Genomic DNA, 111,801 nt, shown 5'->3' with positions numbered 1-111,801 from the left:
CCAAATAGCCTCCTGTGGTGTAAACTAACAATTCTGTGATTTTAAATGCATTAAAGCTCATGTTTGGTGAGGATTAACCCCAGTGCAGAAAAGAAAACAATACTCCGGGTCACTTGCATTCAGCTCACAGTTTTTGAGAGGGTGTTATCTCCATGTTTATCACATTTTACAGGTGAGCCCATGCACAGTTGAGAGATTATCCAAGTAAAAAATTCTTAGACATGCCGAGACTGATCTGAAACACAAACTGTAGACCCCACGTGGATGCACACCGTCTGGGCAGCTATATAACTGTCGGCATAAGCAATCACCAGACTCAGAGTTCCTCGTCGTCCCAACGAACACTTTAAACACTTCGGAGTAAGAAGAAACACCTTTGGCATCATGTCCAGGATCACCGCGGTAACGATCTTGCTCGTCATTCTCGTCAACAGCTTGTGCAGCAGCGCAGGTGCGCAACGATTATTCTTTTTCACTTGTTCTGCAGAGATGTAGATGTCACAGTTTTACTCTGCAACATGGCTGTAAACAGGTGACTCTGTTAAACTGTAGACTGTGACACTGGTGTTATACAGAGCTGATGGGTAAGGTATCGCTGCTCCACATGACTGATGTCTTATTTGTTATCTTCTTCCACTGCAGCTCCTTCCCATGGAGTATCCCTGTATATTCGCAAGTGCAGATGCACAGGTGAGTGACCAGTGACCACTTTCATCTTCTTTGCGTAAAAAAATGCAAAACAAACAAAAACAAATTTAAAGACACAAAACAAATATCTTAGTTCTTTGTGTTGCTATGGGCGTATGTGATGGTGTTTCCAATTGAACATTTAGGGAATTTTCTCCTAAGTTCTCTGCTATTAAAAACATTCCTTTTTTATGTGGAGACAGTTACAGTGACCAGCTGTCTTCTCTTGCAGAGATTTCCACAGGCAGGTTTAAGTGTCCCAAACCGCTCGTGCCCACAAACTACAACAAGCAGCGAGATGTGTTTAAATGCGCCTGCAAAAAAATACAAGAAGAGAGTAAGTGAAACACAATCCCGTCAAGAGAGATGTTTCTCTTTCCTGTGATAATATTCAGTAAATATACGAAGTTGTCATCATTTTTTTTCTTTTTTTGTCTTGTAGAGCGTTCAGATCTTCTGCAGTTCTGCCGTGTGATCAAGAAATACAACCTTGCTGATCTGCTCTGAGATAAAGAAGTCCAGACACTGACTAACCAAACTTAATATCCTATTACGTATGACATTAATCTTGTTATGTAGATGGTTGTGATTTTTTCTGAAATTGTAAATAAAGACAGTTATTTTTTTATTACATAGAGTCTCGTCTCCTTCTGTGTTTCCACATATTTAACTGAAAAAGCCCTCAACCTTGAAAACAAATAAAATGAACATTTTTAATATCCTATTATTCATTTTTTGTCCTTTTTTTTAGTATTTTGAAATTTTAAAAACATGAAAGAGAAGCAATTATTGTTATATATGATCTGGTCTCACTCTGAAATGTGTTCATAGATTTCACAGAGACAATGACATAAATACACTGATTAATAGTGAATCATTTCTATGGAGGATTACTTGTTTCCCAGCTGCCTGGCCTCCAATCTTCATGTTGAACTATAGTAAAAGAAGTTCAGCACAAAAGTGAGAGTGGTTTCTATGTCACCCAGAGTTAAACAAGACATTAAATGGACATTTTTCCCTAAATATCATCAAAGTGTGTGTTGCTTTAATGGCAGGAATGCTTGTGAAATAAATGACTCATTTCTTCAATGCTGTTACAAAACCCTCACCACACAGGCAGGAATGTCCACTGATATATAAACTGATGATAATGTTCATCTTCTTTTTTTTTTTAAAGGTTTATTTTTTTATGCCTTCAACTGAAAACAACAATAAAACAACAAAATCAAGACACAGAATCACTTTTCACATGTTAGCCTCACACGTCCTGTTCTTGTCTTATTGTCAGTTACTGTTAATAATCAGGTCCTACATTTCTGAGCAGACATAATATATTTTCAGGCTGCAGTATTTTTAATGCTACTCGAGCTGATTTCTGTTAGCTGTGGCCCCTGAAGAAGTAGACAAAACCTTTGTTTGATGGAGGCATCGATTCACAACTTTATCTGCCAAGACAAAGAGAAATTCAGATATCAGCACACCAGCGCTGCATATGTGGACAATAGGACCTGCCTTTGCAAATCATTTTGTGTAACTTTCAAACTTTAATAGTCATTATTTCCTTGAGTTGAAAGCACTAATGAAAACAAATGACATTAGCCCATTGTGCCAACACAGGCACACTCTCTGTCACTGAATAGTGAAGTAAAACCTGTGGGTTATAAGTCCTTTTAGAGTTTTATCTGTGAACTCCAAATCCTGCAGGTCAGCAGTGATAGCAGTCATGGGAACACAGAGGCTTGTTTTTCCAAACAATACGATCTATCTGATTTCAGATTTGTAGCAGAACTCTGCAGGCAAAGCACCATTTTGTCTCTAATGTTCATCAAAGGCTTGTAGAAGCAAGTCCACTTGGCGGTAGCCATCTTGGCAACAATTTCATGTAGTTTTTTCCAGCTAAACAAAAAAGAAGGGGTCATATCCAGAGCATTAAAACATTAAAACTCCATGTATGGAGCGTCCAATCACATCTAACAAATAAATTAACCAATAAACAGTCCAGTGCAACAACATGTCTGGCTCATTATCATTTAGAATGTACTACCAAATGATTCTTTGGGTCTAGTGGGTCTTACACTAAACTCTCCTACACACATCTGTTCAGGATCCATTGAGTCTCTCTCTGATGAAGCCTGGTTTTAAATTTACACCTCAGTGATGCCACCGTGCAAAAATTGTTGCCAGCACTCAGTTTTCCAACGATTTGGATAAGTTCTAAGATTTTACAGATGAATCCATGCAGAGCTGAGATAGCATCTGAACAAACAAACAAGAAAACATCCCCCTTAAACATGTCAGGACTGATCTGTAAGTTCAAGCTCCTCACACCGTGTCAGCGTGGACTCACTGCGGGGGTATAAAACTCAGATCCTCGTCTTCTGCAGAAGAATCTGAACACGTCAGACGGAACAGACGAACCTTCGCCACCATGTCCAGGATCACAGGGATGACGCTGCTGCTCATCATTCTGGTCAGCAGCCTGTGTGATAGCACAGGTACATACGAGGATCATTAGTTTTGAACTTTATATGCATGGATGGTTATGTTGCTGTTTTACTCACCAACGGGACGATAACTAACTGACTCATTTTAAATGTAAACTATTGTGCACCACTGCCCGTGAGTTTGAGAGGAAATGTTACACGGGGTTGATGGATAATGTTTTACGTTCGTATAAATGATTTCTCACTTGTTTGCTTTTCTTTTTCACTGAGGGCAGAGTCTGCTGCTCAGTCTGGTGTGACCAAACAGGATATTCTCAGATGCAGATGCACAAGTAAGTTACCAGCAGTTTTGGCCTGTATGGCCTGTATTTGTATAGCGCTTTTACAAAACCCATTACAGTTTTGTTTGGTAATGTCATTGTTGCAGTTGTAACTGCAACAAAACACACAAACACCAACATTGCAGTCCTCAGGGCTGCTATGATGCTACATTGAAGTGTGTCCTATCTTGAAAAGATCGACTGCAAATCTGTGCCATTGTAAACGTTACCATGATGCCACATAAAGTTGGTTAACTGGCAATGACTGGAGTGAAATGGTTTCAGTGACCACCTCTATTCTCTCTTGCAGAGTCTTTCAGGGGCAAACTTAGGTGTCCCCAACCACTCCTACCCACAGACAGCAAAGAGAAACAGGCTCTGAACAAATGCCTCTGCAGCTCAGGAAAACAAGGCAGTAAGTGAAATGCAGTCATGTTTGTTTGAGGTTCATGTTTCCTGTAATAATGTTCAGTAAAGATATTTAAGTTGGTGTTGTTTAATTTTTGTCTTTTGTAGAGCGTCCAGACCTTCTGCGATTCTGCCACAGAAGTGTGTTTGGGGGAGCTGCTACACCCCTCTGACATAAATCAGTGGAATTATAAACGAACTTGATATAAAATTACATTTTGTATGATATTAATCTTTTTATATGTTTGTGAATTTTCTACTGCTGTAAATAAAAAAACAGATCTTCATCAGAGTTTTGTGTTCATATTGTTGTATGTATTATTATATTATTTTTTTGGTTCCATCATATATTTACAAAAAATGAGATCAGTTTCAGTTCTTCCATTCAAAATTACATTAAAGTTAAAGGAAAAGGGAAGGATTTTCCCTGATGTCATTAAAGCACGTATAGCTTTGAAGCCATGTGATGGTTATGAAACTGTGGTTATGTCTCAATGAAACAATCGCCACTGTTACATAGAATTATGCCTTTTTGTCTCCACACTGCATTCTTTTTCATTTTTCTAATTATTCAGTTCAGTTATTTTATTTCTATAGCGCCACAAAGTTGTCTCAAGGAGCTTTATACTTTTTTATAACAGGATATAGAATTATTCCAGCCTGTCCCCCTTTTCAGTTCTCATCTTGTTTCTTCTTGTCAGTTCATACTGTTAATAGTCAGGTCGTATATTTTTAAAGAGACGACTATGCAAAAGGTTTGAGGCTCCTCTCATTTCTTTACATTTTTCAAGGAAAAAAGGAAATAGTCATAGTGAGTTGAAATATGTTCAAACATAGGTGGGAACACAATATATACTTGTATACAATATACAAGTCAAATTAAATGAGTCAAAACCAGATGACAATTCTAATGAGCTTGAAAGTCAGAATTTGGTATGGCTGGTTTTATCCTTCAACACAGACTGAACTTTGTTGGGCAGCTTTCTTGTAATTTCTTTAAGTAGTCTTCAGGAATAGTTCTCAGGCTTCTTGAATGACATCCAAAGCTCTTCTTTGGATGTTTGCTGCCTTTTGTTCCATTCTCTGTCAAGATGATCCCACATTGTTTCAGTAATGTTGAGGTCCAAGCTCTGGAGAGGCCAATTCATGACTGATAGTCTTCCATTGTGTGTTTCTTTCTGTCCAGGTAGGCTTTGACTGGATTAGATCATAATCATGTTGCAAATTATCAATCAGTTTCTTTCCAGATGGCCCCAAAAGGTTGATTCTGTTCATCTGGATGTAGCATCCAATGAATTGTTTATGAGGTTGGGGAAACCTGCAGTCAGCTGAGACTGAAGAAGTCAATTGGATCATTTAAGAAATGTTTCTCCCACTGAAAACGCTACGTCCAGATGAACAGAATCAACCTTTTGGGATTTACTTACTTAGATGATTGAGCATGCATCAAGAGTGTCTAGATGCTCTTGCATGTTAGATTAAAGACTGACAGTAAATTTCAATGTTTATAATTCTGTCAATTTTGAATAGCACCAACACCACTGTCTAAAATGCAGCTCCAAACCATGACAACCATGGTTTACAGATGGCTGTAAAACCCTGTTGTGCCTCTCCTTCCCTTTTCTGTTCATGCTAAAAATTTTGTTGCATTTGTTGAACTACATTGGACAGTTTTTGCTGTGACATTTAGATGGTAGAGTCAGAATTTGATATAAACACCATGAAATTGGGGATTTTACTGGAATTTTGCTTTCTAAGTTTAAACTAAGAAAATAGGTGTTTCCCAAAATGACAAAGTCTAGCTTTGCTTTATTTCACAACTATTGCGTTTTGGTTGTGAAATGAGAACATTACTCTGTGGGCCTGTGAAATATTAAGTACAGTATTACAACAGATCACCACAGTATAAAACACAATATGAGACTGAGTTATTTTTAGTGCTTTCTATCTTCTATGAAAATATTAACGTCCTTCTCACCATCCCCCTCTCTTCTTTTCTAGCTATTTCTTGTCAGTTGTGCTGTCAATAATCTCCATTTTCTTATATTTTTCATACCCACCTGTTTACTGCCTACGAGGAATGTCACCTCTTTTAATCTCTTTTATGATCATTCGTCTCAGCTTTAGCCCTGATGCAAGAGAAGAACAGGTTCTGTGTGATAAGGGTAAGCGTTAGTGAATGGGCCTTTCCTGTTAAATGTTTTGCACACTTCAACAAGAAATGAGAAATCAGATATCATAGTGGAGACATTGTTTGTGGTGAAATGGTTTACCAAGAAGAATCACTGGAAACCCTGTTCGGATGGTGAAATTCCAAACTACTAATTTTCTAAATTAGAGGTGTTGAGTTATGCAATCGTTTTATTTTACACAGCTTCCTACAAATTTTCGTGTCTAAACTACTTTTTACACTTTAACCAACCTCTCACTGGACTCAGCACACTGCAGGTCAGCAAAAAGGCCTGTTTGTCTCGTTTCACCCATATTTACACCAAAACATTACAGTCAGGTGGTGACTTATGAGCAGCATTCAGATATGTAAGTAAAATAGGGAAGAGTAAAAGAAAGAAAAAGTGAAAAAGAGTAGAGCACAAAACTTGGCTTACAACGGTTTGGATAAGGTGAGTCATCTATTCTATCATGTCTGGTTGAACATTTCCACACTCTCTGGAACAGCGATGTGAATTATTCCTCAGACGGAAGGCTGCCTGTAACCCGGTCTGCTCCTGAGCAGAGTTCTAGTGGAATATTTTATCTCCTCGGGGACTGAATGTGGCTGAAGAGATAAAGCTAAATAACAGCTTATGTTAGAAGACAGCAGTGTTTAATACTTTAATGAGTGAGGGACAGCTTGCTCCTGAGGTCACAAACAAAAAGTTTGCTAGTTTGTACATCTGTACCTGTTTTTTTGTTTGTTTGGGGGGTTTTTTGCTGCTGTGTAGAGAAGTTAATCTGCGTGGTTTATGCTGGGGCATAAATAAACAAAGTAAAAAATAACTCATTGCTACAATAACTGCAAAAATGTTCACAGGTGTTTATTTTCCTAATTCCTAAGCTATTGATAATATAATTTCATTTTTGAATGAGGGAATGTCTCATTTCTGTGGTGACCTCCCGACTCAGGGAGTTTTATACTTTGTGGATCAGGCAGGGGTCGGGGTGGAAATCCTGGTGACCCTGAGCCTGGTTTCTGGTTAGATCTGGCTTTAGGAGTATGAAATATGACTTCTGGTAGAAGAGGTGGTGAGCAGGAGTAGGTAGACTTGTATTTGTCCAGTTTGGTACCTGCAGATTGGGTTTTTCACCCCCACTGGATTAGAGAATTGCTTCTGTGTGCCTTGGACCTGGATCCTGGAACAGGTCCTGACTGTCATTTGTGCTCATGTGCCATATCATGTTTGTACTCAACCTTCTTGGAGTCCCTGGGCAATATGTTTGAAGGTACGCATGATGGGGACACTATTGTTCAGCTGGACTGCTTCAGTGCTCACATGGACAATGACGGTGTGATTAGGAGGGAAGACCTGAGTGATCTGAATTCACATGGTGTTTTCTTGTTCCACTTCTGTGCTAACCACAGTGTGTCAATTACAAACACTGTATTTGAGCATAAGACTGTCCATATGTGCACTTGGCACCAGGATGCCCTAAGACACAGTTTGAGGATTGATTTTGTAATCTTATCATTAAACCTGCGACCATGTATGTATTAGACATTTTGGTAAAGAGAGAAACAGAGGCATCAGCTGATTGCCACCTGGTGTTGAGTTGGATCAGGCGGCAGTGGGAGATGCTGGAGAAACCTGGTTTACTCTATGTACAGTAAAGGCTCTTAAGGAGTGTCTGGGAAAAACCTGCTCCACAGGATCTTCAAATCCCAGCTTTGGTAAAGCTTTGAGAGCATTCCAAGGGTCCACAATGAGTCCCTCATATCGTGCACCTCTGTTGCCAAAGCTGATTTATGGAGCTGTGGCTCCAAGATAGTTGATGTCTGAGTGGCAGTAAAACCCCAAACCAGATAGACCACAAAGGTGAAGGTAGCAGCTAAGATGAAGAAGGAGTCCTGTGAAGCGTGGGACTCTGGAGGCAGTTGACAATATAACCCTGGCAGTAGCTAAAGCAAAGACTTGGTCAACTTCAAGGTATTTCTAGCTAATCATCAGATGAAAGAGGAAGGGGTAGTGACTTCCTCCTCACACTGCATAGAGTGGGCAAGGACAGCTAACCTCAAATTAGAGAGTATAATTTGGTGGTAGAAAGAATGATGTCTTCAATCCCACTTACACACCTTCTGCAGTGGTCCGGGACAAAGGGAGATGAATTGAACCTCATGTTCAGAAGGAGCAATGTAGTCCAACCACCCTTTGTAGCTTGGTCATATGGGAGGGGCTTAGAGTAGAGCCAGTACTCCTTCACACTGAAAGGAGCCAATTGAGGTAATTAGTGCATCTGATCAGGGTGACTCCTTGATGCCTCCTAGGTGAGGTGTTTCCTACCATGTGCTACCAGGAGAAGGATAGAGGGCAGATTCAGGATAGTATCTCTCCACGACGCTGGCAAGATTAAATCTCTTGGTTGGCATGGGAATGCTTCTTCAGTGTCCCCACAGATGATCTTGGGAGAGGAAATATCAGGGTATCTCTGCTCTGACCCAAACTTGAATAAGCAACAGAAAATGGATAGATGGACTAAACTTCATCATGTAATGAGCATCGTCAAGGAATTTATTTGCAATTATAATATAGTTCTCTTCTTATCTTTTATCTTCTAATGTTAATCCACTTTTCTTTTGAATAGTTCAATAATGTTGCGACAGGTGGTACAGGTTCAGCCACAGAGCACGGTTCAAGAGGAAGGGCAATGGAGCACTGGTCTGTGTGAGTGCTACAAAGACATGGGCGACTGTAAGTATATTAAATTATTACATTGTCTTTGCTGATCCCCAGTGATTGACTGATAGTTGGATTGAACTCTTATTACCTGTCAGTGATTTAATATAGTGTATTTATGTAATCTATGCAGGCTGTTTTGCCCTGTGCTGCCTCCCAGTCTTTACCTGTAAAGTGACCAGTGCAGTGGGAGCTTGCCCCTGCCTACCTCTGCTGGACTGTATAGGCTGTGTACCACCAGCCTCTCTTGCCATGAGGGCGTCTGTCAGGCAGCGATATGGCATAAAGGTACTAGAAAACAGCATAACTGTTGCCTTTTTTTTTTTTTTTTAGAAAAAAACAAAAACAAACCCATAAAATTGTTTCCTGATGAAATTCTAAGATATACCACACTCAAATCACATGAGATTCACATGAGATTTTAAAATAAAACCTGTGAGGTCTAAGCATCTCTAATCGCATCTCTAATCGCATAGCAAGCAGGTCTGACCCAGATCTGGCATCAAGCTGGCACTTCTGACTGATCAGTGTTATGGCAGGATGTTATGTCAACCAGATGTGGGGCAGGTCTGGCAATGATGGCACTATTTATGTTCCTATTTTCCTATTTTAGTTAGAAGACACAAATGCCATGTTGCAATACTGTACTGCTACGGTAGCCAACGTTTCAAATGCAGGTTCGACAGGTTTGTGAGTGTACACTTTATCAAAAACCTAGTGACGGTTTACTCATCTTTGCTAGTTGGTGGCTGTTTCTCAGGCGGTAGAGCAGGTTGCCTACTGATTGGAAGGTTAATGGTTCGATCCCTGGCTCCTCCAGTCTGCATGTCAAGAGTGTGAATGTGTATAAATCTAGTTAGAAAGTAATCCAGGAGAGTAGAAAAGCTCTGCGTAAGAGTCAGTCCACTCTACTCTGTCTGAATAGAGTTTCATTGTGTTACTTTTGCATTATTATGTTCCGGCACATATTGTTATTAGATGGCTTGATTAAGGTAAACATTAGGCTGACATCTGGGGCCAGAACTGAAATTGTTCTGGGCCAGCACAGGGCTAGCAGTATGTCTGCAACTGGCCCGTGGCTGCACACAACTTACACATGGCCCACATACTGCAATGAATGATGGCCCTTTGGTGGCCCAGATCAGGTTTGCCAGAGGTAATCCACACATGGGCCAGCACAGGACCACCAGTGTGTCTGCAACTGGCCTTGTGCTGGCCCATGTGTGGGCCACCTCTGGCAAACCAGGTCTGGGCCGCCAAAGGGCCGTCATTCTTTGCGGTATGTGGGCCATGTGTAAGCACATTGTGTGGGCCAGATCCGGCCCATACCAATTTTGCTATGTTGGTAGGGGCAGCTAGCTTCTCTGAGCCTCACCAAAACATTAATAATAGAATTAATAATAAAATTAAACATTAATGACAAAAAAAATCTCAGTATATGTATATTTGAAATAAGTAAACCTCCAGTAACACTCACATAACACTTACATAATACAACCTAAAGAAATATGCACAAATAGATATTTTAGTTCATGTCTTCCAGTCAGTCTCAAATTTGGAACTTTATAGCCTAAGGCGCTGGAGAAATTGTGCCTTAGACTGTAAAGTTCCAAGGTGGGTCTTTGTAGCAGTTTTGTAATTATTTGATTCAAGTTCTTATTTCTTCCAGTGTTTGGGCTTAAATCCTATCCAAATCAATTTTTAATGGACAATGGAGTGGTGGCAAATGTTTTTTCTTTCTTTTTTTGAGGTAGAAATGACTGTCTTTGACTGACAAGATGAAGTACTAAGCTAAAGTTATAACTCAGTGCTAGCAAGCTTTGGTTTCAAAGAGACAGTAACTATTTACTGCTAAGATACAGATAAAATACTCGATACTCACATTTTAGTGAGTCCAGAGCTCCAGAGGTTGCTGCTTAGTAAACACAAATGGTTAGTTAATGAAAAGTAACATTTTGCTAATGCTAATAAGGCTAACAATCACATAGAAAGGCTACATGTCTCGTTGTCCTGGACACTACAAGTTTTTTAAATTCCCCTAAAAAGACTGACACCATGTCTTCCAAAATATATTTTCCCATGTGCTTCACTGGTGATAATATTCGAAACTACTATCTGAACCTGGGGAGCTGCTTTTCACTTCACACAGAGAGGACAGATGGTTTGAAAGAGGAGTGAAAGAAGCCATCTATGTCCACTGTGAGCGACCATCTTTGAACAGAGGCGGGGGTTTACGACACCAACTCTCTGCCATCTATAATCCAGTTTTGAGATCCCTTCCCAGACGCCTTAACACCCACTCACATCCTGGGCCATCTGACCTCAGGAATTCGCATGATAAGGTGGGGCCAGGTTTCACAATGAACACACCCGAAACTCTGGCTGATTGGGACCCACACCCAGTTTCACACCTTGGCTCAGGCGATTAGAGGATCATCAGGGGGTCCTTTTGTCCCTCTGTGGGGGGAAACTCCCACTAGGTTTATATCTGGGACTCTCCACCATTTAACCTTAGAACTGAAGAAGCTTCTCGGATGAGAGGTGAAACGTCTTCAAGCAACTTAAAGAAGTCCAGACGCTTTTCTTTGCAAGCTCCTTTGACTACGATGACCTGGATGACTGAGAACCTTCACAGATGTATTAATAAAACTTAGCTGTTCTGCAAAACATATGTGGGTCTGTATTGTTGTATAAGCGGGTTTCAGTGTTTCCCTCACTTCTTCTGTTGGCCGTATTTAACAGGATGTAGGCATATTCTGTTTAAATTCAGTGTTGGACACTGATGTGATTAAAGCTTTTGTCACAGTTTCCTCAGTGAATAAATGATAGAGCCGTTTACCACAGGGCTCTTCCATGTTCAGTCTGGAAGACAAGTTAAACTTTACTCTAACTGTTAGCGATTATAAAGTCTTTCATTCAAATGAAAGAATCTATCCCTGCAGCTGTAGTTGATGTCATGATAAACAGAATGTGACTGATTGCTTCCCAATGCAGCGCATTGTGTCCCCAGCTCAATTACACAGAGCTGCTGGGCCTTTGCATAATTCTGACTGTAGCTGAGGAGATTGAGGTATATAAGTGATGAATCACAATAACAGCACACAGGAGAAATAGATCCAACGTCACTACGTGCTATCGTAATGACACCAGTTATTACTTGAGCAACGCAAACATCATTGTTAGTCTGTGCGGTAACATTAGATATTTGTTAATTATTAAATAAATAAGCGTGCATAACTGCCATGAATAAACAAATGAATAAACAACTAAGTACTGAATTGCTCCGGCACCCACCTACTGCCTCACTGCTGTGTTTGTCCACACTGTGCACTCATCCACCTGGATGTGTGAACACAGACTCCTGATAGACATCAGGTCGCCGTCACTGATCAGTGCTCAGCTAATATGAAACAGCTGTTTCCCATGCAAACAACAAATGTTCAGTTTGATGTGGGATAAGGCCAGCCTGTCCTTTCTGGGACAGTGAAGAAAAGGAGAGATATGGTGGGAGTGGTTGAAGGCCAGCAAGGCAGATGCTGGAGCGCTGCCATCGGAGAGAAGGAGGTGGTTGGTAATGTTGGCTTTAATGGAGGTGGAGTGGGCTGTCAGTGGCTGTCAATACCGCAGAGCATGAGCTAGGAGGGTGCCAAAAATTCTTATGAAAACAAGTCCCAGCATGTAGGCTGTTTGTGAAACAAGGCAACTATTCTCTCATAAGAGAAAAGAGATAAGGCCTTAACGGTACATACCATGAAAATAAAACTTCCTTACATACGCTGACGTTCAGAGCCATCTTTCTGTAAAAATTAAATATATTTATCCCGCTATGTTTCTTCAGTTACCCCCAGTTTCACTTTTCATAGACATTCATGGTTCCCAGAGAATCACTGGAGTAGACACTGGTGGGCCAGCAGGATTTCTTGTAGTGCTACTATGAGATTCACATTTTAGATGAACTGTCTAATAAATGGACTCGCATGGAATTTGGTACAACTTGTTCTCATTATTTTTTGGGCTTGAAAGTGAAATATCTTAATTTTTATCTGATGTATTGCCAGGGACTTGTCAAAATACCCGCAAAAGTCTTTCAACTGCGGAAACACATCAAACGTGGCCGAGCTGTTGAATTCTCCAGTTTTTCTTTCACTTGTCTTTTATCATTAGCATGACACTGACGTAGTTTCTAGCGAAAAATCTGTCTGATGTGTACCCTGAAAGTGTTTGTAATTTGTGTTTATCAGATGTCGGTAACAGTTTATGGCTGGCATGAGCATGAGCTGGCAAGTCTTCTAACCAACCATATTTCTTAGTGTTAAAAAGGTTTAGTCTGCTTTGCTGGCTAGAAACAAAGAGTTGAAGGGAAGACAAATGCTCTTTTGGAGTTTTTCTGTAGGAGTACAGTGTACTTTCCTCCTTTTGTCAGTTCTGTACAAAAGGTTTGCATTGGACTTCAAGAATTCTGGCCCTAATCTATGAGCACATGCAACTAATAGATCACTTGATGATCTACAAAGCAAAAACTTGTTTAGCTGTATCCATAAACCACAGAGGTGCAGTGCACAGACTAATGTATCTGTTAATCAAAACAGAAGAACAGGACTTCATTTGCCAAAACTTCCCAGACCCACACAAAACTTCCAATTAGGCCTAATACAGTCTGTCTGTTGGTAAAGGTCATATTACATCATAATCAAGCCAAAATGAAGTTAGAAGTTTAACTTACACAAGGCTAGACCTGCTGTTCTAGAGTGAGGAGTGATAGTAGGGAAAGAAAACCGACAGAAACTGGCCTCAAAGTTGCTCTGCTGACTCAGTATCATGAAGGGAAAAATCACATGCCGTAGCTGTGCATGGAATGAACATCGGCTGTTTTGCTGTTTCTCAGACTTTATTGATTTATCAAATCTCACCCACCAGCATTTTCATCCTGACATTACTGACAAGTCCTTTTTCTGTTGCTATGAGCAAAGACTTGGCTGCAAGAAAGCCGATGTCCTCAGAGAAAGGATTCTCACTGAAACACAAGAACACTTAGTACTCATGCACTGACAAAGATACTGCCTGCTTTTATCCACACTACATGCATTTTTGAAATCTGGCCTTCTTTGTCAAAAAGAAATGTTGCAAAACTATAATGTAAATATTTGACTCTATTTGTAGTCTAACTTTAAGTAATCGTGCTGGTTTACTGCAGTACCAATCTGCTGCATGGCGTTTCTTTCACACCTAAATGCAAATGTTCACCTTTTGTTTGAGCCTCCCACTTGCGTTCAGGCTTCTCTTCGTGTGTCTCACAGGGGAGTGTGTGGAGCGACTGTCTGTATGGTTGCTGCTGCTATCCGCTATCTTGGCTCCAGATCTCCAGAGAGCTGAAAAGAAGAGCAGCATCCCACGCCTCTTCTTCTTCAGCCAGATACACCCATCTAACATCCCTGCAGGGGGCGCACTTGGTCTAGACACATCTAAAACTGACTTTCTCCCCACAGTGTGTCCTCCAGAGTACAGGAGTTGATTTAATCACATTTCCTCTGCTCTGGAGCCACTCCCGGTTACCTCAGAGAATTCAGCAGGGACACAATGCGTCCTGCGGAGAGGAAAGTTCAGTTTGTCCCAAGATGAAGTGAAAGAGCTGTGATAAAAAGGCATTTCAATATCAGAGCCGGGGCTTTGTGTTCCTTTAAGTAACTACTTTGATTGTGAGATTATATTCTTTCACTGGTGGAAACTAATAGAGCTCAACTCTACAAACAATTTCTTTTCAGTAACCTTGGAAGATATAGCTTCTCTTATGATGATAAGTGTATGTAAGAAAGTGTTCTTCTCTTTCCTAATGATAAGGTAGATTTGGGGGTTTCAGGGATTTCAGGGTTCAGCTGGCAGTACTTCTGTGCACATAGCGAGTACTATTTATGCACATTGCTGTATTAATGTAGCATTTTTAGTGAAGTGAAACTTGTTATTGTTCTATACATGCAAGACACTACAACATACTGATGGTGTAAGCACTATAAATACATATATGGATATGTAAACACTGGACATTGTTATCATAACGTCACCATTTGGTTTCATTCGAGGTGAGAAGTTCACAATGTGCATCTTTGTTTCTTTAAACCTTTTTAAGTGACAGACACTTGTGAATCACAAGGTAGCCACACGCTAATGCATGCTTCACTTTATTATTTATTCTACTCTAAATTGGGCCATAATTTACAAAATGAACACCATGCTGCAATGTTACGTCGCAATGTTATGTACAATGACATGAATTTTATCACTTGAGAAAATGTCTTTATAAACTGTTATTATGGGTTTCATGCAAAGAGAAGAGAGCTTTTATCTACAGTCCTAATTTAATGCTATTTTTGACACCATCTTCATATTAAGTGCTCACCTTCTAGAAGAATGAAGGAAACACAAACTACACAGAACGTTATTTATGAGCAAAAATGCATCTGTTTTTGGTTAATAATGATTATATGGCAATGCTGTTTATACTGAATGTACATATCAAATTAAGATTTTGAGATGAAACCAGTCATCCATATTTGTGTCTTCTTATCTAGTTCAGTTTGGTTTAGTGAGTGGGCTGTTGGGGAAGAATTGAAGAATGTCAAATATTTCCATTTTGCTTCTGTAAACTCTTTGATTATTCACTGTAAATATTCTGTTTCACCGCTAATATTCCATTTCCTGTGCATATCTATTTAGCTGATCTCTGTGTCGCTGCTAAATATTTAGTGTTGGATTGTTTCAGTGACTCGTAATAAATGCTAAATGTTGTAAAGCTGATTTTAAAACAATAGTGTGATGTGAATCCAAGGAAATGCCCAAGTCAACAACTTGTCAGTGAATTTGATGAAGAACACTTGCAGTATTCAAAATATGGGCACGGAGCCACATGCCACTGCTCCGCAGTACTCCTTTGTTCTACTCTATATCCCTTTAAAGGTTTAAACATGTAATTTTTATCAGCATTTTACGCGTAAGCATCAACTTTGAGTTGGATTTTACCCACATGCTAAATCAGCATAATTTGAGAAGCTGCTGATTTAGCAACTCTTGTTCATGCATTTTGACCTTAAAGTTTTTCTGTCTTAATGTTTTGTCAACATCCTTAATCACGCCCGCATGGTTAAAAACACGGGGACTCAGGGGCTGGTGTGTGTTGTGGTGTGACAAATATTGAATAAAATGGCTCAAACCTATGATCCCTGGACCCGCCGTGTCTCATTCACACCACATGTTTCTATTTAGGGACACCAGTTCCATTTAAGAGGAACATTCCAACCTAACCTTTACCCTAAATGGGTTACTGGGCGATTTGTTAGATGTTAACGTTAAGTTCTAACTATTTATGATGATGAGGAGGGTATGAATTAGTGTATTTCTCTGATTTACTCACGTTGCCACTGCCATGTGTGAACACATAGCATTGAGGTTTTGAGGGCACCTTTGCCATCATGTGAAGCATCCACCAAATATGGCCAGATGGTCATTACATCCCCCGGCCTCTGTCATGACCTCTATAACCAACCTGTGAGCCTCTGGCATCTGCAGCTGTTTTACGGTTCAGTATAAATACAGGATCAGGACATAAACTGAGTGCAACTGAGTGAGGTAAACAATAACTGTGTTTACTTTTAAAAGGTGTAAAAGATCAAAAGGAGGCATTTGCACATATCTAACAGCTAAAATCTCATTGATGTGTACCGACTGCTTTGTTTTTTGGTGCCTTAGGTAATGCCTTTCATGCATTACCTGTAAGATAGCAGGAAAAGTTTGGGAGTATCTGCGTTTACCTGCCCTGGATCCTTCTGGACTCATCCCATGGATGACCACAGTTGTCAGGGTGTTGACATGCCAGTGATACAGTATTGAGGCGCAAGTTCATATGACATTTATTATTACTGAGGCTTTTTTAAAATAAATAAATGGCACCGTAACTGCGTCAATACTTAGCAAACCATCACAAAAGTCACAGCTGCTTTCACGGTTTATCTGATTTGGGATCAGCTTCGACGTGTTCAGTCTGTTTTTACTTTCTCAGATTCCGTCTGAGAAAGCTCGTGGTTGTTTCAGAGGGTCGTACTCCACTCTGCACTCTACTTTTGTTCCAGGCGTTTTTGTTTAGATTGACTTGGACTATGTTTAATGACCACAGCCAAGCAATCAGCTGTGTTATAGAGCTGTTATAGCTTTGAACATGAACTATTTGATAACATTTGTTTCTTCTGTATATTTAACTCCCTTGATCCTTGCCCCTAGCTCGTGTCTGCACAGGGAACGGTATGCAATAACTGCATGTACCACTTCTTTCTGCGGGCCTTGTACATGGTGCCAGATAGCAAGAGGGAGCCAAATGAGGAAGAATACCATCACTTTTGTCAACATGTCCCAATATGAATCATTAACAGAGACGTCACTACCATCATTCATGCTATTTGAAAAAAGCAAGGGCCATTTAGATGGATTTCTAATTCTGCTTCAAGCATGACACTTCTAAGAAAAGGATTAAAGATCAGCACATGACAGCCATAAATCATCAACATGGGGTTCAGCAGACACTGGGTTTCTGTTATATACACCTATACAGCCTATGGAGGCATGCTGGTAAACTGATGATGGCTATTTATGTGCACACATTTGCAGTTATTGTTGTTTTTTATGTATTTTTGCTTTGCTTTGTATTTGCTTGATTCTTATTGCATTCTTTAAAAGTATATGGATGCCCTTCAGCTTGTGGTCTCTGCTCAATGTCTTGTTATAACTGAATAACGATTCCAAAATGAAAGTTGGATCAAAATCTGTGATGTTACTTTGACATCAGTTGCAGATGCAGGTCCGACACCTGGATTCTTATTAGACCTTCTAGCAAGAGAAATCCTTGCATTCAAGGATTGCTTTTTATGCCTATTTATCAGTGAGAAAATAAACAAATAAACAAATAAATAAACAAAAAAAATGTAAAAGTGTCTAAAGAAAAAAAATGAAAAGAACAAACATGCACAAACTCAGTGGCTCAAACACAGTACTTCAAAGATTTTGATGCTTCACTTGTCTTGCTGAGCTAAATGACTTCAAGTTTAAGTGTTAGCATTCCTGAGTTTATGATCTTAACAAAGCTTGGATAACTGCAAAAGTCTAGTGTGTTAAGTTCACCATGCAACAAATGAAATGGAATTTAGATGAGCAAAACAATAATACTTTAGTGTTATTTTATGTGGAGGAGACATTTTTTCATAGCCATGTAGTAACCATAGCACCTTAATTACCTAGGAGATAAAAGCCACTGACATCAGGACCAGGAAGCTCCTGACCATGCACGGAGGGTTTCACCCCAAGTCCAGCACTCTGAGCCTGTATGCTAAGCCTCCAGCTGCTTCTCTGTCTGCAAAACCACCCATGAAAGCATTTCTGTCTCCATCTGCTGGATGTGCTGCAGCGTGCTGCGGATGCCAGATGTTGTTCGTCCCATCGCACCCTCTGCATGATTCTACGTATATTCAGACAGATGCCTTGCTCCTTTTCTCCCTTGAGACATTTTGTGTCTCTACTTAGGGACACGTGACAGCTGACTATATCCACAGGCCACATCCTGCTTTTAATCCTGCTCAATCCTTCCAGTATTTTAGGCTTCTGGGTTTTTATGATATTGAAATATCCAAAACACATTACTGGATGTCTTTGTCTGGATATCTCATCTCAAAAATCCGTTCTGGCTTGCTCAGCATTCTCAAGCTGATGCATATTTGGTTCTACTTTTGGATGTGAAAGTAAAATTTTATCAGCTTTCCTAATCCAGGAATATCATCCTATCTTTTCCATGGTATGAGATATGTAGTGCTGCCCAAACCTGTTAGGAGGTCATTTGTGAGAAGACGGGCGTGCACACGGAATACATGGATTAACATGAATGAAAGTGGTCTAAGGAGATTGCAAAGAAAAGTGTCTGGACTTCTTTAAGTTGCTTGAAGACGTTTCACCTCTCATCTGAGAAGCTTTTTCTGTTTTAAGGTCAAATGGCAGAGAGTCCCAGATTTAAACCCCGTGGGAGTAACCCCCCAAAGAGGGACAAAAGGACCCACTGATGATCCTCTACCTAATCACATGAGCCAAAGTGTGAAAACAGGTGTGGGTCACAGGATGTGAGTGGGCGTTAAGGCGTCTGGGGAGGGAACTCAAAACTGGATTATAGATGGCAGACAGTTGGTGTCGTAAACCCCCGCCTCTGTTCAAAGATGGTCGCTCACAGTGGACATAAATGGCTTCTTTCACTCCTCTTTCAAACCATCTGTCCTCTCTGTCCAAAATGTGAACATTGGCATCCTCGAAAGAGTGACCTTTGTCCTTTAGATGCAGATGGACTGCTGAGTCTTGTCCCGTGGAGGTGGCTCTTCTATGTTGTGCCATGCGCTTGTGAAGTGGCTGTTTGGTCTCTCCAATGTAGAGGTCTGGGCATTCCCCGCTACACTGTACAGCATACACCACATTGTTAAGTCTGTGTATTGGAGTGGTTCACCTGACTTCTTTATGAACGACTTAAAGAAGTCCAGATGCTTTTAAATCCAAGCTCCTTAGACTTAGACTTGACCTGGATGACTGAGAACCTTCACAGACATGAAGGAAAGTGATCGTGCCTCAGAGATAAACAGCATGTGTTTGCATGCTAATTTATCAGCTAACACTGGAAAACTTAGTTAGCAAGCTGCATCCGCGCTAATTACAGTTAAAAAAATTACTCACCAAACCCAAGGCACAAACCACTTGTAGCACACAGTGTACTATGTTATTTACAATAATACTGCCACATAAATCCCAACACCACAAACGGTGAACCTGCCCGCTTGATGACAAGAAATGACATGAACCAAGGTCGGGAAATACAGGTTGATATAATTCCTAACATTCGTCTCCACAAACTTATTAGAAAGGACCTGTATTCACAACCGCAAGTTTCAAACGCTTTTCACACCTGACGTTAACTTTATTAATTTCAGTGGGAAAGGCATTGCTTGGAGAATGCATAGGTTTGTTTTCGCAGATTGAGCTAACCAGAGACCGAATCCCAGTGCCTCGTTAGTTGTTCCTGCCGTACACATGACGAACCACATGTGATCACATTGGAGCAGTGCTTGCAGGTTAATGCTATGCTTTGGTGTAAGTAGAATTTACATGCTTGGTAATGGGATTTATCTGCTGCTTTATGCAAAGCTTTTTCTGTTGTGGACTTCGGAGGTTGATTCTGATAACTGCTGAAGCCTGATCTGCACAGAAACGGAGCTTGGAGCTAGTTCTCTCCTCAGCTGAATGAATTTGTGTTCTTTTCAATTCTTCAAAGCTGCATACGTCTGTACGTCTGTGGGCCGCCTATACCTCCAACTGACTCCTGCTCTTTGGCCCAGGTTTATGTAACTCCACAGAGACAGAGGATAGGTGGGGCAGGCTGTGTTTCACTGATATGACTGCTGAACACTGAATCAGGCTGTTATTGTAACTACTTTATTATTTTCCCTCCGGTGTGTGACCTTGCTGCTTCCTTCTTCCCTCGTTCCCTGAAACACCCATCTCACACTCAGTCACACTCTTGTGTTCTACAACTTTGCTGCCTTTGCAAACATTAAAGAAACATTATTCTGTCCCTTAAACATGGGTCTCTTCTACTTTAATGTTCCTCACAGCTTCATTCAAACAGTCCTGTTCCTCTCCCTGTGAAAATGATCCAGAGTACTTGCAGACATTTGTGATTGTAAATGTGCGTAACTCTGTCACATTGGCTGTCTAATCAATCAGCTTGGGATGAGCTTGAGGGACCTTAAAGAATCAGGCTCACAGAGTTTATGCTCTTGCTTCACCTGAGCAGTGTCCATACTACCAAAATATACAATCTCAGCCAGCTTTTCTATCAAACTGTTGTTATCATCATCAATAATATAATCTGAATCTATTTTTGGTCAATTTTTTAGGCCCTATATACCTCGAACACCTTGAAATGTCAATATTGACATAGATTAGCAGTTAAGACTGAAGAAGTAGGGTAGGTTGTCGGTAAATTTCAAGGTCAGTATTTCAATACCTGCGTCCCATCTTTCAGCTGCACATAAACTGCATGTATAAAACAGAACAATGTGTGTGTGACTTAAAGAATAAAGTGTTTTGTCAGTGTTTTGATTGGTCAGTAAGTCCAGAATGCACTAACTAAATGTTTGGGTTTTGTTTGACAGCTATGTTCTGGCGGACGCATTATGGTTGTCATGGTTACAGGGTGACGCTCTCTCTGTGATTGTGTGTTTCCTGGGTGAGAGAGCGTGTCACTACCCGATCCGAACCAGATACCCGATCGGTACCACACATGTGCGAACGGTGTCTACTTCCGGTCAAAGCCTTTTACGATAGTTATGGGTCAGAGTATCTGTTAAGATGTTAAGAATAATAAGTATCTCTTAAAATGTTTGCAATAATGAAGCATTTCAATATAATGTAGACAAAAATGAAAAATAAAAAGATAGTTACGGATCAGGATTCCCCGATCCTTACTGCGCATGTGCAAAGTCGGACCGTACAAATCGGGTCTACCCGATCCGTACTGCGCATGTGCAGATTTTTTCTTCTTCTTCTGTTTGATTTAATAGCAGTTTACTCCCCAGTGTACGAAGATACCGCCACCTGCTGACCGAGCAAATGAACCGTATTGTAAACTTAAGTAGCGTCATTACAAATGCATGTTTAATTTGATTTAGTGATAGTCAAGTGTGTTTATGCTTGTCTGTGTGGAGAGAATTGTTGGAATAGTGATAATGATGTCCACTATCACTGTCAATTGTCAGTAAACACTTATTCTGGCTGATGAATCTTCACATGACACATTACTAAGTCTGTAATTCGGCGCCGCCTCCTACCACTGTGCAAAAATGAAAAATGAAGCCAAAATATCCCGCTTGTGGAGGCTGCTATCTTGCAAATTTGGAGCCCGAGTCTGCGCAGTAGTGACTTGAGGTGGAGCGACTTTATAACGCTCCCGCCCACACCCCCGCTGGACATGACCGCAAACACGCCCCTCTACACTTTTTACGTAGCCTGGCGGCTCGAGTTTTTTGCTGGTTTACCGCGACTGACGACTCGTTTAATTAAGGTAAATACAACCATGTCACTGTTATTAGAAAAAAAAAAAAAGACACACAGCTTATCATCTTATAGTTCTAAAACATCTAAAATCACTCTGTTGTTAATTCGTTTGCTAGATTAGCCGCAAGCATACGCACTGTGTTGGAGGCTTGTTGCTAGCTAGTTAGCGATGCTACACACCTGTTACTCTAATAGTCTGTATTATTGAAGGATTCAGCACATCTTAGTTTGATTTTTATCCATTTTTAGACAGCGATGAGGTCATCTGCACACTCCACAGAGGCCCAGAGTTACTGTTTATATTAAAAATGTAATTCTGTCCTTTGAGATTTTAACATTTAAGACTGTGAGTGTAATGGATCTAAAACTGTTTAAATCTCTACAGCCTGGTAACATGGAAACTTTAAAAACATCAGCAGAACGTTTCAGTAGTGTAGTCTAATTTGTTCTTTTCGTTTAATAATAGAGTCCACATTATATCAACAGCTACATTCACCCTGAAGAGAAACTGGTGAGGGAGACCATCAGGACCAAGCTGGGTTTCCTGGGTCCAGAGGTTTGGAGAAACTTCTTGCCTTTCTTTCATCACAGCTGTCCTGTACCAGAAGTTCTGTTGACCCACTCAGAGAGGCTTCATTTAAGAAACACCAGGAACACTGAAGCTCATCGCATTGATCAAGCAGGACTCATCATCTTCACCAGCAGCTCCCTCACAGGGAAATCTTTGCACTCCTCCGTAGGCCCGCCCCAGGAGATGGATAAACCCAGCATTTCATGAATACTGTGATGGAGACCTTTGGTTTGTGTAATGTTATAAATACTCGGATACTCCCCAGAGGCTCCAGGCTTTTACATAAAGATATTATATTCAGTCCTGTAGAAAGTTACATATTTAAAAATATATGTACCGGAAACCCGATCGGTACCCCGCATGCGCAAATCTTACGTCATTTCCTCTCTTTGCCAACATTACGACAGTTAATGTATTTGAATGACACGGTTAGCACCCAGTTAGCTCCTAGCATTTCTCAACAGCTCTGCCTCATTTTCGACAGTGGATAATCCATTTACAAACAAATTTATGCTTTTCTCCTCAGCAGAGAGCGTCCCCCGATTGAACAGCGTTAAATAAGAAGAATGGTGCCGAATTACAGACTTAATAATACTGACTTAGTAATGTGTCACGTAAAGATTCATCAGCCAGATTAAGTGTTTACTGACAACTGACAGTGATAGCGGACATCATCATCACTATTCCAACAATCCTCTTCACACAGACAAGCATAAACACACTCGACTATCTGTGACAAAGTGGCTAGGACAGAATTCATTTGCCATTTGTCACTTGCGTATATTGTTATTCTGTGTTCTGTTATTTTACAGTCAGCCATAATGCTTTAATTTAGACAGTGCTGGTGTAACTTCTCTAACACACAATATCCCGGGTTTTGTTTGTGGTAGCAGTAGTTACATTCTTTACATCCATGCATGTGTTTTAAAGCAAACACTACTAACCATCAGATCATCTGAATTTTCTTCTGTTTACAGGCACATGTCTAGTAAATTATGTTTCTTTATGTTGCTTTGGTTATACTTACCATGGTGTCCATGTTGTGCATTCAGGTCCTGTATGTGAGACGGGTGTATGGGAAGGGCCGCCCACTACTTCCTGTTTATATAGGGTCATGAGGTCAATGATTGGATCACTGGGTGTAACCAAATGGAGGGTTTTCATTTTGTATAGTATTGTTTGTTTTCTTTAAAGTAGCCTTTTGAGTTATATTGTATGCAGTGTTTTACTTTACAAACCATTTAGTTGAGTAAATGAGTTTGTCAGTTTCATGCATGACTTTATTCCTGTTCTTTGTTTAGAATTGTATTATTTGGTTTGACCTATTTTGTTCAATGGTAGGGGCTAACGAGGTCAGGTGTGGGCAAAGTCTTGTATAAAGCCAGTGGGATTTTTGCATGCCTGATTGATTGTTTTATGGTAAAAGGGAGATGCTAGCAATAAAGTATGCTTAAAAAGAACTTCAATTGTCTGCTAATGCTATTTACTTATCACCTTCCTTGCTGCTTAAGTTATGCTACATCACAAATGGTGGCAGCAGTGGCTCCAGGCCAATAGGTTATAGCAATGCAGAAATCAGCCAAGTCAAGGAAACCTCAAGGGCCAACAGATTTTCCCCCAGAGGAGGCCCAAGATGATGGCAACCTGCCAGAAGCTACAGGTGAGCACAGCACGGAAGCACAAAGTCTCTCAGAGCTCTCAACTTTATTAAAAGGCCTGATGCAACAGCAGGCTGACCGTGAGGCAAAATGGGAGCAGGACAGACAACGCCAGGATGAACGGTGGCATAGAATGCAACACCAGTTCAGCCAACTGCAGCAGGAGGTCCAGTCGGAGCGCCGGGAGCATCAGATGCTGTGGGAAGGTGCAGTAGCTGATTCCGGAGTGCCTCTGAGTTCCTCAGTGCGGCAAAAGGTGCAGCAACCTGTTCAACAGCGAGGAAACCCCCCTGAATCTTCCGCAGCACCACATTCATCCAATCTGGGCAGAGTAAGCGGTTGGAAAGGCCCGAAGATGCAGCCCTATGGTGAGGATGAAGATATTGAACATTATTTAACCACTTTTGAGAGGATTGCAACAGGATGTCAGTGGCCACAAGAAGAATGGGCACTGCATCTGGCTCCACTTCTTAGTGGTAAAGCACGTGCGGCATATGTTGCTATGGACACTGAAGAAACAATGGACTATGATAAGGTAAAAACCGCCGTTCTTGAAAAATTTGAAATAAGTGCTGAGACTTACCGAACCAGATTTCGCAACATGACGGTGAAGGACGATGAGACACCCAAAGAGCTGCGAACCCGCCTTAAAGACCTATATGAAAAGTGGATGCTTCCAAAGGAGAAGACAAAGGACCAAATAGGAGATGTCATAGTGATGGAACAGTTTCTCAGAGTTCTTAACCCAGAGCTGAGGACCTGGGTGAAAGAGCGCAACCCCACCACTTCAAAAGAAGCTGCAGAGATGGCAGAGGCTTTTCTTGCAGCCCGACGCCCACAAAAAGGGTACATGGTAGGAAAACCCAGTTCAGCCAATGTTTTTGTGGGTAGGTCAGGGGGTGGGAATGGGTACAAAGCTAAAAGCCCTAAACAAAGTTCCCCAATCACTAGCAGTAGCCGCGCTAGAGAAGTAAAGCAGAGAGGCCCGTTGGTGTGTCATGCCTGTGGTCAAGCAGGTCACTTTAAGGCAGATTGCCCAGGTCAGCAAGTCAGTAAGACTTACATGTGTCTTTCACCACAGTGTTTTGACTTGCTAGAGGAAGAAACAGAGTCTCTAGTACCCTCCAGTGATCAGGAGCACACCATCTGTGTTTTCATTGAGGGAAAACCGTGTGTTGCCCTCTTGGATTCAGGCAGTAACCGCACACTTGTCAGGCAAGATTGCCTCCCTAGCGACACCACATTTTGTGGTAAAGTTAAAGTCTGGTGTGTTCATGGTGATAATGTTGATTATCCTATTGCCAATGTTTGCCTTCAAGTTAATGAAAAGGAGTACGTACTTACAGTTGGAGTAATGGATAAACTTCCCTACCAGATTGTGTTGGGCCGGGACATGCCAATTCTTGGGGAGTTATTAGCAAAGACAGAGAAGGACAGAGAAGAGAAGAATCTGCATGTTGCATGTGAAGGTCTGCTAGTAGTCACTAGGTCTGGTAATAAAGCTTCTCAGTCAGAGCCAGGTTTGAGTGAGTTGCCCTATGCAGACAGTGAAATTCCAGATGTTGACAGACCAAGTAGGCCGCATATAAAGAAAAGTAAAATGCAGAGAAGACAGGAAAAAGTGAGGGGGACAGAAATTGCTGAGTCACTTCCTGAACCAGAGATCGATGAGCTCCTGGTTGTCCCGAGCAATATTGTCCAACTCCAAAGGGAGGACCCCTCTTTAGCACCTCTGTTTGCTAAGAGCACCCAAGAATCAGCACAGATTACAGACAGAGTACGGGAAGTATTCATTGTTAAGAATGAACGACTATATCGTCGTAGCAAAGTTGGTGACCAGTTGGTTGTTCCCAAAAGCTTAAGACCTGTAGTCTTGCAGTTGGCTCATTCAGTTCCTTGGGCAGGCCACTTAGGACATCTTAAAACCTTTTCCAGAATGGTAACTCGTTTTTTTTGGCCACAGCAATTTTCAGACACTGCCCAGTTTTGCAAATCATGTCCACAGTGTCAGTTGACAGCCCCAAGTAGGAAAGGAGACAGAGCCCCACTCATTCCTATGCCTGTAATAGACGTCCCCTTTTCTCGTGTTGCCATGGATATTGTCGGCCCATTGGAGAGAAGTGGTTCAGGGCATAGGTACATTCTAGTGATTTGTGACTATGCAACAAGGTATCCTGAAGCTTTCCCATTGAGAAGGGTCAAAGCCCGCCAAATAGCTAATTGTCTGATACAGATGTTTTCAAGGGTGGGTATTCCCAAAGAAATCTTGACAGACCAAGGCTCAAACTTCACTTCCAACCTGTTGAAAGAAGTCTACAAACTTCTGGGAATTACCGGAATCAAAACGAGCCCTTATCATCCACAAACTGATGGACTTGTTGAGAGGTTTAATAAAACCCTGAAATCAATGCTGAGGAGGTTCGTAAGAGAATCGGGAAAAGACTGGGACCAATGGCTTCCATTTTTGCTTTTCGCCTATAGAGAGGTACCACAAGCATCAACTGGATTTTCTCCGTTTCAGCTCTTGTACGGCCATAATGTCAGAGGTCCACTGGATGTACTTCGGGAAGCTTGGGAGGAAGCTAGCCCTGAAAAACAGTGCTCTTCCCTCTCTTATGTGTTGAAAATGAGGGACAAGCTTGAACAGTTTCAGGAACTGGCTCATTGTCACCTAGTAAGTGCCCAGCGACGTCAAAAACAGAACTATGATAAGACAGCTCGCAGGAGGACCTTTAAAGAAGGACAAAAAGTGTTGCTCCTTTTGCCAACCACTGAACGCAGTCTCTTAGCCAAATGGCAGGGGCCATTTGTGATAAACAGGAAAGCAGGTCCTGTCACTTATGAGCTCAACATGCCGAATCGTCGGAAAAAGCAACAGGTGTTTCATGTCAACATGTTGAGGGAGTGGATTGAGAAGCCAGAGCAATCACTTCAGTTGTGGGCTCGTGTTGTACTGCAGGAAGAAGAGCCTCAAGAGCAATTCTTTCCCACCAGTACTGAAGAAAAGCTATTTCCGGATTTGAGCCATCTATCACCAGAACAGCAGGAGGAGCTCGCGGCCATAATGCCACAGGAGCTTTTCAGCACAAAGCCAGGCTACACCCATCTTATTCAGCATGACATACACCTGCGTTGTTCGAATCAACCACCCATCAGGGATACCACCTCCAGAGTTCCAGCAAAGCTAATGCCAGCATTGAAACAGGAGGTGGAAGAAATGCTTGCAACAGGGATTATAGAGCCATCTAGAGGTGAGTGGTGTAGCCCTGTGGTACTCGTCCCCAAGAAAAATGATGCAAGACAGAGATTTTGTGTTGACTTCTCAAAACTTAATGCTGTCTCTGCTTTTGATGCATATCCTATGCCAAGAGTGGATGAATTGATTGAGCGCTTGGGTAATGCCAAGTACCTCACAACACTCGACCTTTGTAAAGGTTATTGGCAAGTCCCCCTAACAGAGTCCTCAAGGGATTTAACTACATTCAGGGTTCCCAGCGGACTTTATCGTTTCACAACTATGCCTTTCGGACTACATGGAGCTCCAGCCACGTTCCAGAGGCTGGTGGACTTGGTTCTGAAAGGAGCTGATGGCTATGCAGCAGCGTATATTGACGACATTGTGGTGTTCAGCGAGACATGGGAGGACCATGTGAAACATCTGGCTGATGTCCTGCAACGCATCAGAACAGCTGGACTAGTCATCAACCCTGGGAAATGCCACATTGCACAGACCGAGGTGGAGTACCTGGGATACGTCATTGGGGGTGGGGTCATCCGCCCTCAGGTGAGTAAGGTCGAGAACCTTGCCTCTTGTCCTCCTCCGACTACAAAGAAAAAGTTGAGATCCTTCCTGGGTTTAGCTGGCTGGTATCGTCGTTTCATCCCTAATTTCTCTACCAGATCAGCTATTCTTAGTGATTTAACTCGTAAATCATGCCCCAACAAAATTAAATGGACTCCAGAGTGTGAGGCTGCATTCATGGATTTGAAAAACTGTTTGTGTAATGAGCCTGTGTTGCAGTGTCCAGACTTTACGTGCCCGTTTATTGTACAGACTGATGCTTCAGGAGTTGGGCTGGGAGCTGTGTTGCTGCAAGGTGATGGAGAGGACCAAAGACCTGTGCAGTACATAAGCCGTAAGCTCTTCCCCAGAGAAATGAAGTATTCCACAATTGAAAAAGAAGCTTTGGCAATAAAATGGGCTTTGGACACTCTGAGATACTATCTACTGGGAGGTGAATTTGTGCTTGAAACTGATCATCGAGCTTTACAGTGGATGAGCAGAATGAGAGACACCAACGCAAGGATCACGAGGTGGTATCTTTCATTGCAGCCATATTGTTTTAAGATTCGATATAGGGCAGGGAAAAAGAATGTTGTGGCAGACTTTCTTTCCCGTTCCTATGAAGAGTAACGGACTTAAGGGGGGGGGGAATGTGACAAAGTGGCTAGGACAGAATTCATTTGCCATTTGTCACTTGCGTATATTGTTATTCTGTGTTCTGTTATTTTACAGTCAGCCATAATGCTTTAATTTAGACAGTGCTGGTGTAACTTCTCTTAACACACAATATCCCGGGTTTTGTTTGTGGTAGCAGTAGTTACATTCTTTACATCCATGCATGTGTTTTAAAGCAAACACTACTAACCATCAGATCATCTGAATTTTCTTCTGTTTACAGGCACATGTCTAGTAAATTATGTTTCTTTATGTTGCTTTGGTTATACTTACCATGGTGTCCATGTTGTGCATTCAGGTCCTGTATGTGAGACGGGTGTATGGGAAGGGCCGCCCACTACTTCCTGTTTATATAGGGTCATGAGGTCAATGATTGGATCACTGGGTGTAACCAAATGGAGGGTTTTCATTTTGTATAGTATTGTTTGTTTTCTTTAAAGTAGCCTTTTGAGTTATATTGTATGCAGTGTTTTACTTTACAAACCATTTAGTTGAGTAAATGAGTTTGTCAGTTTCATGCATGACTTTATTCCTGTTCTTTGTTTAGAATTGTATTATTTGGTTTGACCTATTTTGTTCAATGGTAGGGGCTAACGAGGTCAGGTGTGGGCAAAGTCTTGTATAAAGCCAGTGGGATTTTTGCATGCCTGATTGATTGTTTTATGGTAAAAGGGAGATGCTAGCAATAAAGTATGATTAAAAAGAACTTCAATTGTCTGCTAATGCTATTTACTTATCACCTTCCTTGCTGCTTAAGTTATGCTACATCACACTATCACTAAATCAAATTAAACATACATTTGTAATGACGCTGCTTCAGTTTACAATATGGTTCATTCGTTTGGTCAGCAGGTGGCGGTATCCTCGTACACCGGGGAGTAAACTGCCATTAAATCAAACAGAAGAAGAAGAAAAAATCTGCACATGCGCAGTACGGATCGGGTAGACTCGATTTGTACGGTCCAACTTTGCACATGTGCAGTAAGGATCGGGGAGTCCTGATCGGTAACTATCTTTTTATTTTTTGTTTTTGTCTACATTATATTGAAATGCTTCATTATTGCAAACATTTTAAGAGATACTTATTATTCTTAACATCTTAACAGATACTCTGACCCGTAACTATCGTAAAACGCTCCGACCGGAAGTAGACGCCGTTCGCGCATGGGATCGGGTTTCCGGTACGGATCGGGTAGTGACAGGAACTAACTGGGCGCTAACCGTGTCACTCAAATACATTAACTGTCACAATATTAGCAAATAGAGGACGTGACATAAGATTTGCGCATGCGTGGTACTGATCGGGTTTCCGGTACAGATCAGGTAGTGACAGAGCGCCCTTTTGTTGTTGTTGTAGTGTTAAGCTAATAGGCAGAATGCTACAGGCATAGGGCTTTGGAGTTGACGTAACGCTGCAGTGCATTGTGGGTTCACAGCACCATCTTAGAAGGCCACAAATCAAAACAAACACACTGTGTTGGAAGGACAACTGCCAGAACCATGCTTAAAATCAGCTCAAAAGTCAAAGGACTGTTTCGAGACCGATTGCACCAAGAGACGGTACTTGGAAAAAATAGCATGCATCGGTAATGTGGACCCGTATGAAATACGGCAGTGGAGTAGAAACCCTAAAGACCTACCGCCATTGTCCTACCCTGATACCTTTTCGTACCTTGTCTGTGGAGTCAGCGCATACACGGCGAATCATTTTCGGAATTATAAATCCCTGGAGGCGTACATCTAATTCACAAATGGTTGGGCACAAGATTTGGCCGTTTTTAGAATAGAATAGAATAGAATTCAACTTTATTGTCATTGCACATGTCACAGGTACAGGGCAACGAAATGCAGTTTGCATCCATCCAGGAGTGCTTTAGCCATGATATAGATATATTACAATATATATTAGCAATAATATAGATATGTAATTATATTACAGAAATGGGTCTATTACGGTATGTAATATGTACACAGTATAAAGTATGTTATGAATATGCTATAACTATAAGTATGTACAGGCTGTAGTGAGTACAGACTATGTACAGGCTATGAACAGGATATAAATATGAAAAAAACTATACAGAATATGAAATAAAGAACTATACAGAAATATGAGATATGCAGCTATACAGAAATGGGAACTATGCAAGTTGTAAACAGTTGTATAATTAAAAAATATCGTATGATTATTTACACATAACTATACAGTAGTATAGTTAAGAGGCTATATACAGGGAGTGCAGAATTATTAGGCAAGTTGTATTTTTGAGGAATAATTTTGTTATTGAACAACAACCATGTTCTCAATGAACCCAAAAAACTCATTAATATCAAAGCTGAATGTTTGTGGAAGTAGTTTTTAGTTTGTTTTTAGTTTTAGCTATTTTAGGGGGATATCTGTGTGTGCAGGTGACTATTACTGTGCATAATTATTAGGCAACTTAACAAAAAACAAATATATACCCATTTCAATTATTTATTTTTACCAGTGAAACCAATATAACATCTCCACATTCACAAATATACATTTCTGACATTGAAAAACAAAACAAAAACAAATCAGCGACCAATATAGCCACCTTTCTTTGCAAGGACACTCAAAAGCCTGCCATCCATGGATTCTGTCAGTGTTTTGATCTGTTCACCATCAACATTGCGTGCAGCAGCAACCACAGCCTCCCAGACACTGTTCAGAGAGGTGTACTGTTTTCCCTCCTTGTAAATCTCACATTTAATGATGGACCACAGGTTCTCAATGGGGTTCAGATCAGGTGAACAAGGTGACCATGTCATTAGTTTTTCTTCTTTTATACCCTTTCTTGCCAGCCACGCTGTGGAGTACTTGGACGCGTGTGATAGAGCATTGTCCTGCATGAAAATCATGTTTTTCTTGAAGGATGCAGACTTCTTCCTGTACCACTGCTTGAAGAAGGTGTCTTCCAGAAACTGGCAGTAGGACTGGGAGTTGAGCTTAACTCCATCCTCAACCCGAAAAGGCCCCACAAGCTCATCTTTGATGATACCAGCCCAAACCAGTACTCCACCTCCACCTTGCTGGCTTCTGAGTCGGACTGGAGCTCTCTGCCCTTTACCAATCCAGCCACGGGCCCATCCATCTGGCCCATCAAGACTCACTCTCATTTCATCAGTCCATAAAACCTTAGAAAAACCAGTCTTGAGATATTTCTTGGCCCAGTCTTGACGTTTCAGCTTGTGTGTCTTGTTCAGTGGTGGTCGTCTTTCAGCCTTTCTTACTTTGGCCATGTCTCTGAGTATTGCACACCTTGTGCTTTTGGGCACTCCAGTGATGTTGCAGCTCTGAAATATGGCCAAACTGATGGCAAGTGGCATCTTGGCAGCTGCACGCTTGACTTTTCTCAGTTCATGGGCAGTTATTTTGCGCCTTGGTTTTTCCACACGCTTCTTGCGACCCTGTTGACTATTTTGAATGAAACGCTTGATTGTTCGATGATCACGCTTCAGAAGCTTTGCAATTTTGAGACTGCTGCCTCCCTCTGCAAGATATCTCACTATTTTTGACTTTTCTGAGCCTGTCAAGTCCTTCTTTTGACCCATTTTGCCAAAGGAAAGGACATTGCCTAATAATTATGCACACCTGATATAGGGTGTTGATGTCATTAGACCACACCCCTTCTCATTACAGAGATGCACATCACCTAATATGCTTAATTGGTAGTAGGCTTTCGAGCCTATACAGCTTGGAGTAAGACAACATGCATGCAGAGGATGATGTGGACAAAATACTCATTTGCCTAATAATTCTTCACTCCCTGTAAAGTGCTAGTGGTTGTGAGTGGTGGTTCAGTCCATGTTATTATTGTGTGTTTGAGGGTACAGTTGTCCATTGTGTGTGTGTGTAGGTGGTTGTGGGTGTGTGTATGTCCAGTCCATGTGTTAACGTGGGTCAGATGTCAGGAGGCAGAGTTCAGGAGTCTGACAGCTGTGGGGAAGAAGCTGTTCCGGTACCTGGTGGTCTTAGTCCGGAGGCTCCTGTAGCGCCTCCAAGAGGGCAGGAGGGTGAAGAGTCCATGTGATGGGTGACTGGGGTCTTTGATGATTTTCCCAGCCCTTTTCAGACACCGCTTCCTGCAGATGTCCTTTATGGTAGGAAGTGGTGCTCCGGTGATGCGCTGGGCAGTTTTCACGACCCTCTGCAACGCCTTCCGGTCCGAGGCAGAGCAGTTCCCATACCAGACTGTTATACAGTTGGTCAGGATGCTCTTGATGGTGCAGCAATAGAAGTTCACCAGGATGTCTGAGGACAGGTGGTTCTTCCTCAGAGTCCTCAAGAAGAGGTGCTGGTGAGCCTTTTTGACCAGCTTGGAGCAGTTGGTCATCCAGGTGAGGTCCTCGGAGATGTGGACTCCCAGGAACTTGAAGCTGCTCATACACTCCACGGCCGTCCCCTTAATGTAGATGGGTGGATGTGGGTCAGCATTCCTCCTGTAGTCCACGATGAGCTCCTTGGTCTTCTCGGTGTTAAGCAGCAGGTTGTTTCTGTCGCACCACTCAGCCAGACGATCCACCTCCTCCCTGTAGGCAGCCTCATCGTTGTCAGTGATGAGGCCAATCACCGTGGTGTCATCTGCAAACTTAATGATGGTGTTAGAACCATCAGCAGGTCTGCAGTCGTGGGTGAAGAGGGAGTAGAGGAAAGGGCTCATCACACAGCCTTGAAGTACACCAGTGTTCATTGTGATTGTAGATGAGCAGTGCTTATCCAGCCGGACATGTTGGGGGCAGTTGGTCAGGAAGTCCAGTAACCATTTGCAGATGAGGGAACTGATGCCCAGGTCTGTCAGTTTCCTGATGAGTTGTGAGGGGTGGATTGTATTGAATGCTGAACTGAAGTCTATAAACAGCATTCTGGCGTAGGTGTTGTTGTTGTCCAGGTGTGAGAGGACAGAGTGCAGTGCGATGGAGACTGCATCCTCTGTGCTCCTGTTCTGGCGGTATGCGAATTGGTGGGGGTTCAGGGTGGGTGGGAGACAGGATTTGAAGTGTGCTAGGACCAGCTGCTCTAAGCACTTAGTGATGATGGGGGTGAGTGCTACTGGGCGGTAGTCATTGAGGCTAGATTTGGCTTCTCTTCATTGGTTGCCTGTAAATTTTAGGGTTCATTTTAAAATTTTAGTTGTAACTTTTAGAGCTCTGCATGGTGAAGCTCCCCAGTATATCTCTGACCTGTTGAAACCTCATGCTTCATCCCGAGCACTTAGGTCTTCAGGTCAGAGGCTACTGGTGGTCCCACGTACTAGATTTAAAACACGTGGGGATCGGGCTTTTCAGGCACTGGCACCTAGGCTGTGGAACTCTCTGCCGTTGTCTTTACGCTGTCTAGACTCTACTGACTCCTTTAAAAAGCAGCTGAAGACATTTTTATACAAACGGGCTTTTAACTAATTTAATTAATTTTAACTTGTATGTCTGATCTTACTGTAAAGCACTTTGTGATTTTTATCTGTGAAATGTGCTATATAAATAAATTTTACTTACTTACTTAGATGGGTTGAAGTTTTTGGGTATCGGGATGATGGGGGTGGATTTGAATCAGGCCGGTACCACAGCGTGGGCCAAGGACAGGTTGAATATGTCTGTGAGCACTCCTGCAAGCTCCCCAGAACACGCTCTGAGAACACGCCCGGGGATGCCATCAGGGCCTGCAGCCTTGTGGACATTGATCCTGCACAGCACCGCTCCTACATCGGTGGGGGAGAGAGTCAGAGGTTGGTGGTCTGGCGTCACGTCTGCTTTGGTTGTGGTTGTGGGGTTCCCTCGCTCAAAACGAGCATAAAAGTTGTTGAGCTCGTTGAGGAAGGAGACATCAGAGGATGCGGGGGAGGGTTTGGTGATCCTGTAGTCTGTAATGGTCTGGAGTCCTTGCCACATGCGTCGGGGGCTGGAGTTGAAGAAGTGTTCTTCTACCTTCTTTTTGTAATGGTGTTTGGCTTTTTTGATACCCTTCTTTAAAATGAAAACGATGGAATTTGAATGAAAACAACAGAATTTGAGAACAAACAATGGAATTTGAATGAAAACAATGGAATTTGAGAACAAATAATGCAAATTGAATAAAAAGAGTAGAATTTGAATGAACAGAACAGAATTTTCAAATTCAAATTCAAATTTTATTTGTCACACACACACAACCATACACAGTATGACATGGGGGTGAAATGCTTGTAGCTGTACAATGCCCGACCATTAAATGACAGAAGAAAAGTTTTACAATATTTACAATTTACTACAAAAATTTACAAATTAACTTAGGAATTTACAGTAAAGAATGTGCAAATAGCAGAAGAGATTATAAAGATAAGGATTATAAATTATAGGAATTATAGGATTATAGGAAATGTGTGGTGGTGCGTGTGGTGACGTGTGTGAGAGTCCAGTCTTATAGTGACGTGTTTGGGAGAGTCCAGTCCTACACCTGGTTCAGGGCCCGAATAGCCTGGGGGAAGAAGCTCCTCCTCATTCTCTCTGTTTTGGCCTTAAGGGAGCGGAAGCGCTTCCCAGACCTCAACAGTGAGAAGAGTCCATTGTTGGGATGGGAGAGGTCCATCATAATCTTCCTAGCTTTGGACTTGCACCGCTTGGTGTAGATGGACAGCAGGTCAGGGAGCTCTGATTGAATGATGCGTTCTGCCGAGCGCACCACCCTTTGCAGATCTCGTCTGTCCTGCTTGGTGCTGTTCCCAAACCAGGTGCAGATGTTTGACGTCAGGACGCTCTCGATGGTGCAGGAGTAGAAGTTCTTGAGCACCTTCAGTGGCAGATGGAAGTCTCTAATTCTTCTGAGGAAGAAGAGACACTGACGGGCTTTCTTAACCAGGGAATTTGAATGAAAACAATGGAATTTGAATGAACAGAACAGAATTTGAATAAAAAACAATGGAATTTGAATAAAAACAACAGAATTTGAATGAAAACAATGGAGGTTTAAACAAATAACAGAATTAGAATGAAAACAACGGAATTAACATGAAAACGACAGAATTTGAATAAAAACAACAGAATTTGAGAACAAACAATGAAATTTGAATAAAAAGAGTAGAATTAGAATGAAAGAACGAAATTTGAATGAAAACAACGAAATGAGAATGTACAGAACAGAGTTTGAATGAAAACAACGGAATTCTAAAACAAACAATAGAATTTGAATAAAAAGAGTAGAATTAGAATGAAAACAAAAGCATTTGAATGAAAACAATGGAATTTCAATGAAACGAACAGAATTTGAGAACAAACAATGGAATTTGAAAGAAAAGAACAGAATTTGAATGAAAAGAACAGAATTTGAATCAAAACAATGGAATTTGAATGAAAACAACAGAATTTGAATGAAAACAATGGAAGTTTAAAGCAAACAACAGAATTAGAATGAAAACAACGGAATTTTAATGAAAACAACAGAATTTGAGAACAAACAACGGAATTTGAATCAAAAGAATGGAAATAGAATGAAAAGAACAGAATTAGATTGAAAACAACGGACTTTGAATGAAAACAACGGAATTTGATGAAAAACAAAATAATTTGCATGAAAACAACAGAATTAGAATGAAAAAAACGGAATTTGAATCAAAACAATGAAATGAGAATGTACAGAACAGAGTTTGAATGAAAACAACGGAATTTCAATGAAACGAACAGAATTTGAGAACAAACAATGGAATTTGAAAGAAAAGAACAGAATTTGAATGAAAAGAACAGAATTTGAATCAAAACAATGGAATTTGAATGAAAACAACAGAATTAGAATGAAAACAATGGAAGTTTAAAGCAAACAACAGAATTAGAATGAAAACAACGGAATTAACATGAAAACAACAGAATTTTAATGAAAACAACAGAATTTGAGAACAAACAACGGAATTTGAATCAAAAGAGTAGAATTCGAATGAAAACAAGCATTTGAATGAAAACAACGGAATTGCAATGAAAAGAAAGGAATTAGAATGAAATGAATAGAATTTGAATGAAAACAACGGAATTAGAATGAACAGGGCCCTGTTTCAGGAAGCCGGTTTAGTGGAAAAACTGAGTAAGTATACCCTGAGTTAACGAAAACTCTGGGTTTTCGGTTTCACAAAGCGAGTTCAGCTGAAGCCTGAGTGAGTCACTATGACGACACACGCCGTGAAGCTAACCTGCCCCCTAGCAGGTTTACTACAACTAACCCTGACTGTCTCCGCCCCTTTGTCGGAAACCTGACAGTAGGAAGTGTCAGACATGGCGTGTCCCTTCCTTGAAGAGCCAGTAGATCGTGAAGCCCAAATTCTCCGCAGAGCTCTCCGCCGGGAGAGAGTGATCAGAGCGCGTTTGGACATTTTATCATATCCTGATGATTGTCTGTGCGAACGTTACCGTTTCTCAGCACAATCTATAATTTATTTGGATAACATCCTCAGGCCATATATTACGCATGTGACACATCGCGGACATGCTCTCAGTTCTGTACATATTATTTGTATTGCACTTCGGTTTTTTGCAAACGGGAGCTTTCTGTATAATATTGGTGACGCTGAGCACGTTTCCAAGGCTACCGTCTGTCGGGCAGTCAGGAATGTTACAGTTGCACTGAAACGTCTCCTGTACTCGTTTGTGGTGTTCCCCGGTCACAGACCCACAAGATTCATCAAAGAGGGATGCCACAAAATTGCAGGTATCAGGATGACCAAAACTTAATTTATGATGTGGTGATACTTGAACTACTACTTAAATTTTACATTTATTTTCAGGGTTCCCAGGCGTGATTGGCTGTATAGATGGTACTCACATTCCAATCATTGCTCCTTCAGTAAATGAAGGAGACTATGTGAACAGGAAGTCTTTCCACAGCATTAATGTACAGGTACATAGTTCCCTGTAGCATTTCAAACTAACAAATTATTTCATCATAGTAATGGATGCTAATTTGTGTTCTCTGCACTGTGAAGATCATATATGATGCTGCCAACATTATCACAAATGTGGAAGCCAAGTGGCCAGGCTCTGTCCATGACTCACAAATATTCCGTGAATGTACACTGAGCACAAAATTTGGACATGGTGAGTTGAAAATACTTTAAAATATATAAAGACCAATTGCTTCAGGGACATTTGAACTGAAGTGTATCCTTCTGTCTTAGGAGAGTTCACTGGCTACTTGCTTGGTGATAGGGGGTATCCATGTTTACCCTATTTGCTTACCCCTTACTCTGACCCTGAACCGGGCCCACAGCAGCGATATAATCTGGCTAATTGCAGGACAAGAGCCAGAATTGAAATGACTATCGGAATGCTTAAGGCCCGGTTCCAGTGCCTGCAAAGACTCAGGGTCACCCCAGAAAGGGCATGTGACATTATTGTGGCATGTGTGATTCTTCACAACATTGCCACAATTAGAGGAGAACACTGTCCTTCTGAACCAAACAGCAGTGATCCAAACCATGAACATCCTGACCCTCCCACGGAGGTTTATACAGGTCACTTATAACTTACAAGGGACCAAATGGCAATTAACAAACATATAGCACTCAGCTTACACTTCATTGTCATTATGCTCTCAAAGACAACCAAGACTGAGGGAAGGCAAAATCAGTAGGAAAATAACTTCACTACAAACAAATTCATTATGGTGAAGAGTTTATCAAATGAATGAGCAGCACTGCAAAGGTGACTGTGAAGAAAGGATGTATGCACATCATGTATTATTTTGAATTTACCCCCTATGTAGGCACTTGTGTCTTGCGGGGTTATTGACTCAGAGGATGTCCCCACAGAGATGCCTTCAGCCACAGGGCGCCCACTGTTTTGGCTGAGGGCCAACTGCTCAGCCTCTGTGAGTGGTGGTGGTGGAGGACCCCCACCTGTTTTTCGGGCCTCCGCTTTTTTTCTGTTGGCTATAACGGGTCACATTTGAGCATACAGAGTAAGCAAATATGTACTTGTAATGTGCTCAGATAATTTCAATAAGTGCTTACAGACAGAAAATTAATGTAGCCTCTAACTGCAATTGATTTACATCGGACAAACAGACCAAGCACTATGGCTCATAATACAATTACACCTTACCTGTTTGGACTATATTTTTATATTTCATTTTTACTTGCTGCCAGGAACGTTTGGGGCCTGTTGGGTTGCACCTGCGCTCACATCACGTCACAAAATAAAATGTATAAAATAACAAATAAAATAACATATGATAAAATAACGTGTTAAATGGGTGGAAATCCCTAGATCAATGTTTAAATTAACACTCACGCATTGACTCTGTCGGCTATGTTTTGCCATGCATGCTCACTTTCTTTTGCAGCTGTCGCTGTGTTACTTTTTTCCGCGGAATTTGCATGTTATCGGCATATGCTGCCATCAGAATTTCGGCCTCAAGCGCTGTAAAATACATTGACCGCGCCTTCTTTCCCTCCGTCTCCATGGTGACTCGCTTAATCTGTGCTCCACTGATCAGGGGCCTGTTCTTCGTACCGCGCTAAGTGAGTTAGCTGGATGAGATTGTTGACGATTTCGCGTGATCCTGGATCGTTCGGTTCCCCGAAGCCCATCCGGGACTTGCTGTCATAGCAACAGAGCCGTAAGCGTAAACCTGCTGGGGAGCAGGTTTACTTTATGTAAACAGGATTAGATCGCGGCCACGCAGGTATGCCCGCGTCATTCATACGAAAGCAACAGCGATATTCCACCACTGTTTCACCATAAATAAATAACATCAATGTAACTAAAGACAATGCAGCACTTGATCCATTTATTGATTTCACACAGATAGATACAGGTCATTTCCTTAAAAAGGGAAATGTACTATTAACATTCTATTACATGTATGTGATTATTACAGATGTAATTCATATTTCAGAGTAGTAATTGCAAATTACTTTGTGTAATCAAGATGAGAGACCACGGCTATAAAAGCGAAGGTGGATTTGGGAAGCCTGTCGCAGCCATGTCCTGTCCGTATACGCGAGCCACCCATTGCGGAAGGTGCAAGATTGATAAGGAGAGTTTTCAGAATTCAGCGTATATTGCGGGACAGACAGGATCCTTTAGCTCAGCGCGACAGTGTGCTCATAGAGAGATATCGATTTTCCCGTGAGGATATTATTTACTTAACCAACTTGTTGACGAGGGGGTGCAGGACCACCACCTGTCTTTTTTTTGCTCTGCCCTTTTCTTGGTTGCTGTTATAAACAAACAGATTATTTCAGGGTCTCTTTCCAAGAGACGAAAAGCAATATAAGTGATAAATATTACCATTCTGTAGAATATTCTTATATTTCACTTTTACCTGTTCCCATGTTCTAGTGGGTCCTGTTGTGGCTCTAATGTGAAAGGGGATATAATATAACATATTATAATATAATATAATGTAATATAATATTGGATAATATAGTGTGATATGATAAATCTACCCTACCGCCTACTGGTGTTGGCCAGAGGGGCCGATGGCGCGATATGGCAGCCTGGCTTCTGTCAGTCTGCCCCAGGGCAGCTGTGGCTACAACTGTAGCTGCCTCCACCAGTGTGTGAATGTGAGAGTGACTGAATAGTGGCATTGTAAAGCGCTTTGGGTGCCTTGAAAAGCGCTATATAAACCCACTCCAACAAACAACAGAATTAGAATGAAAACAACAGAATTAACATGAAAACGATGGAATTTGAATGAAAACAACAGAATTTGAGAACAAACAATGGAATTTGAATCAAAAGAATGGAAATAGAATGAAAAGAACAGAATTTGAATGAAAACAACGGAATTTGAATGAAAACAACAGAATTAGAATGAAAACGACAGAATTAACATGAAAACGACAGAATTTTAAAGAAACGAACAGGATTTGAGAACAAACAATGGAATTCGAATGAACAGAACAGAATTTGAATGAAAACAATGGAACTTCAATTAAAACAACAGAATTAAAATGAAAATGACGGAATTAGAATGAAAACAACAGAATTTGAGAACAAACAATGGATTGTGAAGAAAAAGAGTAGAATTAGAATGAAAACAAATGCATGTGAATGAAAACAACGGAATTTCAATGAAAAGAACGGAATTAGAATGAAATGAATAGAATTTGAATGAAAACAATGGAATTAGAATGAACAGAACATAATTTGAATGAAAACAACAGAATTTGAATGAAAACAATGGAGGTTTAAAACAAACAACCGAATTAGAATGAAAACAACAGAATTAACATGAAAACGACGGAATTTGAATGAAAACAACAGAATTTGAGAACAAACAATGGAATTTGAATGAAAACAATAGAATTTGATTAAAAACGAAAGCATTTGAATGAAAACAACGGAATTTCAATGAAAAGAACGGAACTAGAATTAAATGAATAGAATTTGAATGAAAACAACGGAATTAGAATGTACAGAACAGAGTTTGAATGAAAGCAACAGAATTCTAAAACAAACAATGGAATTTGAATGAAAAGAACAGGATTTGAATGAAAACAACGGAATTAGAATGAACAGAACAAAATTTGAATGAAAACAACGGAATTAGAATTAAATGAATAGAATTTGAATGAAAACAATGGAATTAGAATGAACAGAACAGAGTTTGAATGAAAACAACGGAATTTGAATGAACAGAACAGGATTTGAATGAAAACAACGGAATTAGAATGAACAGAACAAAATTTGAATGAAAACAACGGAATTAGAATTAAATGAATGGAACTTGAATGAAAACAACAGAATTAAAATAAAAATGACGGAATTTGAATGAAAACAACAGAATTTGAGAACAAACAATGGAATTTGAATAAAAAGAGTAGAATTCGAATGAAAACAAAAGCATTTGAATGAAAACAACGGAATTTCAATGAAAAGAAAGGAATTAGAATGAAATGAATAGAATTTGAATGAAAACAACGGAATTAGAATGAAAAAAACAGAATTAACATGAAAACGACAGAATTTTAATGAAACGAACAGAATTTGAGAACAAACAATGGAATTCGAATGAAAACAATAGAATTAGATTGAAAACAATAGAATTTGATTAAAAACCAAAGCATTTGAATGAAAACAACGGAATTTCAATGAAAAGAACGGAACTAGAATTGAATGAATAGAATTTGAATGAAAACAACGAAATTAGAATGAACAGAACAGAATTTGAATGAAAACAATGGAACTTGAATGAAAACAATGGAGGTTTAAAACAAACAACAGAATTAGAATGAAAACAACAGAATTTACATGAAAACGACGGAATTTGAATGAAAACAACAGAATTTGAGAACAAACAATGGAATTTGAATCAAAACAATGGAAATAGAATGAAAAGAACAGAATTTGAATGAAAACAATGGGATTTGAATGAAAACAACAGAATTTGATCAAAAACAAAATAATTTGCATGAAAACAACAGAATTAGAATGTACAGCACAGAGTTTGAATGAAAGCAACAGAATTCTAAAACAAACAATGGAATTTGAATGAAAAGAACAGAATTTGAATGAAAACAACGGAATTAGAATGAAATGAATAGAATTTGAATGAAAACAATGGAATTAGAATGAACAGAACAGAGTTTGAATGAAAACAATGGAACTTGAATGAAAACAACAGAATTAAAATAAAAATGACGGAATTTGAATGAAAACAGAATTTGAGAACAAACAATGGAATTTGACTAAAAAGAGTAGAATTAGAATGAAAACAAAAGCATTTGAATGAAAACAACGGAATTTCAATGAAAAGAAAGGAATTAGAATGAAATGAATAGAATTTGAATGAAAACAACGGAATTAGAATGAACAGAACAGAATTTGAATGAAAACAATGGAGGTTTAAATAAAAACAAACAGAATTAGAATGACAACAACAGAATTAACATGAAAATGACGGAATTTGAATGAAAACAACAGAATGTGAGAACAAACAATGGAATTTGAATCAAAACAATGGAAATAGAATGAAAAGAACAGAATTGGAATGAAAAGAACAGAATTTGAATGAAAACAACAGAATTAGAATGAAAAAAAAACAGAATTAACATGAAAACGACAGAATTTTAATGAAACGAACAGAATATGAGAACAAACAATGGAATTTGAATGAAAACAATAGAATTTGATTAAAAACGAAAGCATTTGAATGAAAACAACGGAATTTCAATGAAAAGAATGGAACTAGAATTAAATGAATAGAATTTGAATGAAAACAACGGAATTAGAATGTACAGAACAGAGTTTGAATGAAAGCAACAGAATTCTAAAACAAACAATGGAATTTGAATGAAAAGAACAGGATTTGAATGAAAACAACGGAATTAGAATGAACAGAACAAAATTTGAATGAAAACAACGGAATTAGAATTAAATGAATAGAATTTGAATGAAAACAATGGAATTAGAATGAACAGAACAGAGTTTGAATGAAAACAACGGAATTTGAATGAACAGAACAGAATTTGAATGAAAACAATGGAACTTGAATGAAAACAACAGAATTAAAATAAAAATGACGGAATTTGAATGAAAACAACAGAATTTGAGAACAAACAATGGAATTTGAATAAAAAGAGTAGAATTCGAATGAAAACAAAAGCATTTGAATGAAAACAACGGAATTTCAATGAAAAGAAAGGAATTAGAATGAAATGAATAGAATTTGAATGAAAACAACGGAATTAGAATGAAAAAAACAGAATTAACATGAAAACGACAGAATTTTAATGAAACGAACAGAATTTGAGAACAAACAATGGAATTCGAATGAAAACAATAGAATTAGATTGAAAACAATAGAATTTGATTAAAAACCAAAGCATTTGAATGAAAACAACGGAATTTCAATGAAAAGAACGGAACTAGAATTGAATGAATAGAATTTGAATGAAAACAACGAAATTAGAATGAACAGAACAGAATTTGAATGAAAACAATGGAACTTGAATGAAAACAATGGAGGTTTAAAACAAACAACAGAATTAGAATGAAAACAACAGAATTTACATGAAAACGACGGAATTTGAATGAAAACAACAGAATTTGAGAACAAACAATGGAATTTGAATCAAAACAATGGAAATAGAATGAAAAGAACAGAATTTGAATGAAAACAATGGGATTTGAATGAAAACAACAGAATTTGATCAAAAACAAAATAATTTGCATGAAAACAACAGAATTAGAATGTACAGCACAGAGTTTGAATGAAAGCAACAGAATTCTAAAACAAACAATGGAATTTGAATGAAAAGAACAGAATTTGAATGAAAACAACGGAATTAGAATGAAATGAATAGAATTTGAATGAAAACAATGGAATTAGAATGAACAGAACAGAGTTTGAATGAAAACAATGGAACTTGAATGAAAACAACAGAATTAAAATAAAAATGACGGAATTTGAATGAAAACAACAGAATTTGAGAACAAACAATGGAATTTGACTAAAAAGAGTAGAATTAGAATGAAAACAAAAGCATTTGAATGAAAACAACGGAATTTCAATGAAAAGAAAGGAATTAGAATGAAATGAATAGAATTTGAATGAAAACAACGGAATTAGAATGAACAGAACAGAATTTGAATGAAAACAATGGAGGTTTAAATAAAAACAAACAGAATTAGAATGACAACAACAGAATTAACATGAAAATGACGGAATTTGAATGAAAACAACAGAATGTGAGAACAAACAATGGAATTTGAATCAAAACAATGGAAATAGAATGAAAAGAACAGAATTGGAATGAAAACAACAGAATTTGAATGAAAACAACAGAATTAGAATGAAAAAAAAAACAGAATTAACATGAAAACGACAGAATTTTAATGAAACGAACAGAATATGAGAACAAACAATGGAATTTGAATGAAAACAATAGAATTTGATTAAAAACGAAAGCATTTGAATGAAAACAACGGAATTTCAATGAAAAGAATGGAACTAGAATTAAATGAATAGAATTTGAATGAAAACAACGGAATTAGAATGTACAGAACAGAGTTTGAATGAAAGCAACAGAATTCTAAAACAAACAATGGAATTTGAATGAAAAGAACAGGATTTGAATGAAAACAACGGAATTAGAATGAACAGAACAAAATTTGAATGAAAACAACGGAATTAGAATTAAATGAATAGAATTTGAATGAAAACAATGGAATTAGAATGAACAGAACAGAGTTTGAATGAAAACAACGGAATTTGAATGAACAGAACAGAATTTGAATGAAAACAATGGAACTTGAATGAAAACAACAGAATTAAAATAAAAATGACGGAATTTGAATGAAAACAACAGAATTTGAGAACAAACAATGGAATTTGAATAAAAAGAGTAGAATTCGAATGAAAACAAAAGCATTTGAATGAAAACAACGGAATTTCAATGAAAAGAAAGGAATTAGAATGAAATGAATAGAATTTGAATGAAAACAACGGAATTAGAATGAACAGAACAGAATTAACATGAAAATGACAGAATTTGAATGAAAACAACAGAATTTGAGAACAAACAATGGAATTTGAATCAAAACAATGGAAATAGAATGAAAAGAACAGAATTTTAATGAAAACAACGGAATTTGAATGAAAACAACAGAATTAGAATGAAAAAAACAGAATTAACATGAAAACGACAGAATTTTAATGAAACGAACAGAATTTGAGAACAAACAATGGAATTTGAATGAAAACAATAGAATTAGATTGAAAACAATAGAATTTGATTAAAAACCAAAGCATTTGAATGAAAACAATGGAATTTCAATGAAAAGAACGGAACTAGAATTGAATGAATAGAATTTGAATGAAAACAACGGAATTAGAATATACAGAACAGAGTTTGAATGAAAACAACGAAATTAGAATGAACAGAATCACTTTTTATTATTTGTAAATATGTGTACAAATGGTTGGTTTTTTGTACTGTTTTTATCAATAAATCTCAGCAACAAAGGACCTACACCCATGTGTGTTGATTTCTCCCTAAGACGGCAAACTGAAACACTCCAAGTTGGTGACTTTTGGAGATTTATTTCCCTGGATGATTGAGAATGCATCAAGATGAAACACAAAAGGAAGTTCACAGCTTTTAGCAGCTCCCCCACCCCCTCATCCACACACCCCCACTCCCCTCCCTCCAGAATTCCCAGCTAACAACCTAATTTACATATGAATGACTGGCCAATTTAGCTTCCACTTGGCTGAAGCTAAAGCTTAGCTAAAAGCCATTTGGCTGCTCTCCGGGTTTTAAAGGTAGAAAAAGCCAAATGGCAGTCCGTGGTGATAGCGTTCACTGAGGTTACAAGTCTGATTATTTGTTTCTGTCTATTATTTCTTCCAGGAAATGTCCGGTCTTTCCATCCCTCTGATTCTGACACTGCTCTGCTTCCTGCTTCTCAGCCCCCCTCCATGTAGCAGCAGCAACATTCTGGTAGTCCCTGTCGATGGTAGCCACTGGATAAACATGAAACTTATCCTTGAACAGTTACACTCCAGGGGCCACAACATCACAGTTCTGCGTTCTGCAAAGAGCTGGTACATCCCTAATAACTCTTCCATTTATACTTCTATTAATATAAGCACGGTTGTGGATGAGTCAGACATTAACTACTACAACAAAATGTTACAAGATGTTATGGAATGTCGCACTTATCCTACATTTATACGCACGCTCTGCCAACAGTACTTGATCACGTCCGTGTTAGATCAGGGTCACAAGATCTGGGCCAGATCAGTTGCTACAATAATAGAAGACACAGTATTTATTCAGAAGCTACAGGATACCAAGTTTGATTTAATGTTAACTGACCCTGGTATGACAATAGGGATGCTTCTTGCAACTTACCTCGAGCTGCCTATAGTTTTTAATGTGCGCTGGATTAATACTGGAGAAGGTCATTTCACCATAGCTCCCTCTCCTATCTCATATGTCCCTGTGTCAGCTAGTGAGCTCCATGATCAGATGGACTTTCTGGAAAGAATCAAAAATATGCTGCATTATCTTTATAATGTCATTGAACAGCACTTGATCATAAATCCTGCCTACTCAGACCTGCTCCAACGACACTTCCCTCCAGGTACTGATTTGCTGTCTTTACAGCGTAGAGCTGATATCTGGCTGTTCAGGGCAGATTTTGTCTTTGAGTTCCCTCGGCCCACAATACCAAATGTAGTATATATAGGGGGCTTCCACTGCAAAAAGGCCCAACCCCTTCCTGCTGAGCTGGAAGCATTCATGCAAAGCTCCGGAGATCACGGGGTGGTTTTCATTTCTCTGGGGACATTTATATCAGCCCTACCTCGGAAGGTCACAGAGGCCATCGCTGCTGCTTTTGCTGAGCTCCCTCAGAAGGTGATTTGGCATTTTGTGGGTGAAAAACCTTCATCTCTCGGAAACAACACCCTGCTGTTAGAGTGGCTACCTCAGAGCGACCTCCTGGGACACCCCAAGACTCGTGCCTTTGTGGCCCATGGAGGCACCAATGGCATGTATGAAGCCATCTACCACAGTGTTCCTGTTGTGGGCCTCCCACTCCTCCTTGACCAGTTTGACAACTTACCAGTTTGACAACTGACCAAAGAAGACTTCCTGGGCGCTCTCAAGGATGTTCTTGAGAATCCCTCTTTCCACACTAACATGCAGCGTCTGTCCCAGCTACACCGTGACAAGCCAATGACTCCAATGGACACTGCCATTTTTTGGATTGAATATGTCATCAGGAACAAAGGAGCACCTCACCTACAGTCAGCAGGTTTTCATCTGCCTTGGTATTCCTACTTCTGTCTGGATGTGGCTGCTTTAACCATAGCCATAACTGGAATTTTCATCTGGGCTGTGGTCTTTGTCTGTAGGCTCCTCTGCTGCCGGAGGTCAAAGAGAAAAATGAAACCAGAGTAAATGAGCCAAACATGATGCAGTCTTTGCAACGTTTAGCTTGACAGAGTCAGTGTCACATGATTAGTCTTTACAATAATTTCTCCCAAAATATTTCTCCAAAGAAGATGTAAATCATTGCAATTAGAACTGCATTTGCTAGAGATTTCGAAAAAGTTACCCCAAAAGAGATTTGTCATTCAGGGGGAATACTTTTACTTCATATAGGCACCATATAGTACAACATGGTTTTTGATATGATATCAAAGGTCAGGAAATTTGTTTTCGATCCATTATTTGTTTGTTGTAATAATGCTTCTTGGTTGATTGTCAGAGAAGGTGCACTCCATAAGCTCAACTCTGCTGCTAAACCTACAAATGCATTAAGGGAAAATAAACAGCCTTTCCAACACATACGATATATTGACAGGAAGCATCGTTACGACAATGAAATAATTGACTAAACACAAATTTCTTTACTTTTTTGCTAACTTTATTACAATTAGCTACAAATGTGCTTTAACTGTTTGAAAGAGCTCCCTTTCACTCCCTTTAGGCCAAATTTATTCTGATTGGCTGCCCCCCATAAACAGTAAGTTTAAACAATAAATGGGAGGAAGAAAGTTTTTGGCTCATTGGACTTACTTGCACATGCTGTCCTGGTTATTTGATGGGTTGGCCATGTTTAATATGGCCAGCCAGCAATGACTACAAGGAAAGCAAAAGAGGTGAACTCTTTTCAAGCCTTGAAGCTTTTTTGAGCTTTTTGACATAGTTTTAAGCTGAGGTTTAGAGGATGGGTGTGAGCGTGTTACATTTGGCATAAACTGCAGCTGGTGTGAAATTGATATTCTATCTTTGAGTCACAGCTCAGAGAAATGCAAGATCACAGGTTATGACATACAAACTGTGAGTTTACAATGCATGAAACAGAACTTACAGAGAACTGTACTCTAAAAACAAGATGTTAACCTTCAATAAAAGACCATGTAAAACCAATGGTATCGGGTTTTTTTGTATTCATGTGATGTTTGCTTGTGTCTTGATGCATGTTCAATCATCCAGGTAAGGAAATCCCAAAAGGTTGAGTCTGTTCATCTCCTTTGGGTCGACCATCTCTGTGATCCTCAAAAGACGCTGGCCAGTCTTTCAATGATGAGAATGTACACATCTTGGACAGGGAGGAACACTGGTTTGAATAAAGACGGGGGCCTAAGGGTATATCTTTCACTATCTTACAATGCTTTGATTGCAGCCATTCCCCAACTCTCTGTGATTGGTTCTCAAGGCCTTAGATTTAATAACAATTGATCATTTATGAAACTGACTGATCTTCTTTCTTCTCCTTGGTTATTTCTTATAAATGTTGATGTACATGAGCAAATTATGATATTTACTGAACAGTCAAAATACTGCACTTATTTTGTATTAGATTGTAGTGTGGCAATTGTGGGATTGTTTACTTCAGGGCTGCAAACAGCACAAAGGTGGTCAGTGTCTGTTCAGTTTTTTTTTTTTTTGAGATGCTAAATTTGGAAATAACCTCTGACCAAGTCAGGAAGAGACTCACACATTAGTAAAAAAAAAAAAACCCAAAAAACGTGTTCGGTAGATGGAGATGAACATGTGTCAGCATAAAACTGTTCTTTAACACTTTATGGGTCTCTATTGTGTGGAGGAGAATCTTCAGGGAAAAAGAAAAACCAAAATCATATAAAGTGGCATTTGAAATAGTTTTTATTCTTTGCAAAATGGCTAAACACACCATTATGTCCAGAGTACATAATTCAATTCAATTCAGTTTTATTTATACAGCACCAAATCACAACAACAGTCGCCTCAAGGCATTTTATATTGTAAGGTAGACCCTACAATAATACATAAAGATAAAAAAAAAAGAAAAATCATATGACCCCCCCCATGAGCAAGAACTTTGGCGACAGTGGGAAGGAAAAACTCCCTTTTTACAGGAAGAAGCCTCCTGCAGAACCAGGCTCAGGGAGGGGCGGCCATCTGCTGCTACTGGTTGGGGTGAGAGAAGGAAGACAGGATAAATACATGCTGTGGAAGAGAGACAGAGAATAATAACAGGTACAATTCAATGCAGAGAGGTCTATTAACACATGTTGAGTGAGAAAGGTGACTGAAAAGGAAAAACTCAATCCATCATGGGAATCCCCCAGCAGCCTACACCTATTGCAGCATAACTAAGGGAGGATTCAGGGTCACCTGATCCAGCCCCAACTATATGCTTTATCAAAAGGGAAAGTTTTAAGCCTAATCTTGAAAGTAGAGATCGTGTCTGTCTCCTGAATCCAAACTGGAAGCTGGTTCCACAGAAGAGGGGCCTGAAAACTGAAGGCTCTGCCTCCCATTCTACTTTTAAATACTCTAGGAACAACAAGTAAGCCTGCAGTGCGAGAGCGAAGTGCTCTAATAGGGTGATATGGTACTACAAGGTCATTAAGATAAGATGGGGCCTGATTAGTAGGATTTTGAATATAACAATGTAATTTGTAAGTGACCACCTGCCCAACACAGACATGTTTGCAGAGGAGCCGAAAAACATGAGCAGCTGTGTTTGTTTCACAATTTTATGCTCACTGAATGACTAATATATCCAGCGTTGGGAAGGTTACGTTTAAAATGTATTCCACTACAGATTACAGAATACATGACAAAATGTATTTTGTCATGTATTCAATGAGAGTAATGTATTGTGAATACTTTGGATTACTTAATATATTATCATGCTTTTTTACAACTAATGAATGTCCTATTGCTGTGTGATTTATTACTATTACTGAAGGCTACTCACCGTACCAATAGCAACTAGATTTTTAAAAATGATATAAAATGAGTAACAGTAGGTGGACATTAGGTAAGGCTACACTTTTTGCAGTGATCTCGTGTAGAAAACTATTCCGCGCATATATAAAACAGGTCCGCGGCTCCGAACTGTAGCTAATACGTCAGGTTCGTGTCGGGCTCGTAGCCGAAAACTAGCTTTACTTTGTTGTCAGGGTCAACTTTGTTAGCGAGAAACAGAGAGAGGCGTCGAAAGGCTGCACCAATGGAGCTTAATGTTTTGGAAGAAAACAGGAACACAGTGTACAGTCGAGTCTTAATAGCTTACTTACAACTGGGCTCGTCAGGCACTCTTTTTGGCTGCAGTGGTTATTATTATATTCACATGGAAAAGTACAACTTGTCACCAAGTTGTACTTTTCCACTCACCTTTACTCCCTCCCTCACTACAGACACATAACGTCTATGGCAGTCCATTCTCCCTGCAGCACGGACTACACTGTCCATGAGGCTACATTCTTTAGGGCTGTGCCTGTAACAGTCTGCCTATTGCCTTCATATTAAATCATTTTAAAAAATATTTCTTCACATCATTATGAGACACGAGATTGAGATATGAACATTTGAGTCCATTTTTCCCATAGAACACTATGACAGGGTGTGGCTTGTGGCTCAGGTGCAGGGGAGGAGTGGAGCAGTGGGCTCAGGGTGGTGTCAGGGGAGCCTGAGACACACCTGAGCTCCATCCGCTGATTATGTCTCACCTATAAAGAATGTACCGGGACCTAAGTTGGTGTTTTGTGTGTGGCTGGCAGTTGAAAAGCTGCGGCCGAGGGTTGGAAGAAAGAACAACTAAATAAAAAGTTTTGAAACATGTGAACTGTGTGGTCGGGTCGGTCATTTTTGTCACAAACACATATTCAGACCAAACTAATCTGTTAATTAACTGTTTATATACATTTTTTCCAAGCTGGTCTTACAATCCTACACCTGCTTACAATATTCTTGCTAGCACTCGTGCATTCAAATGACTTTGGAAGTTTACATATGCAAAAGATTTGCCAACCTAAATTCTGACATAGTGTGAAGAGGTTTTCTTTTAATAGTTTATGCTGTAGTGAAATTCGTGCAAAAATATTGTGCGATGAATAGTAAACAGTAGCTGTCAGTACATGCCAGGCGTCTGAGTAAATGGTGTCATGGGGGTTGAAATGAGCCATATCATGACGCAAAACAATTGAAGGAAGGAAAAGTTCTGAACCAGCGAGTGCCTCGAGGAGCTTTGTTCACATGTTTTGGGTTTGAGGTCAACTTTGAAAAGGTGCAGTGAATGTAGAAAGAGTCCCACGAGAAACATAGCCATGCATGTCTTCATTTGCTGACCTTACGTATTGAAGTAATCACCCTAACAACAAATGTGTTTATGCAAACAGCAGCCTCGGTCTTCAATTAATACTAGCAGAATGTTTTGTTGTATTGCCAATATACAGATGAAGATAGGATTATTAGCCCTTCCTATGAAAATTCATTGTTGTGTTTTACAAGTATATTTCAAGTGTTGTTAAACAGAGCAAAGAATTTTTAACACAACTTTTCCAAACATCCAAGCTTTATTATGGATGCTTACATTATTTTACGTTGCACACAGAACCCCCCCCCCCCCCCCCCCCCCTCAAAAAACAAACAAACAAAAAAAAACCTACCAGGATCAAACATAAGCTCTCCAATGCTAATAGTAAGTTGTGCATCCTTTTTGTTAGCTAACCGCCTGTAGTCAGTTGTTGCTTTCAACAAGTCTCACACTCACCTCCTGAGCAAGCCTGGCTCATTGTTCTCTGTCGAAAGTCTCAAGATTGTCTTTCAAAATCTTCAGTCTTCATTTCTAGATGCAATGAAGCACCGCCACAACATAATACTCCCTGTACTTTGGATTGTATTTCTCTCCCTTCTTTCTCCAAACATAAACAGTGTCTCTATCTGCTCTTTAAGTGATGATGTGATGAATCCTGCTTCCGGGTCCAAATTACTCCACTTTTAATAAGGCTTTTGTGTTTTTTACATCCCCACAAGCTTGTGAGGATAGGTCAATTGGATAATCCAAATTGCCACTAGGTGTGAATGTGTGAATGAATGTGAGTGCGAATGGTTGTCTGTCCCTGTTTTGGCCATGTGACAGACTGGCGACCTGTCCAGGGTGTACCCTGCCTCTCGCCCTATGACAGCTGGAATAGGCTCCAGCGCCCCCCGCGACCCTGAAAAGGATAAGCGGAAGCGAATGGATGGATGGATGTTTTTTACATGTTTTAATGCTTTGTAACTTGTTCTATTTAATCTCAACAAGCCCCTAAAAACAGTCAGTGATCACTGTTGGCTTCTCTCAGTTTTTATTACCACTATTCATTTCAAAGCTCAGTTTTTAAAACCTTACGATATAGGTTTTAAAAACCTACATGAAGCGCCTTGAGGCGACTTTTGTTGTGATTTGGCGCTATATAAATAAAATTGAATTGAATTGAATTAACTACAGTCCATGGATCATCTCAGTTGTTCTCCCGACTGAAGTTCGGTCCATTTACAGCATCCCTCCATGCAATTGCATTTGTCCAGAACCTTCAGGAACCCTCACATTAACTTTTATTGAGTGGAAAAAAGTTAGCGTTCACCCTCCAGCTTCACTGTTTATATTATGCTAACCATAGCTGTGTAGCTAGCCAACAAGTAGCACATCATTATATACCAGCTAGTCAAACTTCAGTAACACCTACAAATGCTGCTGTTTACTTTCCTGTCTTCATTTATGTCAGAAGTGATAGCAGAGCTGTACGTCTTAATTTGTTTCGGAAATCCCTAAGTGAGAACGTGGTATATAATATTTTGATGGAAACTAGTGAGCTAACTTCCTGCTAACTTCTAACTCTGTTTGGGCCCAGGCACGGCTAACGACATTAGACTTAAAGACCGGATGGACAAACACCTCTAGTTTTGTCTCATCTGTGTGTCTTTTGTCGCACAAGAGACACACTTCCACTATGCTTAAACTTCCTTTGGGCTGTTCTTAGTTCAGTCTGGTTTGAAGGTGTTGGGGTCAGGTGTTTCAAGTTTTCTTTGCAGTCAATTCCTGTGCACATTTCTAGTGAGTGTCTTCTTTGAGACTACACATCCCAACTTGGCTGAGTCAGTCACTCATACATTGTCAGTTGTTCTGTCTTTAAACACATCTCTCACCAGTTCTTTCCAGAGTCTTTGAAATATTTCTCTTCTTGCCTCTGCCAGGCTTGTTCCGTATTCTGTGATTCTCTTACTTTCTTGAAGATATTTTTAGTACACTACTCTTGGGAACACTTGTGATAACTTTGTATACCCATCTCCTGCTAGCAGTAGTCTACACTGATTTATTTTCCTTTGGACATGATGCTTTAAAAAGTGAGAGCTTAAACCCTCCCTAAACATTTTATATCACATGTAAATTTGAAGCTTGTACTAAAGTCACTTTCAACTTGATTTTACAAGCTTTGGGGATTACAAAGTTAAAACACATAATTGCACAGCAGTGGTTTGTGCTGTGGCTCAGTAAAAAGTTCAGTTTTTCATTAGAGCTAATACTACTGACCCTGTTGAAATATGATGTTTAAAATCCATTGCTCTGTTAATAAATCTTTGACAAAAACTTTAAATGCCGTAGCCAAGCTAATAGGTTTATCCACATCTGTATATACAGTATTTAGCGTGTTTATGGAAACACACAAAAAAACATTAGCCAACTTAATAGAAACCGTGAGCTAAAAAGTAGGTAAGTATACTACTGAATTAAACATGTTGAATATCCAGAGCATTTTTCTCTACCTGCCCTTATGTAGACTAAAGTCTGTATTTAGAAAATTATATTGATATATCTAACTTCTTACAACGAACAAATAAAGATAAAGAATGTGATACAGCTTCTCAGATAAGGCCTGTTTTCCCATCACAGCCATGTGACCTTCTGCAGGTTGTGTTGCCTCCAGCTGCTTCTCTGTCTGCAAAACCACACATGAAAGCATTTCTGTCTCCATCTGCTGGATGTGCTGCAGCGTGCTGCGGATGCCAGATGTTGTTCGTCCCATCGCACCCTCTGCATAATTCAATGTATATTCAGACAGATGCCTTGCACCTTTTCTCCCTTGAGACATTTTGTGTCTCTACTTAGGGACACGTGACAGCTGAATATATCAAATCTGCTATCTACAGCATCTGCTCATTGTGCCAGGTGGTTAGAGATCAACAATACAGGCAGGAGGCCACATCCTGCTTTTAATCCTGCTCAATCCTTCCAGTATTTTAGACCTCTGGGGTTTTTTATGACATTAAAATATCCAAAACACATTACTGGATCTCTTTGTCTGGATATCTCATCTCAAAAATAAGTTCTGGCTTGCTCAGCATTCTCAAGCTGATGCATATTTGGTTCTACTTTTATCAGCTTTCCTAATCCAGGAATATCATCATAACTTTTCCATGGTATGAGATATGTAGTGCTGCCCTAACATGTTAGGAGGTCATTTGTGAGAAGACAAGTGTGAACATGGAATACATGGATTAAAATGAATGAAAGTAATTGTGCCTCAAAGATAAACAGCATGCATGTGTGAATGTGTCTGTGTGTGTAAACTTTACAGAATTTTTACCATGTAATGGTTCTGTTTCTGAAGCCTTGGGTCATACATTTAGAAACACATATCATCGACTTAAACATTGTTTCGAGCTCGAAGCACCCTTCATAGTATATTCTCTAATGGAAGTGGCCTCTCCCAGCAGGACAATGCCCCTTCAATAGGACAGAACCTCTCAGGAAAGGAACATGACAAACAGACCATATTTCCAGGATCCTAATACTATAATCTAAATGAAACGTGGATTTAAACACTGAGACATCACCCACTGGTTTTTGTACTGCAAATTTTAAAGCCACAACTTTAGCATTTTGAACTGTGCTATTTTCTTGGCATCACAACTAACCATAATTCAACAGGAAAGTACTTTAGGGAGCTAGATATGAAGTGGCTTTCCTAAATAAGTTGCATTTTATTGTTGAAGTACTAAACTGAGTCAGCCCAGCTATCGCCAGGTCATGCTAACATCAAGGTCAAGCTAGCTAGTTTTGAGATTTCCCATTGTAGTAAGCAGTGTTGGGAAGGTTACTTTTAAAATGTATTCCATTACAGAATACAGAATACATGCCCCAAAATGTATTCTGTAACCTATTCCGTTACGTTACTCAATGACAGTAACGTATTCTGAATACTTTGGATTACTTAATATATTGTGGCGAGTTCAGACAAGGAGGAGACGGAGGTATCGTTTGGTCTTGCTTCCCGTGAGCTAGCCAGGGAGCACAGCCGTTTATTACATTTGCAGAAGAACACACTGCCACTAGCTAACTGCTCAGCGCGGCAACCACAACACACATAGGGCGCCCTCTGACCCCGGAAGGACACACCGTCGCAGCGAGAGGGCGTCACCCGTCACCATGGCAACATACACAAAACATAACTGTACAAGCAGAACAGCCCTGACCCGCTACAATATTATCATGCTTTTTACAACAACGTGAATGTACTATTGCTGTGTGATTTATTACTATTACTGAAGGTCCGCGACTCCGAACTGTAGTAAAGGGACCTCTGACTAATGCTGGGCTCACACTGTGCGATTTTTGGCCCATTTTGAGCCGATTTTTGAGTCGTGCGATCGTTTTGGCGATCGGCCCGATTTTGGCCTTCATCGTGCGTCGTGCATCGTGTAGTATACGTGGGGTAACGAGAAGCGATTGACACCTCACGACCAGCTCCCGATCATCAATCGCTTGGTCGTGAGGGTGTCACCGCAGTTTGCCACACTGCGCACGCGCAAACACAAATGTCAGCGAAAAAGACGGCGTAGCACGGCAGTGCAGCGTGTGATCTGGACACAAGCGATGGAGGCACAACCTGTAGAACCATCCGAGCCCTTTCGATGTGGCCTCACAAAATTATCACGACCACAACAACCGTGAAAATAGTTGGATCGACACTGCTGCTCAATCACAGCTGCCTGATCATGTTTTTCATTAGCAATTTAACAAAGTTGATGGTGGTGGTGTGTCTGTGTGAGTGAAAGACGGAGAGGGAGAGCGAGCGACAGAATTTCTGTTATAACCTTCATTTTTATGGACGCACAGTGTGAGCACTCAGGTCGCATCAGAGCATCGGGCCGTATATTGTGAGACCCTGCATCGTGACCTATGAACTTCTAACCCCTGCGAGTCAATCGTACAGTTTGAGCAGGAGCTGAATCGCGCGACTGAAAAAATCGCACAGTGTAAGCCCAGCATAATACGGCGGGGTCCCTGTCGGCTGGTAGCCGAAAAATAGCTCTACTTTGTTGTGTGGGTCAACTTTTCTTGCGACAGACAGAGAGAGGCGTTGAAAGACTGCTCCAACGGAACTTGTTGTTTTCGGAGGAAAACACGAACACAGTGTACAGTCGAGTCTTAATAGCTTACTTACAACTGGGCTCGTCAGGCACTCTTCTTGGCTGCAGTGGTTATTATTATATTTACATGCTTCCAGCTCCCGTTTTTGCTCGATGACTGCTCGTACCTTTCCACTCCCCTTTTTCTCCCTCCTAGCGCTCACAGACACATAACGTGTATGGCAGTCCATTCTCCCTGCAGCATGGAGTACACTGAACATGATGCTACATTCTTTAGAGCTATGCTTGTAGCATTCTGCCTGTTAGCTTAGCACAACAACAACAACAACGAAAAGGCGCTCTCTCACCCAGGAAACACACAGTCGCAGAGAGAGAGAGCGTCGCCCTGTAACCATGGCAACCGTAACGCTGCCGCCTGGAACAAAAGAACGTAGCTGTCAAACAAAACCCAAACAGTCCTGACCCGCACCAAAATGAAACAGGAAAGTACCCCAGTGTATTCCATTTATTTCAACAAAGTAACTGTATTCTGAATACCACCTTTTTAAACAGTAACTGTAACGGAATACAGTTACTCATATTTTGTATTCTAAATACGTAATGGCGGTACATGTATTCCGTTACTCCCCAACACTGTAGTAAGCAATCGGGTGTTATTGTAATGTTTTTCTACATGTGGGTCACAAATAAAAGTTTTAATTTGTATTGTACATGTTGGTATTTAATATCATACTTCTGCAATAGTGTATTTGGCAGCATATTGTTAGTTTAGCACCAAAAGAATCACACGTCACTTCAGTCATATCTCTGTGGGTGTTTGTGGGATGGTGGTGTTTGCATGTGTTTGTTGGCAGGAATGGCCTCTGCATCCATAACTTAAACCCAAAACTTTCCTGCTACCATGATACTGAGGGTGCATAGGTGTTTTTAAGTCAGTTACAATACGGAGCAGCAGGTACTACGGAGAGAATTCATTCTGCTCTCATTAAGTGTGGCAATGAACGTTACGTGGAAATGCCCTGATATCAGCTCATTGTGCCAGTGGTATTCGGTGTTGACCAAATTTTATGCACGTGGCTAGAAATGGAAAGCATGCTAAGCATTATCTTTCGTGATAATCGGTTATAAACTGTTGTGTGCAGTCCCTCTAGTTTTTCGCAGACTTAAATTGTGAACATAATCAGACAGTTTGTTCGCAGTGAAAATAAGTTTGCTTTTCTTTTGAAGCAAACATCAACGAACTATCACGCAAAACCTGTGAAACTGTGAAAGTGCTAACTTTGCTCTAGTGTGCAAACTTTATATTACGAGAGAAACACTGCGATTGTGTTGTGATAGCAACAAACCAGAGCATGCTGAGTAGAAATTGTCACTATTTATTTCCCTCTAACATTATTTTGCTTCTTCTTTTCATGGTGATTACTTAAGCCTTGGACACAAACTCATTGAAGTGTCAAAGATTGAATTTCAGCAGATATAATGATGACATGCATTTGATATGGTAATAGGTTAATAAAATAAACACTTTTGCAACCTAATCTGTAAGAATGTAAAACTCTGTGCCACATTGATCTAGTGAACTGGATAATATGACCGTACAAGGCTCTATAATGTAAACTGATCTGAAAACTAAGCTGCTAGCAAACAGAAAAAAAGGCTTTTTGACATTTTCTGAGACCTTGAGGCTTGTTGGTCCTTGTGGTTCTTGCAGTTGTTCACAACGTCACCCAGATGAAATAATCCTACCTATTAATGTAATGTGTGTGTACATCACGGTGGAGACAGCCACAGAAGCTACGGTAATGAAAAATAGTTAATTGCATATGTTTGTTCCTCGTCAGTCCACACAGTGTCTTTGGTAATCAAAGAAAAATTTGGTACCAAAATGTTTAATGTGATATTTCCATAATACAGAGACTCTGTATTCTATTCTAAAGGTTCAAGGTTCAAGGTTCCTTATTTGTCACATGCATAGTTATACAAGTATAACATGCAGTGAAATGTAACCTGACACGCTCCTCGACATGTGCAAAAATGGGGGGGGGGGGGGGGGGGTGTAGAGGAAGAACATTATATATATATATATATATATATATATATATATATATATATATATATATATACATTGGGTGAATGTGCAGTAGTAGCAGCAAGCAGGTGAATTCTGTACGTTAATATGAATAGACATCTGACTATTTTACAGAATAGACAATATAAACATATTTAAAATTAAAGGAATTTGGAATGAACATTGTGCCTGGGTTTAGAGTGTCTGGAAGAGTCCTGTCTCAGTCAATTATAGATGATGTGAGAGGGCGGGTGTGTGTGTTTAGGGCCCGGATGGCTTGGGGATAGAAGCTCCTCTTGAGTCTCTCTGTCCTTGCCCGGATGATGCGGAACCTTCTACCAGATTGCAGAAGTTGGAACAGTTTGTTGCCAGGATGGGACGGGTCCTTCAGTATCTGCGCTGCTCTAGTTCGGCATCTCCTGGTGTAGGTGTCCTGAAGCGGGGGGAGAGCAGTATCCAGCAGCAGCGTTCTGCTGTATGGATCACTCTCTGGAGAGCTTTTTGGTCCTTCACACAGCTGTTCCCAAACCACGACGTCATGTTCTGTGTGAGGATGCTCTCCACAGCGCCTGTATAGAAAATCCTGAGGATCTTTGGAGAGACCCTGAACTTCCTCAGTTGTCGTAGGTGATACAGGCGCTGCCTAGCCTTTTGGGTCTGGACCTTAATGTGGGCAGCCCATGTCAGGTCTGAGGAGATGCGGACACCAAGATACTGGGGTGGCTGTAGCTCAGGTGGCAGAGCAGGTCAGCCATATCAGAAAGTCGGTGGTTTGATCCCAGGCTGCCCCCTGGCTGCATGCCAAATATCCTTGGGCAAGATACTAACCCCATGTTTGCCTACTGGTGGTGGTCAGAGGGCCCGGTGGCACCAGTGTCTGGCAGCCTCGCCTCTGTCACTGCGCCCCAGGGCAGCTGTGGCTACAATGTAGCTTGCCATCGCCAGTGTGTGAATGGTTGAATGACTGAATGTAGTGTGAAGCGCTTTGGGGTCCTTAGGGACTAGAAAAGCACTATACAAATGCAGGCCATTTACCATTTGAAGGACTGCACCCTCTCCACTGGAGCTCCATTGAGCTTATGTGAGCCTATGTGAGCTTCTCACATAATTACCATTCAATCTCACTTTAAGGAACTGATATTTCTTTCTTGATCTTTCAGCCAATATAGAAATAATTGCAATTAAGTACTAAGAAAGGCAGTTTCTGAGAGCTCATACATTGGACAAAAGACACAGACTGCTTAAAAGCTGCTTAATGATGACAAGTTAGTGTCACGGACCCAGCTCTGGAGGACTGGGGGTCCGTGAGCAGTTTTGACTGTTGTTGTTATTATTATTATCGTTATTATTTGGTGATGTGTGTGTCTTTCTGCACAATGCTCTGTTAGTCTGTGTTCCACTCATTATATGTATAGGCAGGGTGTGGGTGTGTACATGTGTGGCTGGAGGATGGAGAACAGCCACATTCAGGCCTGATGGGTGTGGCCCTGCAGGAGGACTGGCCACACGTGAAGTTCCTGCCACACACCTGTTGGTGATCAGGGCTTGTCGGGGGAGCTACTTAGGAGAGTGTTGGAGCTCCCACCGGCACGGGATCATTGAGTTGTCTACCCAAGTTAGTGTGTGTCAGCGTACGACGGTGCAGTTTGTGTATGCCCGCCAGAGTTGGTGTTGATGGCTGTTTTTGTGGTTTTCCCCCCAAGTGGAAGAGTGGACCAGAACAGCAGCACGCACAAGGTGTGCTAGAACACAACAGCGGGGAGCACACACACACGGGATTCAAGGGTGCAACGGGGAGTTATTGTGTTTACAGCCTTCACTGTAAATAAAGTGCACTGTTCCCCCATATCCCCACGGTCTGACAGCCAGACCGTGACAGTTAGTGCACTGAAAACCTCTGGGTTCCAGGATATAATTGGCCATTTTTGACCACTTTTGATTTTTTTCTTTATTTCTTTCTTTTTCTTTCTTTCACCATTAAAAACTGTTTACTTGCCTAACAGTATTCAGGAAAATGCATCACGTAAATTATTTATCATAACCCTTGTTTTACTTGGTAAGTCAATACAATTTTAAAAAAAACTGGTCTATAGTTGCATTATATAGAGTTTCATCATACGGTCATGGCACTGTAAAAACAAACATTGATTAAAGCCCCTACTGCTATTATCATGGTTAATAGCACTAAACCGTAAGTGTTGTTGCCATTGCACATTGCACTTTTTTGATGATAAAATTTAGGTTATTTTCTCAGGGCTTATATTATTTTTTTGTGTGTATGTGATGTGTTTGTTTGTTTGTGTTTTTTATATTTCTGTATGGACATACTGCAAATCAGTTTCCCGTTAGAGACAATAAAGTTACCATTGACCATTGAGCATTCATTCAGTGATTGTGCAAATGTACTGTTTATAAGGTTTGTTGCAGGTTTCCCCAACTCTCTGTGTGATTTGAAGAGCAAAGCTTTTTGCCAGTGTTTTGACTGGTCAGTAAGTTCAGAATGCACTAATTAAATGGCAACCCAATTCCATTAGGACAGTTAAAAAAATGTCTTACTACTGACCTAACTCCTGTCTCATAAGTGACTAGAGTTTTGTACAAAAAGTTAATTTTGCTCAGTAGACTTTGAGAATCAGAATAGAAACCTGTTGAATTGGGCTCTCACATGGATAAGACTGTCACTAAACCGTCCTCTAGAAAATGATTAATAATGTTGAGCAAATCAGGAGAGAAGGTGAGGGGTAATTTTGTACTAAACCAAACAAAATTCCATCTGATAACCAGAGTTACCTCTCGGCTATATACTGAATTGACCCGGCCTGTTTGTTTAAAAGGTACAACGTGTTTTTGGAAGTCAAACTTTTGGAAGAAATAGGTAAGTTCTATTATAATTTAACAATATGTCAGCCATAATACAACTTTATTTGTGTATTATTTTAGCGCTTTACATGTCACTGTCAGTGGGGATTTTATACAGTGTAATGCACAAAGGTGAACGCAACTATTTGAAATATGTTTAAAGATTAGAGGGTGGATGTGTGAAGAATTCCAGCCACCGATTATAGACTGTTGGAAAAGTGAAGTCTGAGGGACTATATATTTGTATAGCCCCCTAATAGCGCCTTTAATAAACTGTTTAATATTAATGTCTTATATGATTGAATACTCATTTTGCTATATGGACATTAGTGTCAGGAATAACTAGGAATGGGATTTGAAAAGATTTCATGATGCTGCTGTGTGGTAGGCAATGGACTCAAAATTCAGAGCTCTAGAGGCGAGGCGTAACACAGGAAGGCAGCTTTTTGGCTGTACTCTAACAAGCCTGAGTTGTACAAAATGCTAAACTAAACTATGATTCAGATTATAAAGGAACACAGAATACACGGGCAAAAACAAAAGTAATATCCATGCTGCAGACTCTGTCATTACTTTCCTCCTAAGTACACAAACTGAAATCTGATTGTAGCAAAAATACAAGGGGGACCAATATGTCCGATCAGCAGACAGGCAGGCTTACAGTTCCAAGGAACTGGACTACTGCAAACCTGGTCTTGATTCCCATCCCTTGATGTAACACATCTCAAACTACTTGCAGGAACTTTTTCTGTACCGCTGTAATCTAATGCATTACTGATCACAGGTAACTAATAATGTGTTACTTGTTTTACACAGAGTAAGCTCCTCAATTATCTGCATGAAAAAAAAAATCAAAGGTGCCTTTACGCTGCACACTTGTGTAGCAAAAAGCTCACATGAGCCACTTCTGACGAAGTTGGAAAATGGAACAACTTCTGAGGAGAAAGTTGCATTGATCTATCTTTTTTTTTTTTTTTTACATACAATATTTTCTTTTGTCTTGGAAAGATCCCAACAGCCCCAAACTCAGAAACTCTGATCTGTAACATGACGAGTAGCTTCAGAGCCTGTCACTGACATGTATGTCTGTTTATTGTTTCTTCATCCATGAGAAAGTCAGAAAGCTGAGTAATAGGCAAAATATGACTAAGTATCTTACGTGAGTGCAGGGATGAACAGAATATTTATCTTAAGTATAAAAATCCTGAGAGTAAAAGAGTTGCTTCAGAATTACTATAATAATATGACTGGCCTATGGTGACTCTGCCAAAGTAAAGGATTCTAAAGCTTCCACCTGGGTCTCCTGCAGAGTTCTTTTTAAACTGAGGACCCTGGATGCAACAAAAATGGCATAATAATGGTAAATTGCTAAAGTAGCAAACCCATTTCTACCAAACTGTTTTAATTCAGCCACATTGGATGGCTTTTGAGCATGAACAGCCTATTAAAGGACATGACAAAGTTTCAATTATTGGCCCTAGTTAGTTTCTGAACATATGCTTATTTAGCATATTGCTAAAAAACAACAACAAAAAACCCATTTTGAATCTTAGATGCTTCACCAGTGACTTGGCTAAGTCATGAACCTTAACTGGGACCTGGATAGACTCTTGGAGTAATTATATAATTATATTATATTGCACTATAGGTAAACTGAGCGGATAATCAGCTTCTAATTACTTTACGAACATTTGCTTATTGAATGTGGGGTTCAAACAAAAACCAGTCTGAATCTTAGGTCCTTCACCAGTGACTCAGTTTTTTCCTGTACCTTTTAAACAGACAGGCCAGGTCAAGTCAGTATGGAGACGAGAGGTAACTCTGAGTTCTGTGGTTGTGCTTTAAATATGTCACATATTATTGTTTTTCTTCTCCTTCATCCAGGTGTCTGCTGGTTATCAGATGGATAAATAACCTTTTAGTGAATGCTAAAAGGTTATAAGTTACTGAGGTCACAAGTCTGATTCTTTGTTTCTATTATTTCTTCCAGGAAATGTCCGGTCTTTCCATCCCTCTGTTTGTGACAGTGCTCTGCTTCCTGCTTCTCAGCCCCCCTCCATGTAGCAGCAGCAACATTCTGGTAGTCCCTGTCGATGGTAGCCACTGGATAAACATGAAACTTATCCTTGAACAGTTACACTCCAGGGGCCACAACATCACAGTTCTGCGCTCTGCAAAGAGCTGGTACATCCCTAATAACTCTTCCATTTATACTTCTATTAATATAAGCACGATTGTGGATGAGACAGACATTAACTACTACAGCAAAATGTTACAAGATGTTATGGAATGTCGCACTTATCCTACATTTATACGCACGCTCTGCCAACAGTACTTGATCACACCCTTGTTTGATCAGGTTCACAAGATCTTTGCCAGATCAGTTGCTACAATAATAGAAGACACAGTATTTATTCAGAAGCTACAGGATACCAAGTTTGATTTAATGTTAACTGACCCTGCTATGACAATAGGGGTACTTCTTGCAACTTACCTCGAGCTGCCTATAGTTTTTAATGTGCGCTGGATTAATACTGGAGAAGGTCATTTCACCATAGCTCCCTCTCCTATCTCATATGTCCCTGTGCCAGGAAGTGAGCTCCATGATCAGATGGACTTTCTGGAAAGAATCAAAAATATGCTGCATTATCTTTATAATGTCATTGAACAGCACTTGATCATAAATCCTGCCTACTCAGACCTGCTCCAACGACACTTCCCTCCAGGTACTGATTTGCTGTCTTTACAGCGTAGAGCTGATATCTGGCTGTTCAGGGCAGATTCTGTCTTTGAGTTCCCTCGGCCCACAATACCAAATGTAGTATATATAGGGGGCTTCCACTGCAAAAAGGCCCAGCCACTCCCCGCTAAGCTGGAAGCATTCATGCAAAGCTCCGGAGATCACGGGGTGGTTTTCATGTCTCTGGGGACATTTATATCAGCCCTACCTCGGAAGGTCACAGAGGCCATCGCTGCTGCTTTTGCTGAGCTCCCTCACAAGGTGATTTGGCGTTTTGTGGGTGAAAAACCTTCATCTCTCGGAAACAACACCCTGCTGTTGGAGTGGCTACCTCAGAGCGACCTCCTGGGACACCCCAAGACTCGTGCCTTTGTGGCCCATGGAGGCACCAATGGCTTGTATGAAGCCATCTACCACAGTGTTCCTGTTGTGGGCCTCCCCCTCCTCTTTGACCAGTTTGACAACTTACTCCGGCTGAAGGTGCGTGGTGCAGCTCGGGTTTTGGAGGCCTACTCACTGACCAAAGAAGACTTCCTGGGCGCTCTCAAGGATGTTCTTGAGAATCCCTCTTTCCACACTAACATGCAGCATCTGTCCCAGCTACACCGTGACAAACCAATGACTCCAATGGACACTGCCATCTTTTGGATTGAATATGTCATCAGGAACAAAGGAGCACCTCACCTACAGTCAGCAGGTTTTCATCTGCCTTGGTATTCCTACTTCTGTCTGGATGTGGCTGCTTTAACCATAGCCATAACTGGAATTTTCATCTGGGCTTTGGTCTTTGTCTGTAGGCTCCTCTGCTGCCGGAGGTCAAAGAGAAAAATGAAACCAGAGTAAATGAGCCAAACATGATGCAGTCTTTGCAACGTTTAGCTTGACAGAGTCAGTGTCACATGATTAGTCTTTAGAATAATTTCTCCCTTAAATTTTTGCTTTGACTAAAACTGCATTTGCCAGAAATTTACAAACAGTTTAGAACAGCGAAGATTTGAATTACCCCCACGGAAATTTGTCATTTAGGGTGAATACTTTTACTTTACATCATAGGATATCTTTTTATATCAAAAGATATCCTCAAAACTTAAAGGGGACCTAAACCTCCCTAAACCTAAACTTCTCAATACATCTTGATTGACCAGCAGAGGAAATTTGGCAAATTTTTCAAGGGTGCCACTCACTAACTTGACTCTTGTCTTTCTTTCACTCCCTTTAGGCCAAATTCATTCTGATTGGCTGCCCCTCATAAACAGAGGGTTTAACCCTTTAAAACCGGTCGGAGCGGGAACGCTCCGTTTTGCGTAACTATTTTTGAATCCCTGTTGAACTGGAACCACGTAAGCTAGCGCAATCATTTTTTTGCATATAAACCGGAGGAGTTGTACTTACATGTTATGCCATTAGCTTGTCCTAGGTCACCGTTTCCTTCCACATATAGCTTTGCAAAAATTGCATAAAAAGCACTTGCAGCAACAAAAAAAATAATATTCCAGAAACACGCTTTGCCGATCCGATCAGCTGTTCACCACACTTCCCACGCTGGAATAGACGTCAGTGCGAACTATTGTATGTCTGCCATTACCTGGCCGAAACCAGAAATGACGTCATTTTTGCGGAAAATGTATTTTTTTTTTTTTTACCTTCAGGGCCTTATAAGCCTATACTGGTGTTTTTAAAAGTCATGTTTGACTTTATGCTTTTCTGAATAGTTTCTGGGATGCTTAGAACTCAAATTGCACTGCTGGTAATAGTTTATTTTGATTCACATGCTGTTGTTTTTGCACATTTGCATTATAATATTTATTTTTGTTTTTCCTGCAGTATATAAAAATGAAACTATGGAGACACTCAAAATCAATTTCCTGTGGTTGGAAACTATTTTCTGCAACTTTTCTGTATTAACAGTTTTGAGGGATAAACCTCTTAAATTTCTCTAACTAGAAATATATGTGAAAAAAAAAAAGATTTTCAATTTTTTTGTAGTTTATTGCACTTTTTTTGCAATTTATGTAGTTTCTATGGACTTAATGCATAGATATTATTAAAATTTGGGCTATAACGGTTGTATTGATGTATAGCAACTTGAAATGCTCCCAAAAATGGCACTACAGCATGTAAAAATATAAAGATAAGCTCTGGCGGACTTGGTTCTATGGTAGGTCTTAAAGGGTTAAACAATGAAAGCAAACAAGATGAACTCTTTCCAAGCTTTAAGCTTTTGTGAAAAGGAGCTTTTTGACATAGTTGTGCTCTTTGCATAGTTTTAGGCTGAAGTTTAGAGGACTGCAAACTGCAGTGTACGTGAGAGCGTTACATGTGGCAGCAGTTGGTGTGAAATTCATACTCTCTCTTTGAGTCACATCTCAGACAAATGCAGACACACAGGCAGGGTTTCAGATTCAATATGAGTTACACTATCATAACGCCATCATCATGTTGACAAATGTAAGCAACTTATATTAACAGTCAAAATACTACACTTATATTATACGTAATCAGATTGTAGTATAGTACTTGTAGTATTGTTTTTTTCAGTGAGACAACTGTATCAATGTCTGTTGAGTTTTTTCTTTGAGATTCTAAATTTGGAAATACCCTCAGACCAAGTCAGGTAGAGACACTGCTCGATAGAGGAGAACATGTTCCAACATATGCTGTTAAACTGTTCTGCAACACTTTATGGGCCTCTACTGTACTTATACCAATTGTTATGCCGCGAGGAGCGGTGAGGGAAACATCAGACTTCACTCAATCTTAATTGAAGTAATTGTTTTATTGTCTCTTGCCAACATCATGCACATACAGACAGCAACTTCTCAAAATGACTCCCAATCCATTTCCTGCTCCCTTTAAATACTCTAAAGACACGCCTTCTTAATACAGACTGGCCTATAAAAGAGCTGCAATTGAGGCAGGCCTCCTCTTTACTGGGAAAACAAGATGGCCACCACAGAGCTGTACAACAGCGGAACAAATAAAACAAATCGTCTTACGATATGACAAAAATCATGGACAATCCATAGAAAAGCCGCACCTTACTAAAAGCCGCAGGGTTCAAAGCTTGTGCAAAAAGTAGCGGCTTATAGCCCGACAGTTACGGTAGTTATTTTGTACTCTACTTCACCACTTAAACCAATTTATACAACGCGCATCATTCACCCATTCAGACACATTCATACAATGACTAAGTGATCTATCTGACATTCACATGCTGATCACCACATCAGGAGCAACCTGGTATAAGTATCTTGCCCAGAGATACTCTGTTAGTTGGAAGATCAGTGGCTTCTCTTCTCCGGCCCTAATGTCCAAGTATTCTCAGGCAAGCTACTGAGCAAACAATCTCCCCTAATGCATGCAGTGGCATGTAAGTGTATACGTGATAAAAATACCTGAAAACCAAAGATTAAAACACAATATTAATATGTGTGTGTGTGTGTGTGTGTGTGTGTTCTGGTTCTTCCTATCTTGGTGGGGAACAAAATCTGAAATTTACTATACTGGTGGGGACCAACAGCCCTTGTGGGGACCAAAATCCAGGTCCCCATGGGGTTGAAGGCATTTTTCACACTCAGAATGTGGTTTTAGTGTCAGGGTTACAATTGGGTTATGGTTAGGTTTAGGGTAACGGTTAGGGTTAAGCATTCATTTTTGATGGTTAGGGTTAGGATAAGCAGCTAGGGAAAGCATTATGTCAATGAGATGTCCCCACAAGGATAGCAAGACCATACTATGTGTGTTCATGTGTGTGTGTGTGTGAATAGGTGAATGTGACAAATTGTATCAAAAAGCACTTTGAGTGCTCTGATTGGCAGAAATACACAGCCTACCAGGGTTTATGGAGGACTATTTAGAGTGACTGCTTCTGACTTACAATCTGTATAGTACATGGCTCCCATCTGTCTTTATGGCCAGTCATGTACAAAGAAATATGAAGATCTTTATTTGGAGCTCTGGAGAACCTATGTACTTTCTAATTTATAAATAACAAACTTGTGTTATCTGATGAATCAAAGTTTTGTGACATTTAAAAGAAACAAAAGTGAGTGATTAGGCTCCCCTCCCTCTGAACCCATGTGGTAAAAATACCAAGTAATACCTATTGTTTCAATACGCCCATTCTTCAGTCAAACAATTTCAATTGTGTACTCTTTTTTTTCGGTCTGCACTGTATGAAAAAAGTTCCTCGGAGCCAAAGTGTAAAACATTTACTGACTACAAATTATTAATTAAATCAGTTGGGGAAGAAGCTTATTCTTCTTTTACCCTGCAATAAATTTTACCACAGTATTGTGTTTGGTTTGGTAGGTTTGTCTATCTGCACCTTTTTTGCTGTGGTTTCAACCTTCTCTCTCTAACCTACACAGAATACACAAACCTACGCACACTTACTGTTTTGACTATATTTGTGAGAACATTTCTCTTCACTCTAACTTTCTATTCCTATTTCTATTCCAGCCCTATAGTAATTCCAGTCTTAGACATCACATCAAGTCTTAACACTTAATTAACCTTTTAAAAGTGAGTCCAAAAATGAGAGCTTAGATATCGTCTCTAGTTTAAAACGTTCTGGCCCTCACAATAGCAGAAGTAAGTTCATACACGCACAGTTATATTTTCATGTCTTTAGAGGACATATGTTCATTTCCTGAAGACTTAGATAAACACTAACCTCAACCAAAATTTCCTTAACTGATCAGTTATAAATGATCTAAAATCACCCTAAACGTTATCTAAAACCACAAAACGTGGTGCTTTGATAAGAGAAGAGTTTAACTCTTTTAAGGCATGAAAAAGAACTGTAGCTAATGAATACAATTCCACACGACATACCTAATAGTTCGTTCGGTGTTGTTTAACAGCATGTTTAGAGGTATCACAGCATATGGGTTAACATGATTGATGGATTGTAGCTGGAGACCAGCTACAATCTAAAGAATTCTTTGGGAATTCCCATCAGCAGACACATCGATCCCTGCACTCACTGTGCCTGTCCATGCCTAATCTTTGTGGCTGCTGTAGAAGCAAGAAAGACAGAGGCTCAGAAAAAGTGGGAGTTTGTTTTTGTTCTGGGACAGAAAGGCGTTCTCCTGCCTCAGGATGTTGCCTTTAAAGCTGAAGAAGTGGGTTTCCTGTGGAGGAAACGATCACAGAATAGACAAGGCTGGGTCGAGGCAACGTGTTCCCAACATTGCTTGAGCACAGGTCACCCGGCTGCAGACTGGGCTGCACACTATTTGTGGAATAAAGTCAGTCTCAAAGCTCTGAGGGGTGAGTACAAAGGATTTAAGCTTTTTTATGGGTTCAGTCTTCATGCACTTAAAAACTCATGGCATCTGTTTTGCAGGTTTTCATTTCCACCAATGGATCTGGGATGCTCTGAAGCCTGGTTGAGTGACAGCTTCAAAAATGAGGGTGATTTTTTCCACAGCAGAGTGGCTTTATGAATCTTGCAGAGTGGACACGTGTGATTAGGAAGAATGCACCTGAGAACAGAGTCTTCCTTTCTTCCTCTCTGCCTTGAGTGAATGGATGGGCTTTCCTACATTAACTCACTGTTCTGTGAGTGTGAATCAACGTCTGATTGAGATCACCTCAAGTTTCCCATGTGACGTGTTTTACCCTCAGAGACATGTCCAACGATACCTGCAACCTCCCCTTAGACACGGACATATTTGGACTGACCTGTATTTATGGCCTCATCTTCACTCTGGGTCTCCCCAGCAACCTGCTGTCTCTTTGGGGATTGTACCACCTGGGGCGCTCAGGTGGCGGAGGCTGTCAGCTGGTCTACATCCTCAACCTGCTGCTGTCAGACTTCCTCCAACTGCTCACACTGCCCTTATGGATTCTTTACCTCCAGGGTCCACACCAGTGGCCCTATGGCCAGCTAACCTGTGAGCTAGTTGGCTACGTGTTTTACGTGAACGTCTATGCAAGTGTCATGTTCCTGTGTCTGATAGCTACAGACCGCTGCCTGGCTATTGTTTACCCATTCAGCAGCCGCAGGGTGCGAACAGTCAGAGTAGCAGCAGTGTCAGGTGTAGCGGTGTGGATCCTAACCTTCCTGTTCTGTCTGAGTGGGCTGCTGCCATCTGTGTTCAACTCTGACAGACTGCTGTGCTTGGAGCAGTACCCCGTCAGCCGCCGATATGCTCAATTTAAGATTGCCACTGTGGTTCTAGGCTTCTTGTTGCCATGTGCCATCCTAGGGTGAGTTAATACCAAAATCTACATGTGCACATATGTTTCTGATTTAATGTTTTCTAGATAAATCGGATATTTCCCTGTTCTTTTGGAACGTTTTGTATATTAGATTAAAGGCTGGTTTCTGATCTCCAAATCTGTTTCCTCCCTCAGCTACACCTCAGCCCACATTGGGGTGACACTCAGGCAATCTCCATCCCTCTCCGCCCATGAACGGCACAAAATCGTAGGAATTCTGGTCGTGATTACTGTCAACTTCATTGTTGTCTTTGGACCCTACCACCTAGTAGGTGGATACAGGTTTGTATCCTTGCTGCTGACTGATGATCCATGTGAACTGGAGCATTCACTTTTCCTCATCTATCGCCTGTGCTATGGTTTGACCAGTCTGAACACTTTGCTGGATCCCCTCTTCTACATCTTCCTCTGCCCTGATGCTCGGCTAGAGCTGCAAAGGTCCCTGCCCTGTTTGGGAAGAGGGCAAAACCCAAGCAAAAGCATGACTCTTAGTACCAGAGCTCACCCAGACACCAAGAGGGTGAGTGAAAATAGACAGAGTAACCTTCTAGCAATATAGTTTGGACTTGACCACAATCAAAGCAATTGCACCACCCAGTGGGAAGACATATGTTGAGTTTATGCCTCGCAGTGTTTCCACCTTTTCATCTAAAGAATTATTTGGGCATTCACAGTTTCTCATCTAGATACTGCTTAAAGGTAGGAGAGAAAAAAGATATTTTTGCGCAAACAGTGACTTCAGCTTACATGTAACTCAGCTGAAATATGGAAATTCAGTTTCATATTTGTCAAAAGCGCACATCCATAACTACTGTGAGTTTATGAAGCAATTGTTTTCTGCTGCTCAGTTTACGATCATTAAAAACTGCATTTAATCACACGTGTGCTGTCAGTAATTTTAAAAATAGAGAAGGTGTGAATCACTATGGAAACACAAGATTGTGGTTATATAACGGTAAGCAACTAGTCATACGAAGGTGCCAGGAATGCTTTTCTTTTCTTTTATTCATTTTCTAAAATGTCATTTTACTGCTAAAAGGTATTGACAGCATATGAGTGAGCGCTAAAGTAAACGTGCAATACACTTTTTCTCATAAACAGCTTGAGCAATTTCATCATAAAAGGAAACCGAATGTTTTGCATCTGAAAAAAGAACGCTGGTGTAGGCACTTACAGCTGGTGATAACATCTAGTGAGAAACACATTACACATTTCTTAAAAAGTCTAAGGCTCGGTTATTTACAAAGCAAAAAAGCGTGTATTACTTTAAACTAAATTGACATTTTCATCAAACACCCTCAAAACAAGAGAGGTACATAGAATGGGGAAGTTTTTGCAAATTTAGTGACATACTGCACATGACTGTATAATAATGCTAACTAAACTGTTTTTTCTTGCTAGTACAGAAATTACATCACATATAATTCGCTAAATATAAGGAATACAAATGAGTCTAGGACTTTGTACTGAAAAGCTAAAATTAAATGATAAAGCTATCTTTCTCTATTTTTATGCAATATCTCTATGTCAAGCACAGGGAAGCACTGATAGATATTTTTACTGAAACAGGGACGGATGGATATTTTGTAACAAGTGTTGTATTGGCATTGCAATACTTATTTCACAATCATCCCCACACATAATTTCACTAAGAATATGCAAAAGTTTTAGATTACACGTCTGCAGCAGATTAGACCAATTACTGGATGTCTTTAATCTGAAAAGATACCATTAAGAAGCAAAGAAAGTTTGTAAAAGGACATGGAGTGAACTTTGCTCTTTGTGTTATGAAAAAGAAAGGCCATTTCTAAAATTTAATTATTTTGAAGACAAATGTCTGCTGTCATTGTCTAAATACATGAAGAAGCATATGAAACCCTGCCAGTGGCGGACTCCCTCAGACATCGGTGCGTTGGTGGTTCTTTGTGTCCGGGGGTGGGCGTCCAGGTACACACCGGCTCACTCCTTGGCGGCCGCTTATCGGGGCCTGGAGCCTGGGGCTCGCTCGGGCCACTTCGGAGGTGGGGTGCCCCCGGCCTCTCGGCCTGGGGCTCGGTCACTCAGGCACGGCTGGCTGCCGGCGGAGCTCACGGGCACGTCACTGCAACTCCCCCTGGCTTCTGCTCCGCGGCTGCTAAGTGAGCCCTCATCTGGGACTCTCCTCAGCTCTTTCTGGGACAGTGGCGCAGCTGCCCCTCTGTTGGTCTTCCTTGGTCTCTTGTGTTCTGGGGGCCTCTGGATGTCTGGAGTTTTGATCTCCTCCATACCTGCTTCATGCCCTGGAGGACGGGGCTGTGGCCCCCCCACACCCTCTAGCAGATCATTACATGAAGGAACCTTTTAAAAAAAACAAAAAAAACAAAAAAACAAGCGCGTCCATGCTCACAGGTGTACACACGGGTGATCACACCCACAAACTACACCCTTTTTGGCTCCTACCTCAAAGCACACTGTGTTCTGTTGATCTTACGTGCTGCACAATAATGTTTAATTTTTAGTATTTACTGTCATATTCCCATATATCATTGTGATGTTGTTTATTCTATTACTCTTGTTCTCTTCTGCTTGTTTTCTTTTTTCTTTCTCAACAGGTGATCCAGGTGATTGATATATGCATTTTTTTTCTTTTCTTTCTTTTTTTTTTTTGCTGCCCATTCTGTTGGTTTTTGTTTTTTGCCCTTCTCCCCCGTCCCTCTTCTCAGCTTTTTCTCTTTCCCTCTTTCTTTCTCCCCTTCTTTCCCCCAGTCAAGTCTGTCCCGTATTCAGTAAGTGAAAATACAATAAACAATAAAAGGTGAATCAAATGGACCATTACGGCAAGGCTGGGATGGTCAATTTGGTAAAGTAAATCCGTTGGGCATCTTTCTTTGCCTTTAGACAACAATTCTGATGGTAAAAGAGCCAAACGGGACAGGCAAAAAAAACAAAACAAAAAAAAACAAAACAAAACAAAGAAGAAGCATATGAAAACAACAGAAACCTCATAATATCCATCAGGTCACAAGTGCTCCATCCAGTGTCAGGATTAAGGTTGGATTTTAGTCTATCCACATGTTCCAAACATGAACTCCCGATGATGTTCATTTATACTAAAACATATTCTTAATCCTAGATGGGGCACTAATAACTTGATTGATGGATGGAGAATACAATGCTATAGCAAAACAGGTAAGCTTCTTGTGAAAAAGTATTGCCTGAGTGATATGTGTTAGACAACAGGGAACTTTTTTATGTGCAGTTGAGGTAAATAAAACCTTCTTTGCACTTACTAAAGAAGAGATGGTATGTTTTACTTCTAAACTGAAGTACTCATACTTTCTTCATGAGTTGCAAGGGAATGCTTCTTTCTCGTCATTATCTCAGAGTTGCCGATAGAGCTCTGAGCTGTGCTGCGGCGCCGGGCGAACTCTGCAAGATCCTCAGCCAGAACAGACTCCATCACTGCACCGAGAGAATGTCGGATCTTATTGCACAGGTCAGGGCAGCTGAACACATACAGAACAGGATTGAGGACGCTGTTGAGGAAGCCAATCGTCGCTGCAACTGGGAGGGCCTGTCTTATAAAATCCTGAACAGACTGAGAGTTTGGAGCCATCACTTCCATGACGATGAATATGTGGTAGGGTGCCCAGCAGAGTACAAAGCTCACCACCACAGACACTACAAGCCGAACAAAACGGAAAGGGCGACGGTTACATCTGTTTGCTATTATGGAGTGTACAACAGCATAGCTCACTATGATGATGACCAAAGGGATTAAGAAGGCAAAAAACAGCTTCATTATTGCCAGTCCTTCTTTCCGTTGTTTAATTATAGGTTTATTATTTGTCTGATTCTTTGGTTCAGGCAGGAATCGTGCATAATCATAGTAACAGAGATTCCGGCCATGTTCTACAGGGATGACGTCACGAAACAGGAAGAAGGGGATAGTGCAGATCAGAGCCATGGCCCAGATTACCCCACATATCTTCTTAACTAGTTGGATGTTTCTGTGGTTTTGGGCCCAGACAGGTTTCAGCACCACCAAGCAGCGGTCCAGAGAAATGGCCGCCAGTAGGAAGCCACTGACGAACATGTTGAGAAAAAAGATGGAGGAATGGATGCGGCAGAAAGTTGTCCCCAGTGTCCAGGTTTTGCCCCGGGCCATGTACAGGGTGAAGAAGGGCAGTGAAGAAGTGGCTAGAAGGTCAGAGACTGCGAGGTTCAGGATCCAGATGCTAATGATGGAGCGACGGACATGGAAGCCCACCACTGCAACGATGAGGAGGTTTTCCACGATGCCAATTGTAGAGAAAATGCCATGGAGGGTAATGGTAAAAACATTCAAAGAATGGGACCCTACAGGGTGGCTGGATACATTATGGTTGCTATTTTCAGTCATCTTGGATGAAAGATTTCTTGTCGTCGTGTCGGGTGGTTGCAGTTCAGATGACGTGCTTCACAGCTGAAAGAGAAAGAGATGATAACATGTAAAATCAAACAGTTCAGTTAGTGGAATCTGTTATGAAAGAGAAAAGTCATATCTAATTTTTTTTTTTTTTTAAGAAAACATTTTGTTGTTATTGTTTAAATGTGGTTACTTTACGAGGAATGGCTCAGCACAAATCTGATTTGTCTGTTCTTGTTCAGTAATAGTATATGGCTACTGGTCTATTTAGTATAGCTACAGTAAATGGAGTGATTCGTATATTTCTACGCTATATTCAACATGCCAGATTCACACACATTCTATGCTTTGAAGTGCTTTCTAACTACCATTCACACTCCGATGGATGCATCAGAGATATCCTGCCACAAGGATATTTTGCATGCAAACTAGGGTGAGCCACCAACCACCCACTTTCCGATCAGTAGACAACCTGCTCTACCTCCTGAGCTACAGCCACTGTATGAAAGTGTTGAACCACCCCTTATTTCTTTCTTGTTTTCTAGTAAAATTGGAAATACAGATCTGGTACATTTATTTTATTTGGTATCCTTATTTTTCACAGTCTGAACTCTCTTAGGTAAGCTTTCTTGTCATTTCTTTGAGTAGTCTTCAACTTCAACAGTTCTCCAGGGTTCCTGGGGGACAATCAAAGCTTTTCTTTGGATGTTGATTGGTTTTTATTCCATTGTCTGTTATAATTTCAAACTGCTTCGGTAATGCTGAGGTTGGGCAAGCTGCTGTGTGCTGATGATGATTTCAAATTTGGATTTATCACTTTATAGGACATGTTGTCACTTCTTTTCAGTCCAGTACTTGTGAAAAAAAGCATTCTTCAGGATGGAGCTGATATATGCCAAAATACACAACCGCTGAGACCATTTTCTGATCATGACTTGGAGATACTTTTCATCTGCTGCAGATCATTTTTATCTTGGTCTGCCACTGCTTTTGTCGTTCACTTATCAATTTGGCCCAGTTTTCTTTAAGGACACACTGCACACCATCCTGAGATATGCCATTTTTTGACTAATGACTCATTAGGAATCACATTGTTGGTGCAAAAATACCATTTTATGCCTCTCAAACTGTGTTATATTTGATAGTTGCTGAAGTAGTTATTTGAAATGGGAAAAAATTCTATACTTTTGTGAAGGAAAATGAGTTCTTTAATACGTTTTCTGTTATGTGCACACAGTTAGGGAGTTAGGGATGATTCCATAGGTACTGTACATTTCAAGTGGCTTACAAAGACATTGCCCAGAAACTGGTCAATATTGGGTTTGTTACTTGTTACATTTCTTAATGCTGTAATGCTGAACAGTACTTGAGTACCCCCACAGAGAAACTAAATTATTACTTAAACTCCGCTGCCAATTACCAGTTAACAGTATAAATCTTTTGCCACACGTGAGTAGAAGTCATCATTCTTTTAGTGTTTAATTATTAACACGAAGTGGACAACACTGAAAACTGGTTCAAAGAGACTTCAAAGTGATTGCCACAGTGATTATACTGTAAAACCACACAGGAAGAAACCTTGGCTGCGAGACTGACTGCACACTCAGGTTTAACATCAGTCTGGGTTCTTCACATTGTGTTAGCATGCTTGTGGAGATGCTTGCAAAGAGTTGATGTCATGTTAATCATTTGTACTTACTTCTGTCCTAAACTTTGCACTTGACCAATTTACCTTGTTGTTTTGGGCCATTGGAGTATTCTTATCTCCACTTCTCAGAAGTTGTATACACCTCCACCATTGTCCCTCTCCATGCATATGAACTACAGTCAGTTGATTGTAGCACAAATGTGCCGAAAGAAAAAGACACGTTTTTCAACCCAGTATCATGTAATAGACACGCCGGTCCACTGTGTCCATTTCACGTTTGCCTCTCACTAGTGACTTCGCGGCTTTAAAAGTCTCCTCCTGCTGGTGATGCAGCTTCTACATGTGTGCCCATTTTACACTAGGAAGGAGAAAAGCATGGTGAACACAGTGGACAGGAGTGCCTATTTCACACTTTGCTGTAGGACTGAGTTGCATTTGTTGTTTGTTTGTTTGTTTGTCTCCGCCCAGCACGCAGATAACTGAAGAACCTTTGGAATAATTTCAGTGTAAGGACATTTAACTACACATTTAATCCCTGGCATATGTTAATATAAGATTTAAAAAATGCAATAGTTTTTCCCAGTTCAGGTTTTCTTTAGTTTTGTTTTTGCCATCCCTGCCTTGTGTTCTGTTATTTACAATAAACCTCACTTGCATCTTAGTAAGTGCCTGCATTTGAGTCCACTTTCCCACACATCACACGACTGCTGCCGCAGCCTTGACATACTTAACTACTTTAGTGTAGTGTAACTGGCTTTGGGGAGTTTAATAAGCTGAAAAGCTATAAATAAATAATACATTCATTTAAAATGCTAAAACTGTATGCCTTCCACCATATTTTCCAAAGCTGTCCAGCGGGCTAGATTGGGTCTCTCTGCTGTGCCGATTCTGGCCCCTGGGCCTTATGTTTGACATCCCTGATCTAGGCTTAGCAGTATGATTTGGCTTATGGTTGGCCTAATAGTGAGTAAATGGTTCAATAGACAGAATGAAGGGCAATTGAAATAATTTCACAATCACCCCCCCCCCCCCCCCCTCCCCAGCAAAAAAAAAAAAAAAGAAGTGGAATATATGTCAACATAGATTGCTGTCAGCTTCTCCACAGTGGGTAATTAGGAGACTACAGGTTGTTGTGTCTCAGAATATTCGTTTCTGATAGTATGACACCAAACAAGTTAAACTTTCTAAAGTAGGCCTACCTTGTTCCTCGTTTAGTTTTTTCAACAGCTGTTACACCCTTAAGTCAGTTTCCTGTGTCAATCACAGACAGTGTTTTTAACAAAACAAAACAAAACAACAACAACAAAAAAGTGTACACAAGGCTGCAATCTAAGGGGTTGTAACTGTGCCTGTGTTTACATGGGCGCTTTCAGCTTAAGGTGAAGGTGAAGAGAGTAAGCTCGAACTGCAGGGCCCTGCACTACAACGCGAGTTGAGCATACTCAGGCCATCTGTCCGTCAGACCGCTGACAGTCAGGATTAGCAGTCATACGAAGCTGGTTACAAACTTGCTAAATTAAACCAGGGTTTTCCCCTGCATGTTCACAGGAAGTAGGCATGGTTTGGGTATCATCTGACCGGTTCACTGGTCACACGACTCTCTATGAGCGTCACCTACTCGAGAGACTCTATCAGATGCTGATAAAATGGTTATCAACATAAAAGAAGAAGACAAAAAATTGAACTTTTCTAAGGAAAAAAAAACTATAAACTTATGCATTAAAGCTTATGCCCATGCACCATGGTCAAGGAGCTGCTGCAGTCTGTCTGCAGATCAAGTGAAGTTATTCCCCTGACTGAACAGGTAGTCTAAGAGTGTGCTCTATGTTCTAGTTTTTGCAGTTCCAGTAGTGTAAAAGAGACCTATCAGCAGATTAGAATCAAGCGTGCAACATTTGCACACTTTCTGCATCACCAACTGAATGTGTGTAATTCCTGTAAGAATGTGATGCATAGTTTGCGCTTCAGTCAGTGGTTTTAGTACGTTCGCTTTAACAACTTGCACCTATGAAACGCGTTGACCCAGCAGAGAATCAGTAATGCACTTTAATAATGCTGAACAAAAAAATGTGGCGTTTTTAAACTAAACTTTGAAACATCAGCTGCTCCCTGTTCTTCTCTGAGCTGCAAACTCGGTGCAGTTTAAGGGTTTGAGAGTAAAAATTAAACTGCAGTGTCTGCAGAGAATAATGTTTAGAATAATAACACTGCTGTAAAGTTCTTTCACTGACCACAGAAAGCAAACAAACAAAAAAAAGTAAAGAACCAGGAATGGCGACGCTATTTTCTGAAGTATTGATTTCATACCTGTTGATATCTAATCTGCTTCACGGCACAAGTTACCATGGTGATATGTTCCTTTAAGAAGTGAATCACTTCTGTAGTTCAGCAAACCCAGTGTTTATCCTGAAGTTAGCTTCGTAATCCAGGCATCAGGAATCAGAGAAATCCGGGGAAAACTGAGAGTACATTAGGGGAGAATCACAGATGCTCTGACAAAGGACCAAGAGGAGTTTCTGCCCATAGTAATGGGCAAGTGGAGACTAGTAGGGAACGAGGTACAACAACAGGGACAAACAAAAACAATGAAGGCATTTAGTCCCTATCAGAGTCCAGAAGATAAAACAGACAACAGTTCACACGCACCATATTTGGTCTATAATGCACTATTACATTTGATACCCACCTGCGATAAAGCCTGTCTGACTGGAGAACACAGTGATGAAAGGAGGGAAAAAGAGATAAACACACTCAGTCGCAAAAGAGTGAAATTACAGGCTAAAAAAGCAGAATCCACATCATTAGAGTTTACAGGGCACAGCTACTCTCACTCATACAGAAGACTGTTACACACTGCGGCAGTCGTCATACATTTATGTAAACTCACAAGACGCAACAGTGCATATGTCAACGTGGAGAAAAAAAGGGCTCAACTTATGAGGGCAGGAAAATAGCTGCACAAAAACTCTGGATTTAAAGTATGAATTAGGCCAAACACTTGTAACCAGGGCATCTGGTGATATAAACTATAATTCAATCCATTTCAATTCAAGTGAGTTTAATTCAACACCAGTCACCTCAAAGCACTTTACATTTTAAGGTAGATACTCTACAATAATATCATAAAAACAAGAAAAGAAGAAATGTCAGCAGTTGCATACAGATACACTACACACACATGTACATTTGTGTGGGAAACTTCCAGGCTTGCCATAAAGTCCTATTTTAAGAAACCACATTGGTATAAACTTGTAAACAGTGATGTAAATAGTCATGTTAATTATGGTTCTGTCAACAGCGTTTCTGTTTGTCTTTGCCAAACTGGCTGCTCTTATTGCTGCCTTTTCTATTCTTTTCTTCTCTTTCTTTTGTTTGTCATTCTGGTCAGCCTGCCTGTGTGAGTTTTCACAGTTAGTGGTCATCAACACTACTGCCCCCCCCCCCCCCCCCCCCAAAAAAAAAAGAAGAAGAAGAAGAAGAAGAAGAAGAAGAAGAACAACGCTTTTATTCTGCACCTCCAGCATGCATATTTAGAGTGACACTGCAGAACAAAACAGCATTATTTGAAAGCAGCTTGATAGCTGAAAGCTGAATAATTTTGTTGGCAGTATCTCTGCATCTCTTTGTCTTTCACACTTATTGCTCTTGTTCCCCACATCCTCTATACACAACTTCAACTGCAGATGTGTAACATGACCTAATGATGTAGCACACACATATACAATGAATTAAATATGACATTAATTAACTCAACGGCTAACATTATTACATCACAACAAAGACAGCTATAACACCTAAAAGCACTAAATTAGGAAGGAGGACTGGCATGAACAATTTGGAATATATATATTTTGTCATTCATTGATTTATTTGGTTACTGTGTTGCTGCTGATGGAAACTGTGCCAAAATCTTCTAAAAATTCTATCAAAAGTAGTTTTGCAGCTTTTATTAAAGTAAGTCTTTATCTGAAAGATATATTACAAGCCACATCATTCATGCTCATATTAAACTGGCAAGATATTACCCATTTCCAGTACATTTCATGATTCCAGTGAATATGGATCTGAGTCATCAAAACCTGCTCTTTGAAAGTGAAACTGGACAATGGATTCACAAAATGCAACAACAAAATTCTTACCGGTTCGTTTTGTTTCTGTTTTGTCTGCAGCAGGTCTGATGTGGTCTCTGTCGTGCTGTGTTACTAGATGACACTAGACAGCACTAGCCTCATGGATGTATAAGTACTGTGAAGTAGGAAGTCACAAACCTCAGAATCAACCTAAAGTCTTCACAAGATTGAAGTAGACTATAGCCAAGTGTCAAACCAGACACCAGTTTCTAAAGAGGCCCAAGCTGTTCAGACACATAAAGTCACCAGTCTGTAACTAAATGAAGATAGTCATTTTTAGATTGATACACTGCCAGTATATAAAGTCAGTATAGACTACCACAGTATCATTTGAGTTACAGGAAAAAGGCCAGACGCTATCACTGACATCTACAAGCATTCACACAGCATTGCTTTCATTTTTGCAGACATTACAGCTGTTGAAGACTCAAATAACTGACACGATATCACACAGAATCTGCTTTTAATGCATTTCCTGTGTGATATATATCCTGTAATCTCACGTATTTTTATCTGCTAAAATGTTCAAAAAGTCACTGGTCACTGTTTTAAAATATATAAATACCAACTGGCCACTATATCAAGTACATTTTGTTAGCGCAGAGTTGAGAAGATAACATCACACAATTTGTGCAGAATCGTCGACTGCCTATCTGTGATTCAAATCTCGCGTTACACCACTATTCAGAGGTGCTCTATTAGACTGAAATCTGGTGACTCAATTTGAGTACAGTCACTGTCATGTTCAAGAAACCAGTTTGAGACGATTCAAGCTTTTTGGCCTGGTGCATTATTGTAGCCATCAGAAGATGGTACACTGTAGTCATGAAGGAACGGACATGAGCAACAACAGTACTCAGGTAGACCGTGGTGTTTAAACGGTGCTCAGTTGGTACTAAGGGACACAGAACGTGCCACGCAAATATCCCCCACGCCGTTACACCACGATCCGCTTGAGTTTCAATACAAGGCAGGATGGATCCATGCTTTCATGTCATTTATCACAAATTCTCACCCTACCAACCAAATGTTTCAGCAGAACATGAGACTCATCAGACCGAGTGACATTTTTTGTCCAGTTTTGATGAGCCCGTGTTAATCGTAGACTCAGATCTTGGGGATGAAAACATTGGAGAAAATGAGAGCATTTCAGCCAGTTCTGGTAAACATCCTGTTTGGTTAACACCGAGTCTCATGCATGCTGTTAAATTTGGATCGTTTCTCTCACCCATATATTGTGTTTTGTCCTCAGTGCCTTCTCTCTGTCTCTCTCTCTAGCTCTGGACTTGAACATCTCACTTGTGCAACCAACCTCTCGTTATTACTGTGTGCTGTTTTTCTTACTGCTCACCTTCTGCTCTCTCCTTAACCAGACGAGGCCTTTGACAGAAGGGAGTTCGTTTGCCCCACTGTCACCAAGTACAAAGTACCTCAAAGCGTGAATCCAGCCCTCCTCTATAAGTGCACTGGGTCTACACTGACACCTGCTGGCCAATGATAATGTCGTCCCTCCAAGAAAGCCCCTTAAAGTTGCTCAATTTTATCAAACCTATGCATGATAACTGATCAGGAACATAATACAAATTTCCTAATTACAGACTTTATCACAGGGAGTTTTCTCAATTACAAAGCAAACATGTTTTTAATATGGTGACGAATGAAGTGCTGAGTTATAACTTCTGCTTTTTGTCTTTCTATATTTGGTGGGTGATAAGGAGAGAGCACAGGGCATGGTCTACGTTTCTTGACGTGAAAATTATACAGTGACAAGACAGAAAAAAAATAGTTGACTGCACGTCGCTGACAAGTCATTTACAACTACGATTGTTTTCCCTCACTCTGCAGTGAAGTGTGAATCTCTAGAGCTGTTGTTGTACTTTCCTCTGCATGCTTGCTTCAGCAAATAACATCTTGGCAAACCTTTTCTGAGGTTAGTCATTTGTCACACAAGTTTCTCTGGAGCTTGTTCAAAAGACAAAATAAATAGATTTGAATTCATTTAAGACTTTACAGCTTCATCTCTGTATTCAAATGATTGGTATGCTTCCTGTTTGCGAGAGACTATAATTTAGAGGTGTTGAGTAAACATAGCAGTTATTAGGTTACTGTGGGAAACGATGACAGCTACAAGCACACACTCACTGCATTTTAAACAGTAACAGGGTGTGGGGTTGCAGTCTTCTCCAGAACCACTTATCCAAAGAACATGAGTGAATGATTGAAGCCTTCTGTGATGATCAGGCTGGGTTAAGGATTAATTATTAGAAAGAGGCTTTTAAATTCATCAGTGTCCTCACAAAGATAGCCAAACTACTCTATGTGTGTGTTTGTGCAATCCTCCCCACCCGGGGAGTGGACCGGGCATAGTCACCCACAGATGTGACTTTAGACAAAATACCATAGCTGCTCATGCAACAAACAACCTGAGACTGCATTTATTGAGGTCTTCTGCAATACACCAAATCTGAATCAGATAAGAGTTTACAACTGATCAGACAGACAGATTCTTCACACCACTTACATGGACTGATTGACAGTCTGACTCGTCTGGTTTCATGTGATCTTTCCAGCTAAGCAGTGTCAGATCTGGTTAGTACTTAGATGAGACACCAGCTGAGGGAACCAGTAAGCCTAGCTTATAGCCATACCACCCTGACCACACCCAACTGAGCAACACATTTACTGAAGTAGTTCTGAACAGCGCTAAATCTTAAAATATAAAATACTAGCATATGACATCAACCAAGATTCATCTGTCAAATCATAAAACACCCAAGAAAGCTCTCTGATCAGAGAAAACTGCTTTGTTTACTATGTTTGCATTATCTGTCAGTATAACACACTTGATGACCTGACATTTACCCAAAATAGCACATCTGCGCTTATCTCCACATACATTTACATGTACATATCTAATGCCCCAATGCAAATGCATGCTCACCTTCCTCTTTTTGAAAGCAGACTGCTTCCTCTTGTCTGATCTGTGCAACCAAGGAAAAAGACCAGTGGAATCCCCCCCAAAGCTCCAGACCTGCTCTGACCTCTTTTTGTTTAGGATCTGTGCTCTGACAGCAACAGTTTTACTACTGCTGTGTGTGGGTGTAATATCAGTCTGTTACATTGCTCCCTTATTGTCACTCACTATAATAAATACAGTTTTCTTTAAAATAGGTAATCTGAGTCAGTCATCAACATAAATAAAATATGCAATAATAATTAATAATCCTTTTTCGTTCTTTAAAACAGCAGCTTCCAACCTTTTTTTTTTCTGGGGGTTGGGGACCGCTGCTTTAAAACACTAAAAATTAGATGACTTACATCTCAGGGGGACTTAGAAATGAAAACAAATATAATGCTGATATTCCACATCTGTAAAATGCAAATAAAATGCATTTAGGAATGTTTGAAACGTTGTGCACTTTCTCTCAACCTCTAACTAATCTTGAGAGTTAGATATTTTTTGCTTTGAATCACTGTTTCACTTTGTGAACCACTTAAAAGTTTGAGAACCAGAATACAAACAAAGTGACTTATCAAGAAATCTTAGATCATGTGTGTGGGGGGGGAAACATCAGCAGTGAGGATAATACAGTTCTTTGCTGCCCTCTTCAGGTCAAATGCAGAGCAGTCATCAAAGGAAGAAGAAGCATCAAATGCATCACACGGGGATGCAAAGTCAAAGCACACAAACGTCACTGCAGTGGGCTTTGTGTGCTTCTATAGCTGTGAAAAACCATCTACACCATAAAGACAGCAACGCAGTTCAAGCAGAAGCAGGTGTTTGATGGAGAAGCTGATAAAAGTGCAGTTTGGATTCAGGATGTGTGAATTAAGTATGTACACAACGCATATGGATATATGCATGTACTTTTATTTCTCATTAAGAAAAAGGTCAGCTCAGAGTTTTTGACTTCCTTCTGTGGATGAGCACTGACACCCACACCTCTGTTACGTCTACACCTTTTCTGCTGAGGTTGTAACTTCTCTCTGTGGCTCCTTTGTTCAAACTGCACGAGTGCTGGAAGAGGTTGAACAGTGAAGTGAGAGTAAAGGATGCTCAGGTTTTACGTGCTCCTGGTTCCTCTCTTTAGAGCCTGTAAGTCCTTCACACTCACTTTTTATTCATTTATGCTGTAAATGAGTTGCAATTGCCTTAAATCTCTCTATCTTGTGTTTGTGGAGTCTCTAACTAATCTTGATTTGTGTTCCAGATGGTGCGCTCCTCTACGCTAACCTTGGAGATAATGTGACTTTTCATTGCTCCTTTGCCTCCAGGGCCAAATATCTCTCCTGGTACAAGCAAGTCATAGGAGAGTCACCTCGAGTCATATCCTCTTTCTACAAACATTTACTCAACTCCAACAGCTTCCACCCCGGGTTTAAAAACAATCAACGCATTTCAGTTGATAGTGGAGAAGATTTCTATCATCTGAACATTTTTAATGTTCAGGATTCTGACTCGGCCATGTACTACTGTGGACAGACCAGCATCTCAGTCACTAAATTTGACGACGGAACGTTTTTGGTCCTGAGAGGTAATGTGGAAAGTTTTTAAGATTTGGGAATATTAACAATATAAAAACAAATCTGCTTTTTTTTCTTGCACTTCCTATTTTAACATGTGTTTTAACACTTTTTCAGAGCCCAGTCACAGGACTTTCCTAAAGCAGCCAGAATCAAACTCTGTGCAACAAGGAGACTCGGTGACACTGAACTGCACGCTGCTCAAAGGATCCAGTGCCGAAGAAGACAACGTTTACTGGTTCAAAAAGGATACAGTAGATTCTCACTTGGGAATCATGTACAGCCACACAAATAGCAGCAGCCAGTGTGCGAAGAGGTCTGAGTCCAGGTGCTCTGCACAGAGATGCGTTTACAGCTTCACAAAGAAGAACGTGAGCCGGTCTGATGTCGGGACGTACTACTGTGCTGTGGCTTCATGCAGCGAGGTGCTTGTTGGGAAAGGCACGAGGCTGGATGTCGTAGGTGAGGAACATATGTGTTAAAACTGAAACCTATTATAGTTTCTTTCACCCTCTTATTTTCCTCTTTTGCTTACTCTACGTTGCTTTCTATGTCTTTGCAGTGAAACAGGACAAAGCTGTCCCCGTCTTGGTTAAGACTGTGGTTGCAGCTCTGGTTGTCTCAGTTATTTTCAATGTAATCTTCTGTGGTACCCTCTGCAAAATAGTCCAGAGAAAAAAGTGTCCTTCTAAAGGTAACTATTGCCTATCATAAAAGCACTCTGATGACTATAAAACATGTCAGCAGTTAAATTTCTCTTTCCTTTCTATTTCTTTCATAAGGGTCACTTCAACAGCCTAATACTTCAGAATACACTGCGAACTGTGAGGTTAGTAAATGAGAAAAAGCACAGTACAGTAAGTCTTGAAACACCTCTGATTTCTTACATTTTCACATTACATTTTCAAAGCAGCTAGACTTTGTGGTCATTTGTTAAATGGTCTTGAGCAATAGTTCTTCAGGCTTTCTCAAGAGTTTTTCTTTGGACTTGAATGGCTTTTTCAGTCATTTTCAGTCCAGTGCCTGATCACTGTGGGGAATAATTATCAAGGGATGAACCAGTGCTGTATCAACACATAACACGCAACTTAACAATGAACAGTGCTGGGAAGGTCTCTTTTAAAATGTATTCCACTACAGAATACAGAATACATGCCCCAAAATGTATTTTGTAACGTATTCCGTTACGTTACTCAATGAGAGTAACGTATTCTGAATACTTTGGATTACTTAATATATTATCATGCTTTTTACAACTACATGAATGTCCTATTGTTGTGTGATTTATTACTATTACTGAAGAATACTCGCCATACCAATAACAACTAGATTTTGAAATCTTAATGTAAAATGAGTAACAGTAGGCAGTAGCGGTTTTTGATACGGGCGACATGGGCGGTTGCCTGGGGCGGCATCATGGTGGGGGGCAACATCATGGGCATCGGCAAAACAACCCCAAAAAAACAAAACAAATAAAAAAAAATTACTCGTATTCATGCTGCCCCGACGTCATGCCAGCGCATATTGGGAATGGCATAGGCACCGATCGGTTTTCTACCGCCCATTTGCTGGGAGTAAGGGCGCCCTCCGTTTGCGAGGTGCGCCTGCTGCTTGCTCCACAGGGAGGAGAGGGCGGGGCGGCGGGGGATTCTCTGGCTGGTTGGAGCAGCATCTAATAACCAATAACCAAATTAAAACAAAATAAAAACAAACCAACAAACACGAAAACACCAGACATCCTGATGCAGACTTATTTGCATCGATGTTTTTTCGAAATTCTATACACGTAAAGTGAGTGCGAGAGCCCTCGGGGCGCCTGCTTGCTGCTGAAGTCAAAGTAAACTTTATTGTCATCTCTGCTACATACAGTCCAGTAATTAGAGAGACGAGACGACGAGGCTCCAGTTACAGCAGTGCAAGTAAACAAACAATAAACTAGGGGTAAAGGGATCAATAACAATTTATAATTTACAGTTTGATGATTTAAAGTCTCACACACAACCTGTGGAAAGGGGAGGGGGGCCGGCTGCTTCCAAATAGAGCACATTTCATTCATAATGATGTAATTCCAAGACCATTATGTATTCATTATTTGAATCCTGGGTGTGAAATCCCAGAAATACACCTTAGACAAAGCAAATCTGTGAACTAAGGTGTAGGCCTGTTAGGTTATGTTGTGGTGATCCTCGAGTTGGGGGATGGGTGTTCATACTGGAGTGCAAAATTAAAACCAATGGAAGGTGGACAAGAAAAGTTCAAAGCCATCAGGTGCTCAGTTTAGGAAAAAGAGAAAAGAAGAGGAGGAGAAACGAGCAAAGGATACAGGTAAGCAGATGTGTCATTGGATAATGGCAGGTCATCCTGAAACAATCAGAGTCAGAATACTTTATAAATCCTTAAGGAAATAATGTGGGTTACAGTTGCTCCAAAACGAAATGGTAAAAACGGTAACAGTAACAGACTAAACTCCAAACAATACATTATGTTACATATTTTAATATTAATTAGTCATTGTCAATTGTTGATTTCTCCTGTTCTCATTGTATGACGAATTATGATGGCTGTTTGGTAGCCGTTTGCATACTATGCATACTCTCTCTCTCTTCATATGTGTGTGTATATTTCTCTGGTGAAGTTCGGTATGGTTTTATGGTTTTATGTGTGTGTGTGGGGAGGGGCGCCAGAGGGAGTGTTCGCCTAGGGCGCCAAACAGGCTAGGACCGCCACTGACAGTAGGGTGGGTATTAGATGAGGCTGAACTTTTTGCAGCGATCCCGGATAGAAACTATTCCGCGCGTATATAAAACAGGTCTGCGGCTCCGAACCGTAGTAAAGGGACCTCTAGCTAATATGTCGGGTTTCGTGTCGGGCTCGTAACCGAAAACTAGCTTTACTTTGTTGTCTGGGTCAAGTTTGAGACAGAGAGTGGTGTTGAAAGGCTGCACCAACGGAATTTGTTGTTTCGGAGGAAAACACAAACACAGTGTACAGTCGAGTCTTAATAGCTTACTTACAACTGGGCTCGTCAGGCACTCTTTTTGGCTGCAGTGGTTATCATTATATTTACACACTTCCATCTCACTTTTCTGGTTGGTGACAGCTCGTAGTTTTCCTTTTTCTCCCTCCCTCGCTCACAGACACATAACGGGTATAGCAGTCCATTCTCCCAGCAGCACGGACTACACTGCCCATGAGGCTACACTGTTTAGGGCTGTGCCTGTAACACTCAATGGCGTGTCCAGCGGGGTGGCCTGGGGGGGCACAGGCCACCCCCCCAACCAGACTGGCCACCCCAGGTGCCACCCCAAAGGCAAAACAATAAAATTCAATCAAATATCAAATGTCCGATTATGTTTTCACGGTGACGCTCAGATATCCGAGTGTAAGTGAATGCAGCATCGGCTTCTGCGCTATGTGCATCACGTTAGCAAAGGTAGGAGAGCCAAGCACGAAAGACGTCACTGCAGGAAACAATTTTTCGGTGAAAGAAAATGAGGACAGAACAAATGTCCCGGTAAGTAATATTAAGTTTGTTGAGTTTAGTAAACTTCGGCGAAATTAGAATACCAAGGAAAAAATAACACTTAAAGAATTATTGCAGCCGTGGAATATTTCAGACAGTATGCTACAGAGGGGAGCTAACATAAGAGTTATGAGTTATAAGATGTAATCTAAGTCGTAACATTGCTGTATGGAGCTGCAGATTTGGTTGCAGGTTAACATAGCTGGACTGGCCATCGGGCTTATTTGACTTATTTTTTATTTATTTTTGTAACGGCATGAACAACGAGAGGTGGTGGATTGGCCAGATGCAGGTCGATGTGTAGAAATAACTCCGTTGTTTGGTGGTGGCTATGGCGGGGCTTCCACAGAGGCAGCAGGTGGATGAGGGAAGGGGAGGCAGGAGGAGAGCCCCGAGGCAGCCGCCAGTCCGAGTGTCAGGTGAACTGAACTTCAGGTAAGAAGTTATGACCTGCAGTCTATCTGGGTCAGATATGAACTAAGTTTAGGTGGAGTTTATTTTCGTTGTGCTGACTTTTTACTGTCAGTTGCAATAACTCATACTGCGTTCTAGCCAGCTTGGAGTTTTTATACAGCTGTTCGGTTGCTATGATGTTACTGATAGTGAACTTTATTTTATTCATAAGGTTAGTTAGTAGAGTTGCCAACGGCTCCTTAAAAAAATGGAATGGTCCCTCAATCAGAGAAAATATTACACGTTTCGTATTGAGCTGAGAAGAGACGCAGTTTGTCCCGAACTTCAGCTAGAATGGAAAAAGACACAAAGCTGGATTTATTCTGTCTTTACGCTGCACAGCTGCCTCTTCTCTCATCCTCCCTCTCCTGTTGCTACTTCAATCATGAAACTGATCGATGATCAGCTGATCGGCTTTTCTCTCTTGTTTGTTTATCGCCCACTTTGCGCCAGAAAGACGAAACCAGCAGATGTCGCGCTAAACAACAGCAGCACGTTTAAGCTTGATCGGCTGTTGTTAGAATTTATTTAATATTAATTTCTAGTATCAGCTGATGTTTGCTGGAGCCACAGCTGTAAAGCTGCTGGTCATGATGTCGGTTTGGATATCTGGTGAGAGGGAAACGTGAAGACCACCCACCAGGATCCTTTTTTATGTAGCTGACAGCTGGTAACTGTGCAGGGGCGGGTCTAGCAAAGTTTTGCCAGGGGGCCAGGTAGGGCATTAACAGGGAAAGGGGGCACAAAGAAATACTTTTCTTTCCTATTCTCATTTAAAATATCTAGCTTTTATTAAATAATTATCTAAATCTTACAACCAAAGTTTTTATCTGGCGTAAAATGTATAGAAATCATACATATACCAAAAAGACTGTACATCACTGTCACAACAGGGTTTGTTTTCATTCAAAGGCTTTATGGCTTTAATACCTGGTGGGTCGGTCTGTAGTCATAATGCCCGATTTTCTGTCCCAGTCCAGCCCTGCAGGTTATACTGGCAGTGTCACCATGCCAGCTGAATGTATTTCATCATCAGCCAGTGTTGTTCTTTATCAATATTACCAAAGTTTACCATAAGGCAGCATAGAAAGTATTTACTTGCTTTCAGGTTTTATTCAAATATTAGTCTTTTCAGTTGTTTCTCCACTTTTTTCCTGTTTCAAAATCAAACACCAGTTTGTGAGAAGATTATCTTCTTTTTTTAACAGGCAGAGAAAGTTTTGCATTGGAATGGCTAATTTGTCAATTGTTTGCTACAAATGTTCGTATTTTAATATTCAAAAATGTTTTTGCCCAAAACATATGTGCAGTATATGTCAGTAAAAATACTATGCAAATATTGATGTCCTTGAATGCTGAGTAAACACTGACAAAGCACTGATTGTATCTCTTGTACTTTATCAACGCAGTATCTAAAAACTTTGCACCGTAGTGGTTAAAATCTCATTCTAATAAGAGTTAAAAGTGCATTTGGTTATTAGGTTTATAGGATTATTGAATTATGGTTAATGGTTGGTAGAATTTTTTTTTAAAACATTATCTGCCAATTAAATCTGCCACCCTTCTCCAAATCTGTGCCCCTACCTGGCCCCCCCAACAAAAATTTTCTAGACACGCCACTGGTAACACTATACCTATTGCCTTCATATTAAATCATTTTTTTAAATAATATTTTTTAAAAATATTTATTCACGTCATTATGCGAGAGTTGACATGGGCCGCGAGACTGAGACACAAGCATTAGAGCCACTTAATGCGTGTTTTGTTTTGGTTTCCACCGACGTGGAATTACCAAAAATAGAGAGAGCATAGCCTAACATATGAAACAGGAAAAGACCTCCGTATAATCTATTTATTTCAACAAAGTAACTGCATTCTGAATACCACCTTTTTAAACGGTAACTGTAACGGAATAGTTACTCATATCTTGTATTTCCGTTACTCCCCAAAACTGACAATGAACTAATATTAAATTGTATCTTTAGGCACAGCACATAATTTCTTCCTATTTCTTTAGCTGAAGCTTCCAAATATGCCAAAGATAGCACAGCGTGACAGAAATAAAATAGCAACTTTGCACCAACAAGACAAAAGGATCTGTGAGCCAAATACTTGGTATATCTCAATACAGCGTGTCTATAAATATTTGCATGCATGAGTAGGAAATGAGAATCGTGTTCTTAAGAAATAAGAAAATCACCAGCAAAGACCTGACACAGCTCCTGAGAGATGCATCCGGTCTTTCAGTTAATCCATCAGATGAGAAAAACCTGAAGTATACCACTGGCAGCAGGTTTTATGGAGTGAAAAATCAAAATGAGAAAATGTCAGTTCACATCATCGTTAGTATGTATGGAGGAGGTCAGGATAGAAACATGACAGTGAATGTCTACAGCCATCTATCAACCACAGAGGAGATTCTGTCATGGTTTGGGGCTGCATTTAGCCAATGATGTTGCGCATTATGTCAAAATTGATTGAATAAAGAGGTAGATTGAGATCCATTTCATTTTTAATAATAATGATCCCAAACATGCTGCTAGTCCAGTAAAAGCCTATATGTATAGAAAAAGAAACAGTAGAACACTATCAGTCATGAACTGGCCCCAGAGCCCCGATCATCCTGACAGAGAACAGAATAAAAACCAGCCAACGTTCAAAGAAGAGCTTTGTGTTCTTCAGTTCTGGAGAACTATTCCTGAAGACTACTAAATAAATTACAAAAAAAGATTAAGAGTTAAGGCTGTGTTGAACAGGGTTAGAGTGTCCATACAAAAATGTTCAAACTTGTTGGAACTGTGCAAAGCCTGCCGTTGTCTTTTAAACTGTATTTCCACACATTTCACATTTTCCTAGTAAAATATAAAAAATGAGGGGTGGATGAAGACTTTTGCATTGCACTGTATATGGACAAATTCTATCATATGGCTTTTGTATTTCCCACAGAATGAAGACTGTGCTGTTGTGCAGTATGCAACTGTGAATTTCAAGAAAAAGATTGAGACAAGTAGGAGACAAAGAAAGGACACAGTCAACGACCCAATCTACTCTGCAATTAGAACGTCTCACGTGGAGTGATTTTGTTCAGTCAAGTCAAAATTATGGCCACTGTCTCTCCTACATCTGTGATGTTGGTTAATATTAACTTCTCAAAGAAGGTTGTTCGATTAGTTTTGGTTGTTTATTTAAAAAAAAAAGAGGATTAGGCTCCAAGTGGAATAAATTTCAAGATGTACTGATGGATGGAGGGTTGGGTGGGTGGATTGCAAAAATGTTTCCAATGCAATGCACCTAAATGAGTTATTTGATCAACAGTGCAACAGTGCAGACATTAGGGGCAGGACTGTTTGTGGCTGAGTGACCTAAATTCACTTTTTCATAACACAGTGGAAAAAACCCCCCAAAACAAAACCGCCCAGTTTCACCACACAATGCCACTGCTGCCCAAAGTGGTGAACGAGTAGCCAACTCAGTGTTCCTGGCCTATTTTAAAGAGGAAAAAAGTTATTACAGGAAACACATTTTGATGTACACTCTTTCATGTCTTTGGAACAAAACTACTTTCAGACAGTATTCATTTGTGCACACTGAGTGAAATCACAGTGGAATCTAGCTTAACTCAACTCTTAACTCTTAACTGAAACTCAGCATATACGTTAAAATTTATGAGCCTACATTTGGTGACCCAACTAAATTTCACTTCTTAAACTTTTCCTGTGGGTTTGAGTTGTTTGTGAGCATTTAAGCTGTGCATTAATTTTTTACCAGAGGTTGGACAAGTAAAAAAAAAAGTTTGAAATAACTCAAAACATGTTTTGTATTTTAGATTCTTTAAAATAGCCACCCCTTGCTTTGATTACTGCTTTGCACACTTGTCATTCTCTCTATGAGCTTCATGAGGTCGTCACCTGAAATGTTTTTCCAACAGTCTTGAAGGAGTTCCCAGAGATGCTGAGCACTTGTTGGCTATTTTGCCTTCATTCTCACATCTCATCCCAAACCATCTCAACTGGGTTTAGGTCATGTGACTGTGGAGACCAGGCCATCTGACGCAGCACTGACTCTCCTTCTTGGTCAAATAGCCCTCACACAGCCTGGAGGTATGTTTGGGATCACTGTCATGTTGAAAAATAAATGATCGTCCAGCTAAACACAAACTAGATGAAATGTCATATCGCTGCAGGATGCTGTGGTAGCCATGCTGCTTCAGTGTGCCTTCAGTGAAAAAAGGGAAAAAAAGAAAAAAGAAAAACCATTAAATGAGAAGGTGTGTCCAAACTTTTGACTTGTAGTGTATATATGAACTTTATTTTTCTAAACTAAGAGAAACAGTCTTGATGTTGAAACAAACCTTACTAGATTCCAGGGTCTAGAGATTTTGTTTGAGGGTTTTGTGGTGCTTGTCTTGTGTCTTTGTTTTTATTCTAAATTTATCTGTTCTTTTACTTTGTGAGGCTTTGCTCCACATTGCATATGTGTGTCAGGGAAATATTAAGTTTAACTTTCCGTTATTGTTCAGCTAAGGGAGCAGAGTTAATGGCAGGCAAGCAAAAAGAGAAAAAGTGCTTTATATTGGAAGGTAAAGACCCTAAATTAATACAGAGACAACCCCAACGATCAGACAACTCCCTATAAACAAGTGCTTTGGCAGCAGTAGGAAGGAAAAACTCCCTTTTAACAGGAAGAAACCTCCAGCAGAACCAGGCTAAAAGAGTGGCAGACATCTGTCACGTTGGGGTGTGGAGAGGAAGACAGGAGATATTCATAGTGTGGAAGAAAACCAGATATTAATAATAGCTAAGTAAAAGTTGATAAGTCAGTTATCTACTGGCTGAATCCCCATATTTATTGTACTTGTGAATTACCCCTATTGGAAAAATGTGACAAATGTCCTCCAAATGCAGGGATGTAAAACTCATTTTACATCGTGGGCCACATACAGCCCATTTTTGACATTAAGCAACCCAAACAGTAAAACTACATGTTAAATGTGTGCTTTCTATGTGTTTGTTTTTTAATAAAAAAAAATAAATCTGTCTTTTAATTGTTTCTGTTTTAGTTAATTACTTGGTATGCGGTATGAAAAGAGATGGGAATCGAGAACCGGTTCTTGTAGAGAACTGGTTCCCAGTAGTCCAATTCCCCAGAATCCTTAGTCTGCCTGCATATCGATCCTGCTTCTTGGTTCTTACACTCTCAGATAATTTTACACAGTAACATGAAAGCAACTTATCGAGTAGCATAAAGAACATCTTTCTCCTGCGTGTAATTAAGTAATGTAATGCATTACTTTTTAAGTTTTGAGTAATGACCTCAGCAATGATCAGAACAAAGAGCGGAAATGCCTCCAGCATCCACAAACATTCGACCACTGAATGTAATGTTACTGATATGGATAAAGCTGTTAAATTAGTAAAAATGTTTTGACATTTTAAATCTGTGTACGCCTTCACATTTTCTGAAGCTATCCAGTGGCACAGATTGGTGTCTTTACTAGGCTGATTCCTGCCCCCGGGCCTTATGTTTGACACCCCTGCCTAAACGCAACACATGCAGGCCTTTATACAGTGACTGTTAGAAAAACAGAAAAAATACACACTCGCTGAATATGATCTCTGGGCGAGAATCACGTACGGATGTGGGTTTCCGTCATGTGCCACAGGAAACAGCTATTTTTATGTGAATCACTTTCAATTTTAGACCATCTGAGTGATTAAATTTGTTTTTGTTTTTTTTTAAGTTAAACTTTTTTTGGACTTCCTCTTTTACTTTTACTTTTTTTAAGTAGCACTCTACACATAAAGGATTAGAAAAAGAATGACAAAATTATCACAATTATCAGAGGATTATTAGGGGATCACATTTCTTCTCACTATGACTTTTTATCACTTTATAAGCATATTTGTGTGGTTATTTTGTTAGTTATTGACACTCATGTCTTGTTTATTGTGGGCTTTTTGTCTGATTTTAGTTACTCTGATTATGTTCCACATTTCCCTTCCAAAACCTCCTGTGATTGGCACTCGGTATGTTGGAGTGTCCTGTTCACCCTGTGCTCCCTGTTGATTCTTTGGCCCCAGTTACAAAGCCCTAAAGACATGTTTCAGTGTTTTGGAATCCTGTATGTAGTTGCTGGCAGTCACTGGGACCTCATTTTCTAAAGCACAGAGATCCAAATTTACAGTCTGCCAGTGACCTCATGATTGCCAGGAAGTATATGGTGCTGCACTTTAACCTACCTATGGTCACAAGCAGAAACAGTTGCTCTTAGTGTGCACAGTAGACGCTGACTTGGTTGCAAACACTTGCCAACTAGTTTCTTAATCAGTAGAGAAAGAGTGAAAAGTGTGCCACAAACTGAAAACTGAGAATGTTCACCTTCAAATCAAAAGGTTTGCCTTTCTACTGAAACCAACATGGTTCATAGGGTGAAACTTTCACTTTAAAGGTGAACATTCTACTTGTCTGGTTTCAGCTTGGTGGTAAGCTAGTGAGTCCTTTCAGACGTGTTGGTGTCTTACATAAAACCTCTGCCGACCGTTGCTGAAGCCTTAAGACTTTATTTTAAATCCTTTCTTGGGTTTGTTTTCCTCTTTCTCAGCTAGTCTGTCTGAGAGATTTGCGTTTAGGCCCCAACCCTTCTTCTCATGACAACAGGGACTCAGTTCCTGCATAGTGTGGAAAGAATTTTTAGACTTTCTTGGCTGGCAACAAGACTTCAGCCAGCGTTACCACAAACATTGGTGTCCAACAGGGTTGCCTCCTCAGCCCCAACCTCTGTACCCTGTTCACCCACGACTGTGTCGCCTCCAACAAAGATAACATCATACTGAAGTTTGCGGATGACACTGCAGTGATCGGGCGCATCACGGGACGGGACAAGGTGGCCTACAAGAGAGAGGTGGCCGGTCTGGGGTCATGGTGTGAGGACAACAACCTTAACCTCCACACTGATAAGACAAAGGAGATGATAGTGGACACGAGGAAGAAGAGGAGGCCTCACCAGCCGCTGTTTATCCGGGAGCGTGAAGTGGAAAGGGTGAGCAGCTTTTGATATCTGGGAATCCACATCAGTGAGGACCTCACCTGGACACTGAACACCACTCACTAGCTTACCACCAAGCTGAAACCAGACAAGTGAATTTCACCTTCAAAGTGAAAGTGTCACCCTATGAACCATGTTGGTTTCAGTAGAAAGGCAAACCTTTTGATTTGAAGGTGAACATCGGCTGTATTTCCTTAGCAGGCTGAGGCAATTTGGTATGTCGGCCAAGATCCTCTGCAGCTTCTACAGCTGCACTGTGGAGAGCACATTGACCAGCTGCATCACTTCATGATACAGCAGCACTACTGCTATGGACCGCAAACGCCTGCAGGGAGTGATAACAACTGTGGAGAAGATTATCAGGACTCCGCTGCCCTCTCTGCAGAGCAGAGGAGAGCTGCCTCCATCCTCAAAGAACCCACACACCCCCAACATAGGTTACACCTTCATAGACCAAGGTTCAGAAGTGTGAAATCTAGAACATCCCGACTCAACAACTCCTTCGTCCCCACTGCTATCAGACTCTACATCGGCATCTGCATACCACACTTGTCTTCACTTACCTATTTGTACTTTTTTAATTATTATTTTTAATTTTTTTATCCTTATTTTATCTATTTTTAAAATTTTTTTTAAATCTTTTTTATTTTTTCTTGTTCTTTTAACCCTTACCTAACTTTGCATTTGTGAATCTAAATCTATATATATGCTAAGATCAAAGCACAGCAATGCATAATAAAACATTAAAATTGTTAAACCATTAAAACTATATAAACTTTTTTTGCACAAAATGGTTAATTTATTAGTCCTTTATTTATCCAGGTAAAAATCTCACTGAGATTAAAAATCTCATTTCCAAGAGAGACCTGGCATCATGGCAACAAAAGTCACATAATAAATGTTAAAACAATGGATGGAAGTACAGATCAGTTTAAAGTTTACATATCAGATAGAAACTAATATGTAAACTGGGTGGACCCTGCAATTTAATATCAGTTACGCTTTAGACCAGCAGAGGGCAGTAGCCCACCATTATTATGCTTTGGTAAACTTGTGAAAAGATCAACATTTTGCTCAAGCGATCACACAACGCTTAGATGTGGCCGTGACCACTAGATAGCTAAGTGGTGAGATATATGTTATTTCAGGTAAGCTCACCACAAAGGCAAGATACTTGTCTCCACATATCAAAGACTGATGTTTGTGAGACGTGTCTTGTTCAAAACACAAAGCAATCCACCCACACAGTGAGGTGTTTAGATGTGTTGTTGTGGTTGACTGACATAAAAAGCTACTCGCTGCCCCCTTTGTTCAACCCCCCGAAACCCCACGATCATGACAACGTCTGATGTCTTAAAACAAACACTTTTCTTCTTTATTGTGTAAGAAAGGTAGCAAAGAAGCAGTGGAGCAATCTGCTGGAGCACAGTGCTACTTTTTTTCTGAAATTATGGAATTTCATAAGTGAGTAAGTCAGGAAGTTATGCTTTTAACCTGGTGCCATGATGAAATATGACTGTCATGACTTCATTTGACATCATGTTATTTATCCAGAAAGAACAAACAAACAAACAAACAAACAGAGGGTCGTAAGGAGTGGATGTTTGTTCAACTTTGGTCTTGTTTCCTATTGAGACGGATGTGTTTTTCAGCCGGCTGAGTAATAAGAAATGCAAAAACACATCTCGCTACTGAGTTCCCACTGTGGTCAACCTATCTAACAGCGAGTTTAAGCCCAGCGGTTTTTTCACCAGTCCCCCCACACAAACAACCCACCGCTCCTCCGTCCTGACAGGATGTCTATGTGGTTGTTTTTTTATGCTGTTTGTTTGTTCCAGTTGCTTCACAGTAACAGTTGTGACCTGTCACTTCTCCTTCTCACGTATGCTTTGACACTTATGTCTATTAATAAGTTCAAAACCTCCCCACAGTCAAGTCACAAAGAAAAAACAGTAGTGAAGTGATGCAGAGCTGAACCTGTTTGAATATATAGAGGAAGGAGGAGGAGCAATATGATAAGGTTTGTAGGGGCCTGGCTCTACTTTCTGTTCTCTGTTACCATGTTTTTTTTTATAATTATTTTAATTTATTTTGCAAAAAACATTTCATTTGGTTTTAAGTTGCTACCATATTCCTGTTTTTGATCCATTTTCACAAACTAATTTAAGCAAAATGCTTTAAGTGTGGGCCACTAAATGAGATATTTGCCCAGCAGTGCAGGCACGCATATGTACTGTGATAATGGAAATGCCCCCGAGTGACCTGAATTTACTTCTTGAAGCACAGTGGAAAAACATACATACTCCTCCCCATTGTGGTGTTCACAGTGTTTTTGACCTATTTGGAATATGGATTCAGTCTACATTCATAGTTTTTGATGGTTTTAAAACATTTTGGTAAATGATGAGTTAATATTGTTTTAGGAAACCACGATAGCTTCTAGCTTTCTCTGGGTCTACTGAAACTCTGCAAGTACTGCAAATATATGAACAAAAAACTACAAAATACGTTTGCTGACCAAGCCTCATGTACCTACGGTGCTTTCCCCTATATTCTGTTGTGTCATTAATACTTTTTAAAATCCGGTTTGACTGACGATGCTATATGATTTTTATATTCAAATGACCATCAGAATTCAAGGCTTTAAAAAAATACCAAATTGTTTCACAATAACTACCAAGTGGCAAGACATGCTTATACGAGGATTTCAACACAGCCAAAGTTTAAAGTCACGAAACAAAACAATCCATTACTGTTGTGTTTTTCTACTCTTCTATCTGTGTACAGCAAGTGAGAGTGACTGTGAGAGATTATTCTTTATATGGTCATCTCAGCCACACATCTCTGGCTGCAAGCGCAGAAGCACCACCTACATGCTGCTCAACAGGCTGCCAATCAGAAGAGTTTGTTTAAAGGGCGGGTACCCCTAAAGCGGGAGGAGCTAAAACAGCTTGTTTCTACCAGAGGATGAACTGAGGGTGGTCTCACCAAAGCTCAGTATTCAATAATTTTAAAGTATATTCACACAAAGCTACTTTAACACAGTCCCAATAAAAAATTGGAGCTTTTAAACTGCACGTTCATCTATTTACATGCACTCTTTAAAACTGAAGGCAAAGAATAAGCATAATTACATCAGCTACACTTTGGTTTTTATGATTTGAACACGGAAGAGCCAAATACACAAAACATCCGCTCATTTCTTTTTTCTTACTGCATTGGCCGTCTAAACCTATAGCTTCAAAGAGCAACTTCTTAATATCTCTGTTTTAACCCTGCTCACTCTAAGTGAAAGGAATTGGAAAATACATAATAACATGTTTGCAGTTTATTTAAATAAAGTATGCTGCTTTGGATTTTTTGTGAACTGACTGGAAAAATAAAGACTTCATGGCCAGATGACCCAAGTGGAAAAATGTCATCTGGCCATGCTTTTTGGAGAAGTTCAACATGAGAACAGAAGACAATAAAATGACAACTGAGAGAAAGAAAAAGTCTTGTCCACCAAGCCAAAATTACCTAAACACCTTTTCTCTTCATTACCAGTGGTCCTTAAGTTGTCGCTTTTAACCTGCAACACGACTTCCTCTCAACTGTTCGTAAAAGAACGACAACAAAATGTTTCCATTGTAGCTCTGGCTTGTCAAAGAAGCCGTGAGCATTGCACAGCTTACTGTCACTTTGCACTACTCAGGAAGTGTGGGTTAAAGTGAGAAGACTGTTGGTCAGTAAAGCAGCATCTGTTCTGAGTCAACAGTCGTAGAAGTTTCACCGCAGCTTTCTTAAAACAGTACCTGACCACAAAGATCAAAAAGACTTATATGATTCACACGCAGTAGTCTACTTCTGCCTGGTGAAGTTCTAATGCAACTAAATGTGACAAGTGCGAAGCTGAAAGGAGCCAATGAAAATGCTACGTTAGCTAAAAGTATGAAAATGGATAAAAATACCTGACAACAGTCAAGATTGTTCCCTTTTCACCACCAAAAACATGTAAGTGCATGTAAGTGTGCATTGGAATCTTTTACCAGGGGCTCTAATCTGGCACCCTGAGTCATTTTTGTCAGAGTGAACCTTCAATGTACTCTTGCCAGTTACTGGTGAAATGTCTGGACTTCGCAGTCATGTGCATTTACGTTGACATCCAAAACATTTGTGGGAATGGACCAGAATATTTTGTCACCTTTTGAAAGTACATTGCCACTCATTACAAAACTGAAACAACCCAGAAAAAAGAAGAGAACAATGGTGTGTGTGTGTGTGTGTGTGGGCGGGTGGGTGAGTGGATGGATGGGTGGAGGGTTGAATAATGCACATTTCCTGCAATTTTCTATGAATTTCTAGTTCATTTTATTGCAGTGGCATGAAGTGAAATCAACATCTGTCAGCAAAAAAAAGAAAAAGAAAAGAAAAACACAGCAGCATCTGTCTCTCCTCCAGTTGTCACTGCCCTGTCCACCCACAGAGTGCGATCTTTGACCAAACATATGTGCACAGAACCTGTGAAACTACAGGAAATAAACAAGCGTTGCAAAAGCAATGTTACGTTAAACCTCGCTGTGTAATCAAACCAACCATCAGGTTGAGGTAGGGACTCAGCCCACTTAAGTTCTTCCACACCAAACTTCCCACAAAGTTGGGAGCATGAAATTGTCCAAAGTGTCTTGGTATGCTGAACCACCATGAGTTTCTTTCACTGGAACTAAGGGGCCAAGCCCAACTCCTGAAATACAACCCACACCATAATCCCCTTTCCACCAAGCTTTACACTTAGCACAGTACAGTTGGACAAGCGCTGTTCTCCTGGCAACCACCAAACCCAAACTCGCCCATTGGATTGCCAGACAGACAAGCATGAGAACACGGCTTCAGTGCTCTAGAGTCCAGTGCTGCATCGGACACTTTGAGTTTTGCTTTGTAATGTAAGTCTTGGATGAAGCTTGACCATGAAAACCCATTCCATGAAGCTCTCTATGCACAGTTCTTGAGCTAATCTGAAGGCCACGTGGAGCTTGGAGGTCTGTAGTGATTGACTCTACAGAGAGTTGGTGACATTTGCGCACTATGCGCCTACTCAACTCTGTGGTTTTATGTGACCTAACACTTCATTTATGAGTTGCTTTCATTCCCAACCAGTCCTGCTTTTTTAAAACACTTTACTGTAGCAAAGACATTTCATGACTGGTCTTGTTGCCGATATTCTATCACTGTACCATGCTGGAAATCTGAGAACGACCAGTTCTTTCATAAATGATTGTAGAAACATTTTGCATGTATAGGTTCTCGATTTTATACACCTGTAGCCATGGAAGTGATTGGAACACCTGAATTTAATGTTCTGAGTGGGTGAGGGAATACTTTCATCAATATAGTTTAGGAATACCTTTCTTTGTGTGGGCAGACAAGTCCAAGTCAAATCCAAGTGTTATGAAACAGGCATGTGGCTGACTAAGATCAGACCCAGATGTAGGTCTCAGCAGGCAGAATTAAACTCAAAGCTCAGCTTTATTAGCTGGCAACTGGCAGAAAACAAACAGGAAAAGAAAAACTGATAGAGCAGGGTAGGTACTAGCTGACAAGATGTAAACAAACATGTAGAGATGACAAACTTCAAGAGGACACAAAAGGACGAAACACAAAGAGATGACTACAGGAACAGGAAGAGATTAACACAGGAACCAAGATTAAATATTTATGAACTTGACAGAAAGAACAGGGAAAACCAGACAACCACAAAGACAGGGCACAGAGAGGCCAGACAGACACGGGGTCACAACTGGTGAGCTAAAAACAGTAACAAACATGGAGACAACACTGACTCACACAGGAGACGCTGATTACAAGTCACAGAGATGAAACTAGCACAAACTGGACACAAAAGGGAACTAACATAATGAGACAAGAAACCAAGAACTATAAATAAGAATATAACAAGAACTACGATGTAGCTAAAAAGTCCAGAACAAACTCAAAATGCTGAGTTGGAGACCCAGGAGCAACCTAAAAGTCATTTTTAATCACTTTTCAATTTGAAATACTTTCAGACAGCCTCAGATGGTTCCCAGGGGAACTGCAGTTTTTGTCACTTCCAAGTTAGCTTCATTTTTCAGGTTGTCCACAAATTATCGCCAAACACTCCAACCATTGTCAATCCGGAAAACATCTGTACACCAATTTCTTCACATATGACCATATAAATCTGAGATTTTTAAAATGTCTACAAGTACAGGAACAAATGTGAATTCCGCCCTTATGCTCATTAAGTGGATCACAGCATAGACAATTTTGCCATTAACCATAACATGTCAATATTCGCTTTAGATGGTTTAAACTTCTTGACCTGATTTCTGCGTTACTTTCTGTCTCCCCCCACTAACACTCCCTCTTAACCCACGTAACTGTTTAAACACACCTCCCCATACAAATTCATGCAACTATGAAAAATTGTGTTGTGACTTAAAAATACATCTATAGATCAGATATTAAAAAACACCCTAGATGTGTTGCAGAACAAATACAAACACAGCAACAATGATGTCACCAAAAAAGACTTGACCCCAATCACACCTCCAGTCACCTGATCAGTCTGATCTTTTGGAAAGAAACAAACTGTAGTTCTGAATTGAAAACCAACCATTGAGCTTAGCCAATCACGATCAGTCTTCGTCTCCTATAAGAGTTGGGTGCGTCCGTAAAGGCACACGATACATACTGCAGAGCTTCAGAGATGATGCCTCTTTGTGTTTTTCTTGCAATTCTCTATAAAATCTGTGAGTATTTTGCATTTTTTTCACAGTTTCTTTTTTCAAGGATGTAAATTCTAAAGAGACTGATGAGATGTTAAAGATATAATTAAAACAATTGTATGCACTTCTGTCCAGGTCAGGTGCTAGCTGCTCACAAGACCTCAAGTGTAATTCAGGAGAGTGGAATCAAGATTGCTAAAGTCGGGGAGAATGTAACAATAACATGCGTTTGTCAAGATGATGCTGTAACTTTCCTTTCTTGGTACCAGCAAAGCCTGGGTGGCAAACCTAACATCATATCAACTCGGATGAAGCACAGCCCAGAAGCTGATATCTATGCACAGTATAAAGACAGGTTTAAAGTCCTTGTAGAAGGTAAAAAAGAATATCTCAAAATCACAAACCTCAGCCTGTCAGATTCAGGGACGTATTACTGTGGGGTTTTAGTCTTTAACGCTATTGAATTTGGACAAGGAGTTTTCCTTCATGTCAAATCACCAGCGACCAGCATTGGATCTGCAATAGACCAGCCAACGTTGAAGCCGCTTCGCTTGGGGGACTCTTTGAACTTGACCTGTACAGTGGAAGCTGAACCATGTGCAGGAGAGCTGAACCTTTACTGGTTCAGGCATGGAGCTTCTCAGTCTACAGTCATGTATCCCAGCGAGGGACACGTGTGTGCAGACATCTCACAGGAAACACCTCACAGGAGAAATTGCACTTTAAATCTTGCAATAAAGTCAGTGAGCTCTGCTGATGCTGGGATCTACTACTGTGCTTTGGCCTCCTGTGGAGAGATTATTTTTGGAAATGGAACAAAGGTTGAGATTGCAGGTAGGTGATACTGCAGGAGGGTGACTTCATACTACTGTTTCAAGCAATCTGTGAAACACCGACTGTGTAACATCTGTTTTGTGTGTGTGTTAGGTTCCCCTGTCTTAGTTTATCTCCTGAGCGCGGCATTAGGAGGTTCCTTTATTGTGCTCTTTGTCTTGGCTTTCATCATGTACAAGCTTAGGAAAAACCTGTGCTCTGTCTGCAAAGGTGAGGTCTCTGCCATCTCTAATGATAATAATCCTCTAACTATGTGACTAGCATGCTTATTTACTTTCTTTGATTAGCAGGAGCTGTTCCTCATCAAACCTGTACAGTCTCAGATGCAGTGGTAGGTGAAAAAGCCTATATAATCTGCTCACATGTTTTTAATAGAAGCAGATGCTATATTTATATTAGATATGATATGCTTCCAGTTATATTTTAACACAATCCCCCCATTTGTCCGTCACTAACAGAGCCAAGATGCAGACAGCCTCCACTATGCAGCTCTGAGTCTGAAGAGGAGCAGTAAACAACATCGTCAAGAAGAAAACTTGGATAATATTTGTGTGTACTCTAGAGTAAAGAGCAGAAAAGTGTGAATGGATGCAAAGATACACACTGCCAAATGTAAAATCATGTAAAATAAAATATATTTTGTATGTACCAGCTGGATGACTAATGACTTTTGTGAGCTCAGCAAAATCACATAGCTCAGCATTGTTATACATAGACTATCAAACTGAACCCAAATGTAGTGTAGAGAAGCATATAACCCCCCCACGATCTATTAATACCTTCGTAAATGCAGGTCACAGCTACAGTAAGTTCTCACTGTTTACCTTTCACTTCTGTGGTCAAGGTGATGTGAGCGACAGAGTATAAGTTTCCACTGGTGGAAACACAAGTCCTACGAGAGCTTAAACACAGGAAGACCCGGCTGTTGCCCCCTGGCCACATAACCTCTCATGTTTACAAGCCCACTCTCACAAGACCTGCTGTGTACGTGAAAAACTAAAAGCAATCGGCAATAAACTACGATTATGAAAAAAAGATTGAAGGAGATGGATTTCTTTTACATACCTTCAGCTTCAACTGTGTGAATGCATTTCTTGCTGCACAGGAAGCTGCTCCTTTGTAAAAACAGCAGTCATCCATAACTGCTGAACAGTTTCAGTTCCCTAAAAGTACAGAAGCCTGACCCAAAGCTTCACTTTTTAGGAAAGTCATTATAGTTTAAAGTTATCTGCTGCTGAGTTGTTTTTGTAAAATACATAAAATATTAAAAAATAAAACCCAGAGCCAGAGTTGTGGCCCTGCATTATTTGCAATGAACTGAGCATCCATTCATTAAAACAAAACAAAAACATGTTTTATGTTTCTAACATTTCAAACTAAATGGTGGGTAACAGTAGCATCTCGACCCAGTACAACAGTTTGCTCTCAGACTGCAGGCTTACTTTTTCAAATCAGTTCAGTTTTATTTATATAGTGCCAAATCACAACAACAGCCACATCAAGGCCCTTTATTGTAAGGTCTAAGCCTCTGCAATAATACAGACAAAACCCCAACGACAACCACCTTTGAACAAGCACTTAGTTGTTGCTAAGTGCTCAAACTTCCTTTTAATGAGAAGAAACCCGCAATAGAACCAGGCTCAGGGACAGCTAGTGATCTGCCGTGACCACTTGGGGCTGTTGGGACAGGCCTCTCATCTGTGGAACCAGCTCCCACTTTGGATTCAGGAGAGGGACAACCTCTCTACTTTAGGTTCTCAAGGTTAGGCTTAAAATGTTCCTTTTTGATAAAGTATATAGCTGGAACATGTAACCCTGAACTCTCCTTTAGTTACTCTAAAGTAGGCCTCGTCTGCTGGTGGCTTCCATTCATGCACCGAGCAACCTCCTTGTTACTGTGACAAGATTCCTCAGAAATAGTATTTCCACATAAAGCAGCAACTTTCAATAGTTTAGAAAAAGAACAAAATAATGCAATTCTTCCATGGCCACTTCAAAAGTGAAGTAATTTCCATAGTCTCCTAATTTGAAATACCTAACTTCTGTCATTACCATCATTACAAATGATCTGTTTTTAAATGAATAAGATGTTTGAATGTCATTTAGGCTCACTCACGCAATAGGTTGATAGGTGTGCTAGCCAATAACCACTAATAGCTGTCTGCTAGGCCTCAGTTTTGTGAGCAGAGTGATGCTATTTTGTCTTATTTATGTTACTAATTACAACGTTTCTTTGTTCTTTGGTTTATGCTAATTTATGAACCAAGCATGGTAATATAGTTTAGCCATATACAGTCAGTTGTGATCACTTAAAAAACATCCATATTTTCAAACTGCTAACACTGAAAATATATAGTATACAGACTTGGAGGCAATGTGCCATATCATAATATGTTACTATGTCAAAAATGACACTTTTTGTTAACACAGTAATAGAATGTGATACATTATAATGCAGATTACTCTACTAAATTCAGAAATAGGAAGTTACAATAAGAATGATATGATTAGGTTTTTCAATTATCTGCACAATCAATAGATAGTAAGGGGGGAAAAAACATCAAACGTGTATTTTTCATCCTGCATTTATGTGCAGGGAGACAGAAAAAGGTGGTCCAGTCTAACGTTTGAGGAGTGGTGATATTGATATTACTTTTATCTTTATTGCACAAAAGGACACGAGTTTCTACGTAAAGTGTACATTGCATCTAGAACAGAAACAGCCACCGGCATTACACTGGCTCTTTGCAAGTATCCGCACACACAGCGTGCTAACACAAAGCTAACAAAGAACCCAGAGTGAGTGTATGTCAACGCCAGCCCAGGAGCCAGAGCCCGATCTTCAAAGAGTAAAAAATCAATGCAGTCATCAACAGAGTTGTCTCACTGTAGCTTCTATTTCTGCACGTTCCTGCAGTTTAATAACAGACACAGTTGCTATGAAGCATATTTGTGTTGTTGTTTGTATTTTAAAAGACTGGACATGCGCATGTCCTTAGTAGGACAGAGATTTGTGTCAGTCAGCTATGTGACAGTGTATTTCTGGTAGTACAGTGGGTGACATCACAGTGGTTACATGCATATATAGTCTATGTTAAAAATACCACATGAAACATTTCTGTTATGCTTTCTCTTCCTTTTCTACATGTTGAACCATATGGTGTTAATTAAAAACAAAACACCTCTACCATGATTAAATAGATCTCCTTATGCTGTTTTGTTTGCATGACATTGCATAACGACACAAGCTGTACAAAATAAAGCACTAAATCTCTCAGTTTTTATCCATATGAACACTGAAAAAATCACAAAAAAAACACCAATCTAAACATTATACAATATGACCAAAGATACGTTTATTGTAAAGTCTGTGAAGGCTCCGTCTGCAAGTTTATTCTTGTTCATAAACATTACGGTGACAAACTCAAGAGGTGAGACCTGGCTACCAAACATGCATAATAGAGTCAGACCTTCAAAGAATGCTAATGTTAACTAGCCAATGCTAATGGTGAACATTTACATATGCTGCAGGTTGCAAAGCACCTTTACTGGTAGAATAACATTAATTGAGTGATGAGTAAATTATTCAGTAGTACTCATGTGATTGGTCACATGTACAGGCAGAGCCTGCCATAATGTAAACTGGATGTGCATTTTCTTCAGTAAATCTGCATAACTTGCTCTTTGAAGTAAAGTTTTTCAAATCTGCTTTGATTACCTCCTTTCTAGATCGTCTCATAGACCTAAATGAACCCTACAGGGGGCACTGAGCATGTGATCTTTCAGTCATTCTGAGTGACCAATCAAAAACAGTCTTGTCTCTGATAAGTAGAGAACGTAAAGACCTTCTCTCAATGATCCACAGCAATTTGAACAAAATGACACCCCCGCTGTTATCCTTCTATGTGACATATCTACTCTCAGGATCAATAGGTAAGTTGCAACTTAAATAATTTTGTTGACAGCTACACAATGTCTCTCATACATTCCAATACTTATCCAGTTATTATATTAAGTTCACTGTGTATTTTCTTTTATTTTCAGTTCATTTGGCAGCTCTGAAGCTATCACCATCATTCAATATTACATTTGTTAAAGCTGGTCAGGATTTAACTTTAAATTGTTCATTCAATCAAACTACTGTTGCAGTGATGTTTTACTGGTATAAGCAACCTCTGGGACAGAAACCACAGCTGGTGTCGAAATTCTATAAGCATGACAAAGATGGCACTTTCACTGATGAATTTAAGAATGAGTCTCGCTTTGAACTGGAAACTATGAACTATAAAAACAACTTGAAGATCTCAAAAGCACAAATGTCAGACTCTGCTGCTTACTACTGCATAAGTGGCTATTCATATGTGTATGAATTTTTGGAGGGGATTATCATCCAAGTGAAGGATTCAGATTTGGTTTTCCAAGCTTCAGTTCACCAATCAACACCTGAGACCATCCAGTCTGGAGGCTCTGTGATGCTGAACTGTACAGTGCACGCTGGAACCTGTAGTGAAAAACACAGTGTTTACTGGTTCAAAAACTCTGAAGAATCTCACCCTGGACTCATCTACACCCACGGAGGCAGAAATGATCAATGTGAGAGGAATCGCAGCTCACAGACCCAAACCTGTGTGTACAACCTGCGAATGGAGAGTCTCAATCGGTCTCATGCTGGGACCTACTACTGTGCCGTGGCTTCATGTGGACATATACTGTTTGGAAATGGGGCCAAGCTGAACATTGAGGGTAGCTACCGCTCCTGCCTCTTTTGTTAAACAGTAACAATAGTTTCTAATCAAATATGATGTATGTGGTGTCTTTTAATGTCTGGTTCTCTACAGAAGAGGGGGAATCTTTTATCTATGTGTACGCCTTGAGCGGAGCTTTGGCGTTCAACTCAAGTCTGTTGGTTTTCCTGGCTTATGCAGCCTATACCTTGTACAAGAGAAAAAACTGCAAATGCACAGGTGGGTTAACTGACTTCTTTACATTTAACTGAATGTGATAACAAGGAAGAAAGACATTAATAAGTTGTTAAGTAGTCATAATGCTCATTGTTACATTAACTGAAGACATCAACTGGTGTTTCTTCAGCACACTTGGTTGAAATTTTTGGTCGACTCGCTTAAAGTCCAGATAATGTGTACAACAAGTACATTTCTTTCTTTCATTTTTCTTTTTAACAAAGTCATTTCATAAATATGTTTACTACATAAATGCAATTTGTACTTTGTCTTACTGTCAATTGCAAAGATGTAAAAAAAAAATCTTAAATGTAGTTATTTATTTATTTTGTTTACTGGAATGAAATGAATTAGCTCAGGACATACCTAATTTATTATTAAGTCATCGGTGGTTTACTGAAACAATCTTAGTGCTTCAGTTGTTCAGTATATTAAAGTGTCCTCTTCAATTCTGTGTTGACTACATATGGAGAGTCATTTTGTCGTGACTGCGCCAACTGAGTTAAAAGAAGGATCATTTTTTTCTTTCTTTTTTATAAACAGACCCTCGCGCGGAGTCTTCAGGGACCTTGGATCCAAATGGAGACGTAAGTTGTTCTGTAATGTTCTAATTTTTAAAAAAATATCAGTGAATAAATTAACTGTTTTTCGAGACCTCACAATGGAAGGAAAAAAACACAGAATGAAGAGCACCTTAACAATTCGATGCATTGCAGTATTACATATTCTTGCGAAGGTCACAATGTCCAGTTTTCACTTGGAGTTCTGTTGTTTTGAAATTAATTTTATTATAAGTGAGGTTTTCTTTTAATGTGCCATCCAGTGGTTATGCTCGCTGGTTCGAGGGTAACATTTTTCTTTCTTTTTTTCTAAACAGGCATCTCAAGATGCAGACCATCTCCATTATGCTGCTTTGAAGGTAAACAAGGCCACCAGATCAAGAAGGCAGCAAGAGGACACCCTTAGCCAATGTGTTTATTCTAGTGTGAAGCAATAAAGTTGGACATGTTTTCTTTGTAGTCTCTGTGAGAAAAATGACACATTTTTTGCTTTTTTGTTTGTGTGGTTTTCTCCTCCGTAAACTAAATGTAAATCTGTGCCTTACAAAATAAACAGACATGTTTGCTTAACTGCAGCTGAGCCAGGTTCTTTTGTCAAAGGTGTGATATTTCCATTGTCACTGTACTTACATTGCATTCACGATGTACAACGAGCGACATACACACAGTTGTGTGTATGCACACAATGCACCTTTGTGTTGCAGAGCTTAAGATCTGAACAGCCCTCTTTATTTAACAAAGCCTGCGCATAATTAGCACTTCACCCTCTAGTTCAACACACATTATTTGATTCTAGATCGATTTTTGAATGAAACACTCTGATTAACACAATCTGAGTCAGGAGGAAACAACCGGCATGGCACTGCAGATGTGACGCATACAACACAGTCTTCTTCCAGGTGTGGTAGGTTGCTCCACAAAGCGGCAACCATTTCACAACAACAAATCCCGCCACCATTGCAAAGTCTAAAATGATTATGTGACATACACAAATCTTCCAGATTATCTGCCCTAAATGTATCGATGGCATCTGAAAGCCTTTGCAGGTTGTTTACTCTAAATGTGTCGTCTGCGCACAGCAGAGCTGAGGGAGTCTTTTTTTAGCGTCTGTGTGGTTGATAGGCAAAAACTTAGCTCTCAGTATACTTGAGCCATGCACTCCTGTAGGACCCTTTGCACTCTTTGTGGTCTCAAACAGGAAGTCTCTGCATTGTTTTTGTACATTGCAGCCACACAGTTTAACTCGGCTTACCAATTACTCTTTTAGGTAGTTAAAAAAGACAACAATCTGGTAATTACAATAGTTTGTTTGCAATTTCCCTGATGAGCAGGTGTCCTGTACTAATAAAATAGCTAATATTATTAAGAGTCATTTTAATAGCTAACATTTGTGCATACTGCACACTCTGTGCATGTATAATATAAGTAAACATTACCACCAACTGCAAATAGCAGCTATTTAGAGATTAGCCTGAGCTTCTTTTAATGACTCCCAGCAAATCTATTTGTGCTCCGCCCCATATATCAGCTCTTAAACACGAGTCCTTCATATATGAAGCAGTGAATACCCCTGTAAAATTTGCACAATGTAAAAAATATATATTTTATATATTTACTAATGTTATCTTGACATAATGATTTTAATATTACCATATTCTTCCAGGACTCATTGGTTATCTCTTCAGGTTTTCTGTCTGTGTTAGCGCTGGCACTTGTGCAGAGTATTAAAAGAAAGTGTTGCCCACAATTAGCTAACATAGACACACCCAGCTGTTGCTAATACATTTAATATAAAATCAGATTTTTCTTTATGGACCAAGACTTTTTTTGTTACTGGAGAAGATAATGCAGGGGTATAATTATGCAGAGGTGCAATACATGAAAATAGTTAACGTACCATTCATTGTTACAGTTTGTCATTTTCTGATATGTTGTGATCAAAAACAGCAATTTACAGAACATCAAGTAATGAAAGTAACAATAGTTAAAGCAATGTCATAGTGTACCTGATTACATTTAAGTTGAAATTAAAGGGACAGAAATCGGTGTGGAACATCACAAGTCTTGATGCTCCTAGGCGTTACTTCTCGTTAGCCAATCAAATGCAGTCCACTCAGAGGAATAAAGAGCTTGGTGAGAGTCAGTACATTCAACAGGATACGATGTGGACACGATGATGCCTTTAAAGTTTGCTTTGTGTCTAACATGCCTGGCACTGGGTAGTGTAGGTAAGTTGTCTCTTCTAAATACAGCTGTATAGAACGCATATATATATGCTGATATACACAATCTTTTAAAATCAGTGTTTTTTTTCCTCTTCAGCTCAGAAGACTAACCTGAAATCCTCAGTTTATGTGCGTCAAGAAAGTGGTTTTGTGTCGCCTAGCGTTGGTGACAAAGT

General features: G+C 40.2%; 10 protein-coding genes across 16 annotated transcripts; 7 read left to right on the top strand and 3 right to left on the bottom strand.

Annotated features, from left to right (window-relative positions):
• Positions 1-483: 483 nt before the first annotated feature.
• Positions 484-24,086, bottom strand: LOC309703851 (uncharacterized protein). 2 transcript variants are annotated; one of them, XM_082528768.1, is made up of 3 exons: positions 23,472-24,086; positions 3,035-3,166; positions 484-662 (listed from the first exon to the last, which is right to left on the bottom strand). In XM_082528768.1, the coding sequence occupies exons 1-3, from the start codon at positions 23,606-23,608 to the stop codon at positions 617-619; spliced, it is 315 nt and encodes a 104-aa protein (XP_082384894.1). In that variant the 5' UTR covers positions 23,609-24,086; the 3' UTR covers positions 484-616. The 2 variants fall into 2 exon arrangements, with proteins under 2 accessions (XP_082384894.1, XP_082384895.1); XM_082528769.1 differs by lacking the exon at positions 484-662 and adding an exon at positions 773-1,001.
• Positions 6,427-14,792, top strand: LOC309703911 (placenta-specific gene 8 protein-like). 2 transcript variants are annotated; one of them, XM_082528823.1, is made up of 4 exons: positions 6,427-6,480; positions 8,657-8,763; positions 8,882-9,036; positions 14,046-14,792. In XM_082528823.1, the coding sequence occupies exons 2-4, from the start codon at positions 8,664-8,666 to the stop codon at positions 14,202-14,204; spliced, it is 414 nt and encodes a 137-aa protein (XP_082384949.1). In that variant the 5' UTR covers positions 6,427-6,480; positions 8,657-8,663; the 3' UTR covers positions 14,205-14,792. The 2 variants fall into 2 exon arrangements, with proteins under 2 accessions (XP_082384949.1, XP_082384948.1); XM_082528822.1 differs by lacking the exon at positions 6,427-6,480 and adding an exon at positions 8,304-8,561.
• Positions 24,087-24,179: 93 nt separating the features above from the next.
• On the bottom strand, positions 24,180-29,242 carry LOC309703448 (uncharacterized protein). Its single transcript, XM_082528256.1, has 3 exons — positions 28,835-29,242; positions 24,686-24,775; positions 24,180-24,465 (listed from the first exon to the last, which is right to left on the bottom strand). The coding sequence occupies exons 1-3, from the start codon at positions 28,969-28,971 to the stop codon at positions 24,249-24,251; spliced, it is 444 nt and encodes a 147-aa protein (XP_082384382.1). The 5' UTR covers positions 28,972-29,242; the 3' UTR covers positions 24,180-24,248.
• Positions 29,243-36,481: 7,239 nt separating this feature from the next.
• LOC309703041 (putative nuclease HARBI1) lies at positions 36,482-38,063 on the top strand (the record flags this gene model as incomplete). Its single annotated transcript, XM_082527746.1, has 4 exons — positions 36,482-37,250; positions 37,336-37,439; positions 37,525-37,636; positions 37,717-38,063. The coding sequence occupies exons 1-4, from the start codon at positions 36,818-36,820 to the stop codon at positions 38,061-38,063; spliced, it is 996 nt and encodes a 331-aa protein (XP_082383872.1). The 5' UTR covers positions 36,482-36,817.
• Positions 38,064-45,906: 7,843 nt separating this feature from the next.
• LOC309703388 (UDP-glucuronosyltransferase 1-2-like) lies at positions 45,907-47,460 on the top strand (the record flags this gene model as incomplete). Its single annotated transcript, XM_082528170.1, is given in 2 exon segments — positions 45,907-47,127; positions 47,131-47,460. Coding segments are annotated over 2 exon segments (1,551 nt in total).
• Positions 47,461-61,583: 14,123 nt separating this feature from the next.
• On the top strand, positions 61,584-65,265 carry LOC309703387 (UDP-glucuronosyltransferase 2C1-like). The gene is made up of 2 exons (XM_082528169.1): positions 61,584-61,637; positions 63,612-65,265. The coding sequence occupies exon 2, from the start codon at positions 63,615-63,617 to the stop codon at positions 65,202-65,204; it is 1,590 nt and encodes a 529-aa protein (XP_082384295.1). The 5' UTR covers positions 61,584-61,637; positions 63,612-63,614; the 3' UTR covers positions 65,205-65,265.
• A 4,258-nt stretch (positions 65,266-69,523) lies between these two features.
• On the top strand, positions 69,524-71,469 carry LOC309703299 (putative G-protein coupled receptor 132). The gene is made up of 3 exons (XM_082528077.1): positions 69,524-69,635; positions 69,712-70,577; positions 70,725-71,469. The coding sequence occupies exons 2-3, from the start codon at positions 69,997-69,999 to the stop codon at positions 71,146-71,148; spliced, it is 1,005 nt and encodes a 334-aa protein (XP_082384203.1). The 5' UTR covers positions 69,524-69,635; positions 69,712-69,996; the 3' UTR covers positions 71,149-71,469.
• Positions 71,470-72,775: 1,306 nt separating this feature from the next.
• Positions 72,776-104,996, bottom strand: LOC309703298 (prostaglandin D2 receptor 2-like). 3 transcript variants are annotated; one of them, XM_082528075.1, is made up of 3 exons: positions 104,945-104,965; positions 79,311-79,330; positions 72,776-75,033 (listed from the first exon to the last, which is right to left on the bottom strand). In XM_082528075.1, the coding sequence occupies exon 3, from the start codon at positions 74,968-74,970 to the stop codon at positions 73,885-73,887; it is 1,086 nt and encodes a 361-aa protein (XP_082384201.1). In that variant the 5' UTR covers positions 74,971-75,033; positions 79,311-79,330; positions 104,945-104,965; the 3' UTR covers positions 72,776-73,884. The 3 variants fall into 3 exon arrangements, with proteins under 3 accessions (XP_082384201.1, XP_082384200.1, XP_082384202.1); XM_082528074.1 differs by lacking the exon at positions 79,311-79,330 and having other exon boundaries at positions 104,945-104,996; XM_082528076.1 differs by lacking the exons at positions 79,311-79,330; positions 104,945-104,965 and adding an exon at positions 80,764-80,823.
• On the top strand, positions 103,003-104,496 carry LOC309703908 (protein amalgam-like). Of its 2 annotated transcripts, none has more exons than XM_082528821.1 (5): positions 103,003-103,069; positions 103,181-103,879; positions 103,973-104,089; positions 104,170-104,210; positions 104,338-104,496. In XM_082528821.1, the coding sequence occupies exons 1-5, from the start codon at positions 103,027-103,029 to the stop codon at positions 104,461-104,463; spliced, it is 1,026 nt and encodes a 341-aa protein (XP_082384947.1). In that variant the 5' UTR covers positions 103,003-103,026; the 3' UTR covers positions 104,464-104,496. The 2 variants fall into 2 exon arrangements, with proteins under 2 accessions (XP_082384947.1, XP_082384946.1); XM_082528820.1 differs by having other exon boundaries at positions 104,167-104,210.
• A 2,752-nt stretch (positions 104,997-107,748) lies between the features above and the next one.
• Positions 107,749-109,970, top strand: LOC309696889 (uncharacterized protein). Of its 2 annotated transcripts, none has more exons than XM_082518393.1 (5): positions 107,749-107,812; positions 107,924-108,622; positions 108,721-108,843; positions 109,384-109,427; positions 109,718-109,970. In XM_082518393.1, exons 1-5 carry the CDS (start codon positions 107,758-107,760, stop codon positions 109,835-109,837), a joined length of 1,041 nt encoding a protein of 346 aa, XP_082374519.1. In that variant the 5' UTR covers positions 107,749-107,757; the 3' UTR covers positions 109,838-109,970. The 2 variants fall into 2 exon arrangements, with proteins under 2 accessions (XP_082374519.1, XP_082374518.1); XM_082518392.1 differs by having other exon boundaries at positions 108,718-108,843.
• The last annotated feature ends 1,831 nt before the right edge of the window (positions 109,971-111,801 follow it).

Source organism: Aulonocara stuartgranti (assembly GCF_965226115.1).
Source record: "Aulonocara stuartgranti genome assembly, chromosome: 3".
NCBI lineage: Eukaryota > Metazoa > Chordata > Actinopteri > Cichliformes > Cichlidae > Aulonocara > Aulonocara stuartgranti.
The sequence above is the reverse complement of the archived record's forward strand: the minus strand, read 5'-3'. Positions and strand labels throughout refer to the sequence as shown.

Excerpts from the sequence above, each read along its gene's own strand:
- LOC309703911 (XM_082528823.1), top strand. The coding sequence starts at position 8,664 with ATGTTGCGACAGGTGGTACAGGTTCAGCCACAGAGCACGGTTCAAGAG. Across the intron at positions 8,764-8,881 it reads CTACAAAGACATGGGCGACT|GCTGTTTTGCCCTGTGCTGC; the intron begins GTAAGTATATTA and ends TAATCTATGCAG. Across the intron at positions 9,037-14,045 it reads GGCAGCGATATGGCATAAAG|GGGAGTGTGTGGAGCGACTG; the intron begins GTACTAGAAAAC and ends TGTGTCTCACAG.
- LOC309703851 (XM_082528768.1), bottom strand. The coding sequence starts at position 23,608 with ATGAAAACCCTCCATTTGGTTACACCCAGTGATCCAATCATTGACCTC. Across the intron at positions 3,167-23,471 it reads TGCACAACATGGACACCATG|GCTGCTGACCAGAATGATGA; the intron begins GTAAGTATAACC and ends GCTATCACACAG. Across the intron at positions 663-3,034 it reads CTGAGTTTTATACCCCCGCA|GGATACTCCATGGGAAGGAG; the intron begins GTGAGTCCACGC and ends GCGAATATACAG.
- LOC309703448 (XM_082528256.1), bottom strand. The coding sequence starts at position 28,971 with ATGAAAACCCTCCATTTGGTTACACCCAGTGATCCAATCATTGACCTC. Across the intron at positions 24,776-28,834 it reads TGCACAACATGGACACCATG|CATCCACTTTTCATATAGGT; the intron begins GTAAGTATAACC and ends CTCCTTTGGAAG. Across the intron at positions 24,466-24,685 it reads ATGTTGCGAAATCTGGTTCG|GGCTGCATCTTCGGGCCTTT; the intron begins GTAAGTCTCAGC and ends TCCTCACCATAG.
- LOC309703387 (XM_082528169.1), top strand. The coding sequence starts at position 63,615 with ATGTCCGGTCTTTCCATCCCTCTGTTTGTGACAGTGCTCTGCTTCCTG.
- LOC309703299 (XM_082528077.1), top strand. The coding sequence starts at position 69,997 with ATGTCCAACGATACCTGCAACCTCCCCTTAGACACGGACATATTTGGA. Across the intron at positions 70,578-70,724 it reads TTGCCATGTGCCATCCTAGG|CTACACCTCAGCCCACATTG; the intron begins GTGAGTTAATAC and ends TTCCTCCCTCAG.
- LOC309703298 (XM_082528074.1), bottom strand. The coding sequence starts at position 74,970 with ATGACTGAAAATAGCAACCATAATGTATCCAGCCACCCTGTAGGGTCC.
- LOC309703908 (XM_082528820.1), top strand. The coding sequence starts at position 103,027 with ATGATGCCTCTTTGTGTTTTTCTTGCAATTCTCTATAAAATCT. Across the intron at positions 103,880-103,972 it reads AACAAAGGTTGAGATTGCAG|GTTCCCCTGTCTTAGTTTAT; the intron begins GTAGGTGATACT and ends TGTGTGTGTTAG. Across the intron at positions 104,211-104,337 it reads GTACAGTCTCAGATGCAGTG|AGCCAAGATGCAGACAGCCT; the intron begins GTAGGTGAAAAA and ends CGTCACTAACAG.
- LOC309696889 (XM_082518392.1), top strand. The coding sequence starts at position 107,758 with ATGACACCCCCGCTGTTATCCTTCTATGTGACATATCTACTCTCAGGA. Across the intron at positions 108,623-108,717 it reads GGCCAAGCTGAACATTGAGG|AAGAGGGGGAATCTTTTATC; the intron begins GTAGCTACCGCT and ends GGTTCTCTACAG. Across the intron at positions 108,844-109,383 it reads AAAAAACTGCAAATGCACAG|ACCCTCGCGCGGAGTCTTCA; the intron begins GTGGGTTAACTG and ends TTTTATAAACAG.